Raw genomic sequence first — 124,031 nt, 5'->3', positions numbered from 1 at the left:
ATACTTGCAGAAATACATGTATAAATGTTAAGATGAGAGAGAAGAGTAAAATAATATTTGTTTTTTCCTCAAGATATATGATATTTTACAGACAAAAATACAAATAATTTTGAAATAAAATGCAAAAGAGGAAAAATAGATAAAATTTTGCAATGTTCTTAAATTCAAAATAAAACAAAAGTTGGACTTTTTCATAATAACAAGATAAATGACATATTTAAGAAAATACTATTTATAATAGTATTAAATATACCAAATATCCAAGAAGGGCCAAGTACTCTAAACATAATCTTCAAAAATGTTTTAAGAGGATTTAATATAGACCTTACAAACTTGTACTATATTTATATATTGGAAAAAAATAATTATTATAATAATGTTTATTCTTATAAAATAAATCATATTCTGTTCAATTCCAATACAATGTAAACATCTCACCATCATTATTATTATCATTATCCTCATCATGCTTTCCATTTTCATTTCTTTTGTACTTTGTGGTAACAGCTCAGTAATTTTTCTTCTATTCCTGATTAAGTTGAAGTTTGTTTTGTTTTCCCATGAACAAGTGAAGGTTTATTTTGCTTATTGATTGACTACACCATTGCTATGCCCAATATTATTATGGGTATTTCCTGTGAGAATATTTTTAAATGAGATTAACACTTAAATAAGTCATCTGAATAAAGCAGATTCTCAGTTAAATGCGTAGGTTTTACCAAAATAGCTACTCCTCTTCTGAGTAATCAGTTCTCTTCTGACTTGGTGTCTTAGGACAAGGACACTGGATTTTTCTGTTGTACAGACTCAAAATTAGACACTGGCTTCTCCTGGGTCTCAGACCTTCTGACCCTTGAGTTGGATCTGCACCCAGAGCTCTGCTGGTCCCAGGCCTTTCAACAACCACTGGAGCTTGAGCATTGGCTTTCATGGCTTCCTGCGGCTACAGATCTTGGGATCTGTCAAGTTTAATGAGGACATGAACTGATCTTTTAAGTTCCTCATATACACAGATTCTGATAGTACAAAAGATATAGGTTTACATGTAAACATTAGTGGCTCTGTTTATCTGCAAAAATTGATCAAACATATTTATTATGCAGATAGAAATAAATATGTGAGTTCCCCTTATTATGCCAATGTAATAGGTCATTAATGAATTTAAATGTAATGGCAACCTAATATTCCTAGAATAAATACATGTTGGATTATATATATATATATATATATATATATATATATATATATATATATATTTGAAATTTATCTGTGCACTCTATTATTAGTGTTTCCACAAATATATTTAGGTTATTGGCTATAAAACTAAACATTAACTCCAAATTAATACTCAACTTGGCTTTGCTTAAATCACTGGTCATGGCTTCTTTATTTATTACCCTTATAATTTTTTTTCTTGTGTTTCAGGTATGTGATCTCAGGTTTCATGGAAACTGCAAGATACACTTAAGATTGCATATTCTATACACTAAGTGTACAAAGACCAGGAAATCCTGACTGTTGAATCAAATGTTCCTTAATACATTTCTTAGTGAACTGTGAACTGTGCATATACTATTTTAGTGACTTTCGTCCTGTGATTTTTGGAAAAAGAGGGAACCCAAGTAATATTGACTCCTTTGTTTAAGCAAATGAGTGGGTACTTAAGGCAATTTAATGATAAAAGACATACAGAAGAGATGAGTTTATTGTTAGAATGCATGATCAAAGGTACAATTTCAAAACAATCATGTCATTTCCCACAAAATAGGGTACAAGTATTGTTAGAGGTAAGTATAAATTTTTATTGCACTCAGCATTATCTCAATGCATTTCATTGAACTCTAATATATTACACTGGAAGTCACACAACAAGGGATGCATAAAAGTAGTAGCTCTTCTTTTTAATACCTACTTGCAGAAGTCAGTCAATAGTTCTCATAATATAACCAAGGGTTCTCATTGTACTTAATCTAGGTGAAACAAAAAGTGATGCTTTATAAAACTGGTGGGTCAACACAGTGAGTTCTAAACATTTGAGTATGAATCTGGTAAAGGCACCTTTCATTTGTATTTGAACCACTCAAATATTAACCACAAGGTAAATTCAGGTTGTAGCACAAGAAATGAATTCTAAATATGGACTATTAGCTCCTCATTCTGACTTCTGTGGTGTTCAGTGGGGAAGTTTAGAAGCATATTACCTTCTGAAATTCTTCAGGAGAAATCTATAAAAGCAGCATATATGCAATGAAACATAAATTTATAAAGTGCCCTAAACATTTAAGAGCATATTGTATTCAATATTGGATGGACACAAGAGTATTTCATATTCAATAATGGTTGGAAGGTCATAGGTCATCACTAAAAACATGAGTATTTACATAGTCACACATAATCAAATATATGGTTAAAACAAGTGCCATCAAGAATATTTTTTAAATTAAGTATGATTAAGATTTACAAAACATATTTATCTGAATTTTATTTGGAGAGAATGCAGTTTGGAGTTGATTAGCCTCCTGACTGTCTCTTTCAAATCTTTGTTCCTGAGACTGTAGATCAGGGGATTCAGCATGGGGATCATGACTGCATAAAGTGCAGTCTCCACTTTGACCAACAGCCAGGAGTTTTTGTCATGGGGCACACAGTAGAGAAGGAAGATGACCCCATGGAAGATGGTGAGGGCCATCAGGTGAGAGGCACAGGTGGAGAAGGCTTTGCGGAGGCCACCCTTAGAAGGCATCCTGCTGACAGTGGCGATGATGAAGACATAGGAGGCAAGGATGATCAGGAGGCTACACACTTCATTGAAAGTAGAAATGACAAAACATGCCATCTGACTGAAAGAAGTGTCAGAGCAGGACAAAGAGAGGATGGCAGAGTACTCACAGCCAAAGTGATTCATGACGTTAGACCCACAGTAGGACATTACTGCCAGAGAATATGTGAGTATCAATGAGCAGAGGACACCCCACATGTAAGATCCACCCACCAGGAGGGCACAGAGCTTTTGAGACATGTCAACTGTGTAGAGAAGGGGGTTACACACAGCCACAAACCGGTCGTAGGCCATCACTGCCAACATGAACATTTCTGTAATCACACAAGAACAGCCAAAGAAAAACTGTGTCATGCATCCACTGAAGGAGATACTTCTATCTTCCACAACCAAGATCTCTAACAACTTGGGTGTAATCATACTGGAGTAGCAAACATCTAGAAATGAGAGGTGGCTGAGGAAAAAGTACATGGGTGTATGAAGCTTGGGATTGATCTTTCTCACTATGATTATGCCCAAGTTCCCCACCACAGTGACTGTGTAGATGGTGAGGGACAGCAGGAAGATAGGAGCCTGGAGCTGTGGGAATTCTGAGAACCCCACCAGGATGAATTTAATTACAGTGCTCTGGTTTCTGACTTCATGTACCATGATTCTTCTTTAAAGAAAAAACATAAGGAAAGAAATAAAATTGGAGCAGCAGAACTTGACATGGTGGAGAGGCAGAGACTTAGGTGATGTTCAGTGTGGCCCAGTGAGGGAGAGAGCTGTCAGTTTTTCTGTGGTGAGTCCTCTGCTTACCTTTGCATTCTTACTTGACCCATTACCTGGCCCTTGATAAAGAGGAAGTTACTGTTTTCTTCAGGACTGTACTTTTTAAAATCTGGAATCAAAAAGTGGTAGTGATCATCATTATTTTATGTATATAAATGTGTATAAATGTATCTTATGCATGGAAGGCTTCATGTGAAACTATTTTATGACAAGCACGGATACATGTAGAAATGTCAGAAAATCATTGAACTAATCATATATTTTACATGATCACATCACAGAATCCTTGGGAATAGAAAATATTTCTAAATGCAAATACAAAGAAAAGAATAAAAATTTTAGGGACAGATTATACCTTATCAAACTTTTATAGGTCTTTACCAACATAATTAATTATTCCATTATCAAAACATATTCTAATATCTTTTTCTTTTTTCTGTCCTTCCTTTTTTCCATTTCTTTTCATGTTTCTTTTTTATTTGTTTGGTTGGTTGTTTGGTTACAGAGTCCTTGCATGCAATACCACTGAACAGCATCTCCAGTTGTTTATGGGGACAGGGTCTCACTAATTTCCTTAGATTTTGGCCAAGCTCCTCTAGCTGTCCTAGAAGTTCAATTATCCTTCCTCAGCTTCCCAAGTATCTGGGATTGCAGGTGTGCCTTGACCTAGCAAACCCTATTTTCAATTTATCATGAAGCATCTACTGAAGAGAACTTTTAAGTGTATCATCAACCCTTCCACTGATAAATAGATTCTTGCAGTTATATACAAATTATCTTCCATCTGTGCATTGTCTAGAACATATTATATGAAATACAAAGAAACAACCCATTATCAGCAGTTAAATAGTGTAATAAAAATAGTAATTTTTCATTCCAAGTATCCAAAACCCTTGCTTCATGAGGCCATTTTAGGAGTGCTGACCAAAGAGAACTAAAAGCATATGTAACGCTGAATAATAAAAACATCCAATCTTTTAATCCACACAATGTCCAAGTGAATAGAGAGATCAAAAAAACTGTGATGTTAACACATCTGAGAACTGGGACAAAATTTTTTGCTAATGTGCTTCAAGTGACAGGATCTGTGAAACCTACCACTATTAATCCCAGCACAGAGCACTGCTGTACCTTGCAAACTTGACATGGTGCAATGGCAGAGACTTAGGTGAGCTGGTGACTTCTGCAAACAGTCACACATAGGGTTACTGGTGAACCACAAACCCCATATTTATACCCTTAGGATCTTGAAAAACTAGCCCTAGACATTTACTTTCTAACTTCTATTTGTTTTCAAATTCACATTCTTTTTTGAATTCCAGTGCCCATGGACTCCTTCCCCAGTGCTTAGATAATGCTCACTTTGCATTGCTCCCCAACCACTGCCTGGTGATTTTTGCCTTTGCTTATCCTTTCAGATGCTCAGGTTGGGGCTATTGTAAAATCATACACAGTTAATGAAAAAATGAGGAAATATCAAGCTGTCTCTCATTCTTCACTCCTACTCTTGCCAGCAGGCATTTCAACAGAACATTGCTTGCTCTCTGATAAAAACTACTGTCCAACTAACCCTTGAATACAATCATTGAAGTTTTTGACTCCACTGTCTTTCAAAGTGCATAAATGGAAGCTATGAATTTTGATGACATTTCCTTAATACCTCAACAAGCAATTCTGTCCATCCATACAGGTATCTTAAAATTGCATTCTCTGAAAATATTTATTTCTTCTAATCCATTGCATTGACTCCATTCCTCCACTTGCGTTTTAATCTTGTTTAATCACAATTTCCCTGTATATCTCTTCCAAGAAAATGTCTATGGTTATCCAAATGTGAGGTTTTCTCATGCTATACATTCTTTGCACTTAAATTACCAGAACATTTATGAAAGCATAAGAGATTTGCTATTTTATGTTTGCATTCAGGTGTGCTCTCTATTTTACTAAATTCAATAAATTTAATGAAAACAAAAACTTACTTTTGACAGTTCACTTAAATCCTCTAGTGTGACATAGAATTCAGAACAAAGTTTCAAACTCAGTCAAATTATCCTAGGAGTCATGAAAACAGAATTTAGTATATTGAATATGCACCATTCACTGAACTAAGGAGACATTCCTTTATCTCAGACCCCACAGATTTTTTTTTTCTCCAACCATTTCTGGATTTCAAAACACCTCTTGGAAGAATGCAAAGATGCCCAACATTGAAGCAACTCACCAAAGGACATATTCTTCTGATATGCATTTTTAATCGTGTACTTCCTTGCCATTATGCACACACTTCATGCACATTCTCCCTCATGATTAAAATGTTCTTATACATTTCAAATCCCTTTCAAGGCAGTGACTCTTTCAAATTAGAATTCAATAAAGGAGGGAGTTAACGTTGTTCCAACTGTCAACAGCATAATGATGCTCTGAGGAAGTTATAGCTCATGAACATATATCCCATAATGCTCTTTGTTTTACATTTAGCTGTTTAACACTAGAGACACAGACCCTGGAGAATCCTGATTATTTTGAAGAAGTATAAACAACAGAATTAGAGAAAATCACTACTCTTCTGTTACTTGGAGTAGAGTTTCTTCTAAATTGGCAATTTATTGATAGACATGTCTTAAAAATACCTGACTTCTATATGGAGGTTCACTCTGAAAATCACAAAAACATCAATGAAAGAACAAGACCATATTCATTTCAATCATGCCAATGTAATTATATGTTGTAAGCATTTTTAGTCTTGTTTGATTTGTTTGCATAACATTCTGCAAAATCATAGATAAAGTTTGTTCAAAATAAAGATGTCAAATAGTCTGAGTCATGAAATAATGAAAAGATGGATACGGTTTTATAATTTTTTTCATGTACCAACCTAGGTACATGTATTTAGACAGAACTCTACTCTACACTATACTATATATTCTGAATATGCCTTCAGCTAGGGAGTTCAGAAAACTGGCATATATTAAGTATCTGGCTTTCACTACAGACCTAGCTATATTCTTCAGAACAATCCTATCGATTATAGCACTGGCATTTTTCATTCATCTATTATACCTGCTACATTTACACTTGTGGATTGCAGGTCAGGGTTAAAAAAAATAGTGGTGTCAAACACCATAAAAATAATACCCAGATTCTTGACTAACTATGAAGTCTTGAGAAATGCACAGAGGCACTGACATTTAAAAATAGTAATTACTAAGGATTTTGTTTGTTTGTTTGTTTGTTTTTTAACAAAGGATTGAAAATTCTGATGCAGTTACACTGGAGAAGTTGGGGAAATAGGTTGGGAAAAATGAAGCAGCATTTTATGTTCATATTTACAATTATCAACTGATTTAAATTGGAGATAGCTTGCAGAATAAATATTTTTGCTTGGAAGAACTTTGGCTGGCTGACCCATATCAGTGTATTTGGTCTAGTATATTAGTTGAAGTTACAGCAGAGATTAATCACTAAAAAATACTTTTAAATCAAAGCAAATGATCACTTTAAAACAGAACACTGAGAACCAAAACCATTTCATTTCCCCACTCTATTCTACTTTCATTTCACTATGGCATGTAAAAAAATAAAAATAAAAGCAAAGAATAAAAGACGCCCAAAGCAATGTGTGCACTATAACAATTGTGCAATAAGTTCTATGTTTTAAAAAGTATTAATTCTTTATCACATCAAGTGACAAAAGGTACATATGCGTTCCAAAACAACATGCGGATTTTGGCTTGGAATCTGTGTCAATGATATTGACTGTTTTATCATCTGATTTGTAGTCTCATTAGATTTTAAAGAATTATTTTCATGATCTCTAGACATGCTTTTTTTGAACCAGAAACTAAATCACTAAACCGTTGCTGTATCAACCAAGAAGAGATATTTGCAAAATAGAAATAGATAAGAATTGTATATCTTCATTGTGATGATGTGTAAATTTGAGTTAAAATACAGAAGTATCCCAATTACATTCTGCAAAATTACAGATAATGTTTGTTCAAAAAAGATGTCAAATATTCTTTCATGAAATAATGAATGAAAAGATGGATATGGTTTTATAATTTTTTCAATTTTATTAACACAGCAAATATAGTGAGAAGCAAGAAGAAAATTTAAAAAGATACAAACAAACAAAAACAACCCTGAATGACTGGTTAATGTATCAGAACATATTATTAAAGAACATATGCTGTGATCCAAAGTGAGAAAGTTTTTTATGTGTTTAGGATACAAGAGGACTCATGCTTAGGAAAGCTCTAAGCAACATAAATATTTAGATAAATGGTCAATTATAGTATTAATGTGAAATGGACTAGTGTTATTTTCAACACATTCAAACATCAATTGATTTGAAGGGTGAACTCCTGAAATGATGTAAAGTTTGAGAACTATTTATTTTAAATTTTAATATCAACAAATGTACATATTCTTTACCCAAGAAAATTAAAAGCCATATATTTGATGAGGGGGATTCACATAAGAGTTCCAGAAGAAACTACCAATATTGTTTAAAAACTCAGAAAACTGTAAGTGCATTTGTAGTAGAATGAAATTTTACCTCTCTTTCTCTCTCTGCACAAAACTCAAATCAAAGTGGATCAAGAATCTAGGTATTAAACCAGGAATCTTGCATATACTAGAAGAAAACATAGGCCCCAAAACACTTTACATACACAATGCAATTCCCATCAAAATTTCAATTATGCTCTTCATGGGAGTGGAAAAAGCACTCACCAGAATACCCAAAGCAACTCTTAGCAAAAGTAAATGGATAAATAAACAAAATTAAGCAAGAGGTATCCCAATATCAGATGTATATCATACTAAAGAGCTACAGGAATAGAACTAGTATTGTCAGCAAGAAAGGGAAGAAGACCTATGGAATAGAATAGAAGACACAGAAATGAAAACATAAAAACACAGCTAACTCATCCTAGACAAAGGAGCCAATAACTTACATTGGAGAAAAGACAGCCTGTTCAACAAATTGAGCTCAGAAAACTGTAAATGCATACAGAGTAGAATGAAATTTTACCCCTCTTTCTCACCCTGCACAAACCTCAGCTCAAAGTGGATCGAGAATCTAGGTATTAGACCAAAAATCTTGCATATACTAGAAGAAAACATAGGCCCAACACTTCAATATATTGGAACAGGAACTGACTTCCTTAATAAGAGACCCAAATATCAAAAATTAAAATCAATAAACAATAAATGGAATGGCATCAAACTAAAAAGCTTCTTCACATCAAAGAAAACACTTGATAATGTAAAGAGAGAGTGTACTGAATGGGAGAAAATCTTTGCCACTTGCCCCCAAGATAGAGCATTAATTTCCAGGATAAGCATCAAGAACCCAAAAAACTTAACACCAAAAGAAAACCAAATAGCCCAATCAATAAATGGGCAAAGGAACTGAAAAGGCAAGTCATAGAAGAAGAAATACAAATGGTCAATATGAAAAACTCTTCTCTAGGAAGTAGAGAAATGTAAATTAAAACTACACAGAGGTTTCATCTCATTGACGCTGGAATGGCATTATCAAGAATACAAGTAGCAATAAATTTTTGGTGATAATGTGGGAATAAATCTACATTGATACATTGATGGGATGAGTGCAAATTGGTCCAATCACTCTGGAAAGCAGTATAGAGATGCCTCAAAAACCTAGGAATGGAACAACCACTTGACCCAGATATCCCAGTCCTGGGTAAGTACCCATAGGATTTAAAATCATCATACTACAGTGAAAGAGCTCCATTAATGTTTATAGCAGTCATTTTACAGTAGCTAAGTATGGAGCCAACTTAGGTGCCCTTCAGGAGATGAATAGATAAAGAAAATGTGGTATAGATACACAATGGAGGCTTACTCAGTCATAAAGAAGAATGACCTTATGACATTAGTACTGACAAATGGATAGATCTGGAAACTGTCACGCTAAGTGAAGTAAGCAAGTCCCAAAAAACCACAGGTCAGATGCTTTCTCTAAAAGATACAAGAAAGGTAACTCACAATAAAGTGCAGGGGCAGGGAATGAGGGAAATTAGAAGTGCAGTAGATTAGATAATGAGGAATGGAACGAAGCAAGGAAGAATAGGATACACATGAGATTGCATATTCCATATATTTAGGGTTCAGAGACCAGGAAACTCTGACTCTTAAATCAGACATCCTGCAATACATTTTCTAACCAACTGTTTAATATTTTTCTTTCTTAGTGACTGTCATTCTATAAATTTTGGAAGAAAAGGAAAGATACACCATACAACACTGACTCTTTGTTTAAGCAACTGAGTGGGTACAAAAGGCAATTTACTGATGAAGACTTACAGAAGAGATGAGTTTATTGTTAGAATGCATGATCAAAGGTACAATTCCAACACAATCATGTCATATCCCTAAAAACAGGGTACAAGTTTCGTTAGAGGTAAGTATAAATTTTTATTGCACTCAGCATTATCTCAATACATTTCATTGAACTCTAGTATATTGCACTGGAACTCAGACAACAAGGGATGCATAAAAGTATATTTAATACCTACTTTCTGAAGTCAGTCAATAGTTCTCATCATATAAATAAGGGTCCTCATTGTACTTACTCTATTAAGGTGAAACAAAAAGTGATGCTTTATAGAACTGCTGGGTCAACACAGTGAGATCTAAAGACTCGCATATGAATCTGGTGCAGTCACCGTTCATTTTTGTTTGTGGCACCTCTATTAAGCACAAGGAAAAGCTAGGCTGTAGCACAAGGAGTGAGTTCTAGATATGTACTTCTAACTCCTTATTCTGACTTCTGTCGTGTTCACAGGGGAAGTTTAGAAGCATACCTTCTGAAATGCTGCAGAAGAAATATACGAAAGCAGCATATTTTTTAATCAAACTGAAAATTATAAAGCACTCTGAACATTTATGATCATTTCATATTCAATATTTCATGAATGTAAACATGTTAAACACATTCAGTTGAAACAAGTTTCATATTTTTTTTAAGAATCATGCATGTTTAAGTTATACAAAAACATATTTATCTGAATTTTACATAGAGAGAATGCAGTTTGGTGTAGATTAGCCTCCTGACTGTCTCTTTCACATCTTTGTTCCTGAGACTATAGATCAGGGGATTCAGCATGGGGATCATGACAGTGAAAAGAACAGTGTCCACTTTGACCAGGAGCCAGGAGTTTTGGGCATGGGGAACACAGTAGAGGAGAAGAATTATCCCATGGAAGATGCTGATGGCAGTCAGGTGAGAGGCACAAGTGGAGAAGGCTTTGTGGAGGCCACCCTTAGAAGGCATCCTGCTGACAGTGGCGATGATGAAGACATAGGAGGCAAGGATGATCAGGAGGCTACACACTTCATTGAAAGTAGAAATGACAAAACATGCCATCTGACTGAAAGAAGTGTCAGAGCACGACAAAGAGAGGATGGCAGAGTACTCACAGGCAAAATTATTTATGGTGTTAAGCCCACAATAGGATAGTCTTACCAGAGAATATGTGAGTATCAATGAGCACAGGACACCCCACATGTAAGTTCCAGCCACCAGGAGGGCACAGAGCTTGCGAGACATGGCAACTGTGTAAAGAAGGGGTTTACACACAGCCACAAACCGGTCATAGGCCATCACTGCCAACATGAACATTTCTGTAATCACACATGCACAGCCAAAGAAAAACTGTGTCATGCATCCATTGAAGGAGATAGTTCTATCTTCCACAACCAAGATCTCTAACAGCTTGGGTGTAACCACACTGGAGTAGCAAATATCCAGAAATGAGAGGTGGCTGAGGAAAAAGTACATGGGTGTATGAAGCTTGGGATTGATCTTTCTCACTATAATTATGCCCAAGTTCCCCACCACAGTGACTGTGTAGATGGTGAGGGACGCAAGGAAGAAGGGTGCCTGCAGCTGTGGGAATTCTGAGAATCCCACCAGGATGAATCTGTCTATAGTGCTCTTGTTTCTGACTTCATGATCCATGATTCTTCTTTAAAGAAAAAAAAATGAGGAAGAAAAGAAAATGGAGCAGCAGCACTTGACATGGTGGAGAGGCAGAGACTTAGGTGATGTTCGGTGTGGCCCAGTGCGGACGAAAGCAGTTAGTTTACTGTGGTGAGTCTTCTGCTTCCTCTTGTGTTGTTACTGGATAACTTGCTGCCCATTGATTCGGAGCAATTAGCTGTGTTCATAGGACTGTAGTTTTCTTATTTGGAATGAAAAGTGGTAGTGATCATCATTATTTTTATAATGTAAATTGTCTATAAATGTATCAGATACATGGAATACTTTACATCAAAATATTTTATGACAACCAAGGAGACATGTTCAAATGTCAGACCATCATTGAAACGATCTTATTACTCATATGTTAATTTCATGAGAGTCACTGAAAATAGGAAATACTTTCAATATGCAAATAAAAAAGAATAAAAATGAGGGGGGGCAGAATATATCTTGTCATACATTCACTTTTCTTTATCAATATAAACAATCTTTTCATATTTTATTCATATTCTATTTTCCTTTACTTTCTTTTCTTTTTTACTGTGGAATGAATCCATGTGTGTTTTACCATTGAACTCCATCTACAGTTGTTTTGATTTTGGGGGACAGAGTCTCACTAAAGTGTTGCTGAGGGTCTGCCTAAGGTCTTGGGGCTAGCCTAGAACTCACAATTATTCATCCTCAGCCTCTCAAGTAGCTGGAATTACAGGTGTGCCCCACCGTCCCTTGCCCAACAAACCCTGTTTTCAAAAGATCATGAAACACCTACTGAAAAGGACTTTTAAGTGGTCCCATGAACAATTCTACTGAAAAGCATTTTCTTTCTGTTATATATCAAATGTATGGTAATTTATAAGGTTTACAATGCTGAATAATAAAAATGGGTATTTGGAAAATTTCTTAAAGGTTTCACATTGATTATTTTCTTCAACATATGCATTTTGTAGTACATATTAAACATGAAGAAACAACCCATTATCAGCAGTTTTGAGTAAGAAAAATGTAATTTTCCATTTCAAGTAATCCAAAACACTTTAGTCATGAGGTCATTTTTCAGTGCTGACCCAGGAGGACTGAAGGAACATGGAAGACTGAATAATTAAAAAATATAATCAAAAATTATATTTGTAATCCCCAAGGATTCAAAGTATTAGAAATTTCTCACAGCTACACCTGAGGAAAAGATTGACTCTGAAATCCAACAACTGTGACGTGGCATCTTAACACATACAAGAACTGGCACAACTTTTTATGCTAATGTGTCTCCTGTGCCAGTCTTCCATGAAAGCCACCACTATTAGTCCCAGCACAGAGCACCAGCTGTACTATTGCACTTTTCAGTGCACAGGAGAGCCAGGGACCTACGTGAACAGCATTCAGCTGGTCACACATGTTGATGAAAATGTGTTGTTTTGATATTCAGGAATTTAGCTTATTTTATTAAACTAAAACAGCACTGGTCAAAATTTTGGCAGGGCCATCTCCTGCTCATAAAAGGAAGCCTGATGAAACCATCATCTCAGTGAAGGTTCTACAAGTTGGCTTAAATGATGAATTCCTAGGTGGTTAGTGCGGATTCTGCTGAATGGTTAATGCATACTCAGTGCCCTTCCTGAGAGTCTCTAAACCAAGATCTGAACACCGTTTAGACCAAGCACAGTTTAGAATTGTGAATTCTGTTTCCACAAGCTCTGTTCGATGTCCATTAACAATATTTTTAATTATCATTTTAATAATAAAATTCAAGTTCATATTTAAAAGAATTCTCTTCAACCCTTGGCATGAAAAGAAATTAAGACACTAGTCATCATAGTCAATTCTATATTTAATCATGTATGTTATCATATTCTTTATTAATATTGACTTTTATATTTGTTTTTGGTTATCATTACATAAACCTCTCATTCTGGGGATAAAGGAAAATAAGGCTGATTCTCACAATATAGACTTTCAAATATTTTAAGACACTTTATGCAGTCTTCTTCCTTTGTCTGCATAAACAACTTTATTTAACATTTATTTACTTTCTGATACAGAGAATATATTTGAGAGTGTCAGATCAATATTCTTATCATAACATTAACCTTCTTTATCCAACACTAAAGTATTAACACAATTTCACTATCCCAAGAAAATCTATCAAGGCCAAGAAGGAAGAAACTCAGGAAACTTATTATTTCCATACTTGTAAAAAGGCACACTTTGTAGTTAGCTATTTGAAATGAGCCTGGTTAATTCACTACCTTGTCAAGTTTTGTCCATGGGTTACTGGTGAATAACAAACCTGACACTTATAACTTAGGATCTTGAAAAACTAGCCCTAGACATTCATATTCAGACTCCTTTATGGTTTGCAAAATTCACATTCCCTTTTGAATTCCAGTGCCCATGGACTCCTCCCATAGTGCTTAGATCAGCCTTATGTCACATTGTTTTCCCAAGCCTACCTGGTGCTTTTGGCTTTTGCTTATCCTTTTAGAAGCTCAGGTTGGGGCTGTTGTAAAGTCAGGCAGAGTTAATGAAAACTAAGGAAATGTCAAGCTGTCCTTCATTCTTCACTCCTACTGTTTGTTACCCGAGGCGTTTCAACAGCACATATTTTGCTATCTTAAAAAAAAAAAAGAAAGAAAGAAAACTATTATCCAACTAACCCTTGAATATAATCATTAAAGTTTTGACTCCACTCTTTCAAAGTGAACAAACAAGCAATTCTGTCAATTCCCATGGGTATCTTAAAATTCTATTATGAAAATATTTATTTCTTCTAACCCACCGAATTGACTCTATTCCTCCACTTGTGTTTTAATCTATATCTTATTTAATCACAATCTCCCTACATAGATTTTCCAAGAAAACTTTTATAATTATCCAAATATTATTATTTTTCTCATGCTATAGTTTCCTTGCACCTATAATTCACATTTATTTAAAAAGACAGCTTTTTTTAAAAAAGTATATATAAAAATATACATATTTTTATATGCATATCTGTCATTTACATTATTTTCCTGAATTCATTAAATTTCATGACAAAAAAGCTTATTTTTAACCCCTAGCTTATGTGACATAGGAAATAAGGGCAAACTTTCAATCTCAGCAAAATGATCCCAGGGACAATGAAAATAGAGTTTAGCACTTTGAATATGTACGACTAGCTGAACTGAATAAACATTACTCTCCTTCAACCCCACTGGGTGTTTTCCTCCACAAACAATTTCTGGATATCAACACACCAATCTCACATATGAATGAAAAAGTGCCCAACATTAAAGCCACTCACCCAAAGACCGATTCTCTTCACATACATTTTTAATTGTGGCCTTTCTTGACATTAGTAACCACTACATGCACATTCTCTCTTACAATTAAAATGTTTTATATGTTTTCACATTCCTTTAAAGGTAGTGACTCTTCCAGAATATAATTCAATAAAGAATGGAACTAGTTGCACTTTTCCAATTATCAAATATTTTGGTGAGAGATAGGGAGGCCCTGAGGAAGAGACAGATCTTTAACTTATAATCCATGACCCTGCTGTCTGATTATGCCTCTCTGCTTAACTCTGGGGACACAAACCCTGGAGAATCCTGACTATTGTGAAGAACTAAAACTAAAAGCAGAATAATTAGAGAAATTTCCTCTTCTGTTACTTGGAGTACAATTTCCACCAAATAGGTAATATGTTGATTGACATGTCTTAAAAATACCTGACTGTTATATGGAGGGGAAACTCTGAAAATCACAAAAACACCAATGTAAAAAACAAGATCATATATATTGCAATAATCCCAATACCATTATATGCTATAAGCACTTTTAGGCTTACTTGATTTGTTTACATGTGTGTAAAAGTATTTAGACAGAATTCGACGCTACATAGTATTATACATCTTTTCATATGCAACCAAAGTGTGGATTTAATATTGTTTTCTGAGTATGCCTTCAGCCAGGGGGTTTACAGAATTGCCATGTGTTAAATATCAGGTCTTTCACTATAGACCTAGCTATATTCTTCAGAACAACTCTATAGATCATAGCACTGGATATTTTAATCCATCTATTGTAACTGCTGAATTTACCTTTCTAAGGTGCATTTCAGGGTAAAAAAAAGAGATAATAATATCAAAAACTTATCCATAAAAATACCACCCACACTGATGACTATGAATTCTTAGAAATGCACATCTACATTGGCATTTGAAAACAACACCTACCAAGATTTTTTCAAGATATTGAAAAGTCTGGTACAGTTACAATTGGAAGAGTTGGAGAAATTGGTAGGAAAAAAAGAAGCAGCATTTTATGTTCATCTTTATAAGGGTCAGTTGTTTTAAATTGGGAATAGCTTGCAAAATAAATATGTTTGCTTGGAAGCACTGTGGAAGGTTGACCCACATCAACACATTTAGTCTAGTATATCAGTTGAATTCACAGCAGACATTAATCACTAAAAATACATCTAAATCTCAGTATGACATATAAAGCAAAACTAAAATAAAAAGACTCCCGAAGCCATGTATGCATGGGAGCAATTGTGCAATTAGTTTTACCTTTTAAAAACTATTAATTCTTTATATTATTAAGTTGACAAGGGTACATATACTTTCTAAAACAGCCTGCAGGTTTTGGTTAAGGGTCTGTGTATCAGATACTTTTTTTTTATCATCTTATATGTAGTCTCTTTAGACTTTTAAAGCATTATTTTCCTGACCTTTGGACATGTCATGGCTGTGTTAATAAAGAAGTGATATTTGAAATATATAAACAGATAAGAAGTACACATTTTCATTGTGGTAACATATATCCTTGAGTTAAAATACAGAAGTATCTCAATAAGATTCTGCATAATCAAAGATAAAGTTTGTCAAAAGAAAGATGCCAAATACTCTCAGTTGGGCTGGGGTTGCGGCTTAGTGGTAGAGCATGTGGCTAGCACATGTGAGGCAGTGGATTCAATCCTCAGCAACACATAAAAAATAAATTAATAAAATAAAGTTTAAAAAAATTAAGAAAAATATTCTCAGTTGTATAAAAATGAAAAGATGGATATGGCTTCATATTTTTTTTCATTTTTACTACCACAGCAAATATAATGAGATACAATGAGAAATTAAAAACAAACAAACAAACAAACCCTGAGTTTACAAGTGAAGGTATCAGAACATATTTTTAAAGATAATATGCTGTGATCCAAATTGGGAAAGTTTCATTTTTGTTTGGGATATGAGACTTGACTGTATTTGAAGGGAGTTGATAGGATGTAAAAAGGAATCATCAAGACAGACTGGAATGGAAGAGCTAAGGGGCATAGACTTAAGAAAGGTGAAACACTGTAAAATTTTAGATAACTGTTCCATGATAGCAATAACTAGTAATCAACTAGTGGTAGTTTTAACACTTCCAAACACCAGTTGGTTTTAAGAGTAAACTAATGTAATAATGTAAACATTTTTTCAAGAACTATTTATTTTAAAATTTATTATCAATGCATGTACATATTCTTTACCCAAGAAAATCAAACATGATTAACTTGATTGGCTGGGGTTCACATAACAACTACAGAAGGAAGATACATAATGTGAAAAAAACATTTTTTTAACTATAACAATATAGTATTCTCAGATTTTATTAGGAAGTCACTGAACTAGTACCAGTATAGTTCTAAATACTTGCATATATACAAGTATAAATGTTAAGATGAGGGCAACAAACAAAATGATATCTGTTATTTTTCACAATAATGTTGAAATGAAATATATGGGAGCAAAATAGTTAATTTTTGCCATAGTCTTAAATTCAAAATGAATAAACAATAATCAATTGCATGTTTCTATAATAATAGCATGTTAAATGATGTATTTAGAAAATACTACTTATAATAGTATCAAATATAACAAATATCTAAAAGGAGGCAAATTACTCTAAACACAATTTTTAAAAATGTATTAAAACGATTTAGTGTACACAGATTGGAAACAAATAAATATTATAATCATGTCAATTTTGATCAATTCAAATAAAATGTTATGACTATTATTGTTATTTCTATTGAACTGTGGGATAATATTTCAAAAGTTTTTTTTATATTCTTTGTTTTTTTAAAACAATTTGTTTTTGTTATTGCTTTATCATTGGTAGGTGAACTTTAATTTTGCATATAAATTGACTGTCATGGGTTGTGCACATATTTGGTCATACATTATTCAGTTGAATTGTGTAAGAAGGTTTTTCCTGCTGCTCTGTCCTGTGGATCTTGGGACTTGTCAAATTTCATGATGACATGAACCTATTCTTTAAATTTAATTCCTCATATAGACAGATTCTGATAGATACAGTGATATAAGTATGAATGTAAACACTACCCGTTCTGTTTATCTATACTAATTGATCAACATATTTATTATGTATATTGAAATAAATCTGTGATTTTTCCTTATTTTCACAATGCAATAGATTTATTAATGAATTTTAAATGGCATGCCAATTTCTAATTTCTAAGATAAATATATATCATATTTTATATATTGTTAAAATGTATTCCAGAACTTTATTATTAGTATTAATGTAAATATACTTATGAGTTTGGGGCTATAAAACTCAGTTAGCCCAAAATCAATCTTTAATTTTGCTTCTCTCAAATCCACAAATAAAGCCTTCTTTATTCATCACAGTTACAAGTTTTCTGTGTTCTGAGTGCATGAGTTAAAGTTTCATGGAAACTGCAAGATATACTTAATATTACTTTTTCTATAAATTTGCTGTGCAGAGACCCGGAAATACTGACTCTTGAGTAAGATGTTTCTCAATATATTTCCTAACCAGCTGTGAATTTTCCATTTTCTTTCTTAGTGACTTTCATCCTATAATATTTGGTAGGAAGAAAAGACACCTAATGAGATTTTTGTCCAATAGAAATACAATTATTGAACCCTCATTTATTTTATCAACATAATACCAAAATTGACATATACAAATTTTATAATTACTGCTATAATAAAAAGCAAACATTAAGCAGTTTAAACATATTTATCAGGCTGGGGATGTAGCTCAAGCGGTAGCGTGCTTGCCTGGCATGAGTGCAGCCCGGGTTCTATCCTCAGCACCACATACAAACAAGGATGTTGTGTCCACTGAAAACTAAAAAATAAATATTAAAAAATTTTCTCTCTCTCTCTCTCTCTCTCTCTCTCTCTCTCTCTCTCTCTTTCTCTTTTTTAAAAAACTTATTTATCACTGGATGTATCCTCAACAAATATTCTGCACATCTCTTCATGTTAAAAATCATCTTCATATCTAGTAGATCCCATAGTTTAAAAGTTGTGTGTGTGTGTGTGTGTGTGTACTATCCATAATCACCACTTAAAACAAGAATTAGCAAAATAACATATAGAATGTAAAATGCATGTATTTTCACAATTAAAAATGTCTACTCCCAGACTGAAAACACAATTTACTATTTTTTTAAAGGCACATTACATTTCTGTCAATACATATCCCATCAGGAGTATTTGAAAAATGTTTATAGCAACTCAATTCACAATAAGTAAGCTGTGGATCCAACCTATGTGACCTTCAACAGATGAATGGGTAGAGAAAGAATGTAGTATATATAAATAATAAAATATTCCTTAGCCATAATGAAGAATGAAATCATAGTATTTGCCTCTAAATGGATGGAACAAAAGACTTTCATGTTAAGTGAAATAAGCCAATCTCCAAAAACCAAAAGTCAAATGTTCTGATATGCAGATGCTAACACATAATATGGGGGTGGGAAAGGAAGAATAGAAGGGCTTTGGATCAGACAAATGCGAATGGAGAGAAGGGAGAGGAATGGGAACAGGAAAGACGGTAGAATGAATTGAACATAACTTTCCTATGTCCATGTACACACGACCAGTGTAACTCCACATCATGTACAATAAAAGAATGGGAAGTTATACTCCATATATGTATAATATGTCAAAATACATTCTACAGTCATATGTAACTAAATAACAAATTAAAAATTAAAATATATACTAATTTGAATGAATTTACAACTATTTTTGTATTTGCTTAATTTCCCACTATTAAAAAAACTCATTAGATTTCCATGCTTAAAGGTAAAAACATCAAAATAAATGTAAATATAATATTCCAACTTATAACCTAGTAAATTTATTGAATATACAAGTGTTCCATGGTGCATACTCAAACTTCTTAAATCTTTTTTTATAAGAAGCATCATTATTGAACAGCAAACATGCTTCTCACACACATTCCTACACATAGAGAAACTGGAATGGAGCATTTAATGATTTCTCCTCCTTTATTAGTCAACAACTAGAATTAAAGTAACATATTAAAATGACTATTTAGCATGCTCGAGTAGGATCTAACCCAGGAATGCGAGAATAGCAAGAAGAGTATTAGCGTGACATACAACATCAACAGAATGTAGGATGAAAACCATATGGCCATCTCAATAAATGCAGAAAGGACATTTAATAAGATTCAACAACCATTTATGATAAGTAGTACTGAACAAATTAGGTGAAGAAGGATTACAGAATTACATATAAAAGTCTCATGTAACAGCTGACATTGTTCAGAATGGGGAAAGCTGAAATCCTCCTCTCTCTGATTTGGAAAAAGCAGGTAATATTTTCACCCTTGAATTGGGGGATTAGCTATGTAACTTACTCGGAGTCAAAAGATATTAACACATGGATAACCAGGCAAGCTCCAAGTATCTTTTATGGATAGTAAATTCAATTGTGACTCAAGAAGTTCAAGAAGATGACGGACATGTAGGCTTAAGGGCTGAAGGTTAATTAGTCAAGTTAATTCACTCTTGCAGCCCAAAGAATTCAACCCATATCAGCAGAAATATTTTAGTCAAGTCATTGATACAATTGCTTAGTGAATATGACTGCAGGGTATGCTTGTTTCTATATTATCAGCTAGTAACTGCTGCCTAAATAGTATCTGTTTGTTACATCAATATCAGTGTCCTATATTGTACTTTTATGGAGGAAATTGGAGAAAAACAAAATGAATTTAAAATTACCACTAAAATATTTAACAACAAATAATTAATGAAAAAAGCACATGAATACATAAAGTGCAAGTCTAGAATGATGGCTGTATATTTGCAAATTACATTAATTCCTTTTGCAAATACATAATTATATAAATATAAGTATTATATATATAAATATGTATTGCCAAATAAAATTTAGATACACTATATTCTAGCCTTTGTAAGAATTTGTATAATTTATTTTGTTTTTATTATGGTTGCCTACAAAATATCCAATGCCAAAATGACTCATTTTTATATTAAATATTTTATTTTGAATAGTTGTTTAGGTACGAATTTTGAATGATGAGATTAGCTTCCTCATTGCAAAGTAAAATTCTTCAAATCATCTTAAAATATCACACTTTATAGGACAAAAATTGAACTTAAAGACTTCCTGAACAATCTCATGGAAAAATATGTTAAAACAAATATTTTTACTTAAGTATAATAATACTGTAATAGTCTAAATTTCATTTCTAATAATATTCAAATTTTAAAATTCACTTTAATAGAGTGAACAGATGTTGAAATGTTAGGTGAAGAAAGCTTAAAGATACATTTAAACATATTTAATTTGTTAATATTTGATTTGTTAGTAAAATAGAACACCAGTACTCAAAAAAAAAAAAGCTTCTGAAATCACATTTTATGACAAAATAATTGGGTGTTGATTAGCTTCATAACTGTCTCCTTCACATCTTTGTTCCTGAGGCTGTAGATCAAGGGGTTAAGCATCGGGATGACCACTGTGTAAAAGACAGAAGCAACCTTGACCATGAGCCATGAACTTTTGTTGTTGGGAACACAATAGAGAAAAAGGATGGTACCATGGAATATAGTAATGGCGGTCAGATGGGAGGCACATGTGGAGAAGGCTTTGTAGCGTCCCCCAGTTGAAGGCATTTTCATGACAGTGACAAAAATGAAAACATAGGAAGTAAGAACAATCACCAGGCTGCTTATTTCATTGAATGTGGCAAAAGCCAAAAGGATTTTCTGGCTAATAGAGGGGTCAGAGCAGGACACAGCAACAATTGCAGCATGTTCACAGACAAAATTATTTATAAACTTAGTCCCACAAAAAGATAAGGTCAACAAAAAGTATGTGAATGTTAAAGAGCAGACTATACTCCAAGAGTATGATGCAGCCACCAACAAAGAACACAGTTTCTGGGACATGGCAACCATGTAGAGAAGAGGGTTACAAACTGCCACAAATCGGTCATAGGCCATCACTGCCAACATAAATGTCTCTGTCACCACAAATATGCATGCAAAGAAGAACTGCATGATGCAGCCTGTGAAGGAGATGGTTCTGTCTTCCACCACCAAATTTTCTAATAGTTTGGGAGTAACCACAGTCGAGTAGCAGAAATCAATGAAGGACAAGTGACTAAGGAAAAAGTACATGGGGGTGTGGAGTTTGGGGTTGACCCTGATGACCAGGATCATGCCTGTGTTCCCCAGCACAGTGACTGTGTAGATGGTCAGGAACACCAGGAACAGGGGCACCTGGAGCTCTGGGTATTCTGAGAAGCCCAGGAGGATGAATGTCACTCCAGCAGTCTGGTTTCCTTGGATCCTACGGATAAAATGGAAAAGAAGTGAGAATCAATAATTACAATATAAAGGTTAGGAACAAATGTGGAGAGGTATAGTTAGTCTCAATTAAAAAGTGTTGCTGAAAATATTGGATTAATTCTGCTGCATTATTTTAAAAATTATTGTTTATTTACATCATATCTGCACAGCAAATAATTTAGAAATTCAAATAATTGAAAACAAAGACAAGAACAAAAATCGACTACATTCTGGTATATTCAAAAAAATAAGTTTCAATATTAAAACAGAAGTTTCCTGAGAAGAGCTTCTATATTTTTTCCTGAATCTGTTAGTAAAAACAATTCTGTAGGAAGAAGACATACAGCAGATTTCTGTAGCTTCTTCACTGCCTTTCCTCTTGAGTTCTGATGGAATTAGCTCAGAACCATTCAAAAAAAAGTGTTAACCTACCTATACAATAATGAATTTAGAATTTTATTAGTTCTTTTGTTTTCCTTTTCACTGTCTTTTGTCACCCCATATTTCAACACATTTTGGAGTTGTGGTATAGCAATACTAAACATTTCCCTTTATATTGAACTAGTCTTGAAAATTTTAAAAATATCTCCTTCCCAGAATTTTATATTACTCAGTAAAATGTGATCACAGCACAATGTAAAATGTGCTGGGATAAAATAGTGAAAGCTATAATTAATCAAATCTATTCATTTTCTAATATGGAAAATTTCAGAAGATGAGTAAATGAGAAACAATAGAAACTATGAAAATACTAGAAATTCTTATGTTTTTTTTAAGTCATGAAAAAAATACATTATTTTTTGACTCAAGTTTAAAGCCTTGTCAAAAACAAGTATCAGAATACAGACCCATTACCAACAGGACATCATGATATTCCTCAATGCCAAAGTCGTTTCAACGACAGTCAAATGAGGATCTTAAAAATATTAAATTTAAATCACTAGTTAGAAAATTCTGTAATAAATTTAAAGCATAAGCAACATGGTGTGATTCACAGTAGATGTGCAGCACTATATTTGTTACAACATGAGAAGGTAGCATGGTTTAAAAACTGTATGTACTTGGGAAAGTCAGTCCCAAGCAGCAGCAACTATCCACAGGTAGGCACATTTGGGAATACAGTGTAGAATTATATTTTTGTCCCTGAACCCACACAACAGAAGCACTGCAGGATTTCAGTTGGCCAGTTAATCTAAGACCACATCACTCTTCCTAGAGCCCTATGTAATAGCTATCACACACTCTTCACTTGCACAGGCTTCGTTCTGTAGGAAAGATGCATCACACAATGACTGATTGCTCATCAAATAATCTTTATCATCTCTTTGCAACACAATGCTAGTCTAATGGCTGAACTTCCCTGATACATTTCTACCAATCTAATTATTCTATGGAGCACTGTGAGAATAATTTTCCATAATCATTTTAACCTAACTTTAGTGACTTAAAGGATTCAAGTGTATTTATCAATGAAAGCATGGAATTTTCAGTGTGCTGTCTTTTTTATCTAAAGTGGTCCAGATCTAGATATCCAATCTCATAAACACTAGCTTAACACATTCTTCTCTAGATGCTATATTTATCAACCAGCTACATAGCACATATTCATTTGCAAAAAGTATATTTTCCTGTTCTATTCTCACTTGTATAATGAATTATTTTTCCACTTTCATTGTAAACTATATTCACTTTTCTTTCTCTGCTGTGTACAGGTAAAGAGTAACGTTTATAATTGACAGTTATCAATGGCTGCAGCCTATCATTTATATAGTTGTTATTCTTACCTCCTCAGAGATTGTGGGTATTGTAAAGGTGATTTTTTTATTACTCTCTACTTACTTCAAAATGTTGATTTTATTCATGTACACATTGTGGATATTCAGTGAGAAAACCAGAGGAACTCAAAAGTCTCACTTAGTGAAATGAATTGGATCTGGGGGTATTGGGACTGATACATCAATTTGTCTCCTGTGAAGACTATTTTATCTTGAAATTTTCCCACTAAAGGGAAATAACAGAAGAACTGAATGAACTCACCTAAATACAGAAGCTCTTGAGTGCTGCATTTACTGAAGAACTTTTTTCCTGAGATCAATGCAATCCCCAAATCCTCTGTATTTAATAGAACAGACCCCAAATAGTAGAGTCCACAGTGTATTTCATTGAATGTTTTAACTGTTGCTTTATGTCCCCACCTTTGAAGGAAACTGAGAGATATTACACCAAATACTTTATCCTAGTACCTAAAGTGTCACAAATATTTATTATCAAACCTTGGGGACATGTAATTAGAGAATATCACTGAAGTATTGCCAAGGAGGCTCCAATTTGAGCAATTAGATGTAACATTCATGGTCCCCTGTGGTATCTTGATTGTATATTACTTTTTTAAACCTCTGGGGTGTTTTTGATATAAACTTTACTCTTTAAACAACATAATGAATAGCCTTATACTTTATGTGGATATAAAATTAAGACATGTGCAATGGAAATATCTATAAAATTAGACCGGTTGTAACTATTAGTAATTCATGTTGAATTTCTTCTTCTGTGTCTCTTTTTTTTTAATATTCTCTCTTTTATCACAAAGGTCTATTTATATAAACTCTGTGTCTGAATATAGATTTCCCAACATAATGACTTTTGTTGTTAAGGCTTCATTAGTTTGTTAACAAATATATATATATATATATATATATATATATATATATATATATATATATATCCACATCATTCATTTTCTTAATAGAAAATAATTTGTGGCCAAAGGTGTTTAGGTATATTATTGTATCTGAAAATATTGATTTCTGTATTTCAAAAAATGCAGGGAAATTTTTATATAAAGGATAATACACTCATTGTGTATTTTAAAAAATAAAATTAATTAAAAAAAAGTAATATGTGGTTCTGTTATATGAAGACTAGTGTCAAGATAAGTTCCATTTATACATAATCTCTTAAGAATTTTTATAATGAAGGGACGTTGAAAATCATTGAATGCTTTTTATACACCTTATAAGTTATTTATGTGGATTTTGTCCTCATAATGTTGAAGATATGTGTTTTAAGTATTTACTTGCATATGTTGAACCATCCTTGATTCCCTGAGATAATTCCCACTTGATCAAGACAGATGATTGTAGTTAGTTATTGTATTCAGTTTTCCAGTATTATGTGGAGAAATTTTTCTTCTATATTTACAGGAGTTACCTGTCTGTAGTTTTGTCATTATTGTTGTGCTGCTATTGATTTTGGTATCACTATAATAATATTTCATAGAATTAGTCTTTAGAGTTTTCATGAGTTAAGCAGTGAAGTCACCCAATATTTTTTAATGGTGTAATTTTGACTACTCACTGAATTTTTTTACTCATTATTGTTTCAATTAGCTTTTATGTTTCTTCAGAATTCAATGATAGTAGGTTAGTTTCTTCTAGGTTTTCTAATTTGTTGCTATATAGTTGTTTATAAGACTTCCTAACAACTCTTTGTATTTCTATGCTATCAGTTATGTCACTTTCTCTCTTTTTGTTAATGCCAACATTTTTTAGGTCTTCTCTATTTTTTGTTTTAATCTAGCCAAAATCATTTTAGTTTAACTTTTCAAACATAAACCCTACACTTCAATTACAACAATATGTATACTTTGTTAATCATTATGTGTATTTTCAGAAAATGTTCTGACACACATCTTCAAAGGAAAAAAAAAAACCTCTCATCGATCCTATACCCAAAAGTTTTATAGAAGAATATCAAACAAAGTCATTTGTAATAAAAAATAGCTTGTAGCTACCACTTAATCCAAAGTTAATGATGTAAATTATATTACCTCAAGTGCATTGCGCTTTATAGTTAAAATGTTTACTCTCAAATTAAAAGGAGAATTTGAGAATTTTCTGGGGAAAAAAAATGTTTCATTTCTGTAAATAAATTGCTCATTCACAAACATTTACCAAAATGAAAGTACATTATACTTTAAAGGAATTTAAATGTGTCGTTTGCAGCTACATATTTTTTCTTACATGCTTTTATTTCCCACTAAAAGGCAGAAAACTAATTGGGTTGCCAAATCACAAATTATCTAATATAAACATCAATATAAAATTCCAATTTTTATTCTAGAGACCCTATTGAATGTACCAAATATTTTATGATGCATGGTCAACATTTCTGAATACTTTTAGTATTTATAAACATCTCATTGAGATGTTCTGAGAAGATGGCAGAGCCAGATTGCAGTGTAGGTCTCTCTAACTCATCCCTCCACAGAAAAAGAGTATTAATGTAAAAAAAATACTTTTAAATTATCTAAAGATCCCAAAATAGAAATGCTATCTTCTTTTAGCAGAATACTATGGGGGAAAAATGCATTGAAGAGATCTTGAAGTGCAGTCTCACATTGCTTCCATTCTTCTCCCCCAATCCCAGATACCGTGGTATGGAGAAAGGCACAGTATAATTTAGGGAAGTAAAGGGAGTGTGTGAGGTACTTTACTTTTGACCTCAGCACTAGGTCCAGCTTAAAACTTAGAAGTGGTCAGAAGTCCATGTTTTCTGACTCCAGGCTACTCTCTCAGGATAGAACATGTAGACCTGCTATGGTGGCCAGCTGGAATCTGTCACCCCTACCTGGAATCCCAGAAGGTACATCAAGGAGAGAGAAGTATATCCTTGGGGGAAGGAGAGAGAAGTATATCCTTGGGGGAAGGAGAGTAAAGTGAGTGGAGGTCTTTTCTTTGTAATCAAGTACTATGCCCACTGTAGTAAAAACTAATGGTTGGGGAAAACCCTGTGACACTCATCTCTGGCTGCAATCTATCAATGGCACTCTCTTAGACCTTTCCCAGCATCAGATGGACATCTAAAACTCTGGTGGGATAGATTTGTGTTTTGTTGCATACAACCCCTGGGTAACTACAGACATCTCGGGCCCCAAATGGACTTTGGTGGTAGGCAGGCTATAGTGACTGTGGGTCTACTAATGGGTACAGGATGCTACTCAAGGTGTATAGCCTTTTCCTTTCAGGTGAAAAACAAAGTAGTTTGGAATTAGGCAGAGATATGAATTGCACAACACAATATATCAAAAACACTGAATTTTCCACATTAAAATAATTTATTGTAGGCTATAGGATTCTGACTTCAAAAAAAAAAAAAGATGATGACATTTGCTTCTGTTAATGACTAAGCCTAAAGTGAAATTTTATATTTATTTGATGTGTTGTACATTCATCATAAATATCATGCCTCCACTAAGTGACTACTAATTCTGTGTGTTCACCCTTTAGTCTGGTGAATATTTTCACCAGGTTTCTTGTCATAGGCTGTGAAAACAAAACCAAAAGGTGCACCTATCCAGATCACTGAGAATTTGAGATAAGTAATTGATACCTAGAAACAAATAACCCATCACCATTACTTTTTAGAACATACAAGGAAATCACATATATTTGAAAAGTCACATTCTTTGTTATTTAAAATGTATATATGCAGTTTTAAATTATAATCTCTAATTTTTTTGAAGAATTCTTCTGTCACATTTGTAGAATCAAATATCCATTCATTCATTGGCATTTTCAAAATTAAACAATCTAGAGATTGTAACTATCCAGGTATTTTTCTTTAGAGTTTTATTTTCTCCAGCATGATAAAAGGCTTAATAGAGTTCTTAAATTATAATGTACCATATAACTATCACCTGTATTTTTTAAAAAAATTAAGATTTTAAACATAGAACTTAAGCAATATGTCAAACATAGTTCATTTTATAGTGTGTTCACATCCACAGATACATTTTTCCTCTGTATTCAAAATGATTTTATTAATATTGTGCAATATTGGTTAGAACATTTAATGAATTGTGCATGACATCAGATTGACAGACCTGTGAAAGATAAGTTATATAATCCTATAGTTTGTTGACATGTTGTAAATGTTATGTATTATTTATTGGATAAGTAGGTTAGGTTATGCAGTTTGCTAGTAAACCTTTAAAGTAAAGAAATTTCTATTTTTTATTTGAAAATGAAAGGCTTACAATTAAGGAGACATCAGGAAACTACTTTACAGGCTGCTGTTAGATTGGAATCATGTAATATAAAAATTCTTCCAAGACTTTGACTTTCCTATGGAAAATCAACCATGATCAGCATGTGACTAAGACAGTCATTTATTTTCACCAAATCAATGGCTCATCAATTTATGGAAAACATTTATAGACCTAGCACAACTATATTTTTCTGGAACACAGAAAGATACTTTTCCCATTGAAACATTATCAATAACAGATATATTGAAATATTGAGTACAATTCTTTTGTCTTCCTCCATATACACTATGCCACACAACCTTTCAATTTCATAATAGGTAGATACACTTGCTCCTGTTAATGATTCATCTATTCATTTTGGGCTCAACTATGATTTCCATTTGTTAATAGTGTGTCAGCAAACATGGCAGAAGGAGACTCATGCTAGCTTTTGTTTTAGTACCTCTTTGTGATAACATTGGAAGAAAATACTCTTACTACTCCAGTGATTCAAAGAGGATCACAAACACTCAGAAGAGTTACCCAGTCACTGTGCAGATCTGCAGAGGAGAGACAAGTTGCCCAATCAGACCAGATAAAAACAGGTTAATCAAGAAAAGGTCTGACTGATATAAGCAGGGCTACCTAATCAATCAATCAAAAGTGTGTTATTTATCACTGAAATTCTTTTATTTTGTTATATAGGTATATAACATATATAAATAAATATTCACATGAATGACAAATTCAGATTTAGAAATATCTAATTATGAAGGGTATGGTTGTTTTAATTTTTGATGTGTTATAAACAATTACCAAATAACATTTATGCTAACGCATACCATACAATGTAACAAAATAAAAATCTTAACTTTGGTGGGCAGAGATATGCCTTATGCTTTTATAGTGTACCAATGTTCCCTATATGACATTGAATAAAATATTTCTTATAAATTTTTTATCTGCGTGTCAACGAACTCTTAGGTTACGCTATATATACACTTGATTTTTCTCTATCATGGTAAGGCATAAAATTGCAAAAACTCTATAAATTCATTTCTCAAAAATGAATAAAAAAGAATAGAAGATCTATTTTAAAGTGCTAACTAAATTTTTTTTCATGACAAACAAGATTAGAAATTTTACTTAAATAGATATAGACTTATTATTGTATTTTTTAGAATTTTATGGCTTATTTTCCAAACTTCCATTTAAACAGACATTGAATTATGGATCAACTGGTGATTATGTTAAACATGTACTGGTTGCTTTTTGAAAACTGAACTTTCAAATTGATGATAATTCTATGATATCTTGGACCATTCTGCATCATGATATATTTTTTTAACAAACTTTTTTTTTGTGGTGCTGGGGATTGAACCCATTGCCTTGTGCATGTGAGGCAGGCAGTTTACCAACTGAGCTATATCCCCAGCCCCTGCATGGTATTCTTAAACAGACATTACAATATGTGACATAATTTGGTGTTCATTAATTTCCTGACTGTCTCCTTCACATCTTTGTTCCTGAGACTATAGATCAGGGGGTTCAACATGGGGATGATCACTGTATAGCAGACAGAAGCAACCGTAACCATGAGCCATGAACTTTTGGTGACTGGAACACAATAGAGAAAAAGAATGGTACCATGGAAAATTGTAATGGTGGTTAGATGAGAGGCACATGTGGAGAAAGCTTTGTGTCGACCCCCAGTTGAAGGCATCTTCATGATTGTGATAAAAATGAAAACATAGGAAGCAAGAATGATCACTAGACTGCTTGTTTCATTAAATGTAGCAGACACTAAAATGATCTTCTGGTTAATATAGGGATCTGAGTGTGATACAGCAACAATGGCAGCATGCTCACAAATAAAGTTATTTATGATATTATTTCCTTGGAATGATAATTTCAGTAAAAAGTAAGTAAGAGTCAAGGAACAGACTAGCCCCCAAGAGTAGGATGCACCAACTAACAAGTAACACAGCTTCTGGGAAATGGCAACTTTGTAGAGAAGAGGGTTACAGACTGCCACAAATCGGTCATAGGCCATCACTGCCAACATAAATGTCTCTGTCACCACAAATATGCATGCAAAGAAGAACTGCATGATGCAGCCTGTGAAGGAGATGGTTCTGTCTTCCACCACCAAATTTTCTAATAGTTTCGGAGTAACCACAGTTGAGTAGCAGAAATCAATGAAGGACAAGTGACTAAGGAAAAAGTACATGGGGGTGTGGAGTTTGGGGTTGACCCTGATGACCAGGATCATGCCTGTGTTCCCCAGCACAGTGACTGTGTAGATGGTCAGGAACACCAGGAACAGGGGCACCTGGAGCTCTGGGTATTCTGAGAAGCCCAGGAGGATGAATGTCACTCCAGCAGTCTGGTTTCCTTGGATCCTATGGATAAAATAGGCAAGTTGATTCATAAAAGAAGTAGACCACTTTGGGTGAGGCAGAATGAAATGAGCAAATACTCAGAGACTTACTGGTTATCAATAAAGATTGTCCTGGAAAATACATTTGGCAGTTAAATTTATTCGTAAGCAAGTCTTCATTCAATCCACATATAATACAGTATGAAATTTGTACAGATGGCATAATAAGCAAGTGTAGAGGGGGAGAACACAACTGCTATTAGCCCTGAAATATTTCCAAATAGCAAAATTAGCATCACCAGAGAGCATTTACATGATGGGAAGGACCAGGTTAGATTTTTGCATGAAATATAGTTTAACGAGGTACTTATTTTCAAGGAAATAGTCATCATGGTTTTCATGAATTTCTTCCCTGCCTCACCTGCCTCTGAAAATTTAAAACTCTAAAAATGAATGACTCATCAAATTGATCAAGTAATTATTTCTGTTGTTTCATAGCTATTTCTGAATTTCCTATTCCATTGTCCTTCCCATGCTCTGACATACCATTCTCTTCACACATTTTCTATAAAAGAATAATTCATAATTATTGAAAAGTATAAATGCTGTTACCTCCTCTTGGTATTTACTGTGATGTGAAGTTGAAACAAACTTAAGTACAATATGTCCTGACTATTTTTGTTATTTTTAAATATTTCTATCACATCATTCTCAGGTGGTCAATTTAGTCTACCTCAAAACCTCCAAAGATGAGACACTGCTTCCTGAGGAATTATAGTGGTTTTTATTTGCCTCAGATTTTTTTTTCTGAAATTCATTGGTTTTGATGGCCACATAGTTCTTTCAATGCTCTATTCTCCTGGTTGTTTCTATGTTATTCTCCTAATCTCTGGAGAAACAACATTTTTTTCACTTGAGTTATTCCCCATAGCCTCGTTATTGGTCTTTATGAATAATGGCAAACCCTAAAATTTCATACAGTATCTAAAACATAACAAATACTTCACTTCCTTTCTTACCATTTATCATTGTGGCATTGTCTGTTTCACTTTGAAATGAAATCCACAATAGCACAGATGGAACACTAGAACATAGCAGATCCTCCATAACGTTTATTGAATAATTAGATGCATGGATGTGTAAATGAATGAATTCTACACTCTAGGTACATATTATACATGTATTTGGGTAAAAGCTTATAATACTACTAAGAAGTTAAAATTGCCTATTGAATTAGGACTGCACTGTAAACACACAAGGGTCTGAGGCACATCTTGTACAAGTAGTTACAGTGAAACCACATGGGATCTAAGCATGCTAAATTAGTATGAAGCAAGAACAGTTATGGAATAAAAAAAGGACCATTGTATTATTTTTATATGTTCTCAATATATATATATATATATATATATATATATATATATATTCCCTCAAATTCCTTCCACTATGCTTTTCTTAATTTAATGCAATTATTCACATAACCACATTATAACTACTTTATGAAACCTAAAATATAAATACGCATGAAGGGAAGAACATTTCACATAGAACACGTTGAGTCACATGCCTTATGAGCTGACATTAAATATGCCTTAGTTTTCTGTATTATTATGATCTTATGATTCAAGACAATACACACAGCTTGTGTTTTATGAACAAGAACATACCATATATAACATATCCCTGCAGATTTCCTTTGATTCAGTATCCATAATTTAACCTGCTACAATATTGATTTTTTTCTCAATCTATTTTTAATATAATACAAATCACATTGAGTCAAAATTCCATGACTATACAATTTTTTCACTTTTTCAAATGTTTTATAAAAATCTGTATTTTTTCTTTAAATCTGTTTTCACATATTCTGAGTGGCCCAAAGTTGAAAGCAAAATCATTGCCATCAAAGACAAATGTATGCTGATATTCATATATTCAGCTGATTCCTACCCTCACATCTTTTCCACGCATGTAGCTTTAACTCACCTCCTACATTCTGCACCAGTACTTATGGACTTGAGGCTTCAGGCTAAGGTTCACAGTCTCACATTTAGCTTCGGGAACCATCACAATATTCAACAAACTGAAGGTTCAAAGTGCAACTTCTTTCCTTCCTTTCTAGTGACACACACCCTAGCTTATTTCTCATGTAATTTGCCATGCACCCTTCACTGTATGAGCATTTTCAATCATAGAATTATGAAATATAAGCCTTTTCCTCTAACATGTTTCTTCTGAGATTCATCTGAGAAATAATATATGTAATTGCAAATTATGCAATATATTTCAGAATTCATATCACTTATTAAAACAAAGGTCTTTTTCACTAAAGAAGTTGTTTGTGATAAAGAAAAATAAAATAGCTCCTGGTAACATAGTCTGGTCAATTAGAATAAATACAGTAAATGAAAAAAACAATATTTCTAGCCTATTGAACTGTGTGGTTGTCACTGCAGCTAGATTTATATCTGTATTTGCCTCTTGCAAAGATTATAGGAACATATTCTTCTGCTTCTAAAGTAACATAAAGAAAGAATTGAATCAACCCACCTTAATGCAGAAGAATTTGACTGAATCATTTATTAAATGTTCATTACAAACATTAATAGACTTCTTCAGAAAAAAGGCTCCCTCTGCTTATTTTTTTTTTCAAAATAAACTCAGTGATAATAGAATGAAAGGAAGATGAAGGCTGAATCCTAGCTCCAAAGTGTGCTACACATATATTCCACCAAGACCTTAGGGATTTTGACCCTAGAGAGTATAAGTAAAGGACTGCCTCAGAAGCCACACATGGACCAATCAGATGAAACAAAGCCCCATGTGATAATTGGTTGGAATGTAATTTCTTCCAAAGATTGAGGAATACTTTCATTATCAATTAATTTCCATAATCTTACTTTAAATCTGTTTGTCAGGCATAACACATTTTGATTTATTTATCTATTAATTTTAAGTTTACAAAAGAAAAACAGCTATTGAACAACTATCTAGAGATTACTACTCTTAAATTTTTTTTTCCTGTACACCAATGTGGATATATATATATATATATATATATGTATATATATATATATATATCCCTGTATATTCAAATACAAAACTTGTATAAAAAATGAATGGATAAAGAAATTGTGGCATATCTAAACAATGGTATATTACTCAGCCACAAACAAGAATGACGTTATGATATTCACCAGTAAAAGAATGGATCTGGAGACAATCATGCTAAATGAAATAAGCCAAACTTCCATAAAGAATGGTTGAGTTTTTCTCTAACAAGTAGCCAAACAATCTAGAAAAAGAACAAATTTGGATTTTTGACACTTTCTCATTTCAAACTTTCTAAAAGTTATCATAAACCAAACAACTAAGTACTGGTATAAAAACAGATATATGATTCATAGACTAATGGAATAGAATAGAAATCTGAGAAATAAACACACACACACACACACACACATACATACAAACACACATATATATTTAATATATATATCAGAAAAGAACCAAGATTCTTTAATGTCAACAGGGAAGTCTTTTTAATGTATCATGTTCAGAAAGCTGGATACCTCATGCAAATAAATTTGAGATTTGTAATTTATACAAAAAAATACTTAAAATGGATCAATGACTTAAAAATTTTAAAACTTAGAAAAAATTCTAAGAAGACAAACTTTATGACTTTGTATTTGTAAATGATTTCCTTGATATCATATCAAAACAATAGAAAAAAATTAAAAATAGAAGAAAATAAGGAAGAAAAGATAAATGGAAAATGACAAATGTTGGGAAGGATGTGAACAAACTAGGCCCTTTACTTTTACATGGGAATTTACAATATTGATGTCTCGATGGATGTTTGTGTGGTGGATCCTCAAATAACTAAATATGGAAACACTATAAGATGCAGTAATTCCACTGTGAATAAATACCAAAATAATTAAAAGCAGATTCTCTTGCAGATATTTGTTACTGGTTTTCTTAGAAGCATTATTTACAGTAGCCAAAGGATGGAAAAAACCCAAATGTCCGTCAACAGATGCCATATGTCAATATAAATGAACCATGAAAATATCAAGCTAACTGAAATAAGACACAGAAGGTAAATATTATATGAATAAACGTAGATGAGATACTTTTAAGAGTAAAATTCATATTGACAAAAATCAGAAAAAAAAAGAAATACAATATGGATAAAATAAATAAAATATAAAAATAGAAGAAATTGAAGAGGACTTTAGAAATGGAAAGACCACCCATATTCTCAGATAAGCAGAATTAATATAGTCAAAATGATCAAACTTTGGACATAACTTTCCTATGTTCATATATGAATATACATATATGAATACACAGTATATGAATATACAATATAACTTCACATCATGTTCAGCCACAAGAATGGGATTCTAATCAGAATAAATGATACTACATGTATGTATGATATGTCAAGATAAACTCTCCTGTCTAAAAAGAACAAAAGAGAGAGAGAGAGAAAGATTGTTATACTACCAAAAGCAATATTTAGATTTAATACAATTCCTACAAAAATACCAATGACATTCACCAAAGAACTGAAAAAAATCCATTTTAAAAATTTATTTTGAAGAATAAGAGACTAGTCAAAGCAATCCTGATCAAGAAGAGTAACACCATTGTGATGGAAACAACACCAGACCTCAAATCATACTATAGAGCTATAGCAACCAAAACAGCATGGTATTGGCACCAAAGAAGTCTTGAAGATCAAGGAATCAAGGACAGAGAGAGAGAGAGAGAGAGAGAGAGAGAGAGAGAGAAATAAATAAATACACATAGACCCAGTTATCAGATACTTGAAAAAGGTGCCAGAAACATCAGAAACATACGTTGGAGAAAAGATAGTCTTTTAAACAAGTGATGATGGGAAACTGGATATCTATATGTAGAAGACTGAAACTAGATTCCTATCTCTCACCCTGCACAAAAGTCAACTCAAAGTGGATCAAAGTCCAAGAAATTAGACCAGAAACTCTGCAACATCTAGAAGAAAATGTATATTCAACACTCTAACAAATTGTCATAGGCAACAATTTCATTAACAAGACCCATTTGGTGAAACAAATGAAACCAAGAATCAACAAGTGGGACAACATCAGATTAAAAAGCTCTGCCCAACAGGGGAAATAATGATGTGCTTCAGGAGAAAGATTACAGAACGGGAGAAGGTCTTTGCCATCTGCTCCTCAGAGCACTAAAGTCAGAATACATAAAGAATTCAAAAAACTTAACTCCAAATAAACAACCCAATTAATAAATGGGCCCAAAACTCTTCTTAAAAGAAGAAATACATGACCAAAAAGTATATGAAAAAAAATTCAACATCTCTAGCAATTAAGGAAATGTAAATCAAAACAAGGCACTAATTTAAAAAAAAAATATATGAAATAATAGAAGAAACATAAGTAGAGCAGAGGAAAGGAAAGGTGTCAAGAGAAGGAGAAAAAAACAGAGAGGTCCTGGGGACCGAATTAGAGCAAATTATATTCCATCCATGTGTAAATTGCATCAAAATGAAGCGTAATGTTATATGCAACTAATACAAATCAATTAAAATGCAGAAAAAAAGAAAGGATGGAAGAAAAAGTTAAATTGATACAGACACAAACTAGAACACATTTACTGGTGAATGGAAAGAGGGAAATGAAGGGTTATTTTTTAATGGGTATAGATTTTAAGTTTGTGATGTTGGAAACGTTCTCGAGATAGTGGTTATGATTGTTCACCAGTGTAAGAGCACTTATTGCCACTAATTGTACACTCAAAAGTATTTAATGTGGTCAATTTTTGTATTATAGAAAATTTAAAATTAAAGCAAAAATTAATACTAACAGCTCAGTGATGTAAAAAAACATATTAAAATGGGCAGTTTTTTACAGAGCTAGACTGTATGGATGGCCAATGATCACTGAAAGAAACTCAGAATTAGTGTGCATCATAGAAATTCAAATTAAAATCATAACAAGATAGCACTACTCAAATAGTAGGTGAGTAATGATATCCCATTAAGATTTTATATTAAACAATATATTTTAAATTTTAAAAAATGCCAATTTTGGATAAGGATATAAAAGAACTGTAGCACACAGGTACCTGATAGGAGGGTAAAGCATTTAAAATATCTTATAACTGTTGCAACTCATGGAAGTGAAGTCTTAAAATTTTGAACAAAATCTGTACACATTTTTTATTTCAATTTTTTAAAATATGTAATGAGTGTAGTATTCCTGGATTTAATTGGGAATTTTAAAGTGTCATTGTGAAGGTGGTCCAGTTATTAAAGGGTCCTTCTTAACCACTATTAATAGAGAATTGAAATCTGTAATAGTGGTACCTAAAAACAATTCTAGGACAATTCTCTGTATGTTCCACACTTATAATGGAAAACTTAATTTAATTAATCTGTATTTAATAATTTAAATGCAGATAGACAATTGATGGATTATAGATAGGTAAATGATGGCTACAGATATACAGAAATAAAAGAAAATCAGAAACATGGAGTTTATATATATATAAACTACATACATATTTACATAGCTATAGCAATCACATGATTTTTGCAGTGTATACTTCACATTTTGCAAAACTGCTCTTTATAAGACAGTGCTAAACTTTTAGGCTATATAATTTAAAACAATGTCTAAATGTAATAGTTTTTTTCCAAATATTGCAAATGATAAAAACAAAATTTGAACATCTGAATGTTTTTTCAGGATAACACAACTAATTATATTAGGAAATGATGAATAAAACCTATATTTCCAAAGTCTCAGTTCATTATTCATTCTTGTTTCACAGGAAATTTTATCTTTCAACATTATTTTAGTTTGAACTAATGAGAATCAACTATTGGTTTTAATTTTCACACATATTATTAAGTTGACTATATTTGTTATCTTGTAATCGGGGATATAATATGGAAATTGGTAAAATTTGTTTTCATATACTCCAATAGTAGTACAAAATACATCTACAAAAGCCTGGGTGAGAAAACTTTTTTTTTTTTAACTTTCAAGTGGTAAAAAAAGAATGTCCACTAGGTGGCAGAGCAATACCATCATTTAAATCAAGAATAAACTTTTTTTTTCAAAGTACTAATTTGAAAAGTTTGAAATACTCAGCTGAAACATTATACTAACCCATTTCCAATACTTTAAGGACATAGAAAAATTTAAGAACCAGATTCATCAAGGCCTGCTTAAGCAACAGAAACAGACAACTTTCAGAAAATGTTGAATTTCATTTTTGTTTTTGTTTTTATTTTGTTTTGTTTTGGTTTGGTGTGGTTCAGGGTATTTTGTTGTTGCTGCTGTTGTTGTTGTTGTTTGTTGCTTTTATGTTCCTGGTTCACAAGAAATAAATCTGTTCTATGAAGTTTCAGGGTATATACATCTTATTTTGTCATTTCCAACACAGTAGCTAGTAGAAAAACAGAAAACTTGGTATTGTACATAGACTTTGGCTTGAAAAGTATGAATAGGAGAAAAGAATAAACAAAATAAATTCATGGTAAGTTAAAATTCAATTTTATTCTATTTTTACATAAACTTTGACTCTGTAGAAAAGTGTTTTAAATGCTCCAGTGGTGGGCAGGGGAATTTGTTCTGTCCATTGTACCATTTCTTTCCAGCTTGGCATCCTTGTTTCCTGGTGTTCACCTGATAGAAATTGGTGCACACTACAAATCAAGGCTTCCTCTGACCTGGAAAGATGGTTGTTAAACTCTTGCCACCACACCCCTGAATGTACCCACTTGATTTTATTGTTGAAATCAAATAATTCCTCTAGACATCAATGTGTTTAAATTGTGAACAGAAACAAATAGGAAACAATGTCATTTGTCTGTCTGAAAATACTTGAAAGTTCATTCCCTTCTGTTTTACAAGTGAGAGACCAAATGTCCAAATATGGTAAAATGACATTACAGCATTTAAATATACATATTTGACAAAATTTATGTTTGTTTTTGTCACTATTAATTTTGACTTGTAACTTATTGATTCCTCGTCACAGCATCACCAATTAAAAAACAATTATTCAGAATTGCTTATCAAATAAAAATTATAAATACCCCTGAAGACTTAAACTGAAACAATAATATTTCCATTTAATATATTGAGATGTCTCCAAGGTTGCCTGAAAGAATCAATTACATTCATTCAGCCAAAGCATTTTGCATAATTGCAATATGCGGAATGTTAAATAGTGAATCAAACCTAATTCATTTCCTTAAAAATCTCACCTCTTAGAGATAAAGAAGCAATACCATGTGGGAAGTTGTAATACAATGTAATGTGTTTAATGACAGTGGTGTATAAACAGGTAGTGGGATTGCTTGAAAGTAATAACTCCTGGAGTCAGTGGAGCTAAAATTTATTGACAGTATATCTTAATCTATTTAGCTGACAGTATGCAAATTAAAAAATGATGAAAATATGTATAAATATTAGCATAAAGGTAAAAATTCTTATAAAAATACAAATCTTTTAAAAGCATGGTGCCAACGAACCAAACTAAATGATGAAAAGCTATGCACCTATTTATGTGGCATACACATGCATATACTGTAAAATAATAATTTATATGAAAAAATGTTACACAGGTAAAACAAAATATGTGGATTATATTAATATACTTAATAGCAATGTTAAATTCAACAGGGATATATATATATATATATATATATATATATATATATATATATATATATATATGAAGATTTATAAACGAAAGACTCAGTAAAGTTAAAATTACACTGCTAGGAGAGAAAATATTCTCAATTGTTGAATGCTTTGAAATCTGGTATGACTTTATATATAATCCAGCAAATGATCACTGTTGGTAAATTTTCTACAGAAACTGCAAAATATGTATGTGTTGCTTTTGTTGAGTGTCATATAAGTTAATTAGGACAAATGTGTTAACATGTCATTTGAAACTTTTATAAAATTGAATTTTGTTATTTGTTTCATTCATCAATGGAAGAAATATGTTTAAGTTTCATATAGCAATAAAAAGCTTGAGTATTTCTGGTTTTTTTGTTTGTTTGTTTGTTTATATTTTTGAAAGGTCTTTTAATAGGTGCATGGAAGTTTGAGTTGTTGTCTCCTCCTTGTAAGTAGACTTTTTCATCATTTTCAAATAATCAATTTTGCCTTTAACATTTTATTGAATAGTAATGCCATATGACTAGAGCTGAATGATATTTCTAGTAAAGTTTAATTTTTTATATATATTTTACCTTATCTCCAATAGATATAAATATGCATATAGCTGAGAAAATTTACACAAGATTTTTATCCCACAAAAATACTTAAGTTTCTTTACCAAAATATATGGCTCAAAGATTTTAAAATGACACCTGCAAACTAACTAAGCATGAGAGACATTAAATAAATAAAGCCTTAAACAACTCTCAAAATCTTTATACAAAAAAAACCCATAATATATTCAAGCAGTGAATAACCAATAGGAATGAGTGAAAACTGCGGAGAACAGACAGAGAAATGCCATACATATAAAACTGAACAATGAACCCAAGTGCAAAAAAAATAGTATTCTCTATAATTGATTTAATATGAAATTCAAAACAGGCAAATATAGCAGTGTTTATAAATTGAGATAGTAATTTCAATTCCATGAGGGAAGGCTGCCAATTAACAGAACAAAGTATGCTTCTGCATTTTGATGTCCCTCTTGACTTGTATACTGGTTACACAGCTGATCTCTGGCTGTGAAAACTCATGGAACTGTTTGTGCATATTTCTTTAGGCATATTAATTTTAGTTAGGTTAAAATTGGATAAAGATATTTGTTAAAGTCTGTAAACAAGTCAGGATGGTGCCTGGCATTTTGCCAGGGGAATGTTAGAGTCTGTAAACAAGTCTGGATGGTGCCTGGCAAAATGCCAGAGGGAGTGGAGATTCCATATTGGTTGACTGCTGTATCTATTTTATGTTAATTAAGATAAGCTGTGTGGAATGTATAAATACCACTCCTGTCCTACAATAAACGGCTCCTACTCCTGCTGTATCAATGTACAGAAGTTGTTTGTCACCCCCCGGTTATTTTGTTGCAGCCGGACTGTGGCAGATATTTGATGAAGGCAAATACAAAAACATAAGATGAGAAAATTGTGACTTACAAAAAAGAAAAATGCAGACCATAAAGATACAAATGTATTAAATCAACAAATACTTTACATTACATAGGATAGTATTCATAATGAAGTTATGACAGTTTCTAATGTTTATGCAGCCAAGGATATAGCAACAATTTTATTAAAGTAGAAAATATAGGGGATAAAGTGAGAAATAAGCATGCACTCTTAATTCAAGACAAAAGAAAATGAACATTTGCTAACTAGGAATACAATCCTAATCAATGCATAATGTGTAACACAACTTAAGCCTATCAAGGAATACAGTTTTCTCAAATGCATATGTGGACTCACAAAAATTGACTATACTTTTGCACATAAGTACAAAAATTATAAATTCAGCAAAAATGACAGATATGTAGTTTCTCTGAACACTATTAATTAAAACTATGAATTAATAGCAATGTCTTGTTAAACAAAAAGCATTCCATTTAAAAATGTAAAACATTGTTATTAAAAACAATAAAGAAATAATAGAGTTTATACAAGCAAAATTAAAATGGGAGATGTGGTATCTATCAGAAGACATTCTATGTCCATGTGCTAAAAATAAAAGATAAAGTTTTCACATAAGAGGCCTTTAAAAAGGCCTTAAAATCATGATAACAATTAAGATATAATTTCTTTGTTATGTTTCCTCCATAAAACCTTTCAAACAAATTAAAAAAAATAAATGAATTCAAGTTTTTACACCCATGAAACAGGGGGACTTGGGAAGTGAAAACTTGCCTACACGTAAATAAATATTTGTAAAAAAAAATGTAAAGAAATTAATCTTACATAGAACTACCATAATTTGAAGTGTAAAGAGTAGAGAAGTCTGTAGAGACAATTCAGAAGTAAGGAAAATGGAGAATCTTCTAGTGATACTAAATGGTAAAATTGATAAGAAAGATTTACTTACTTATAACAAAAAAAATTGAAAACAACTTCAGAGCCTTTGGAACACAGCTTTCATAGAACAAGAAAACTAACAATTGCTGGAATGGCAGTGAAAAACTTGGGGAAATTCTTTTAGGGGGAAGAAGAAAGGGAGAAAGAAGACAGTGCCCTCCAGAGTTGAAATGTCAAGAGAAGGATGAGGAGATTAGGTTGCTCTAAAAACAAGGTGTAAGTAATATAGATACTAAATACATTAAGCCCTACAACAAGTATGGATTGATGTGTTCATTTATTTGGGTACAAATATTAAACATACATGCAGATACAGATGTAAACTGTAGACACAGATATATGTAGATACACATGTAGGTATATGCAAACCTATATAGGGGATCTATATGCATCTAACCATCTGTATTGTTGCTTATAATGGGTTAGTCAGGCTTCATTCTCTTGTACCTTCTGCAGGACTAGATACTTTTCTAAAACTCAAATTATTATTCTCATCTCCTATTATTCAACAAACCCCCACTTCCCACTCCTATTTTAAATAATAGAGGTGTAAGGGTTCTGTGTTTGGGATCAGGGTCTCTGATGGCTTCATGACTATGGCATGCTTGGTAGGAAGGAATTTTCTGTGCAAAGACACAGAATGCCTGGCTGTTAGGAAAACTTCGGTGCAAAGATGGGATTTCTGGCTGTTGTAACAATGCTCGGCATGGGGAGGCTCTGTGCTAGAGTCTTATCAGCCTTGACCTTGATCTAAGGCACACAGCTCCTGGGAAAGAAACTCTCTTGTTGGACAACCACAATGTTTCACCCAGCTTTGTTGTGCCTAAACCTCTCCACCTAAAAGTGATTTTAAACAACAGACTTTCTTGAGATCTATGCAAAACTCCTAACATTGCACATTGCAACTATAGTGTGTAACTGAGGAATAATATGCATAAAGTTGCTAACCTTGCAACCTGCCTAATGACACGATGAGCAATAATATACTACTGATGCCAATGACCTAATGTAACCTATTGATATAAATAAAATTGGCAGCTTGGCTATTCTGCCATTCTGCCTCTACATTTTGTCTCTGTGCCTCTTTTTATTTTTCTTACATAGAGAAACAAAATTGTTTTCATTACAATTAACATCTTAAATATTTTATAGATTCTTATGTCTATCTTCATATACTAAAAATATTTAAAATAATTTGATTCCCTCAATATTTCAAATTTATTTGTTGTAGATACCCATAGTAATATATATATATATATATATATATATATATATATATATATATATATATGTTTTTATTTTTGTATGATTTTTTTTAGGTTTTGCATTTACTTTTTCTTTTTTAAAATTGATTTTATTTTTTTAAATACATGACAGTGGAATGCATCACAATTCTTATTACACATGTAGAACACAATTTTTCATACCTCTGTGTATATATAATGTATGTTCACACCAATTCATGTCTTCATATGTGTAGTTTGGATAATGATGTCTACCACATTCCACCCTCATTGCTAACCCCCTGTCCCTTCCATTTTCCTCCCACCCCTTTGCCCTATCTATAGTTCATCTATTCCTTCCATGCTTCCTCTCCCTACACCACTATGAGTCAGTCACCTTATATCAAAGAAAACATTCGCCATTTTAGTTTTCTGAATTGGCTAACTTCACTTAGCATTATCTCTCCAACTGCATCCATTTACTTGTAAATGCCATGATTTTATTATTTTTATTGCTGAATAATATTCCATTGTGTATATATGCCACATTTTTTAATCCATTCATCTACTGAAGGGCATCTACGTTGGTTCTACAGTTTAGCTATTGCAAATTGTGCTGCTATAAACATTGATGTGGCTGTGTTCCTATGGTATGCTGTTTTTATGTCCTTTGGGTATAAATCAAGGAGAGGGATAGCTGGGTCAAAAGGTTGTTCCATTCCAAGTGTTTCAAGGACTCTCCTTACTGTTTTCCGTAATGGCTCCACCAATTTGCAGTCCCTAGAAGACTCAAAAACCTCTACTAGAAAACTTCTAGAACTAGTAAATTAATTCAGCAAAGTAGCAGGTTATAAAACAAACACCCATAAATCAAAGGCATTTATGCATATCAGCAACAAATCCTGTGAGAAGAAAATGAGGAAAACTATCCCATTTACAATAGCCTCCAAAAAATAAATACATACATAAATAAAATACTTGGGAATCAACTTAACAAATAGGTGAAAAATCTATATAATGAAAACTACAGAACCATAAAGAAAGAAATCAAAGAAGACCTTAAAAGATGGAAAGAGTAACTGAATTTCTTATGTGTGTTAAAATTAATAAACCATCTCTTTTTCGTAGAAAAATAACTTTAAAAAGTCTGCAAACAGGTTGTTGGTTATATTTCATAGGTGTGTTATATTGATCTTAATAAGAAAAGTTCTTACAGTTCAAACAAAAGAAAGAGAACAACTTTTAAGTTTTGTGTTCAGTTATCTCACAGATTTAACTAATAATATAGTAATATATTATCTTAGCAAAAATACAACATTTTCTTAATTTTCCCTTAACTGTAGTATTTGAAGTTCTTTAGTAAAATTTAAAATAATCCACTTTATTGAATTTTGTACTCACATAGTTGCCTCTCAAATTTTATATTTAATAAGAAGACATTATGTAGAAAGACGTCTATTTTTCAACAGAAGTTAACATTTATATAGATTACAGGAAAATGTCCACATCATACATGAGAAGATGAAAACCTGAATCTTGTCTCAGAATGTTGTAAATTCTGACCAGTTATTTTTTATATTACCAACACCAACTTTTTCTTTGTGGGTCAGATATTTTATTTCAATAATGAAAAATATACTAATATAGGGTGGAAACAAATTGAAAATTCAGGGAAAAAGCAAAGTCATTTCACTTTTAGTTAAGATGTTTTAAAACAACCATCTATGTACAATGTTAGGAACAAGTCTGTGAAAACAGGAACATAGCATCTTATCTAGCCCAAGATCCATATAAAATACAATCCATACAAAAGTCTGGGTATTTTCTCAGTATCAACTAAGAACAAAAATAAATTTTCATGAGGCATATGCATCAAAGCCTATGTTTTTTTATTTCATTAAGAATCACAAACATTTCAAGTCTCAGAGAAAAATCAAAATAGATTGTACATATAAGAATATAATTCCAATTTTCTTAAAATTTTATATATTATGTATGTATTTAATATATAGCCATATACAAATGTAAAATGCATATATAATATATAACCATAAACAAATGTAAAATGCCTGGAATTCAAGGATGGTTTGACATTAAAAATTAAGCAGTGTAAAACACCAAGTTAATATGACTGAGGACAAATATTACATGATTATTAAAGTTGGCACAGAAAAGAAATTTGGAAAAATCCAACACTATTTCCATAAAAAAAAGCACTTGAAACCTTGGCACAGAAGGGAACTTCTTTATCATGACAAAGAGGATTTAGAAAAAAAAAACAATAGTAACATTAAATCTAGTACTGAGAGATTGAAAAAATTATACCCAGGATTGTGAAAAAAGCAAGTACATCCCCTCTCATCATCACTATTCAGTACTTTGCTGAAAGAACTACTTAGAACAATTAGACTAATAATTAAAGACATTTATTATTAGAAGAAAGAACTAAAACTATCTATATTCACTGACATTATTTCTTCAAAACATATTCTGTAAGAAGGACACAAGACTAATAAATTCAGCAAAGCTACAAGATACAAGATCAAAGCATAAAAGCCATTTTTTTTTCTATACTACAACATGAACAATTTAATATGGATGTTAAGAAATCAATTACATTTCTAGTAGCACATAAAAAATACAAATCTTAAGAAGAGATTTTACTAAGTAGGTTAAAGATTTTACATTGAAAAAGCACAAAACTTTACTGAAATTAAAGAACATAAATAAATGTAAACAGACACAATTTTTAAGAACTATAAAATTGTTAAGTTCTCAATATTACCTAAAAAAAACCCACAGATCATTATAATCCCTCTCAAAATTCTAATATCCCTTTCTTTCTTTCTTTCTTTCTTTCTTTCTTTCTTTCTTTCTTTCTTTCTTTCTTTCTTTCTCTCATGGCACTGAGTATTGAACACAAGGCCTCATGCATGCCAGGCATGCACCCTATATCTGAGCAACATTTCCAGGCCCACAACATTATTTTTTTAAACAAAGAAACTGATTATCCATATTATTTGGAATTTCAAGGGCCTATATAGTGAAAATAATTCTGGAAAAGAAATAAAATTGAAGAACTTGCAATCACAAAATTTAAACCTTACAACAAAACTCCAGAATGATGCATAAATGTGATTGACATTATATTAGATGAATAGACCAATAAAATATATTTTTGAGCCCAGATAAAAACAGTCACCTGCCCCTCACATGTCCAATTCATTTTTTGAAAAGTGTAGGAATTCTTTTCAATGAAAAATAATACACTCTTCAAAAATTAATACTGAACAATTAGATTTGCAAAAAGGATTGATATTAGATCCCTATATGACACCATGTAAAATAATGAACTAAAAATGCATTGATAATCTAAAATATCTAAAGTTATAAAATTATAGAAGAAAATACAGAGCTAAATATTTATGGTTTTTAATTTGACAATGAATTCCATAACACTTAGTGCTGAGAGCCATAGCCAAGTCCGAATGACTCATGGCATTTTTGCCAGAATGGAGTGGTTGAGAGGTGACACCAGCAAGCCATTGAGATGATAATGGTTATGTTAAGCTGTGTATGTTAGACCCCTGCTGTCTGCCTCAGCCTGCTACTTTGGAGTTCTCACTACTTTGGAGTTCTCGCGGGGATTCCAAAAGAGTTCCCATTGGTTGGGGAAGTGCCGGAGGTGGAATTTCCGGTTGGTGGTTCCTGGAGGAGCCGCGTGCGTGGTTTGCGGGAGTGTTCCCAGGAAGCATGTGTGGAGTGTGCTGGTGGAGTTCACAAATAAAGTTTGCTTCTGCTTCAGTGGCTCCTGATTTGTGCCCAGCCAGACTGCGGCATTTGTCAACCCATGCGGGGAACTGAAGCTCAGAGGTAAGTGAAATTGCTCGCCCATAAGGGAAGGGGAGAAAATGGGTGACCATTTCAAAAAAGAATGTGTTCTTGTTTTGATTTGTTTTGTCTTTGTTTCAAGCTGCCTATCCCTAGAACTTTCTCAGGCAAACTAGGAAAAATGGTTGGCTCAAGGTTTGAAGTTATTCTCCCCTGAGGAAGAGATAGAAATAGATCACAAATGCACATGTCAAAAAAATAGGAAAATTGATACAACAATTTTTTGTTCCGTTTTTGTCTCATTCTGTTTCGGTTTTGTTTTGTGTTATCTTGTTGGGTTGTGTTATCTTTATGGTAGATTAGAAATTAGTAAAAAACAAACTGAAAGAGTGTTAAGTAAATTGTTAGAGGTCCAGACTGTGGTAGAAAACATGGTAGATCAAGCAAAAGAGAAAGTCTCTTGAGCTAGTCAGATAGAGGAAGAAAATTTAAAGGAAGAAAGCTTAGAGGAGAAACAGCTATCAGGGGGGAAGCTACAACAGGAGGCTGCTACTAACTCTGTTCTATCACCAGAGGGCGTAATTCAACCAACAGCTCCACCTATGGAGACAGCTGAGTGGCCCTCAACCCCCGTAGTTGATAGATGGGATCCTGAGACAGGACCTCAAGGATTAGCATGCCCTGTACTTGAGCAGGCAGGAGGGCAGCAAATTCACTGTGCTTTACATTTCAAAACAGTGGAGCAGTTAAAGGAGGCTGTAACAACCTATGGTCCCCAAGCACCCTTCACTGTAAGCATGGTCAATTCCATTACCAACTTGGAAATGACGCCAGCAGACTGGGCTAGTATGTGTAAATCTGTGCTAAATGGAGGACAATATTAGTTATGGAAGGTTGCCAATGAGGAATTTTGCATGAAGACAGCTAGGCGAAATGCAGCAGCCAGTTACCCTCAAAGAAATCTAGATATGTTGTTAGGAAAAGGACCTTATGAGGGTCAACTGCAACAAATTGAATATGATCCTGCTATATATTCATAAATTGCTGCAGATGCAGTTAGGGCATGGAAAACTTTACAAGGACATGGAGATTTACAAGGCCAATTATCTAAGATAATACAGGAAGCTAAAGAACCTTACGCTGAATTTGTAGACAGGCTTATTCAAACAGCTACCAGAGTTTTTGGGGATACAGAACAAGCAATGCCATTAATAAAACAACTGGCTTATGAGCAAGCAAATCGTTGGTGCGGAGAGGTCATTAGACCATGGAAACAAGGAGATTTAAACACATATATTAAATTATGTAGAGACATTAATGAACAAGAGCAAGTCATGGCAGCGGCAGTAAAACAGGCTTTAGATGTGAGGCCAAAAACATGCTACAATTGTGAACAAACATTACATTTTAAAAGGAATTGCCCCATATGAGGAGGGTTTAACAAAACTAAGTATCAAAGGGGTAGAATATGGGTATTTGCCCACGATGCCATAGAGGGAGACATTGGGCTAATGAATGCTCTTCTCAAATCACCATAGAGGGTACTCCATTATCAAAAAACGGACAAGGACCAGGTGTTTACCCACAATATCGTGGAGAAAGGCATCGGGCTCCATTAATTAAAAAAAAAAAACAGACAGGGGGGCCCAATGCTCTGGGGCCCAAGACCACAAATATATGGGGCACTGGAAGAACCCAGCAACACCATGGAGGAACCCAACGACCCCATCAGGGTAGTGCCCAGGACACATTATCCATCAGATCTCTCATCAGACGAACCAGAGGGAGAGCAGGGTTGGAGATCTGTGCCTCTGCCAGAGCAGTACTAACTCCAGAGATGGGAGTTCAAATCATTCCCACAGGAGTAAAAGGACCTCTTCCCCAAGGAACAGTAGGCATATTGTTAGGACGCAATTCTTCTACTCTAAAGGACTTATGATAAGTCCTGGGGTAATTGATCCCAATTATGAAGGTGAAATAAAAATTATAGTTAGTTCTCCAAAGGGTATATCAGTAATTTCACCAGGAGATAGAATAGCACAGTTATTAATAATACCCAGCCTACATGATAAATTTTCCAGTAGTACTATAGAAAGAGGTTCCAGGTGATTAGGCTCCACAGGTGTAGATTGGGCTATGCTGTCTTTAAATTTAGATTCTCGCCCAATGCTAAAACTTAATATTCAAGGACATGAATTTAAGGGGCTACTGGATACACATGCAGACCTTAGCATCATATCTCGTCAAGAATGGCTGAAACATTGGCCATTACAACAAGCCACTCAAATGCTTCCAGGCCTAGGAGTGGTGATAATCCCCATAGAAGTGCAATGGTATTAGATTGGAAGGATCCTGAAGGATGTGAAGGAACTATACAGCCATATGTATTGGATCATCTTCCTATAAATTTATGGGGATGAGATATCCTAGATCAGTTAAGTTTGACATTAACAAATAACATCAATCCAAATGTGCCCACTATTAGGGCTAGACAAAGTTTTAGCAAAGAAAAAAGATTAGGAGAACAAGAACAAGGTATAGCAGCACCAATTCAAATAGATCAAGTAATAAATAGACATGGATTGGGTTTTCAGAAGGGGTCACTCAGACAATAAAAATTACTTGGAAATCAGAAAGACCAGTATGGGTTCCTCAGTGGCCCCTGACTAAAGAAAAGGTACAATAAGCCCATGATCTGTCAAACAACAATTAGCAGAGGGACATATACAACCTTCCATATCTCCCTATAATACTCCCATTTTTGTCATTAAAAACAAATCTGGTAAATGGAGTTTATTGCAAGATTTAAGAGCCATCAATAATGAAATGGTTATTATGGAACCTTCTCAATCATGGATTCCCCAATTGTCTGCTTTGCCAAAAACCTGGCATGTTTTAGCTATAGATATTAATTTTTTTTTTCAATTCCAATTAATCCTGAGGATAGTCCACGTTTTGCATTTACATTCCCTGCACTGGATCATGAAGGTCCTGATCAGAGATATGAAAGGAAAGTACTCCCTCAAAGGATGGCTAACAGCCCAACTATGTGTCAAATTTATATTAACAAAGCAATCCAGCCACTTAGAAATCAAAATCCTGAACTACAAATATTTCACTATATGGATGATGTATTATTAGCACATAAAGATAAAAACACATTGTTAGAATGTTATGCCACAGTTACAAATTTATTGAAAATTATAATCTATAGATAGCAATAGATAAAGTACAATTAAATTTTCCAATTAATTATTTAGGCATTCTATTATCCTCAACCACGGTCCATCCACCAAAAATTCAAATATGAGTAGATCAACTCAAATCACTTAATGACTTTCAAAAGTTTTTAGCAGACATAAATTGGATGAGGCTTTATCTAGGCATACCAACAGGAGAGTTGGGACCTTTATTTGATATCCTAAAAGGTCCATCAGATCCAAATTCACCCCACATGTTAACGCCTGAAGCAAGAAAGGCATTAAAAATTATTGAAAATTATACGGAAAATAAGCATTTGGATAGAATTGATATAAGTTTGCCTTTATTATTTATTATAATACCAACAAAAAATATTCCTACAGGATTATTTTGGCAAGACAGTCCATTATTGTGGATACATTTATCTTATTCTCCTAACACTATTCTTCCTAGGTATCCTGAGGCTATAGGACAATTAATACTCAAAGGAATAAGAGCAGCAAAGGGAGTGTTTGGAATTTCTCCCAATAAAATTATTACTCCATATACTATGGATCAAATTGATGAGTTAGCTAATGAGTTAAATACTTGGGCAATAATCATGTGTAAATCTAATGTTTCATTTGATAACCACTTACCATCTAATCCTTTATTGTCTTTTTGGTTTTCCAATCCTGTAGTTTTTCAAAAAATGACAAGAAAAACACCTATCATGAATGCTCCAAATATATTCACTGATGAGTCAAATAATGGTACAGTAGCAGTAGTTACCCCTGATCAAACTTTTACATTTTTAGTACCCAAACAGTCAGCTCAAAAGGTAGAGCTTAATGCAGTATTACAAGCTTTTGTGATGTTTGAAGATTCTGTATTTAATTTATTTTCTGATAGTCAGTATAGAGGTAATTCTATAGTATCCCTTGAAGATGCTGGTAGGATTTCCCCTTCTTCTACTTTTTTCTCTTTGCTTTCCACTATACAAAGTCTAATCTGGGACAGAAAAGATCCATTCTTTATAAGACATATCAGGGCACATACAGGATTGCCTGGAGCATTAATTTGGGCAATGATTTAGCAGATAAAACTATACATGACATACATATTTTCTCTACACTAGAAGAACCTACAAATTTTCATAAAAGGTTTCATGTCAATGCTAATACTTTACAAAAGCATTTTAAAATAACTAAGGAACAAGCTAGACAAATAATAAAATGATGTCAAAATTGTGTGACCTTTTTACCACAAGTTAATCTTGGAGTCAATCCTAGAGGACTGATACCTAACTATATTTGGCAGATGGACATCACACACTTGCCAGAATTTGGAAAATTAAAATATTTGCATGTTACAGTTGATACTTCTTCCAGATTTTTGATAGGCTCCCTTCATGCTGGAGAAAAAACTAAAGATATTATAGCTCATTGCTTACAAAGTTTTGCCACTGTGGGTGTTCCAAAACAGTTAAAAACAGATAATGGTCTGGGTTATACTTCTACCTCTTTTAAACAATTTTGCTCATCATTTGGCATTACTTACATAACAGGAATTCCATACAATCCACAGGGACAAGGCATAGTTGAAAGAGCTCATCAAACTATTAAAATGTAACTATTAAAACAAAAAGAGGGAATTGGAAAGGGGTATATATCCCGCAAAGATAAAATTAAAATAACCCTTTTTACTCTAAACTTTTTAAATTTGGATTCATTAGGGCTTAGTGCTTCGGAAAGGCATGTTTCCAAAAAATGTACATAAGCCTAAGGTACTTTGGAAGGATATTCTAACAGGACAATGGAAAGGTCCAGACCCAGTGATTGTCTGGAGTCAGGGTTCTGTTTGTGTGTTTCCACAGGTAGAACAGCAGCCAATCTGGATTCCAGAGAGACTGACCAAAGCGATTTCTACAGACCAAAAAGAAGATGATTTGACTCAAATCCATAACAGCTGATATCCAGAGCTCCAGCTTGGCTATTCTTACATCTGCAACAGTGGTTCTCCCACACATGGAGGCTAATGAATAATGAACACCATTAAAGCCTATTTTAAATGTAAAAAACCTTGGGGCTTGCTTGTGGGAATACCTTCAGACCTATTATGCAAGTTACAGGAAAAAGGATGGGATATCCAAAAATTATCAAACCCAGGTGGTAACCAGGATGTCTTTTTTCAATATCTATTTTATTATTGCCTTTTCCCACATCATAAAGTTCTATTTTATTTTTTGAGCTCATACAGACCTGGGTTAATATTTTTCTGATCAGTTTTAATTTTTGAATGTGGAGTTTTTAAACTTTGCAATGGAGATTTCACCTGTGTAAAGCTACAAGGCCTTTATTATTGTCTTATGTGTTGTAGGTTATGTGTGCACAGTTGTGTTTTGTGTTGTATGCCTATATGTGTGTATGTCCATATATCATATATGAGGAGCGCTAATGAAAATATGGATCCGAATTTTTTTTTTATTCACGTGATTTAAATGGTTTAATTTAAATTGGTAAACAGCTGTTGAGGATTGTTTCAAAATGTGAACAAAAAAGGAGGTTAAAAGATCTGTTTGTTTAGTTTCACCTTTCCTTTTCATTATAGTTAATAATTCTGTTCAGGATAATGTAAATTGTTTAGAAAATTGTTTTCTTAGTACCTGTTGGAATGTTACATAATTTTTTTTTAGCCATCATTGCCACAATTACTATCTCCATCCCAGTGCCGGTGAAGACAAACATAAAACCAAACTACAGCTTCTTCGATAGCTATCACAATAAACTGTATAAACTGATGCATCAATGAATAATAACTAAACAAGTAATGCTCAATCAAGGAGTCGATTTACTTTGGGAGGAAATGGACATATTAATATATTCCTCTGCTTTGAACTGCTTGCAGAACTTGCCTGGACTATGTATCACTTGTATACATTGTGAACTATCTGTTGGTGCAGCGAATTGTGGTAGTGCTGGCGTACCTTTGTTGATGGTGTCACCGGTGGTACAATTTTTCCATAGGAGCCATCAATTGCCTTGGTGTCATGGCATTCCTGTATCCTCCTCCCTTCTGCTAGTGATGGTCTAAAATTTGGGGGCCAACAGAGGTGTGGCAAAGAAACTCACCCCCCAATGGCACCAAAAACAAATTTGGGGGCCAACAGAAGTGAGGCAAAGAACCTCACCCCCCCCCCCACTGGTGCATAGGCCTATCCACAAGTATGGCTGTGTGCTGGACCGGTAGTCAGTGATGGGTAAGATCCAATCGCAGTGGTACCAACCTAAGACAGGAGGCTGACATCTTGAGGTCAGCTCATCTGAGGATGGGTAAGGACCATATGTACTATTGGACAGCCTAACAGGCACAGTCCCTAAGCCACATGCTTGGTGTTTAATTAAACAGAAGGGGGAAGATGCTGAGAGCCATAGCGGAGTCTGAATGACTCATGGCATTTTTTCCAGAATGGAGTGGTTGAGAGGTGATGCCTGCAGGCCATTGAGATGATAATTGTTATGTTAAGCTGTGTATATTAGACCCCTGCTGTCCGCCTTGGCCTGCTATTTTGCATGGTGTTCCGGGGAGTTCCTGGGGAGCATGTGTGGAGTGTGCTGGTGGAGTTCAGAAATAAAGTTTGTTCCTGCTTCAGTGGCTCCTGATTTGTGCCCAGCCAGACTGCAGCACTTAGTGTAAAAGTCTCAAAAATATATACATAATTTGTACTTGATAGAAAATAAAAATCCCTCCTTTGCATTAAAGAACACTATTAAAGAATGAAAATGTGTACTACAGAAGGTGGTAAGCTATTTGCAAATGATATATCTGGTAATTAACTAATGTCAAGGACATGTAAAAATTTATGGAACTCAACACAAAGGACCAACAATCTCATTTAAATATAATTAAAAGACCTGAAGACTTTTCTTCAAAAATGATATAGAAATTGTCAATAGCACATGAAAAGATTCTTAGTGTCATCAGTTATTAAGGAAATGAAAACCAAAACCACAATAAAATAACATTATATGATTACTTAAATGATCATTAAAAACTTTAAATATAGACACACATCAAAAATAATTTTGGTGAGGATATAAATATTTGAACATTCCTGGTGATACAGCACCACACAAAACAATTTAGCAGATTTTTAAAAAATTAGACATACAGTTTTTATATGTTCATAGTTATAAACTTCAAATAGTTAAAATCAGAAATTCAAATAGATACTGGCATACCAATATTCATTGTGGTATTAATCAAAAGGTGAAATCAACCACAGTGTCTATCAACAGAGAATGGATAATATGGTATAGATATACAATGGAATATTATTAAACCAAAACAAGGAATGAAGTTTTGATAACAACTTCAACATAGAAAACATCAAATGTGCTAAAAACATATTGGAGAAAAGATAGCTTCTTCAACAAACGATGCTTGTAAAACTGGGAGGCCATATGTAGTAGAATAAAATTTAACCCCTATCTTTCACCCTGAACAAAACTCAAATCAAAGTGGATCCAGAATATAGGAATTAGACCAGACCCCCTGAATCTGCTAGAAGGAAATGTAGGCCCAAAACTCCAACCTATTGGCTCAGGAACTGACTCCTTAACAAAACTCCTAAGTAAAAACCAAAAATCAATAAAAGGGATGGTATCAAATTAAATGCTTCTTCACAGCCACAGGCACAATCAAGAGCGTGCAGAGTGATTCTGCAGATTGGGACAAAATCTTTGCCATCTGCTCCTCAGATAGGGTGTTAAAAACTGGGGTATGCAAAGAACTCAAAAGACTTGACAGGAAAAAAAAATAATAACCCAATCAGTAAATGGGCAAAAGAACTAAATGTGCACTTCTCACAGAAGAAATAGAAAAGGTTAATTAATGTATGAAATAATTTTCAAAATTTCTAGCAATCAGATAAATGCAAATCAAAACTACACTGAGATTTAATCTCACTCCAACCGGAATGGCAATTATCAAGACTACAAGCAATAGATAATGTTGGTGAAGATATGAGGAAAAAAGTACACTCATACATTGCTGGAGGGACTGCAAATTTGTGCAAACACTCTTGAAAGCAGTATGGAGTTTCTTTAGAAAATTTGGCCTGGAACTACTATTTTATCCAGTTATCCCACTTCTTTGTCTAAATCCAAAGAACTTAAAATCAGCATACTACAATGTTTATAGCAGCATAATTCACAATAGCCAAGCTATGAAACTAATGTAGATGTCCTTCAGCAGATGAATAGATAAAGAAAATGTGACATATGTACACAATGAAGTATTACTCAACCATAAAGAAGAATGAAATTATGACATTGACCTGTAAGTGAATGGAACCGGAAACTTTCATTTTAAGTGAAATAAGCCAGTTCCCAAAACCAAAGGCTAAGTGTTCTCTCTGATATGTGGGGGAGTGGGGGAAAGGGAATGGAATGGGAATTGGAAAGACAGTACAATGAATTAGACATAACTTTCCTATATACATATAGAATATACTGCAGTGAATCTCAATATGGTGTACATCCATCAGAAATTAATTTAAAAAATAACATGGGTAAATGGCAGAGTAATCAGTAGAGAGAAGGGAGGAGGGTATGGGGAGAGGAATGGAAGGAGAGATACTGGGATTGAATTACAACAAGATATATTTCATGCTTTAATAATGATGTCTAAATGAATTATACTGTCATGTGTAAATAAAAAGAACCAATAAATTTTTTAAAAAGCTTTACCAATTATAGTTACTGCTATACAAAGAAGTAAATATTTTATGATTTCTCTTATATGAAAAATAAAAAATAAGCAAATTCATAGAGATAGGGAGCAGATCAGAGGTTACTAGCAGTAGAAAAAATGGGGAAAACTATTAAATAGTTACAGTGCTTCCATTTAGAGTGAGAAAAACGTTTTTCAACTACACAATGGCTATGATTGCTTAATTGTGTAAATGCAATTTATGCCAGTAAATATGTACACTATAAAACTGAAAGTGAAGAGGGAACAACTTCAAAGTATGTAACATATGGGATTAGGAGAAAATGCTTTTAGACTCCATCCTGAGAAACACAGCATGAGAAAAAATAGAAATAATACCAAACAAACTTGGCCCGCCACAGAAAGAATAAAATCCTGGCATTTGTGACAGTTTGGATAGAACTAGAGACCATGCATTAAGTGAAATAAGCCAAGCAGAGAATGGCAAGTACCACATGATCTCAAACGTATGTAGAGTCTAAAAAAAAAAGTTGTTTTAGTTTATGTTGAGAGAAGAATGGTATTTACTTGAGCGTGGAGGGAAGGATCGGGAGAGGTGGATCAGTTTGGAGCAAGAAGTTCTGGCCTGCAGTTGCACAGGAGATGATTATAAACACTGATAATGCACAATCTATTTCATATTTTATATAGAAGAAATATTTGAATGTTTTCACTGTAAAACATACACGCTGGAGGAGACAGACATGTTTAATCTGATATAAACATTACACAATGTATACATGTGTTGAAATATCACACTAAACCATAAATATATAATTTTTTATGTGACAGATAAGAAATAGACTTCATTGAAATTTAAAAAAAAAACAGCAAAAAAAAAAAAAAAGACTTTGTCTATGTTTCATTACAAGGATGAGGTTTATAGCTGAGTCCTTACATGAAATGTTAGCAGAAAAATGAACAGGCAATAACATCCAGAAAAGGAGAACAGTAGATTGCAATAACTTTTTAAAAGTTGTATTAAATAATAAGAGATGCAAGCCAAGTATTAGGCATCCTTCACAAAAGATAAATTGAGACAGTGCTATTATTTTCTCTCCATTTTTTAACAACTCAGTGCAGCCCATTCTATTTTTCTTCTCTGCAAAGGGGTGAGCATTAGGTCCTTGCTCTTCAGGTAATGAGCTTTCTCCTTAGCTACTTCAATAGCAAATGGAAGCTGATCTGATCTAAGTTTCTTGATATTCATCAAGGGGGATGTGATCTTGATTGATAGCAGTATTTTGAGACCTTAAACAAAGTAGTGTTTTTTTTTTTGTTTGTTTTGTTTTGTTTTTTTTTAAGAAATGGTCCCTTTCACCTTGGTCTAATTATCCCAGTGAGGATTTTCAGATTCACAGAGAGTGCAATAAATTTTTACAGGTTAAATATCTCCCAGGTGAAGCTGTTGGAACTCAAACAGGAGTCATACACTGTTGTTTTCATTTTCCCCAGAGACTATGACAAATGAACTATTTGAAGAGGTTGAAGAGGGGTAAAAAATAGCTGCATATGGGAATGATGAAGACACCACTTCTTCCCTTGTTGAATGTTAAGATAAAACTGGAGCAGGACTCAAAACTGCTTTAGAAACAAACTGAACCACTTTTCCTTAGAAAACAGGTGAGTTCTGCCTTCAGGATTCCTAAGAATTACTTGAATAGTGAGGTTTATTAATATTTGTTCCTTGAATTTATTACTTGTTTCTGAAACTGTTATAATTGTGGAACATTACACATATCTGAGATTTGAAAAAAAAATACTTGGTGACATAGGGTACATTTTACTTAAGTAATCCACACTTGATCATTTTCTGTAGACAAGTAAGAATTAAAGTTTTAGAATTAAATATTAAAGTAAAAATTTAATGATACTTCTGATGAATATTTTTTGAAAAACTTTAGGTACGATTTATGTGCAAGGAATTTTTGATATTTGGCCTCTTTGCTGTATCATTAGGATTAGAAGACTTCATCATCATTAATAGAGAAGGAAACAACCTGAGCCTGTAGCTGTAAATTTATTCTGATGTGTTTGGAATGAAGGTAACAACTGTCATGCCAGCTCCTGGACCCCTCCTTACACATGGTCAGGCCCGAGGATATTCTTAAAGATCTACTTTAAAAAAAAATCAGTCCTAATGCATTTTTTTCTTAGCAAATTACTGTTACACATAATGGTGGGGCTCATTTTGATATAGTCACTCATGCATGGAATATAGTTTTTTACATTTCAGTCCCCAGTACCTCCTCCCTGCCCCCCTTCTCCCTTCCAAATCCTCTCCTCCTCTTTCCTTCATCTCTTTATCATTTTTATAAATGGTTACTTCACAGGACTACATAAAGATGGGATTCTCACCTGCACAGAGCATAGTTTGGTCCACCTCATTCCAGTGCTCCTCCTCTTCACTGTCCCTCTCCCGCCCCATCAACCCTGCTTTCCATTCCTTGGATCCCCCTTCCACTTCCATGTTGTCTCTCACCTTTTCTCCCCCTTACTTGGCTCTCACTTCTGCATCTGAGAGAAAACTGTCAACCCTGAAATCTCTGAGTCTGAGTTACATCATTAGCATGATGCTCCCCAGTTTCACCTACTTAGTGGCAATGCCATAATTTTATTCTTATTTATAACTGAGTAAAACTCCTTGGTGTAGCTATGTAAACTATTCTTTATTAAAGATCTACTTTAACACTTAACATTTATTTATTGTTTATTTGAAGTACACAAAAGGGATAGAGCATATATAAAATCACTGAGTTAGGAAGTAATACAGTCAGACGAGATTAAGATTGTATGATTACCCAAAATAGTCCACTATTTTAAAGGATATCTCATTATAATATGACATTATGTGTTTTAAAAATATCAAAATGTAAAATTATTCTCATAGAATATAAAAGTCTCTTAGCTTTCTAGAGAATAACTGAAAATAGAGAATATAATACTTCAAGTAATCCCTGAGCACAGATTAAAGTTTTGGACTCATTCAACATGTGGAGTTTGTGTATGATTGATAAGTAAATTAAATGATAGCTACTTTTAATATCCTCTGCTTTCTAAATGAGATTGAATATATTTATGTGATTATCACTTGTAAATAATTTTGTGTTTTGTCTGAAATATCAGAAACATAATCTGTATCGTGAAAACGTTCTTAGTTATTTTGTGGGGTAACTTTTAACTTTTCTATTTATTTTAAATAGAAAATATTTAAATGGAAAATAAATAGAAAAGTTAAAAGTTACCCCACAAAATAACAAGAGTATAATGGCATTCCTCTTGTGTTTTAAAGCACACTTTTGTCTGTTACTTAATAAAAAATCTCAGAGAAGTACAGCAATTAGGTCAGGAAGAACATTAGCCTACACGTCAGGGCAAAGATCTGAGAAAAAGTGAATTGGTAAAATTCATTCATCAAATCACATGTGAAAAAAAGACCACACTGAAATGAAAAATGTAACTTAGTCATTTTTACTAAATCAGAAGGTTGTAACTTTGGGGAGAAGTTAGAGCATGACTAAATTATTTTAAATTATTGGCATTCATTGTAAAAGCATAAAGGCAATAGTTAATTGATTGAAATGTCTTATTTGAACACTATAAGCACTCCCTCTTGACTATGCTGGATAATACATGCCAAAAGGTAGTTTTGTCACAATTAACATTGACTTTCATACACTGGAGGAATTATTTTTCTCTCTTTTTGTACACAAATTTGAATGATAACTTTACTGAAAGAGAAACGAATTATAGTACTGAAAGTAAAATTTAATATATATTAGTGATCATAATTTCAGTGTTTTATGTAGCTGAAATAGAGTATTGCTGGTGTGATGGAGTGAATGATCAAAGATTGTTTCTCAATTGCTCTTCCTCAGCCCATTGGTCACATCTGAAATTCTACCAAGAGTAGCTACGGATTTGTCCTAAGGTATTTTGTAACCATAGAGAAATTAGTAAACTTGGTACTGCAATACTTAGTAACAGTGACAAGGAGGAGGTAAAAATAACGGAAAGAACATGAGAAAAGCCAGCCCAAGAGACCAAAACTAGTCATGTAGGGAGTGAACTGAGCATCCATGATCAGGATGGCTGATTATAAAAAGCTGAAAAATTTATAGACATCCAGAAAAGAAGTAAATTTGTTTAAGGGTGGGGTGTGAGACGTCAGGTAAGACTCTAGAATCCAAACTAAACCTGCTACTATTGTTCTCAAATACCTTGCTGAATGCCAAATATACAATTGTTTTGAAAATGAAGATAATTTTCCTTTCTAATTGTGGCTTTAGTTGGATGTAAAGCATAGTTCTTTACTGATACATTAAGTGTATATGTAAGTTAAACACATTTGTAAATTAAGCAAAAGAGAAGCCATGCACACATTCCTCATAATATCAAATATCCCAAATCGTTGACTTTTTATGTGTAATACTTTCTCATAGGTTATACAGCAGGGAGTTTCTCACTTAAAACATTATGTATATATTAGACTTCATATATTTGTTTTTCTATAGTATTTTAACTCAATGTTTTATTTTGTAGATGGTTTCTCAATAGCAAACACAAAAGTGAATCTCTGATGTGATTATTTTCCCACTAAAAGTGTCAATTCAACAGTCCTATTGGACTATAATATCATTAGGTTTCATAATACATGCTCTTATAAGTATCATTATCCATTATTCTAAAATGCTAGTATTTATCCCAGCTACCTAATATATTTAGTAACAATATTTTCAATAAACTGACAAAGAAACAATACAGGAAAGTCTTCATAAATAAAAATAAAATTTCCATTTTCTTCAAACTTTAAATCATTTCCAGCATACTCTACTACAAATCAGAGGATGATATGATATATCAACATATTTCAATGCATTCAACAAGTCATCATTCATCTATTTACAGGTGACTACAACCTGCATCTTGATCATGGAATATAGAAATAATGTCACAGAATTTATTCTTTTAGGATTTTCTCAGAAAAAAGAATTAGAGATTCTCTGCTTTTTACTGTTTTTACTTTGTTACATTGCAATTTTGACTGGAAACCTGCTAATCATGATCTCCATCACCTGGAGTCCACTTATCAACCAGCCCATGTATTTCTTCCTGAGCTACCTGTCACTCTCAGATCTTTGCTACACCTCCACTGTTACCCCCAAGCTAATCGTGGACTCACTATCCACCAAGAAGTCCATTTCCTACACTGGCTGCATGACACAACTCTTTACCATGCACTTCTTTGGGGGCATCGAGATCTTCATTCTCACAGGGATGGCCTACGACCGCTATGTGGCCATCTGCAAGCCCCTGCACTACACTGTCATCATGAGCAGACAGAAGTGTGATATCATTATTGCTGCCTCCTGTGCTGGGGGATTCCTCCACTCCTTTGGTCAGTTTCTCCTGGCCATCTTCTTACCCTACTGTGGTCCCAATGAAATAGATCACTACTTCTGTGATGTGTATCCTTTGCTGAAACTGGCTTGCACTGACACAAGCAAAATTGGTTTCTTGGTCATCGCCAATTCTGGACTGATGGGCACTGTGATTTTTGTGGTCCTGCTGATATCTTATGCTGTGATCTTATGTACTGTCAGGTCTTACTCTGCAGAGAATCGCCGCAAAGCCCTCTCTACTTGCAGTTCACATATCACTGTGGTCATCCTGTTTTTTGCCCCTTTACTGTTTATTTATATTCGACCAGCAACTACTTTACCAGAAGACAAAGTATTTGCCCTCTTTTATACTATCATTGCCCCCATGCTCAATCCTCTGATATACACACTAAGAAACATGGAGATGAAGAATGCCATAAAAAAATTATGGGGCCATATCATGGGAAGCAAAGAAAATTGACTTAAAGGCTTCCCTGCATTTCACCACACAGCTTCTTGAAAATGTTATCGCTACCTTGAAACCTTCAAAATGCATAAGGCTTGCCTAACCATCTTCTTCCTAACAAGCATATATGTAGGATAATATTGGAGAAGTTATTTATTGTTTTCTGGATGTACGCAGGACTTGTCTCTGCTGTAACTTTTTTCGAGGTTTTCAGTACATATTGCCTCTATTCTATTTGATCTGTTGTCTCTGTGATTAATTTTCATATTTGGCAATAGACAAGACAGTGTGCAACCCAAATTAATACTAAGAGTCCTTACAACCAGTATTGTGGATGACTGTATTCAATGAAGCCAGTTCTAGCCTCCAAAAGTAATTTAAAAGGAACCAGAATTTGTACTTATACTCTCTTATACTCTAAGAATATTCTCAAAGATGTTGGATGCAATATTTCCCCACTCATGCTTTACTCTGATAATAACCAGCAGCATTCTTGAGATTCTTATGTTCCCAAGACCAAAGCTTTTTTCAAAGCCCCCAAGAAAACTTCTTGTTTTGCACTAAGTCACTTCCTCTCCTAACTCTTTCACATATAAGTCAATTGCACCTTTCTGTTAATTGTAGCAGGATGCAGTGTTTTGGTTGAGGGCACAGATTCTGGTTACAGATTTGATTTCTAACCATCCAGATGGTGGACAACATGATCTTATAAAAAATAGAGGTATAATCATGGCACACCTTGCTTGATACACATATGTTATTTTATTGCCTCATGCTGTGCTTTGATCAGAAAAGATACCATTAAATGATGACTTTCCTGAGCAGAAACTAGAGCCCCTGCATTATAAAAAAATAAAATAAAAATAAAAATAAAAATAAAGCAAGGAGCACTCACATGTTTTTACTAGATTTCTGCTGAGAGCCATTGCCAAGTAGGAATGACGCAATGTAAGCGTCCGGCGAAGCGTCGGAGAAGGAGAGACCACAGGAGACTAGCTCCATGCAATGGCAAGGGGGATTTATTAGGGATCCGTTCCAGAGCGCTGGGGCTCCGTGCTCACTCAAGAAGGGAGAGCAGCCCAGAGCCCAGAGCAGAGGTCAAGCAGAGCTTAAGTACACTTTTTGGAGAGGGCGGGGGGCTTTGCATACATCAGAACAAATCATCATGAGGCACGGAAAAATTGAACAACAACTCTGATACATGATTAGTCCATTCATTGGCGGGAACAGGCTGGGCAGGGGTGATTGGTCACTTCTAAACTGGGTACACATTCAAACTGATTGGTTCGGGCCCTGTGACAAACTGCACAGGGCCCTAGGCTGAATGGCCAGTAGGGCGTTGTCTTAACTATCTCAGGAATCTGGGTGTAACAGAGGAACTTAATAATACCTAATCTTTTACATTTTAATTCAAGCTTTCCAGCTTAGAAATTTTACCCTTTCAGCATCAAAATTTTCTTGCCAGTGTACCCCATGTTGCTTAGAGGAAGGACTCCTTGAAATGGACTTGCCTTTGACATTTGCTGTGACTTTGCATGTATGTTTGAGAAAGGTGACCCTGCTCAAGGACCAGGGTGGATCTGGGTTTAGGGAGGATCCTACTGGATTAAGGCGGATCAGGTTTTAGGGAGTATCCCATCCTTGGGTTTAGGGCAGTTCCAGATTTAAGGTGTACCCTGCTGGGGAATAGGGCATATCCTGCTGCCTCAGGCACGCCCGATCCTTGAGTTCCCATTGAGTTCTCCTGGGATTCAGAAAGTATTTGGGATTCAAAACCTGGTGGAGTACATGAATTTGGCGGCAGAACTTGGATTTTCCCAGAACTTGTTTGTAGAGGGCCGGTGTGAGTTTGGGAATAAAGAATTGCTGTTTGAACCTACAAAGCTGGAAGTGGCTCCTGATTCTGTGTCCAGCCAGACTGTGGCAGATTTCTGTTAGAGATGGAATGAGCATTTTTCTCTTGGAGTGGCAAGCAGAAAATATCATCTGAACTGGATAGGTGCTGTGTTCTGTTTTGATTTTTTGCACAGTAAAAGTAAAATATTTTGCTCAGGACAATTGAATGTCACACTGGAAGAAATTCATGCAATATAAGACATGCCTCAGAGAAAAATTGGTTAGGATTGTGGAGGAACTCAAAGTTCTTACAAAACTCGTGATATTTAATGATGGCAAATAATTTATTTTCAGGCAAATACAGAATGAACACTAAATAAAATGGGAATGTTGGGAGTTGCTAAAATGCATGGAGCATATAAAAGCAAAATAGCATAATATCCTGAGACTCCTAAGTGGTCCCTAAGCAGCACATAAGCAAAGGGCAGCATCACAGCCCAGATGGGGAAGACTTCATTCTAGTGGAGAAGAAGCATTTTGCCTCTTTAAAAAGTTGTACCTATATTATTAAAAATAAAATTTCAAAAGTAAAACAAATATTTCTATCTTTTTATTATTATTAGAATAAACATATTAAAGAAGGATTGTTAAAACATATGGAGCAAAAGTGGGAAGACAATAACAGCAATTTCTATCTTTAAGCAGTGTATTGGTACCCTGGAGCTCATCCCTTTCACCTCACAAGGGCATCTCCTCATCAGTTTCCCTGTCTTTGCTGGATCATTGATATATGCCTAAAAGCTGCAGGAATAATGAGCTGAGTCTTTGCAGTTTGGGAAATGTCTTGAGTAGTTCTTCCACTGAGGTTAGTCATACCCCACTGCCCTTGTGGAAAGGAAGTTATAATTCTGCAGACAGACATTAATTTAGAGAAAATAATAGCAGTGGCAATAAAATATGTCCATAGAAATGCAGATTATTTCTTGGGGTGGGGGGGTGGGGAGGAGAGGATGTCTATTGATTGTTCCCCTCTTTGTGTTTACCAATTATGTCCATTTTTTAGCCATTCTCAATTTCATTTTAGTAATTTCTTATCAGACTAAAAATCTGTCGTACTTTGTGTTCTCTTTGAACTAACCATAGTATCTTGATTTCTACCTTAAATTTTGATTTAAATAAAATCTTCCATATATTTTATTTGTATCAGAATCATAACTTTGTCCTCTTTTTAGATTTACTCTCTGAATAAACTCTCTGAAACAAAACATCTTTTGTTCTTATGTCCCCTCCACTCCTTCCTCACTTCTGATTTCTCCTCTTCTGTACTCACTGCATCTGATTTTTGTCATCCTGATTGTATTTTAAGGGGAAATCTTTCCCTCCACCATTACCTGTCCTAGGTGACTGAAGCTGCTCTTATGAAGGTAGTCAGCATCTTCCATCTTGATGAATTCAGGCTTTCACAAAAATTATCCCTCCTTTTTCCCTAAAGACATTTACATTTTCACTTGGCTTTGGGGTCACATCATACTCTCCTAATTTTCATGCTAATTATCCAAAAACCTTCTCTCAATTTCTTTTCTGGGTTGTTGATCACTTCATCATATTATCTATAATGGAATGTTGCAGAGCACTGTTTTCTTTAAATTTTGGTTATTGATCACATGCACTCCCATGGTTTAAAGTGTTCCCAATGTAAGACAACTCCAGAATTTCTCCAACTCAACGACATGCGATGTGGCAGGTTCTTTGTAATTGTCAGGGATTAAACTTTTCAAGTTCAAATATACATTTATGATAATCCAACTGTGTGACTTTAGACAAAATCCATATAATGTTCCATGTATATGTGTGTGTATGTGTATGTGTGTGTGTTATTATACATATAATCATATACAATTGATATAAGTATAATCATATATGTTGTTATAATAATTGCTGTCCTCATTAGGATTTCAGAGAACTCTTGTGTGTTGTCCAGAAAAGTTAATCAGTTTGGCCAATAGAAATTATATCTAGGCCTCTGACTTTGACATTAATATTTTCAAAACTTTTGCCACATTACCTGTCCACTTTTGACACAACGTTTGAATTAAGAGTTAAAGAAGGGTAGAGGCATTGATCCACCTGGGAGACTAAAAGAACTGGTTTAAAACATTACTCCTGCCAGGTGCTGTTGTGCACACCTGTAATTCCAGCTACCTGATAGGTTGAGGCAGAAGGACAGCAAGGATGACGTCAGCCTCAGCAACTTAACAGGACCCTCAGCAACTTAGCAAGATACTCAGCAACTTGATGAAACCTTGACTCAAAATTAAAAATGAAAAATACTGGGGATGCACCTCAGTGGTAAAGTGCCTCTGGGTTCAATCCAAAAAATACAAATAATTATAAATAATAAAATAAACATAATAGTAAATCAGGATAATAAATATAACTAAGACATGAATAAAAATAAAAACTTATTTCTGACAATTAGGGAAATCTGAAGAAATTTATACATTTTTCTAAACTTCAGGTTTTCATTTATAATTTTTAAAATATGTTTCTAATGAGTTATGCATGACAATAGTATGTATTTTATTTTGATGCATCATACTTAGTTATCCCAGTCCTCAGTTTATACCCAAAGGAAGATTTAGAAGGTCTATAAAGATTATTAATCTCTTTTTGCATGAGTTAACTTTAAAACAACCATTATTGGCAGAAAGACATGGTGAATAGTGGTATGAATTTTCAATTGAATTATAAGACACAGTATTTTTCATTTATTTTTTGTTCTTTCTAGATGTATATGACAATAGAATATATTTTGACATGATATACATACACAGAATAAAGTATAATTTGTTCCCCAATATTGTGGTTGTAGGTGATGTGCAGTTATATTGGTGGCATATTCTTATACAAGGATAGGAAAATTATGTCAGATTAATTTCACTCTTTCCTCTTCCCCCTCTCTTCCTTGTGTTCACCTTTGTCTAATCCAGTAAACTACTATTCTTTCCCCCCTTTGTTGAAGGTTAAAATCCACGTATTAGAGACAATATTCTGCCTTTGGATTTTTGGAACTGGCTTATTCATTTAGCATGATTGACTCCAGATTCATCCATTTACCAGCAAATGCCATAATTTCATTCTTCTTTAAGGCCGAGTAATATTCTGTTGTGTATATACACCACATTATCTTTATTTGTTCATCTGTTGTAGGGCATATCTTGGCTATTGTGAATTGAGCTGCTATAAACAATGAATTGGATACATCACTGTTGTATGCTGATTTAAAGTCTTTTGGTCATAAACTGAGGAGTGTGATAACTGAGACAAAAAAAAAACAGGAAATAATAATGAATTCATTTTGGCTATAGTGGCAGACAAAGCAAAGAAAGTTCATGGTAAGTAGAAAAGTATGATAGGATCAGAACATGTGAAAGGTGTAATTGAAAATTCTGTAACATATAACAATTGTTGAAACACAATGAATTTTAAATAGCTAATATGAAAATAAACAAATCATAAGGCATATAATTTGGTAACAGTTGCTAAAAATGTGAAAATTCCCTGCACTAAAATCAATGAATATTTAAATTTAAGGGTATAATGCAGGGCCTATATCTCTAAGGTACAACTGTTCACCCATCTTCTTCCCCACTTTGAGCATGAAAATTCCAATGGAAATTTTAATTTGTGAAGCTGTGCAGCACAACACAAGACATAAAAAAGGACAAATAAAGCAAAAGGGACATATAATTACAAGGATAATGGAGCTTTGCACAACAGTAGAGGGTTCTCCCTGAGCCCATATTCTAGACACAAGTGCTGTATTTCTGAATGTCCATGGTAATTTCATCAACATCATTCACTTCAAAGAAAATAGGTCATATCACTTTGGGGTTCATGTCAGTTTCTACCTTTCTGCTCTTCAGTCTGAGAAAACATGTTGCATCTCTGTACTTCTGATTTTGTATTTAGCTTTCACAATACCCCCTGTTCTACTTGTATTTACCTTTGATTTAGAGGGTTTTACTACCAATGGTGAACACTAATTTTGTAAAACAAACTTAATATCTCCAGGCTTTATGTAGTGGCTTTAAAAAAATCTAACAAATAATGTTTTGGTTAGTTTAACAAAGGTAAAAGAAATACATAGTTTAGAATAACTATATATAGTTTAGAATATAAAAAGAGCCTCTTACTTGAAAATATAAAACTTTCCAAAGAAAATCCAGTCATAAATGACGTGGGCACTTTTGATACCATGAGCTAATTCCTTGGTCTGTGAGGGTTCAAGAAGACACTTGCTACCTACTGGGAATGCCTTATAGAAGAAAGAAAAGATATCAATGAACTGTCTGAAATTTATTTATGTCTAGTGACAATTTTTAACTGCTCTTATGATCTAAATGTTTTCTCATCAGATAAGAGTGAATATTGATGTGACTTGTAGGTCATGCTCACAAGTACCAGAATGGAACTCTCAGAGAAAGAGTCAGAATAAAGATGTCAGGGACATTAACAGTCAGAGGTCAAATCACAGAAAACTCTAAGGAAAGCAGGCTCATGAATTTAGAATGTATAGAAGTAGCCAGGCCCTAGAACCACAGTGGCTGGAAAGGAAGAGAATCTGCAGGGAGAGAATATTTTCTATAACTACCTGACTTAGTTTCCACAACATCTCTGTATGAAAAACAAACAAACAAAAAAGATACCATGAAATCCATATTGCTTTTCTTTTTAATATTTATTTTTTAGTTCTTGGCAGACACAACATCTTTGTTTGTATGTGGTGCTGAGGCTCGAACCGGGCCGCACGCATGCCAGGCGAGCGCGCTACCGCTTGAGCCACATCTCCAGCCCCTCCATATTGCTTTTCATCTAAAACATATTAAGAACCCACAAACTTATATGAAAATACATATGACTCTCACAATCATCAGAAGTAATCATATTTAATATTTGTACAGAATCACTCATATCCTAAACATGTATAAATATGAGATTGGACTTCAACTCATCCCCTGTTTTCTGATGTAGTTTTAACATGCCACAGATTTCTCATGGCGTTTTTCACCTCTGCATTCCTCAGTGTGTAGATGAGTGGGTTGAGGAAGGGTATGCCAATGGTATAAAACTTTGTCACCATCTTGTCCATGGGGAACGTGGTTGGGGGTCATGTATATATGAATATACAGGGAACAAAGAACAAGACAACCTCAATTATGTGAGATGTGCAAGTTGACAGTGCTTTTTTCCTCCCTTCTGCACTGTGGTTTCTCCACGAACGAAGGATGACAATGTATGAGATCATTAAAATTGTTAAACTGACTAAGCAAATTGCCCCATTGTTAGTCACCAACAGCAGATTCGACAAATAAGTGTCCCGTGCAGGCAAGTTTAAACAAGGGCTGCAGATCACAGCAGTAATGGTCAATCAAGTTGGGTCCACAGAAGGGCAATCTCAAGGCCAGGATAATCTGAGCAATAGAATGCATAAAGGACCCTATCCAGGCAAGGACAATCAAGATGAGACAGACCTGCCTCCTCATGATCCTTGGGTTAGATGGCCACATAGCGATCAGCAGCCATGAGGATGATGACTAGGATCTCCATGCAGCCAAATAAGTGTAGTGCGAAGATTTGTGTCATGCACTCATTGTAGGATATGACTTTCTTTGCAGAGAGAGCATCCACAATGAGTCTAGGGGCTGTGGATGTTGAATAGCAGGAATCAGCAAAGGACAGATAAAATAAGAATTAATACATGGGGCTTTCAAGTGTCCTGCTGGATTTAATGGTCACAATAACAAGTGTATTCCCCACTACAGTTCCCATGTAGAAAATTAAAATGATTAAAAACACCATTTTCTGCCTGAGAGGATCCTGTGTCAATCCTAGCAATATGAACTCAGTTATGTTACTATTTTGCCACATGGTTTCAGTTGATGTGAGGACTTCACAAATTGGAAATAATCTGCAAAGGAAAAAAAAACATAAAAAAGTACTAAATTTTGAAGTTAAATATATATTCTCAGTCATGAAACTACAATGGGTGTTTTCCATTAGAACCTCCAATAGGCGCCAATCATTTTTCATTTCAGGTATTTTGCTTTTCTGGATAATATAGAATCTCTAGAAACAATTTCATGCATTTACCAGATTGGATATGACAATGATTAAATGAGACATAGAAAATATAATGAAAAAGCAAATGTTTCATCAAGCAAATTAAACATTATGGGATTTGGCATGGGTAGTAACTTTCCAAACTGAATGTGTTTCATTAGGCTTCAGCAAGGAACTATCAATACTAGGATGATGCATTGCAAATCTAAAGAATGCTTAAGCTTGATTTACCTCAATAGACGTTCACATTATTTGAACCTGGTAGTCCCATTTAAATAATAGTTATAGAATAAGCATGTTGAATATGTTGAACATTCAAATAATGATTGTTTAAACATTTGAAATTGCATCTTTTAAAATTTAAGCATTCACACACACACACACACACACACACACACACACACACACACACACTGAGAGAGGTAGAAACAGAGATAATGAATCTACCTCAGTATGCTTTCACCTTTCCTGCACCTATTAATGCAGTTTAATATATTTATTTAATAAATATTCTGAACATTTAAAAATGACTTTCTAAACATTTGAGATTGCCTTCCTGAAAGAAAAACAAAGGAAAACAATAGAAACACTAAATAAAATTTTATGAATAAATAAGACAGTTGCTCTGGTCTATCAAAAGACTTAGTTTAATCTTGTGTTTAACTAAATCAATCACATTTTATTATACTGCTTAAAACATTCTAGTCTTTCTTATGTCCAAATCCAGCATCTATCATTAAATTATGTACTTTTTATAATATTATGTTTTCCAAACTCAAATTCTTATTCTTTATTTTTCTGAATCCTTGAAAATGTTTCCTTAAAACCCCAGGAGACACATCAAAATAAAGTAAAAAAAGATAAGAACATATATGAATCAGAATATTTTTTCAAATTTCAACTTTATGATAAACATAAGGATTTTTGCAAATGTTAACAATGAATTCTCCAATTCAGAGCTACAACTTTCAATAGAACTACCATTAATATTATCAGGTGTTCCATTTGCTGACTTCAAGGAAGAAAAGAGAAATAAAATGGCAATTCATTTATTTTGACTATACCAAATATGGTACAAATGTGTCCATGAAACTTGTCATGTGTGTTCTACAAAATCAAAAGTTAACTCTGAAGTGCATAAAATATATTTAAATATCTCTTGCCAGAAGAAAGCATACTTGCTCCAAATTTAAATGGATTTCACAGGTCAACTTAAAAAAAAAGGAACAAACACAGATTTGGCAAATTACCAATTTTAATAGACACCCTGTTCCTTATTAGAAAGAATCACAACGAGCTTGGTTTTTATTCACAATTACATTCAAATTAAAATTTCAAATAGATATCTTTTCAGCTCTCAAATGAAAACAGTGATTTTTATTGAATGTCTTTAAATAAATAGTTAATGACAAAGATGTAGAAAACTGCTAATTCTCAATATTCTTGGTAGAGATTTATATGGGCACAATCTCTCAGGGGGTAATTCTCAACCCTCATAAATAACAGTATTAACAACAAATACTAAAAGATATTTCTTATAGAACTATATAGCCACTCATGGTAACAAAGAACTTCCTAATAGCCCTTTCCCTGGAGGTGAAAGATAGGTAGTAATTTAGTGCCCATATCAGCCTCAGTGAGATTGAGTGGATAAGGAATGCAATTTTTATGCAAACATTGAAAAATTACACACACACACAAACACACACACACACACAAACAGGCCTTAAAATACATTCCAAATTAAAATTTAAGAAATCAGAGCAGTGCTGGAGAAGGAGATTGACTTTTTCCACATAAGCAAGCTTTTCTTATGAGAGAATCACTAAAAAAGTTATCCCTATAGTTGGACCACAAAGACAGCATAGGATGAAACTCCAAAGTTTAAGTATCAAAACACATCCACAGTTTCATATATGCATTTAAATGAAGGATTGTAATACAACCACAAAATAAACTTCTGATATGATGATGAAGAAGAAGAAGAAGAAGAAGAAGAAGAAGAAGAAGAAGAAGAAGAGGAGGAGGAGGAGGAGGAGGAGGAGGAGGAGGAGGAGGAGGAGGAGGAGGAGGAGGAGGAGGAGAAGAAGAAATCAGATATGTGTGCTTTGGGTTGTAACACTGTTGTTTACTGCAGGTGATTATATGTTACATAACATATATCTTACTAGAAGGATACCAAAAACAGCAACATGTTCATCATCTCTGAATAGGAAAGGAGATTGTATTCTTGGCATTAGAACTTAGAGGAAGACCTGCTGTTATGAAGTACTCATTATAGTAACATATGAAAATGTGTCATATTTTTTTTATTAGGGCTTTTTTAAAAATAGGGCATACATAGTAGTTGGGTTCATTACAAAATACTCATACATACATGAAAATCAATTTCATTTCATAATCCCCCTTGTTCCCTTCCTCTTTTCTCTCCCTGACTCTCTCCCCTATCCCATTCTCTTTCCTCTACTCTGACACTTTTTGCTCATTTACTAACTTACATTTGATGGGTTCTTTGTGTTATCCCATCCTTTCCTCCCCTTTCCCTTTATTTTACTCTGGCTTCTGCATATGAGAGAAAACATTTGACCTTTGACATTGTGAGTTTGGCTTATTTCACTTAGCATATTCTCCACTTTCATCCGAAAATGTGTTATACTCTTGATCCATTAAAAATAAGGCTTCAAAAACCCTTACCTTAGGAGAAGGTCTCTTCACACTGGTATGTAACTTAGCCTTAACAATTATCTTCTGCTGTAGGAAGGAGGCAGTGTGGTATTCCCCAGGCAGCATTATGATCCAGAGACTTGATTTGTCATGATGAGTCGGTTTCAGGGGTATCATAGAAATCCAGTGCTCTTTTTTTTTTTTTTTTTTAGGGAGGGGAAGGGAGTGTACATGGGGGTAGAAAGATGGTAGAATGAGACAGACATCATTATCTTTGTTATATGTATGATGACATGTATGGTGTGATTACTTTGTGTACAACCAAAGAAATGAAAAATTGTGCTTCATTTGTGTACAATGTGTCAAAATGCATTCTGCTCTCATGTATAACTAACTAGAACAAACAAATAAATTTAAAAAAATTAAAAAATAAAATAAAATTAATGAGTGAATCACTTTACACACCACCACATTGCCATTATCTATAGATTTGTTTGCTTTCCTGAGATTTTCCACATGCACTCAAACAAAAGTAAATATCAAACAGATAAACTAACACGTGAAAGTGTCATAGATAGAAAAGAGAGATGTACATTAGAATGAAGCAACATAAAGTAGACTTTATCTGTCCATCATATCTATATTTCTTATAGATAAAATGCAATAGTGTTCCATACTCTGCTATGTTCAATGGCCAGGAAGAGAAGGATTGTTTTCATTCTAAGGTATCCATGGCAACATCATCACCACTGGGAACCATGAAGTATTTTCCTGGAACACACTAATAGACACTGTTTTCCTTTGCTTCTCATCTCCCTGTCTACCAATATTCCTTACCCACAGAGCAGTGCCCATGTCCATCAGCAACTGCTGTGCATGCTTCCTGTTTCCATATTCTTTTCTTGTATCATAGGGCTCTCAGAGAAGTCCCTAAAATTTCTATGTTCTATAAATGCCTCATGTGCCCTAGATACTAGCTGTGGCATTGATAAAACTAATTTCTTGCAACTACTAAATATAACTAAATTACTTCCAAGTGCAATTCTTCCTTTCTTTGCTAAATCTTATAAAAGTTAATTATGTTCAGTTGCCCTTTTTTCTTCCCAAGGCAATTTGGAAGTCATTTATTCAAAGGAGAATAAAAAAAAATACTTCTCTAATTCTGTCTGAACCAAGATCACTTTGAACATGGGATTTGAAGCTTTGGTTTTCATCTACATTTTAGAAGACAAGCTAAGTTAGGCCCAGATTCACCCATTTCCTTAAATTTATGATCACACAGGATTCTGGCTATGAAGGCTTCTCCTTTGCCATCCTGGGAGGAGTATTTATACACAAATGATGCTAAACACAGGAAACTGGGGAAGGGCTGTCCTCTAAATTGTCCTATCCCTCCCAATTAAGAAACACGAACAAAATATGATAATTAATTAACCTACAATTTGACTTAGATTTCTTGTAAAAGAGGTGCAAATGTTCTAAAGAGTTTTAGAACATGAAACAATAATTGTCTAGGGCCCTGGTATTATTTTTAGTACCATTCTCCAATAGAAATCTCAGGGTTTCTTGATGAAATGGCTGATTGTATATCTGGAGCACAAATAATATGGGCACTTGAATTTTATGCAGTGGCAGAAAGTAGGGAATTCTAGAATGCACATATATTAATGAGCATATGTGTCAAGGAAATTGGAGTCAGCTGATAGAACCCACCACTGTCAAAGCTAGAAATAAGTAACACAATATTGAAATATAGCCTAAAGTATAAAATAAATATACATGAGTGTCCAAGTAAATATTGAATAAATAACAAAATCAGGAAGTATAAAACACCTCCCATGAAAAATTCAAAATGACTTTTTTATAAATTTTACTGATTAAGGTTCTTCATATAAATGGAATCATACAGCATTAGACTTCTTGTGAATGGCTAATTTTTATTAATGTCCTCAAACTTATCCATGTTTTAGCAAGTACTGGAATATTCTTTTAATACTGGATTTTTCCATAGTATGTATATATCACATTTTTAATCCATTCATTTGTTGTAGATCACTTGAACTGCATATGTGCTTTGGCTATTGCAAATAAGTCTGCTATGTACATGAGTGTACATGAAAATTTTGCCTCAAAAGGGCATGAGTTCAATTAGTTTGAGTTTATACATGAAAATGGAATGGTGGATCACCTAGTAGTACTATTTTTTTAGGAGAAATATCTTTCTCAGGAGTCAATCATCTCATATCCCTATGAACAGGGACAAATGTTCCTATTTTTACACATCTTTCCAATTCTTTTCATTTAATATATATTTAGTTGTAGTTGGACACAATATCTTTATTTATTTATCTCTATGTGTTACTAAGGATCGAACCCAGTACCCCACATCTGTTAGGCAAGTGCTCTACCACTGAGCCACAACTCCAGCCCTCTAATTCTTCTTTTCAACAGTAGCCACCTGAAATGCTATTTCTCTTATGCTTTTGATTTACCTTTCCCTGTGCATAGTGGTGTTGAACATACATTTTTCCCACCCATTCCATGGCTTCTCTTCATTTTATTGATTATACCCTTTGTTATAAAGAAAGCTAATATTTAGATGCAGACCAATTAATCTATTTTTCTTCTGTTACATGTGCATTTGGTGTTAATCTGAGAAATAATATTCTAATCGAATGTCCTGAAGCTTCTTCACTATGTTCTCTTTTGATATTTTTAGGATTTTAACTTGGAAATATTTGATCTATTTTGAGGTGATTTTTGTATGGTATAACATAAGGGTCCAGCTTCAGTGTTTGACATGAGAAAATCTAATGTTTCTAGCATCATATATTGAAGATTCTCCCTTTCCCATTAAATGGTCTTATCCCTTTTATGGAAAATGATTTGGTGATATCTGAGAGGTATTATTTTTGAGCTTGTTATTTTTTTTCCATTGTAAATATGTCTCTTTTGTGCTGTGACACACTGTCGAATATTATAGTCTTTATTCTTCTTATTAACACAAATTATAAAAATTAGTGGGATCCACTATGGTATTTGTACACATGCAACATCATGCATTGACAAAAATTACACACCCTCCATCCACCCTCATCCCCATGTGTCTCCTCCACTGACATCCATCTCATTCTTAAGGAAACATTTTTCATTTTAAGAATTTTTTTTTCTGAACAAAATATACATATTCAGTTTCCACATGTAAGAGAGAACATGTAGTAGTTGTATTTCTATGTCTAGATTATCACTTTTTTTTGCTTTTGTTTTTGGCACTGGGATTCAACTCAGGGGCATTTAACCACTAAAATACACCCAGAGACCTTCTTATTTATTTATTTATTTTTAAAAATTTGAGATAGGGTCTTTCAAGTTACTTAGGGCCAATCATTGTACATTCTGTAAAGAGGAGGGTCATTGAGAAGGAAAATGTGTAAAATGCTTCCAAGCTAACTTACCTGTGTTCAGCAAGACTGTGGTGCATCTGGCAGATGTTAGAATTGATAGAGAAAGATGGAAGGAACCAACCGTTTTCTTACAAGTTTTTAAAGTAACTCCTGAGAAGTTTCAGCTGACCTTGATATTAAAAATGAGAGGGTTTTAGTTTTGGGACAACATGGGGTAACTGAGTTGGTCTTAAAGAGTCCACAGGAAATTATAATCAAACAAAATGCATTAATGTTAGATTTTTAAAAACGTAAAAAAAAAAAAAAAGATTCCTATATCTGTATTTAAAAGGGAAAAGGCAATGATCTTTTTAAATATAACTTCAGATGTTCACTTTTGACAGCCAAAAGTTAAATGGGATTTTATTAATAAATATCTAATACAAACTGTTAAAAAAAGTCTTAAATCCCACTGCTGTGTATAAATAAAATATACCAACAAAAAGTAAAGTAAAAACTATGGGTCGTGGTGGCTCATGCCTGTAATCCCAGCAGTTCCTGAAGGCTGAGGAGGAGGATCCCTAGTTCAAAGCCAGCCTCAGCAAAGTAAGGCACTAAGCAACTCAGTGACACCCTGTCTCTAAATGAAAAATACAAAATAGGGTTAGGAATGTGACTCAGTGGTTGAGTGGCTATGAGTTGCATCACCAGTAACCCCCCTTTCTCGATAAAAATTAAAAATAAATAAATAAAGTAAAAAACTGGAAAAAATTCCCGCTACACACTCACACATACACAAAACAATGTAAAAAATACAAAAAGTGGGAAAAATAATCTGCTAAAATCATAAGTTTATCCCAAAATAATTTGATTCTGACCTAAGAGATCTGTCTTTTAAAAACACAGATATTGAGAAACTATTGAAGCTTACATGCCTACCCTCACTGCACTGTTACCTGTTACTGTTGTGGCTTTATATTTCTTAATTTCCTAGTAAAATATGTATTTTCCAGATTACAACAATTCCATGGTTAAGTCCCATAGTTCTTCTCAAGCTCCAAGTGGCCCCAAAGGCTTAGCCACATTTAAAATATCACAGGGCAGATGGATATTAGACAACTGATCCCATTATCCAGGTTGCTGATAGCCTGGACACCATAGTCAAGGCTTTCACTCAGTGAAATGGTTGACTTCCCAACTGCCATGGTGCTACAAAACAGGGGAGCCTGGACCACTCAGGAGAGGCCTTTATAATTGACTTAGGCAGCGTGGGAGTAATCCTAAAACAGGTGTGGAGAGATCATCCACTGGTAGTGGAAGGGCACTTCTACAGAAAATGAAGAGGCTTTTTTTTTTTTTTTTCACTTGCAAAAATTTTTATTTCTCTCTCTTCAATATTCTCAATTTCCTCATCTATTTGGTTATGGAATCAGAACCCATAATTCTTCTCTTTCTAATATCCTTATATATCAGTTCTGTTGTATATAAGTGTTTTTTTTTTTTAATATTTGGGGAACAATTTATCTCTCTGAATGTCAGTTTATGTTCAATAGATACAGAACTTGAGATGAAGATGTTTACCAGGTGACATACAGAATTCAGGGAAACGAATAAGGTACAGACAAAAAGAAAAATACTTTCAGGTATCTTGAAGAAGGGTGTGAGACAGAGTCATATACATTTGAGGCAGTGCTCAGGGTTGCTACCTCAAGCATATACAACTTCTCAATTTTAGGGATCTGGATCTTCAGAGTGGCTCAGGTCTGGAAGTTGATTGAGGGAACATGACTTTCTCATTTGAGGATTCAGTTTTTATTCCACTCAAACTAGAAATTTTCTGCTTAACTATATCAAGAAAGAAGTCATTAGGATTTCTATAGTATGTCACTACTAGGAAGCCTAAAATCAATCAGCCAAAGCCATAGGTCTTTTCAGGTCAGCTAGTTTCTTCTTTGACTCTGTGGTTCTCTTGTTTCTATCTAGGGGTGTTGAATTCATTGACCCTGCTCAGCTAAGCATTGCAGAGCAAGACACAGAGCAGAAGGTTTATTGGAAAAGTGATATTGACACACTTCTCCAAAAAGAAGTCAGGAATCTGATGAAATAGTTTTTGGTTCCTTCTTTTGATGTTCTCTGGAATATTCTCATTTTCTTATCTCCTCTCCTGTCTATATTCTCCTCACTATTATTCATTGATATCCCCTCTGTCCACACATCTGTTTTAGTTTTTCTACTGGATCCCTGGCTTAGGAGCAGGAATACAGACTTGTATGTCTGATTGGATCCCTGCTGTGTCCAGGAGCACTTCCATCAAGAAGAGCCTCTCCAGGCTTTTTTGTTCTCATCCTGCCCCCTGGCCCCCTTACTGGCCATCTTGCCATCTTTCCCTGGCTGCCTGACCCCTTCTATATCTCCCTCACACTGTGGTAAACACACCACCAAAACCTTGGAGGTTGAGAGATGCCTCTTGACCCCTGCTATCCCTGGATCCAATTATTCACTAATTCTGTGTGTTCACTCTTTAGTCTGGTGAATATTTTCACCCGTTTTCTTGTCATAGGCCGTGGAAACAAAACCAAGAACGTGCACCTATCCAGATCACTGAGAATTTGAGATAAGTAATTGATACCCAGAAACAAATAACCCAACACCATTACTTTTTAGAACACACAAGGAAATCACATATATTTGAAAAGTCACATTCTGCATTATTTAAAATATATATATGCAGGTTTAAATGATAACCTTGAAATTTTTGAAGAATTCTTCTGTCACATTTGTAGAATCAAATATCCATGTAGAATCAAATATCAGCATTTTCAAAATTAAACAATTTATTATAAAGGAGTTTGTAACTATCCAAGTATTTTTATTCAGAGTTTTATTTTCTCCAGCATGTCAGAAGGCTTAATAGAGTTCTTAAATTATAATTTACCATATAATTATCACCTGTATTTTTAAAAATTTATGATTTTAAATATAAGTACTTAAGCGGTATGTCCAACAGTTCATTTTCTATTGTGTTCACACTCCACAGATATATTTTTTCTCTGTATTCAAAATGATTTTATTTAATATTGTGCAATATTGTATAGAACATTTAATGAATTGTGTATGACATCAGATTGACAGACATGAAAGATAAGTTATATAATACTATAGTTTGTTTACATGTTGTAAATGCTATGTATTGCTTATTGCATATGTAGATTAGGTTATGTAGTTTGCTAGTAAAGCTTTAGTAAAGAAAATTCATTTTTTTTTAAATTTGAAAATGAAAAGCTTACAATTAAGGAGACATCAAGAATCTAGTTTACAGGCTGCTGTTAGATTGGAATCATGTAATATAAAAATTCTTCCAAGACTTTGACTTTCCTATGGAAAATCAACCATGATCAACATGTGACTAAGACAGTCATTTATTTTCACCAAATCAATGATTCATGGATTTATGGAAATCATTTATAGACCTAGCACAACTATATTTTTCTGAAACACAGAAAGATATTTTTCCCATTGAAAAGTTATCAATAACTTAGATATATTGAAATATTGAGCACAATTCTTTTGTCTTTCTCCATACATACTATGCCACATAACCTTTCAATTTCATAATAGGTAGATACAACTGATCCTATTAATGACTCAACCATTCACTTTGGGCTCAACTATGATTTCCATTCGTTAATAAGTGTGTCAGCAAACAGGGCAGAAGGAGACTCATGCTAGCTTTTGTTTTAGTAACTCTTTGTGATTGACATTGGAAGAAAACACTCTTACTACTCCAGTGATTCAAAGAGGATCACAAACACTCAGAAGAGTTACCCAGTCACTGTGCAGATCTGCAGAGGAGAGACAAGTTGCCCAATCAGACCAGATTAAAACAGGTTAATCAAGAAAATGTCTGACTGATATAAGCAGGGCTACCTAATAAATCAATCAATCAAAAGTGTGTTATTTATCACTGAAATTCTTTTATTTTGCTATATAGTTATAAAACATATATAAATAAATATTCGCATGAATGACAAATTCAGATTTAGAAATATCTAATTATGAAGGGTATGGTTGTTTTAATTTTTGATGTTATATACAATTACCAAATAACATTTATGCTAACGCATACCATACAATGTAACAAAATAAAAAATCTGTACTTTGGGGAGCAGAGATATGCCTTATGCTTTTATAGTGTACCAATGTTCCCTATATGACATTGAATAAAATATTTCTTATAAATTTTTTATCTGTGTGTCAATGAACTCTTAGGTTACGCTATATATACATTTGATTTTTCTCTATCATGGTAAGGCATAAAATTGCAAGAACTCTATAAATTCATTTCTCAAAAATGACTAAAAAAGAATAGAAGATCTATTTTAGAGTAAAGTGCTAACTAAATTTTTTTCATGACAAACAAGATTAGAAATTTTACTTAAATAGATAAAGACTTATTGTATTTTTTAGAATTTTATGGCTTATTTTCCAAACTTCCATTTAAACAGACACTGAATTATGGACCAACTGGTGATTATGTTAAACATGTACTGGTTGCTTTTTGAAAACTGAACTCTCAAATTGATGATAATTCTATGATATCTTGGACCATTCTGCATCATGATATACTTTTCTAACAAACTTTTTTTTTGTGGTGCTGGGGATTGAACTCATTGCCTTGTGCATGTGAGGCAGGCAGTTTACCATCTGAGCTATATCCCCAGCCCCTGCATGGTATTCTTAAACAGACATTACAATATGTGACATATTTTGGTGTTCATTAACTTCCTGACTGTCTCCTTCACATCTTTGTTCCTGAGACTATAGATCAGGGGGTTCAACATGGGGATGATCACTGTATAGCAGACAGAGGCAACCGTAACCATGAGCCATGAACTTTTGGTGACTGGAACACAATAGAGAAAAAGAATGGTACCATGGAAAATTGTAATGGAGGTTAGATGAGAGGCACATGTGGAGAAAGCTTTGTGTCGACCCCCAGTTGAAGGCATCTTCATGATTGTGATAAAAATGAAAACATAGGAAGCAAGAATGATCACTAGACTGCTTATTTCATTAAATGTAGCAGACACTAAAATGATCTTCTGGTTAATACAGGGATCTGAGTGTGATACAGCAACAATGGCAGCATGCTCACAAATAAAGTTATTTATGATATTATTTCCTTGGAGTGATAATTTCTATAAATTAAGTAAGAGTCAAGGAACAGACTATCCCCCAAGAGTAGGATGCACCAACTAACAAGTAACACAGCTTCTGGGACATGGCAACCCTGTAGAGAAGAGGGTTACAGACTGCCACAAATCGGTCATAGGCCATCACTGCCAACATGAATGTCTCTGTCACCACAAATATGCATGCAAAGAAGAACTGCATGATGCAGCCTGTGAAGGAGATGGTTCTGTCTTCCACCACCAAATTTTCTAATAGTTTCGGAGTAACCACAGTTGAGTAGCAGAAATCGATTAAGGACAAGTGACTAAGGAAAAAGTACATGGGGGTGTGGAGTTTGGGGATGACCCTGATGACCAGGATCATGCCTGTGTTCCCCAGCACAGTGACTGTGTAGATGGTCAGGAACACCAGGAACAGGGGCACCTGGAGCTCTGGGTATTCTGAGAAGCCCAGGAGGATGAATATCACTAGAGCAGTCTGGTTTCCTTGGATCCTATGGATAAAATAGTCATGTTGATTCAGAAATGAAGTAGACCACTTTGGGTGAGGCAGAATGAAATGAGCAAATACTCAGAGACTTACTGGTTATCAATAAAGATTGTCCTGGAAAATACATTTGGCAGTTACATTTATGCAAAAGAAAGCCTTCATTCACTCCACAATTATAATAGAGTATGAAATTTGTACAGACGGCATAATAAGCAAGCGTAAAGGGGGGAGAACACAACTGCTATTAGCCCTGAAATATTTCCAAATAGCAAAATTAGCATCACCAGAGAGCACTTACATGATGGGAAGGACCAGGTTAGATTTTTGCATGAAATATAGTCTAATGAGGTACTTATTTTCAAGGAAATAGTCATCATGGGTTTCATGAATTTCTTCCCTGCCTCACCTGCCTCTCTGAGAATTTAAAACTCTAAAAATGAATGACTCATAAAATTGATCAAGTTATTTTTTCTATTGTTTCATAGCTATTTCTGAATTTCCTATTCCATTGACCTTCCCATGCTAAACATACCATTCTCTTCACACATTTTCTATAAAAGAATAATTCATAATTATTGAAAAGTATAAATGCTGTTACCTCCTCTTGGTATTTACTGCAATTTGAGGTTGAAACAAACTTAGTACAATATGTCCTGATTATTTTTGTTATGTTGAAATATTTCTATCACATCATTCTCAGGTGGTCAATTTAGTCTACCTCAAAACCTCCAAAGATGAGACATTGCTTCCTGAGGAATTATAGTGGTTTTTATTTGCTTCAGATTTTTTTTCTGAAATTCATTGGTTTTGATGGCCACATAGTTCTTTCAATGCTCTATCTCCTGTTTGTTTCTAGGTTATTCTCCTAATCTCTGGAGAAACAACATGTTTTTTCACTTGAGTCATTCTCCATAGCCACATTATTGGTCTTTATGAATAACTGTACACCCTATAATTTCATAGAGTATCTATAACATAACAGATACTTCACTTCCTTTCTTACCATTTATCATTGTGTCATTGTCTGTTTCACTTTGAAATGAAATCCACAATAGCACAGATCGAACACTAGAACGTAGCAGATCCTCCATAATGTTTATTGAATAATTAGATGCATGGATGTGTAAATGAATGAATTCTACACTCTAGGTACATATTATACATGTATTTGGGTAAAAGCTTATAATACTACTAAGAAGTTAAAATTGCCTATTGAATTAGGACTGCACTGTAAACACACAAGGGTCTGAAGCACATCTTGTACAAGTAATTACAATAAAACCCCATGGGATCTAAGCATGCTAAATTAGTATGAAGCAAGAACAGTTATGGAATAAAAAAAAAAGGATCATTGTACTATTTTTATATGTTCTGCAATCCCTCAAATTCCTTCCACTATGTTTTTCTTAATTTAATGCAATTATTCACAGAACCACATTATAACTATTTTTTGAAACATAAAATTGAAAGAGGCATGAAGGGAAGAACATTTCACATAGAACACTTTGAGTCACATGCTTTATGAGTTGACATTAAATATGCCTGTATTATTGTTATTATTATCTGTATTATTTAAGACAATACACACAGTTTATGTTTTATGAATAAGAACATACCATATGTAACATATCCCTGCAGATTTCCCTTGATTCAGTGTCCATAATTTAACCTGCTACAATATTGATTTTTTTCTCAATCTATTTTTAATATAATACAAATCACATTGAGTCAAAATTCCATGACTATACACTTTTTCACTTTTTCAAATGTTTAATAAAAATCTGTATTTTTTCTTTAAATCTGTTTTCACATATTCTGAGTGGCCCAAAGTTGAAAGCAAAATCATTGGCATCAAATAAAAATATATGCTGATATTCATATATTTAGCTGATTCCTACCCTCACATCTTTTCCCCACATGTAGCTTTAACTCACCTCCTACATTCTGCTCCAGTACTTATGGACTTGAGGCTTCAGGCTAAGGTTCAGAGTCCCTCATTTAGCTTCAGGAACCATCGCAATATTCAACATACTGAAGGCCCAAGGTGCAAATTCTTTTCTTCCTTTCTAGTGACATGCACCCTATTTCTTATGTATTTGCCACGTATCCTTCACTGTATAAGCATTTTAAACCATAGAATTATAAAATGTAAGCTAGGGAGGAGCCCAGCCTCTGGCCTGCACGGTAGGCAGACCATGCGACCTGGAGAAGGGGCCCAGGTGCCCTCCAGTGCGGTAGACAGACCACCCCAATTGGAGGAGGGGCCCAGCAACTGCATGCGTGGTAGGCAGACCAGGCGACCTGGAGAAGGGTCTCAGTGGCCCGCGTAAACAGACCTCCCCTGTTGGAGGAGCCCAGCCTTCCGCCTGTTCAGTAGACAGACCACCCCAACTGGAGGAGGGGACCTGCTGCCTGCCCCTGTGGTCACCTGACCAAGCTCTTGACAAACATAAGGTTTCCCCAACACCCCCACCTCATCAAACACCTTATGAGAAAAACTGATGGAACTCATCTTGGAAAACCCCACCAACACTTAAAACCCACCAACTGGTTGGCGTGGCTACCAGCGCGTTTCTGTAGCGGATCAGGCACCTGGTTTACATCTCAGAGAATAAGAGTAGAGAGGCCACAGGTGGAAGCTCAAGTCCTCTCACACTGACTACCACCACCATCCTGAACCCAGAGACTCAAGCTAGAAATAGACAATACCACCAACTGAAAGAAATGAAAACAGAGTTCCGAGAGACATTTTTTTTCTTTCTTTCTTTCTCTTCTCTCTCTCTCTTTTCATCCATTCATCCAGTCTCCTCTACCCCTCCCCTCTGGTCCTCGAAACCTCAACATATGTGAAACCAAGAATTGTGCATGAAAAAGGTCTTTAACCACTAAATCACCAGGATAATATAATATAGAGGAATTGCATATGCCCCACCTCCCTCCCACCTTTGATTTCTTTTCTTTTTTCTATTATTTTCTTTTTCCCGCTCTCTTTTTTTTTCTTTCTTGTTATTTGTTTTTCTCTTTCTTACTCCCTCTATCCCACTTGCAACCCCCTAAATTTTACTATTTATAAGTAGGGTGATCTTATAAATACAAATAGGAATTTGAATCTATACATTCTTCCATAAATTACTCATCTATTGTTTAGAGCTTTCCAAAGTTATATTAACCCCATACCCTCACTCCTTTCCCCCTAAACATAACATCCTACACCTGATATTCAGTTTACTTCAAGCTACCAGAAACGGTATGCCTTTCATGAAACTAATGATTATATTTGTAAATGATAATTGAAACCAACATTTGTAGACATAAAGTCTAGCTATAAATGTAGTGATAAGGAAAACGTGTGCTTAGATGATGTACTATTGATATTGGGAACTGTTAATATTGTCTTTCTCCACAAAAGGGAGACCTTGCAGCTATACAAGAGCAATATAAATATATAGGAGGGAAATCAATAACACAAGAGTTTCACAAAGCAGAAAGAAACGTGAGCAGTATGAAAAGACAAGGAAAGAAAGGACCACAAGCAATGCAGGTCAACTCAACTTTAGAAGAGGTAATATCTGCAGCAGATGGAATGTCAGATAAAGAATTCAGGATATACATGCTTCAGATGATGTGGAGTCTCAAGGAAGACATTAGAAAGCAAAATCAGACAATAAAAGATCACTTTGACAATGAATTACATAAACAAATCCAAGAACAAAAGTTCAACTATACAGGGAGATAGAGGTTATAAAAAAACCAGAAACTCTAGAAATGCAGGAAGCAATAAACCAAATTAAAAACTCAAATGAGAGTATTACCAGCAGAGTAGAACACTTAGAAGATAGAATATCAGACAATGATGACAAAGTATTTCAACTTGAAAAGAACATAGACAGCTCAGTGAGACTGTTAAGAAACCATGAGCAGAACATCCAAGAAATATGGGATAACATAAAGAGATCAAACTTAAGAGTTATTGGGATACAGGAAGGTATAGAGGTCCAAACCGAAGGAATGAGCAATCTGTTCAATGAAATAATACAAGAAAACTTCCCAGACTTGAAGAATTAAACAGAATTCCAAATCTTAGAAGCCTACAGGATGCCGAATGTGAAAAATTATAAGAGATCCACACAAAGACACATTATAATGAAGATGCCCAACATACAGAATGAGGAGAGAATTTTAAAAGCTACAAGAGAAAGAAAGCAGATTACATTTAGTAGTAAACCAATCAGGATAATAGCTGATCTTTCAATACAGACTCTGAAAGCTAGAAGATCCTGGAACAACATATTTCAAAAGCTGAAATAAAATGGGTTCCTACCAAGAATCGTGTCCAGTGAAATTAAGCTTCAGGATGGAAAATGAAATTAAAACCTTCCACAATAAAGAAAAGTTAAAAGAATTTGCAGCTGGAAAACCAGCTCTTCAAAACATCCTTGGTAAAACATTACAGGAAGAGGAAATGAAAAATAACAATGAAAACCAACAGTGGGAGGTAGTACAGTAAAGGAAAAAAATAATCCAAGAGGAAAAACAAATCATGTTAAGTAACATAAATAAACAAATATGGCTGGAAGTACAAACGATATCTCAATAGTAACCCTAAATGTTAATGGCTTAAACTCACCAATCAAGAGACACAGGCTAGTAGAATGTATCAAAAAAAAAAAAAAAAAAAAAAAAAACAGAAGATCCAACAATATGCTGCCTACAGGAGATGCATTTGATAGGAAAAGACATACATAGACTGAAGGTGAAAGATTGGGAAAAATCATATCACTCATATGGACCTCTGAAACAAGCAGGAGTGTCAATACTCATATCAAATAAAATAGACTTCAAGCCAAAGTTAATCAAAAGGGATAAAGAAGGACACTACATACTGCTCAAGGGAATCATACACCAACAAGACATAACAATCATTAATATATATGCCCCAAACAAGGTGCAGCTATGTTCATCAAACAAACTCTTCTCAAGTTGAAGCGTCAAATAGACCACCATAAGATAATTATGGGAGACTTCAACACACCTCTCTCACCAGTGGACAGATCTTCCAAACAAAAGTTGAATAAGGAAACTATAGAACTCAATAATACAATTAATAACCTAGACTTAATTGACATATATAGAATATACCACCCAACATCAAGCAGTTACACTTTTTTCTCAGCAGGACATGAATCCTTCTCAAAAATAGATCATATATTATGTCACAGGGCAACTCTTAGAAATTATAAAGGAGTAGAGATAATACCATGAATCCTATCTGATCATAATGGAATGAAACTGGAAATCAACGATAAAAGAAGGAAGGAAAAATCGTGCATCACTTGGAGAATGAACAATAGGTTACTGAATGATCAATGGGTTACAGAAGACATCAAGGAGGAAATTAAAAAATTTTTAGAGATAAATGAGAACATAGACACAACATATCGGAATCTATGGGACACAATGAAAGCAGTTCTAAGAGGAAAATTAATTGCTTGGAGTTCATTCCTTAAAAAAAGAAAAAACCAACAAATAAATGATCTCACACTTCAACTCAAAACCCTAGAAAAAGAAAAGCAAAACAACAGCAAAAGTAGTAGAAGGCAAGAAATAATTAAAATCAGAGCTGAAATCAATGAAATTGAAACACAAGCAACAATTGAAAAAAATGACAAAACTAAAAGTTGGTTTTTTTGAAAAAATAAATAAGATTGACAGACTCTTAGCCATGCTAACGAAGAGAAGAAGAGACTACTCAAATTACTAACATATGGGATGAAAAAGGCAATATCACAACAGACATTTCAGAAATACAGAGGATAATTAGAAATTATTTTGAATACTTATACTCCAATAAAATAGAAGATAGTGAAGGCATCAATAAATTTCTTAAGTCATGTGATCTGCCCAGATTGAGTCAGGAGGATATACACAACCTAAACAGACCAATATCTATTGAGAAAATAGAAGAAGCCATCAAAAACTACCAACTAAGAAAAGCCCAGGACCGGATGGGTATACAGCAGAGTTTTACAAAACCTTTAAAGAAGAACTAATACCAATAGTTTTCAAGCTATTTTAGGAAATAGAAAAAGAGGGAGAACTTCCAAATTCATTCTACGAGGCCAACATAACCCTGATTCCTAAAGCAGACAAAGACACTTCAAAGAAAGAAAACTACAGACCAATATCTCTAATGAACCTAGATGCAAAAATCCTCAATAAAATTCTGGCAAATTGGATCCAGAAACATATCAGAAAGATCTTGCATCATGATCAAGTAGGATTCATCCCTGGGATGCAAGGCTGGTTTAATATACGGAAATCAATAAATGTTATTCACCACATCAATAGACTTAAAGATAAGAACCATATAATCATCTCAATAGATGCAGAAAAAGCATTCGACAAAGTACAGCATCACTTTATGTTCAAAACTCTAGAAAAACTAGGGATAACAGGAACATACCTCAATATTGTAAAAGCTATCTATGCTATGCCTCAGGCTAGCATCATTCAGAATGGAGAAAAATTGAAGGCATTCCCTCTAAAATCTGGAATAAGACAGGGATGCCCTCTCTCACCACTTCTGTTCAACATAGTTCTAAAAACACTGGCCAGAGCAATTAGACAGATGAAAGAAATTAAAGGCATAAAAATAGGAAAAGAAGAACTTAAATTATCACTATTTGTGGATGATATGATACTATATCTAACAGACCCAAAAGGATCTACAAAGAAACTACTAGAGCTAATAAATGAATTCAGCAATGTGGCAGGATATAAAATCAACACACATGAATCAAAGGCATTCCTGTATATCAGCAACAAATCTTCTGAAATGGAAATGAGGACAACCATCCCATTCACAATATCCTCAAAAAAATAAAATAAAGTACTTGGGAATCAACATAACAAAAGAGGTGAAAGACTTATACAATGAAAACTACAGAACCCTAAAGAGAGAAATAGAAGAAGATCTTAGAAGATGGAAAAATATACCCTGTTCATGGATAGGCAGAACTAACATCATCAAAATGACAATATTACCAAGAGTTCTCTATAGGTTTAATGCAATGCCAATCAAAATCCCAATGGCATTTATTGTAGAAATAGATAAAGCAATCATGAAATTCATATGGAAAAATAAAAGACCAAGAATAGCAAAAACAATTCTAAGCAGGAAATGTGAATCAGGCAGTATAGCAATACCAGACTTCAAACTATACTACAGAGCAATAGTAACAAAAACAGCATGATACTGGTACCAAATCAGGCTGGTGGACCAATGATACAGAATAGAGAACACAGAGACCAATCCACAATATTACAACTATCTTATATTTGATAAAGGTGCTAAAAGCATGCAATGGAGGAAGGATAGCATCTTCAAAAAATGGTGCTGGGAAAACTGGAAATCCATATGCAACAAAATGAAACCGAATCCCTTTCTCTCACCATGAACAAAAGTTAACCCAAAATGGATCAAAGAGCTTGATATCAAATCAGAGACTCTGTGTCTGATAGATGAAAAAGTTGGCTCCAATCTACATATTGTGGGGTCGGGCTCCAAATTCCTTAATAGGACACCAATAGCACATGAGTTAAAAACAAGAATCAACAAATGGGACTTACTCAAACTAAAAAGTTTTTTTCTCAGCAAGAGAAACAATAAGAGAGGTAAATAGGGAGCCTACATCCTGGGAACAAATCTGTACTCCTCACTCTTCATATAGAGCCCTAATATCCAGAGTATACAAAGAACTAAAAAAATTAAACAATAAGAAAACAAATAACCCAATCAACAAATGGGCCAAGGACCTGAACAGACACTTCTCAGAGGAGGACATACAATCAATCAACAAGTACATAAAAAAATGCTCACCATCTCTAGCAGTCAGAGAAATGCAAATCAAAACCACCCTAAGATACCATTTCACTCCAGTAAGATTGGCAGCCATTATGAAGTCAAACAACAACAAGTGCTGGTGAGGATGTGGGGAATAGGGTACACTTGTACACAGCTAGTGGGACTGCAAATTGGTGGGGCCAATTTGGAAAGCACTATGGAGATTCCTTGGAAAGCTGGGAATGGAACCACCATTTGACCCAGCTATTCCCCTTCTCGGACTATTCCCTAAAGACCTTAAAAGAGCATACTACAGGGATACTTCTATATTGATGTTCATAGCAGCACAATTCACAATAGCTAGACTGTGGAACAAACCTAGATGCCCTTCAATAGATGAATGGAAAAAAAAATGTGGCATTTATACACAATGGAGTATTACTCTGCACTAAAAAATTACAAAATCATGGCATTTGCAGGGAAATGGGTGGCATTAGAGCAGATTATGCTAAGTGAAGCTAGCCAATCCCTAAAAAATAAATGCCAAATATCTTCTTTGATATAAGGAGAACAACTAAGAACAGAGCAGGGAGGAAGAGCATGAGAAGAACATTAACATTAAGCAGGGAAGAGAGGTGGGAGGGAAAGGGAGAGAGAAGGGAAATTGCATGGAAATGGAAGGAGACCCTTATTGTTATACAAAATTACACATAAGAGGAAGTGAGGGGAAAGGGAAAAAAAACAAGGGGAGAAATGAATTACAGTAGATGGGGTAGAGAGAGAAGATGGAAGGGGAGGGGAGGGGAGGGGGATAGTAGAGGATAGGAAATGCAGCAGAACACATCAGACACTAATATGGCATTATGTAAAAATGTGGATGTGTAAACGATGTGATTCTGCAATCTGTATACAGGGTAAAAATGGGAGTTCATAACCCACTTGAATCAAATGTATGAAATATGATATGTCAAGAGAATTGTAATGTTTTAAACAACCAATAATAAAAATTAAAAAATAAATAAAAATAAATCAAAAATAAAAATAATAAAATATAAGCTTTTTCCTCTAACATGTTTCTTCTGAGATTTATCTGAGAAATAATACATGTTATTGCAAATTATTCAATATATCTCAGAATTTGTATCACTTATTAAAACAAAGGTCTTTTTCACTAAAGAAGTTGTTTGTGATAAAGAAAAATAAAATAGCTCCTGGTAACATAGTCTGGTCAATTAGAATAAATACAGTAAATGAAAAAAACAAATATTTCTAGCCTATTGAACTGTGTGGTTGTCAAGGCAGCTAGATTTATATCTGTATTTGCCTCTTGCAAAAATTATAGTAACATATTCTTCTGCTTCTAAAGTAACATAAAGAAAGAATTGAATCAACCCACCTTAATGCAGAAGAATTTGACTGAATCATTTATTAAATGTTCTTTACAAAAATTAATAGACTTCTTCAGAAAAAAGGCTTCCTCTGCTTATTTTTTTTTTCAAAATAAACTCAGTGATAATAGAATGAAAGGAAGATGAAGGCTGAATCCTAGCTCCAAAGTGTGCTACACATATATTCCACCAAGACCTTAGGGATTTTGACCCTAGAGAGTATAAGTAAAGGACTGCCTCAGAAGCCACACATGGAGCAATTAGATGAAACAAAGCACCATGTGATAATTGGTTGGAATGTAATTTCTTCCAAAGATTGAGGAATACTTTCATTATCAATTAATTTCCATAATCTTTCTTGAAATCTGTTTGTCAGGCATAAACATTTTGATTTATTTATCTATTAATTTTTAAGTTTACAAAAGAAAAACAGCTATTGAACAACTATCTAGAGATTACTACTCTTAAACTTTTTTTTTTCCTGAACACCAATGTGGTTATGTGTATATATGTGTGTATATATATATATATATATATATATATATATATATATATATATATCCCTGTATATCCAGATATAAAACTTGTATAAAAAGATGAATGGATAAAGAAATTGTGGCATATTTAAACAATGGTATTTTACTCAGCCACAAACAAGAATAATGTTATGACATTCACCAATAAAAGGATGGATCTGGAGACAATTGTGCTAAATGAAATAAACCAAACCTCCATAAAGAATGGTTGAGTTTTTCTCTAACATGTAACCAAACAATCTAGAAAAAAAACAAATTTAGATTTTTGACACTTTCTCATTTCAAACTTACTAAAAGTTATCATAATCCAAACAACTAGGTACTGGTATAAAAACAGATACATGATTCATAGACTAATGGAATAGAACAGAAATCTGAGAAATAAGCACACATAGACACACACACACACACACACACAAACATACATATATATTTTACATATATCATAAAAAGAACAAGATTCTTTAATGTCAACAAGGCAGTCTTTTTAATGTATTATGTTTAGAAAGCTGGATACTTCATGCAAATAAATTTGTGATTTGTAATGTACAAAAAACATTATACATTATACTTAAAATGGATCAATGACTTAAAAAGTTTTAAAACTTAGAAAAAAAATCTTAGAAGACAAACCTTATGACAGTATTTGTAAATGATTTCCTGGATATCATCAAAACAATAGAAAAAAAATTAAAAATAGAAGAAAATAAGGAAGAAAAGAAAAATGGAAAATGACAAATGTTCGTAAGGATGTGAACAAACTAGGCCCTTTAATTACACATGGGAATGTACAATATTGATGTCTCGATGGATGATTGTGTGGTGGATCCTCAAATAACAAAATATGGAAATACTATAAGATGCAGTAATTCCACTTTTATTAAATACCAAACTAATTAAAAGCAGATTCTCTTGCAGATATTTGTTACTGATTTTCTTAGAAGCATTATTTACAGTAGCCAAAGTTGGAAAAACCCCAAATGTCCATCAACAGATGCCATATGTCAATATATATGAACCATGAAAATATCAAGCTAACTGAAATAAGACACAGAAGTAAATGTTATATGAATAAATATAGATGAGATACTTTTAAGAGTAAAATTCATATTGACAAACATCAGAAAAAAAGAAATTAAAGAAATACAATATGGATAAAAGAAATAAAATATAAAAATAGAAGAAATTGAAGAGGACTTTAGAAATGGAAATACCACCCATATTCTCAGATAAGCAGAATTAATATAGTAAAATGGTCATACTTTGGACATAACTTTCCTATGTTCATATATGAATATACAATCAATGTAACTTCACACCATGTTCAGCCACAAGAATGGGATTCTAATCAGAATAAATCATACTACATGTATGTATGATATGTCAAGATAAACTCTCCTGTCTAAAAAGAAAAAAAAAAAAAAAGAGAGAGAGAGCGAAAGATTGTGATACTACCAAAAGCAATATTTAGATTTAATACAATTCCTACCCAAATACCAATGACATTCACCAAAGAACTGAAAAAATCCATTTTAAATTTATTTGGGGGCTGGGGATGTGGCTCAAGCGGTAGCGCGCTCGCCTGGCATGCGTGCGGCCCGGGTTCGATACTCAGCACCACATACCAACAAAGATGTTGTGTCCGCCGAGAACTAAAAAAAAAAAAAATAAATATTAAAAACTCTCTCTCTCTCTCTCACTCTCTCTCCTCTCTCACTCTCTCTTTAAAATAAATAAATAAATAAATAAATTTATTTGGAAGAAAAAGAGACAGAATAGTCAAAGCAATCCTGATCAAGAAGAGTAACACCATTGGAATGGAAACAACACCAGACCTCAAATTATACTATAGAGCTATAGTAACAAAAACAGCATGATATTGGCACCAAAGCAGTCCTGAAGACCAATGGAATGAGAGAGAAAGAGAGAGAGAGAGAGAAAGAGAGAGAGAGAGAGAGAGAGAGAGAGAGAGAAAATAAAGAAAAGTAATAATTTAAATACAGATAGACAATTGATGGAGATATATATATATATATATATATATATATATATATATATATATGTAAATGATAGCTGCAGATATACAGAAATAAAGGAAAGCCAGAAACATGGAGTTTTATATATATATAAACTACATACATATTTACATAGCTATACCAATTGTATGCTTTTTGCATTTTTTTCTTCACATTTTGCAAAACTGCTCTTTATAAGACAGTGCTAAACTTTTAGGCTATATAATTAAAAACAATGTCTAAATGTAATAGTTTTTTCCAAATATTGCAAGTGATAAAAACAAAATTTGAGCATCTGATTTTTTTTTTCAGGAAAACATAAATAATTGTATCAGGAAATGACAAATAATACCCAGATTTCCAAAGTCTCAGTTCATTATTCTTTCTTGTTTTACAGGAAATTCAACTTTCAACTTTATTTTAGTTTGAACTAATGAGAATCAACTATTGGTTTTAATTTCCACACATATTATCAAATTGACTCATATTTGTTATCTTATACTCAGGGATATAATATGGAAATTGGTAAAAAAAAAAAAAATTCATATACTCCGGTAGTAGTACAAAATACATCTACAAAAGACTGGGTGAGAAAACTTTTTTTTTTTTTTTTTTAACTTTCAAGTGGTAAAAATAGAATGTCCCACTAGGTGGCACAGCAATACCATCATTTAAATCCAGAATCATTTTTTTTTTTTTTTTCAAAGTACTAATTGAACAGCTTGAAATACTTAGCTGAAACATTATACTAACCCATTTCCAATACTTTAAGGACATAGAAAAAATTAATAACCAGATTCAGCAAGGCCTTAAGCAACAGAAACAGAAAACTTTCAGAAAAAGTTGAATTTCATTTTTGTTTTTATTTTGTTTTGTTTTGTTTTGGTTTGGTTTGGGGTATTTTGTTGTTGTTATTTGTTTGTTGTTTTTATGTTCCTGGTTCACAAGAAATAAATCTGTTCTATGAAGTTTCAGGGTATATACATCTTAACTTTGTCATTTCCAACACAGTAGCTAGTAGAAAAACAGACAACTCAGTATTGTACATAGACTTTGGCTTGAAAAGTATGAATAGGTGAAAAGAATAAACAAAATAAATTCATGGTAAGTTAAAATTTCAATTTTATTCTATTTATATGTAAATTTGACTCTGGAGAAAAGCGGTTTAAATGCTCCAGTGGTGGGCTGAGAATTTGCACCATTTCTTTCCAGCTTGGCATCCTAGTTTCCTGGTGTTCACCTGATAGAAATTGGTGCACACTACAAATGAATGCTTCCTCTGACCTGGAAAGCTGGTTGTTAAACTCTTGCCACCACACCCCTGAATGTACCTACTTAATTTTTATTATTAAAATCAAATAATTCCTCTAGATGTTAATGTGTTTAAATCGTGAACAGAAACAAATAGGAAACAGTGTCATTTGTCTGTCTGAAAATACTTGGAAAACTATTCAGTTCATCCCCTTCTGTTTTACAGGTAAGAGACCAAATGTCCAAATATGGTAAAATGACATGACAGTATTTAAATATACATATTTGACAATATTTATTTTTGTTTTTGTCACTATTAATTTTGACTTGAAGTAACTTATTGCTTGCTGGTTACTTACGGCATCACCAATTAAAAAATATATTCAGAATTGCTTATCAAATAAAAATTATAAATACCTCTGAAGACTTTAACTGAATCTATAATATTTCCATTTAATATATTGGGATGTCTCCAAAGTTGGCTGAAGGAATCAATTACATTCATTCAGCCAGAAGATTTTGCATAATTGCAATGTGCAGAATGTTAAATAGTGAATCAAACCTAATTCATTCCCTTACAAATCTGACCTCTTGGTGATAAAGAAGCAATACCATGTGGGCAGTTGTAATACAATGTAATGTGTTTAATGACAGTGGTGTATAAACAGGTAGTGGGATTGCTTGAAAGAAATAACTCCTGGAATCAGTGGAACTAAAATTTATTGACAGTATATCTTAATCTATTTAGCTGACAGTATGCAAATAAAAAGATGATGAAAATATGTATAAATATTAGCATAAAGGTAAAAATCCTTATAAAAATACAAATCTTTTAAAAGCATGGTGCCAACGAACCAAACTAAATGTTGAAAAGCTATGCACCTATTTATGTGGCATACACATGCATATACTGTAAAATAATAATTTATATGAAAAAATGTTACACAGGTAAAACAAAATATGTGAATTATATTAATATATTTAATGGCAATGTTAAATTCAACAGGGATATGGATATATATATATATATATATATATATATATATGAAGATTTATAAACAAAAGACTCAGTAAAGTTAAAATTACACAGCTAGCAGAGAAAATATTCTCAATTGTTGAATGCTTTGAAATCTGGTATGACTTTATATATAATCCAGCAAATGATCAATGTTGGTAAATTTTCTACAGAAACTGCAAAATATGTATGTGTTGCTTTTGTTGGGTGCCATATAAGTTAATTAGGACAAATGTGTTAACATGCCATTTGAAACTTCTATAAAATTGAATTTTGTTATTTGTTTTATTCATCAATGGAAGAAATATGTTTAAGTCTCATATAGCAATAAAAAGCTTGAGTATTTCTGGTTTTTTTGTTTGTTTGTTTATATTTTTGAAAGGTCTTTTAATAGGTGCATGGAAGTTTGAGTTGCTGTCTCCTCCTTGTAAGTAGACTTTTTCATCATTTTCAAATAATCATTTTTTCCTTTAACAATTTATTGAATAGTAATGCCATATGATTAGAGCTGAATGATATTTCTAGTAAAGTTTAATTTTTTATATATATTTTACCTTATCTCCAATAGATATAAATATTCTTATAGCTGAGAAAATTTACTCAAGATTTTTATCCCACAAAAATACTTAAGTTTCTTTACCAAAATATATGGCCCAAAGATTTTATAATGATACCTGCAAACTAACTAAGCATGAGAGACATTAAATAAATAAAGCCTTAAACAACTCTCAAAATCTTTATACAAAAAAAAAAAAACATAATTTATTCAAGCAGTGAATAACCATTAGGAATGAGTGAAAACTGCAGAGAACAGACAGAGAAATGCCACACATATAAAACTGAACAATGAACCCAAGTGCAAAAAAAATAGTATTCTCTATAATTGATTTAATATGAAATTCAAAACAGGCAAATATAGCAGTGTTATAAATTGAGATAGTAATTTCAATTCCATGAGGGAAGACTGGCAATTAATAGAACAAAGTATGCTTCTGCGTTTTGATGTCCCTCTTGACTTGTATACTGGTTACACAGCTGATCTCTGGCTGTGAAAACTCATGGAACTGTTTGTGCATATTTCTTTAGGCATATTAATTTTAGTTAGGTTAAAATTGGATAAAGATATTTGTTAGAGTCTGTAAACAAGTCAGGATGGTGCCTGGCATTTTGCCAGAGGGAGTGGTTTGTGAAGTAACACCAGCGAGCCATTAAGTGTGGAGATTCCTTATTGGTTGACTGCTGTATCTATTTTATGTTAATTAAGATAAGCTGTGTGGAATGTATAAATACCGCTCCTGCCCTACAATAAACTGCTCCTATTCCTGCTGTATCAATGTACAGAAGTTGTTCGTCACCCCCCGGTTATTTTGTTGCAGCCGGACTGTGGCAGATATTTGATGAAGGCAAATACCAACACATAAGATGAGAAAATTGTGACTTACAAAAAAGGAAAATGCAGACCATAAAGATACAAGTGTATTAAATCAACAAATACTTTACATTACATAGGATAGTATTCATAATGAAGTTATGACAGTTTCTAATGTTTATGCAGCCAAGGATATAGCAACAATTTTCTTAAAGTAGAAAATATAGGGGATAAACTGAGAAATAAGCATGCACTCTTAATTCAAGACAAAAGAAAATGAACGTTTGCTAACTAGGAATACAATCCTAATCAATGCATAATGTGTAACACAACTTAAGCCTATCAAGGAATACAGTTTTCTCAAATGCATATGTGGACTCACAAAAATTGACTATACTTTTGCACATAAGTACAAAAATTACAAATTCAGCAAAAATGACAGATATGTAGTTTCTCTGAACTCTATTAATTAAAACTATGAATTAATAGCAATGTCTTGTTAAACAAAAAGCATTCCATTTAAAAATGTAAAACATTGTTATTAAAAACAATAAAGAAATATTAGAGTTTACACAAGCAAAATTAAAATGGGAGATGTGGTATCTATCAGAAGACATTCTATGTCCATGTGCTAAAAATAAAAGATAAAGTTTTCACATAAGAGGCCTTTAAAAAGGCCTTAAAATCATGATAACAATTAAGATATAATTTCTTTGTTATCTTTCCTCCATAAAACCTTTCAAACAAATTAAAAACAATAAATGAATCCAAGTTTTTACACCCATGAAACAGAGGGACTTGGGAAGTGAAAACTTGCCTACACGTAAATAAATATTTGTAAAAACAAAATGTAAAGAAATTAATCTTACATAGAACTACCATAATTTGAAGTGTAAAGAGTAGAGAAGTCTGTAGAGACAATTCAGAAGTAAGGAAAATGGAGAATCTTCTAGTGATACTAAATGGTAAAATTGATAAGAAAGATTTACTTACTTATAACAAAAAAAAATTGAAAACAACTTCAGAGCCTTTGGAACACAGCTTTCATAGAACAAGAAAACTAGCAATTGCTGGAATGGCAGTGAAAAACTTGGGGAATTTCTTTTAGGGGGAAGAAGAAAGGGAGAAAGAAGACAGGGCCCTCCAGAGTTGAAATGTCAAGAGAAGGATGAGGAGATTAGGTTGCTCTAAAAACAAGGTGGAAATAACATAGATACTAAGTACATTAAGCCCTACAACAAGTATGGATTGATGTGTTCATTTATTTGGGTATAAATATTAAACATACATGTATATATAGATATAAACTGTAGACACAGATATATATAGATACACAGGTAGGTATATGCAGACCTATATAGGGGATCTATATGCATCTAACCATCTGTATTGATGTTTATAATCAGGTAGGCAGGCTTCATTTTCCTTGTACCTTTTACAAGACTAGACACTTTTCTAGAACTCAAATTATTATTCTCAGCTCCTATTACTCAACAAACCTCCACTTTCCATTCCTATTTTAAAGAATAGAAGTGTAAGGGTTCTGTGTTTGGGATTGGGGTTTCTGATGGCTTCATGATTGTGGCATGCTTTGTGGCTTAGAAGTTTCTGGGCAAAGACAGAGAATGCCTGGCTGCCTGGTTGTTGTAGCAATACTCTGCATGAGGAGGCTCCATGCTAGAGTCTTTTCAGCCTTGACCTTGATCTCAGGCACACAGCTCCTGGGAATAATAAACCTGTCTGATTAGACAACCACAATGTTTCACCCAGCTTTGTTGTGCCTGAACCTCTCCACCTAACATTGACTTTAAACCATTGACTTTCAGGAGAGCTATGCAAAGCTCCTAACATTGCACATTGCAACTATAGTATGTAACTGAGGAATAAGCTGCATAATGTTGCTAACTCTGTAAACTGCCTAATGATACAATGAACAATAATGCCCAACTGATGACAATGACCTAATGCAACCTATTGATATAAATAAAACTGGCATTTTGATCATTCTGCTATTTTGCCATTCTTCCTCTATATCTTGTCTCTGTGTCTCTTTTTATTTTTCTTACATAGAGGAACAAAATTGTTTTTATTACAATTAACATCTTAAATATTTTATCTAATCTTATGTCTATCTTCATATAATAAAAATATTTAAAATAATTTGATTCCCTCAATATTTCAAATTTATTTGTTGTAGATACACATAGTAATATTTTTTTTTTCATTTTTGTATGGTGTATTTTTTAGATTTTTTCATCTTCTTTCTTTAATTGCTTTTTTTAAAAAAAAAATAGTGGAATGCATCACAATTCTTATTACACACATAGAACACAATTTTTCATATCTCTGTGTGTATATAAAGTATGTTCACACCAATTCATGTCTTCATACATGTACTTTGAATAATAATGTCTATCATATTCCACCATCATTGCTAACCCCCTGCCCTCTCCACTTCCCTCCCATCCCTCCGCCCTAACTAGAGTTTGTCTATTCCTCCCATGCTCCCTTCTCCCCACACCACTATGAGTCAGTCACCTTATATCCAAGAAACATTCGCCATTTGTTTTTTGGGTTTGGGGATTGGCTAACTTCACTTAGCATTATCTTCTCCAACTGCATTCATTTACCTATAAATGCCATGATTTTATTCTCTTTTATTGCTGTGTAATATTCTATCGGGTATATATGCCACATTGGGTATAGATGCCACATTTTTTAATCCATTCATCTACTGAAGGGCATTTATGTTGGTTGTACAGTTTAGCTATTGTGATATGTGCTGCTATCAACATTGATGTGGCTGTGTCCCTATAGTATGCTGTTTTTAAGTCCTTGGGGTATAAATCAAGGAGAGGGATAGCTGGGTCAAATGGTGGTTCCATTCCAAGTTTTCCAAGGAATCTCCTTACTGCTTTCTGTATTGGCTCCACCAATTTGCAGTCCCTAGAAGACCCAAAAAACTCCACTAGAAAACTTCTAGAACTAGTAAATGAATTCAGCAAAGTAGTAGTTTATAAAACCAACACCCATAAATCAAAGGCATTTCAGCATATCAGTAACAAATCCTCTGAGAGGGTAATGAGGAAAATTATCACACTTACAATATCGTAAATAAATAAATAAGTAAGTAAGTAAATAAATAAATAAATTAAATATTTGGGAATCAACTTAACAAAAGAGCTGAAATATCTATACAATGAAAACTATAGAACCATAAAGAAAGAAATCAAAGAAGACCTTAAAAGATGGAAAGAGTAACTGAATTTCTTATGTGTGTTCATAAATAATAAATCATCTCTATTTGGTAGAAAAATAACTTGAAAAAGTTTGTGAACAGGTTGTTGGTTTTATTTCACAGGTATGTAATATTGATCATAATAAGTAAAGTTCTTACCAAGCCAACAAAAGAAAGAGAACAACTTTTAAGTTTTGTGTTCAGTAATCTCACAGCTTTAGCTAATAGTATAGTAAGATAGTATCTTAGCAAAAATACAATATTTTCTTAATTTTCCCATAATTGTAGTATTTGAAGTTCTTTATTAAAATTTAAAAGAATCCACTTTATTGAATTTTGTACTCACATAGTTGCCTATCAAATTTTATATTTAATAAGAAGACATTATGTAGAAAGAAATCTATTTTTCAACATAAGTTAACATTTAAATAGATTACAGGAAGATGCCCACACCATACATGAGAAGATAAAAACATGAATCTTATCTCAGAATATTGTAAATTCTGACCAGTTATTTTTTATATTACCAACACCAACTTTTTCTTTGTGAGTCAGGTATTTATTTCAATAATGAAAAATATACTAATATAGGGTGGAAACAAATTGAAAATTCAGGGAAAAAGCAAAGTCATTTCACTTTTAGTTAAGATGTTTTAAAACAACCATCTATGTACAATGTTAGGAACAAGTCTGTTAAAACAGGAACATAGCATCTCATCCAGCCCAGGATCCATATAAAATACAATCCATACAAAAGTCTGGGTATTTTCTCAGTATCAACTAATAAGAAAAATGAATTTTCATGAGATGCATGCATAAAAGGCTGTGTTTTTTATTTCATTAAGAATCACAAACCTTTCAAGTCTCAGAGAAAAATCAAAATAGACTGTATATATAAGAATATAATTCCAATTTTCTTAAAATTTTATATATTATGTATGTATTTAATATATAGCCATATACAAATGTAAAATACATATATAATATAAAACCATATACACATGTAAAATTCCTTGAATTCAAGGGTGGTTTGACATTAAAAATTAAGCAGTGTAATACACCAAGTTAATATGACTGAGGAAAAATATTACACAGATTATTAACATTGGCACAGAAAAGAAATTTTGAAAAACCAACACTATTCCCATAAAAAAACACTTGAAATCTTGGCAGAGAAGGGAACTTCTTTATCATGATGAAGAGGATTTAGGAAAAACCCAATACTAACATTAAATCTAGTACTGAGAGACTGAAAAATTTATACCCAGGATCATGAAAAAAGCAAGTATGTCCCCACTCATCATTACTATTCAGTACTTTGCTGAAAGCACTAGTTAGAACAATTAGACTAATAATAAAAAAGACATTTAATATTAGAAGAAATAACTAAAACTATATCTATTCACTGACATGTTTTCTTCAAAAAATATTCAGTAAGAAGGACACCAGACTAATAAACAAATTCAGCAAAGCTGCAAGACACAAGATCAAAGCATAAAAGCCAATTTTTTTTCTCTACTACAGAATGAACAATTTAATATGGATGTAAAGAAAGAAATTACATTTCTAGTAGCACATAAAAATACAAATCTTAAGAAGAGATTTCATTATGTAGGTTAAATATTTTACATTGAAAAGTTTGTGAAGAAGAGATTTCACTAAGTAGGTTAAATATTTTACATTGAAAAGCACAAAACTTTACTGAAATTAAAGAACATAAATAAATGTAAATAGACACAATTGTGAAGAATTAGAAGACATAAAAATGTTAAGTTTTCAATATTACCTAAAGCAACCCACGGATTCGTTATAATCCCACTCAAAGTTCTAACATGCATTTTTTCCATTTCTTTGTTTATTTAGTGGCACTGAGTATTGAACACAAGGCCTCATGCATGCCAGGCATGCACCCTATATCTGAGCCACATTTTCAGTCCCCCAACATTAATTTTTTAAACAGAGAAACTGGTTATTCGTATTATTTGAAATTGCAAGGGCCTATATAGAGAAAATAATTCTGGAAAAGAAATAAAATTGAAGAACTTGCAATCACAAAATTTAAACCTTACAACAAAACTCCATAATGATGCATAAATGTGATTGACATTAGATTAGATGTATAGACCAATTAAATATATTTTAGAGACCAGATATAAACATCCACCTTCCCCCAACATATCCAATTCATTTTTGAAAAGTGTGGGAATTCTTTTCAATGAAAAATAATACACTCTTCAAAAATTAATGCTTAACAATTACATTTGCAAATAGGATTGATGTTAGATCCCTATATGACACCATGCAAAATAATAAACTAAAAATGGATTGATAAACTAAAATATCTAAAGTTATAAAAATAATAGAAGAATATATAGGGCTAAATCTTTATGGTTTTTAATTGGACAATGAATTCCCTAACACTTAGTGTAAGAGCCTCAAAAATATATACATAAATTGGACTTGATAGAAAATAAAAATCCCTTTTTGCATTAAGGAACACTATTAAAGAATGAAAATGTGTCCTACAGAGGGTGGTAAGCTATTTGCAAATGATATATCTGGTAATTAACTAATGTCAAGGACATGTAAAAATTTATGGAACTCAACACAAAGGACCAACAATCTCATTTAAATATAATTAAAAGACCTGAAGACTTTTCTTCAAAAATGATATAGAAATGGTCAGTAGCACATGAAAAAATTTTAGTGTCATCAGTTATTAGGGAAATGAAAACCAAAACCACAATAAAATAACATTATATGATTACTTGAATGATTATTAAAAACTTTAAACATATACACACATCAAAAATAGTTTTGGTGAGGATATAAATATTTAAACTTTTCTGGTCATGCAGCACCAGAGAAAACAGTTTAGTAAATTTTTAAAAAATTAAACATACAGCTTTTATATGTTCATAATTATATACTTCAAATAGTTAAAATCAGAAATTCAAATAGATAATGGTATACCAATATTCATTGTGGTATTAGTCAAAAAGTGAAATCAACCATAGTGTCTATCAACAGAGAATGGATAATATGGTGGAGATATACAATGGAATATTATTAAATCAATACAAGGAATGAAGTTTTGATAACAACTTCAACATAGAAAACATCAAGGGTGCTAAAAACATATTGGAGAAAAGATAGCTTCTTCAACAAATGGTGCTTGTAAAAGTGGAAGTCCATAGGTAGTACAATAAAATTTAACCCCTATCTTTCACCCTGAACAAAAGTCAAATCAAAGTGGATCAAGAACCTAGGAATTAGACCAGACCCCCTGAATCTGCTAGAAGGAAATGTAGGCACAAAACTCCAACATATTGGCTCAGGAACTGACTCCTTAACAAAACTCCCAAAGCACAAGAAGTAAAAAAAAAAAAAAAAAAAAAAAAAAAAAAAAAAAAAAATATATATATATATATATATATATATATATATATATATATATATAAAAGGAATGTCATCAAATTAAAAGCTTCTTCACAGCCATGGGCACAATCAAGAGCATGAAGAGTGATCCTTCAGATTGGGACAAAAATCTTTGCCATCTGTTCCTCAAATAGGGCATTAAAAACTGGGAAAGAATTCAAAAGATTTTTTTTTTTAAAGAAAGAGTGAGAGAGGAGAGAGAGTGAGAGAGGAGAGAGAGAGAGAGAATTTTTAATATTTATTTTTTAGTTCTCGGCGGACACAACATCTTTGTTGGTATGTGGTGCTGAGGATCGAACCCGGGCCGCACGCATGCCAGGCGAGCGCGCTACCTACCGCTTGAGCCACATCCCCAGCCCGAATTCAAAAGATTTGACAGAAAAAAAATAATAACCCAATCAATAAATGGGCAAAACAACTAAACATTCACTTCTCACAGAAGAAATAGAAAAGGTCAATTAATATATGAAATAATGTTCAACATCTCTAGCAATCAGATAAATGCAAATCAAAACTACACTGAGATTGAATCTCACTCGAATCAGAATGACAATTATCAAGATTACAAGTAATAGAAAATGTTGGTGAAGATGTGAGGAAAAATGTACACTCATACATTGCTGGTTGGACTGCAAATTTGTGCAAACACTCTTGAAAGCAGTATGGAGTTTCTTTAGAAAATTTGGCCTGGAACTACTATTTTACTCAGTTATCCCAATTCTTTGTATATACACAAAGAACTTAAAATCAGCATACTACAATGTATATAGCAGCATAATTCACAATAGCCAAGCCATGAAGCCAATGTAGATGTCCTTTAGCAGATGAATAAAGAAAATGTGGCATATGTACACAATGGAGTATTACTCAATATAAAGAAGAATGAAATTATGGCATTGGCCTGTAAATGAATGGAATCTGAAACTTTCATTTTAACTGAAATAAGCCAATCTCAAAAAACAAAAGGTTGAATGTTCTCTCTGATATGTAGGGGAGCAGGGGAAAGGGAATGGAATGAGAATGGGAAAGACAGTACAATGAATTAGACATAACTTTCCTATATACATATAGAATATACTGCAGTGAATCTCAATATCATGAAAATCCATAAGAAATTAATTAAAAAAATAACATGGGTAAATGACAGAGTAATCAATAGAGAGAAGGGAGGAGGGTGGGGAGAGATAAATGGAAGGAGAGATACTGGGATTGAATTAGAACAAGATATATTTCCTGCTATAATAATGATGTCTAAATGGATTATACTATCATGTGTAAATAAAAAGAACCAATAAATTAAAAAAATAAAACACTTTACAAATTATAGTTTTTGGTATACAAAGAAGTAAATATTTTATGATTTCTCTTATATGAAAAATAAAAAATAAGCAAATTCATAGAAATAGGGAGCAGATCAGAGGTTACTAGCAGTAGAAAAAATGGGGAAAACTATTAAATAGTTACAGTGCTTCCCTTTGGGGTGAGAAAAAAAGTTTTTCAACTACATAATGGCGACGATTGATTGCTTAATTGTGTATATGCAATTTATGCCAGTAATATGTACACTATATAACTGAAGTGAAGAGAGAGCAAATTCAAAGTATGTAACATATGGGATTAGGAGAAAATGCTTTTAGATTCCATTCTGAGGAGTACATCATGAGAAAAAAAAAGAAATAATATCAAAACAAACTAGGCTCAGCCACAGAAAGAATAAAATCCTGGCATTTGTGACAGTTTGGATAGAACTAGAGACCATGCATTAAGTGAAATAAGCCAAGCAGAGAATGGCAAGTGCCACATGATCTCACACATATGTAGAGTTTAAAAAAGTTGTTTTAGTTTATGTTGAGAGAAGAATGGTGCTTACTTGAGTGTGGAGGGAAGGATTGGGAGAGGTGGATCAGTTTTGAGCAAGAAGTTCTGGCCTGCAGTTGCACAGGAGATGATTATAAACACTAATAATGCACAACATATTTCATATTTTATATAGAAGAAATATTTGAATGTTTTCACTGTAAAACATACACGCTGGAGGATACAGACATGTTTAATCTGATATAAACATTACATAATGTCTACATGTGTTGAAATATCACACTAAACCATAAATATATAATTTTTATGTGATAGATAAGAAATAGACTTCATTGAAATTAAAAAAAAAAGAAAAAAAAGACTTTGTCTATGTTTCATTAGAAGGATGAGGTTTATAGCTGAGTCCTTACATGAAATGTTAGCAGAAAAATGAATAGCCAAGAACATCAAGAAAAGGAGAATAGTAGATTGCATTAACTTTTTAAAAGTTGTATTAAATAATAAGAGATGCCTGCCAAGTATTAGGCATCCTTCACAAAAGATAAATTGAGACAGTGCTATTATTTTCTCTACATTTTTTAACAACTCAGTGCAGCTCATTCTATTTTTCTTCTCTTTTGCAAAGGGGTGAGCATTAGGTCCTTTCTTTCCAGAAAATCAGTTTTCTCCTTAGATACTTCAATAGCAAATGGAAGCTGATCTTATCTGTTTCTTGATATTCGTTAAGGGGGGGGTGATCTTGATTTATAGCAGTATTTTTAGACCTTAAACAAAGTATTTTTTTTTTTTTTTTTTTTTTTTTTTTTTTTTTTTTAGGAATGGTCACTTTCACCTTGGTCAAATTATCCCAGTGAGGATTTTCAGATTCACAGAGAGTGCAATAAATTTTTACAGGTTAAATATCTCCCAGGTAAAGCTGTTTGGAACTCAAACAGGAGTCATACACTGTTGTTTTCATTTTCCCCAGAGACTATGACAAATGAACTATTTGAAGAGGTTGAAGAGGGGTAAAAAATAGCTGCATATGGGAATGATGAAGACACCACTTCTTCCCTTGTTGAATGTTAAGATAAAACTGGAGCAGGACTCAAAACTGTTTTAGAAACAAACTGAACCACTTTTCCTTAGAAAACAGGTGAGTTCTGCCTTCAGGATTCCTAAGAATTACTTGAATAGTGAGGTATATTAATATTTGTTCCTTGAAATTATTACATGTTTCTGAAACTGTTATAATTGTGGGTCATTACACGTATCTGAGATTTTAAAAAATACCTGGTGAAACAGACATAGGGTTCATTTTATTTAAGTAATCCACACTTGATCATTTTCTGTAGACAAGTAAGAATTAAAGTTTTAGAATTTATTATTAAAGTAAAAATTTAATGATACTTTTGATGAATATTTTTTGAAAACTTTTAGGTACCATTTATGTGCAAGTAATTCTTGATATTTGGCCTCTTGATTGTATCATTAGGATTAGAAGACTTCATCATCATTAATAGAGAAGGAAACAACCTGAGGCTGTAGCTGTAAATTTATTCTGATGTGTTTGGAATGAAGGTAACAACCGTCATGCCAGCTGCTGGACCCCTCCTTACACATGGTCAGGCCTGAGGATATTCTTAAAGATCTACTTAAAAAAAAAAAAAAAAAAACAGTCCTAATGCATTTTTTTTTTTACTTAGCATATTACAGTTACACTTAATGGTGGGGTTCATTTTGATATAGTCACTCATGCAAGGAATATAGTTTTTTACATTTCAGTCCCCAGTACCTCCTCCCTGCCCCCCCCCCTTCTCCCTTCCCATTTCTCTCCCCCTCTTTCCTTCATCTCTTTATTGTTTTTATAAATGGTTACTTCACAGGGCTACATAAAGATGGGATTCTCACCTGCACAGAGCATAATTTGGTCCTCCTCATTCCAGTGCTCCTCCTCTTCACTCTCCCACCCCCTCCCCATCAACCCTGCTCTCCATTCCTCGGATCTCCTCTTCCATTCCATGGTGTGCCCCACCTTTTCTCCCCCTTATTTGGCTCCCACTTCTGCATCTGAGAGAAAAGGTCAACCCTGAACTTTCCGAGTCTGAGCTGCATCACTTAGCATGATGCTCCCCAGTTTCACCTACTTAGTGGCAATGCCATAATTTTGTTTTTCTTTATAACTGAGTAAAACTCCTTTGTGTAGCTATAGAGCATATTGTTTATTAAAAATCTACTTTAACACTTAACATTTATTTATTGTTTATTGGAAGTACACAAAAGGGATAGAGCATATATAAAATCACTGAGTTAGGAAGTTATACAGTCAGATGAGATTAAGATTGGTATGGTTACCCAAATAGTCCACTATTTTAAAAGATATCTCATTATAACAGGACATTATATGTTTTAAAAATATGAAAATGTAAAATTACTCTCATAGAATAAAATATTCTCTTAGTTTTCTATAGAATAACTAAAAATAGAGAATATAATACTTCAAGTAATCCCTGAACACAGATTAAAGTTTTGGATTCATGCAACACATGGATTTGTGTAATATTTATAAGTAAATTAAGTGATAGCTACTTTTAATATCCTCTGCTTTCTAAACTAGATTGAATATGTGATTATCACTTGTAAATAATTTTGTGTTTTGTTTGAAATATCAAAAACATAATCTGTATTATAAAATGTCCTGAGTTATTTTGTGGGGTAACTTTAACTTTAATATTTATTTTCCATTTTTGGCCTAAGAAGACACGGTGAGCATAGTGGCATTTCTCTTGGGATTTAAAGCACACTTTTGTCTACTACTTGATAAAAAGTCTCAGTGAAGTACAGTGATTAGGTCAAGAAGAATCTTAGCCTGTGGGTCAGGCAAAGGTCTGAGAAAAAGTGAATTGGTAAAATTCATTCAGCAAATTACATGTGAAAAAAGGACCACACAGAAATGAAAAATGTAACTTAGTTTTTCTAAATCAGAAGGTTGTTAACATTTTTAGTTAGAGTATGACTAAACTATTTTAAATTATTGGCATTCATTGTAAAAGCGTAAAGGCAATAGTTAATAGATTGAAATGTCTTATTTGAACACTATAAGAGCTCCCTCTTGACTGTGCCCGATAATACATGCCAAAAGGTAGTTTTGTCACAATTAACATTAACTTTCATACTCTGGAGGAATTATTTTTCTCTCGTTTTGTACACAAATTTGAATGATAACTTTACTGAAGGAGAAAAGTTATAGTACTAAAAGTGAAATTTAATATATATTAGTGCTTATAATTTCAGTGTTTTAAGTAGCTGAAGTATAGTATTGATGGTGTGATTGAGTGAATGATTAAAGATTGTTTCTCAATAGCTCTTCCTCAGCCAATTGATCACATCTGAAATTCTACCAAGAGTAGCTACGGATTTGTCCTAAGGTATTTTATAACAAGAGAAAAATTAGTAAACTTGGTTCTGCATTACTTAGTAACAGTGACAAGAAGGAGGTAAAAATAATGGAAAGATCATGAGAAAAGCCAGCCCAAGAGACAAAAACTAGTCATGTAGGGAGTGAACTGAGCATCCATGATCAGGATGGCTGACTAGAAAAAGCTGAAAAATTTATAGACATAAAGAAAAGAAGTAAATTTGTATAAGAGTGGGGTATGAGACATCAGGTAAGACTCTAGAATCCAAACTGAACCTGCTACTATTGTTCTCAAATACCTAGCTGAATGCAAAATATACAATTATTTTGAAAATGCTTTGGAAATGAAGATAATTTTCCTTTCTAATTGTGGCTTTAGTTGGATGTAAAGCATAGTTCTTTACTGAGACATTAAGTATACATGTAAGTTAAACACATTTGTAAATTAAGCAAAAGAGAAGCCATGCACATATTCCTCGTAGTCCCAAATATCCCAAAATTGTTGATTTTTTATGTAGGATACTTTCTCATAGGATATACAGCAGGGAGTTTCTCACTTAAAATATTATGTACATATTAGACTTCAAATATTTGTTTTTCTGTAGTATTTTAACTCAATGTTTTATTTTGTAGATGGTTTCTCAATAGCAAAAACAAAAGTTAATCTCTGATGTGATTTTTTTCCCACTAAAAGTGTCAATTCAACAGTCCTATTGGACTATAATATCATTAGGTTTCATAATACATGCTCTTATAAGTATCATTCTCCATTATTCTACAATGCTAGTCTTTATCCCATCTACCTAAGACATTTAGTAACAATATTTTCAATAAACTGACAATACAGAAAAGTCTTCATAATGTAGGAAAGTCTTCATAAATAAAAATAAAATTTCTTTAACCTTTAAATCATTTCCAGCATACTCTACTACAAATCAGAGGATGATATGATATATCAACATATTTCAATGCATTCAACAAGTCATCATTCATCTAATTATAGGTGACTACAATCTGCATCTGGATCATGGAATATAGAAATAACGTCACAGAATTTATTCTTTTAGGACTTTCTCAGAAAAAAGAATTAGAGATTCTCTGCTTTTTACTGTTTTTACTTTGTTACATTGCAATTTTGACTGGAAACCTGCTAATCATGATCTCCATCACCTGGAGTCCACTTATCAACCAGCCCATGTATTTCTTCCTGAGCTACCTGTCACTCTCAGATCTTTGCTACACCTCCACTGTTACCCCCAAGCTAATCGTGGACTCACTATCCACCAAGAAGTCCATTTCCTACACTGGCTGCATGACACAACTCTTTACCATGCACTTCTTTGGGGGCATCGAGGTCTTCATTCTCACAGGGATGGCCTACGACCGCTATGTGGCCATCTGCAAGCCCCTGCACTACACTGTCATCATGAGCAGACAGAAGTGTGATATCATTATTGCTGCCTCCTGTGCTGGGGGATTCCTCCACTCCTTTGGTCAGTTTCTCCTGGCCGTCTTCTTACCCTACTGTGGTCCCAATGAAATAGATCACTACTTCTGTGATGTGTATCCTTTGCTGAAACTGGCTTGCACTGACACAAGCAAAATTGGTTTCTTGGTCATCGCCAATTCTGGACTGATGGGCACTGTGATTTTTGTGGTCCTGCTGATATCTTATGCTGTGATCTTATGTACTGTCAGGTCTTACTCTGCAGAGAATCGCCGCAAAGCCCTCTCTACTTGCAGTTCACATATCACTGTGGTCGTCCTGTTTTTTGCCCCTTTACTGTTTATTTATATTCGACCAGCAACTACTTTACCAGAAGACAAAGTATTTGCCCTCTTTTATACTATCATTGCCCCCATGCTCAATCCTCTGATATACACACTAAGAAACACGGAGATGAAGAATGCCATAAAAAAATTATGGGGCCATATCATGGGAAGCAAAGAAAATAGACTGAAAGGCTTCCCTGCATTTCACCACACAGCTTCTTGAAAATGTTATTGCTACCTTGAAACCTTCAAAGTGCATAAGGCTTGCCTAATCATCTTCTACCTAGCAAGCATATATGTAGGATAATATTGGAGAAGTTATTTATTGTTTTCTGGATGTACGCAGGACTTGTCTCTGCTGTAACTTTTTTCGAGGTTTTCAGTACATATTGCCTTTACTCTATTTGATCTGTTGGCTCTGTGATTAATTTTTGTATTTGGCAATAGACCAGACAGTGTGCAACCCAAATTAATACTAAGGGTCCTTACAACCAGTATTGTGGATGATTGTATTCAATGAAGTCAGTTCTAGCCTCCAGAAGTAAATAAAAAACAACCAGAATTTGTAATTATACTCTCTTATACTCTAAGAATATTCTCAAAGATGTGGGACACAATATTTCCCCAAACACTCATGTTTTACTCTGATAATAACCAGCAGCATTCTTGAGATTCTTATGTTCCCAAGACCAAAGCTTTTTTCAAAGGCCCCAAGGAAACCTCTTGTTTTGTTCTAAGTCACTTCCTCTCCTCTTTCATATATAACTCAATTGCACCTATCTGCTAATTCTAGCATGATGCACTGTAGTGGTTGAGGGCACATTTCTGGTTACAGATCTGATTTCTAACCATCCAGATGGTGGACAACATGATATTTTAAAACAGAGAGGTATAATCATGGCACACCTTGCTTGATACACATATGTTATTTTATTGCCTCATGCTGTGCTTTGATCAGAAAAGATACCATTAAATGATGACTTTCCTGAGCATAAACTAGAGCACCTGCATTATTAAAATAAAGAAAGAAAGAAAGAAAGAAAGAAAGAAAGAAAGAAAGAAAGAAAGAAAGAAAGAAAGAAAGAAAGGAGCACTCACATGTTTTTACTAGGTTTCTGTTAGAGGTGAAATGAGCATTTTTCTCTTGGAGTGGCAAGCAGAAAATATCATCTGAACTGGATAAGTGCTGTGTTCTGTTTTGATTTTTTGCACGGTGAAAGTAAAATATTTTGCTCAGGACAATTGAATGTCACACTGGAAGAAATTCATGTAATATAAGACACGCCTCAGAGAAAAATTGGTTAGGCTTGTGGAGGAACTCAAAGTTCTTACAAAACTCGTGATATTTAATGAATGGCAAATAATTTATTTTCAGGCAAATACAGAATGAACACTAAATAAAATGGGAATGTTGGGAGTTGCTAAGATGCATGGAGCATATAAAAGCATAACACCATAATATCCTGAGACTCCTAAGTGGTCCCTAAGCAGCACATAAGCAAAGGGCAGCATCACAGCCCAGATGGGGAAGACTTCATTCTAGTGGACAAGAAGCATTTTGCCTCTTTAAGAAGTTGTACCTATATTTAAAAAATAAAATTTCAAAAGTAAAACAAATATTTCTATCTTATTCTTATTATTAGAATAAACATATTAAAGAGGGATTTTTAAAACATATGGAGCAAAAGTGTGAAGACAATAACAGCAATTTCTATCTTTAAGCAGTGTATTGGTACCCTGGAGCTCATCCCTTTCACCTCACAGGGGCATCTCCTCATCAGTTTCCCTGTCTTTGCTGGATCATTGATATATGCCTAAAAGCTGCAGGAATAATGAGCTGAGTCTTTGCAGTTTGGGAAATGTCTTAAGTAGTTCTTCCACTGAGGCTAGTCATACCTCACTGCCCTTGTGGAAAGTAAGTTATAATTCTGCAGACACAGACATTAATTAAGAGAAAATAATAGCAATGGTAATCAAGTATGTCCATAGAAATGCAGATTATTTCCTGGGGTGGTGGGGGTTTGGGAGAGAGGATGTCTATTGATTGTTCCCCTCTGTGTGTTTACCAATTATGTCCATTTTTTAGCCATTCTCAATTTCATTTTAGTAATTTCTTTTTTTTTTTTTTAAGAGAGAGTGAGAGAGGAGGGAGGGAGAGAGAGAGAGAGAGAGAGAGAGAGAGAATTTTTAATATTTATTTTTTAGTTCTCGGCGGACACAACATCTTTGTTGGTATGTGGTGCTAAGGATCGAACCCGGGCCGCACGCATGCCAGGCGAGTGCGCTACCGCTTGAGCCACATCCCCAGCCCTTTAGTAATTTCTTATCAGCCTAAAAATCTGTTGTACTTTGTGTTCTCTTTGAACTAACCATAGTATCTTGATTTCTACCTTAAATTTTGACTTAAATAAAATCTTCCATATATTTTATTTGTATAAGAACCATAACTTTGTCCTCTTTTTAAATGTACTCTCTGAATAAACTCTCTGAAACAAAACATCTTTTGTTCTTATGCCCCCTCCCCTCCTTCCTCACTTCTGATTTCTCCTCTTCTGTACTCACTGCATCTGATTTTTGTCATCCTGATTGTATTTTAAGGGGAAATCTTTCCCTCCACCATTACCTGTCCTAGGTGACTGAAGCTGCTCTTATGAAGGTAGTCAGCATCTTCCATCTTGATGAATTCAGGCTTTCACAAAAATTATCCCTCCTTTTTCCCTAAAGACATTTACATTTTCACTTGACCTTGGGGTCACATCATACTCTCTTAGTTTTCATGCTAATTATCCAAAAACCTTCTCTCAATTTCTTTTCTGGGTTTTTGATCACCTCATCATATTATCTATAATGGAATGTTGCAGAACACTGTTTTCTTTAAATTTTGGTTATTGATCACATGCACTCCCATGGTTTAAGGTGTTCCCAATGTAAGAGAACTCCAGAATTTCTCCAACTCAAGTACATGTGATGTGGCAGGTTCTTTGTGATTGTCAGGGATTAAACTTTTCAAGTCCAAAGATACATTTATGATAATCCAACTGTGTGACTTTAGACAAAATCCATATAATGTTCCAAGTATATGTGTTTATGTGTATGTGTGTTGTTATACATATAATCATATACAATTGATATAAGTATAATCATATATGTTGCTATAATAATTGCTCTCCTCATTAGGATTTCGGAGAACTCATGTGTGTTGTCCAGAAAAGTTAATCAGTTTGGCCAATTGAAATTGTATCTAAGCCTCTGACTTTGACATTAATATTTTCAAAACTTTTGCCACATTACCTGTCCACTTTTGACACAACGTTTGAATTAAGAGTTAAAGAAGGGTAGAGGCATTGATCCACCTGGGAGACTAAAAGAACTGGTTTAAAACATTACTCCTGCCAGGTGCTGTTGTGCACACCTGTAATTCCAGCTACCTGATAGGTTGAGGCAGAAGGACAGCAAGGTTGACGTCAGCCTCAGCAACTTAGCAGGACCCTCAGCAACTTAGCAAGATACTCAGCAACTTGATGAAACCTTGACTCAAAATTAAAAATTAAAAATACTGGGGATGCACCTCAGTGGTAAAGTGCCTCTGGGTTCAATCCAAAAAATACAAATAATTATAAATAATAAAATAAACATAATAGTAAATCAGGATAATAAATATAACTAAGACATGAATAAAAATAAAAACTTATTTCTGACAATTAGCAGGACAAACTGAAGAAATTTATACATTTTTCTGAACTTCAGATTTTCATTCATAATTTTCTAAAATGTTTTTCTAATGAGTTATGCATGACAATAGTATGTATTTTATTTTGATACATCATACTTAGTTATCCCAGTCCTCAGTTTATACCCAAAGGAAGATTTAGAAGGTCTATAAAGATTATTAATCTCTTTTTGCATGAGTTAACTTTAAAACAACCATTATTGGCAGAAAGACATGGTGAATAGTGGTATGAATTTTCAATTGAATTATAAGACACATTATTTTTCATTTATTTTTTGTTCTTTCTAGATGTATATGACAAGAGAATATATTTTGACATGATATACATACACAGAATAAAGTATAATTTGTTCCCCAATATTGTGGTTGTAGGTGATGTGCAGTTATATTGGTGGCATATTCTTATACAAGGATAGGAAAATTATGTCAGATTAATTTCACTCTTTCCTCTTCCCCCTCTCTTCCTTGTGTTCCCCTTTGTCTAATCCAGTAAACTACTATTCTTTCCCCCCTTTGTTGTAGGTTAAAATCCACTTATTAGAGACAATATTCTGCCTTTGGATTTTGGGGACTGGCTTATTCATTTAGCATGATTGACTCCAGATTCATCCATTTACCAGCAAATGCCATAATTTCATTCTTCTTTAAGGCCGAGTAATATTCTGTTGTGTATATACACCACATTATCTTTATTCGTTCATCTGTTGTAGGGCATACCTTGGCTATTGTGAATTGAGCTGCTATAAACATTGACTTGGATGCATCACTGTTGTATGCTGATTTAAAGTCTTTTGGTCATAAACTGGGGAGTATGATAACTGAGTTGAAAAAAAGCAGGAAATAATAATGAATTCATTTTGGTATAGTGGCAGACAAAGCAAAGAAAGTTCATGGTAAGTAGAAAAGTATGATAGGATCAGAACATGTGAAAGGTGTAATTTAAAATTCTGTAACATATAACAATTGCTGAAACACTACGAATATTAAATAGCTAATATGAAAATAAACAAATAAATCATAAAGCATATAATTTGGTAACAGTTGCTAAAAATGTGAAAATTCCCTGCACTAAAATCAATGAATATTTAAATTTGAGGGTATAATGCAGGGCCTATATCTCTAAGGTACAACTGTTCACCCATCTTCTTCCCCACTCTGAGCATGAAAATTCCAATGGAAATTTTAATTTGTGAAGCTGTGCAACACAACACAAAGACATAAAAAAGGACAAATAAAGAAAAAGGGACATATAATTACAAATGGAGAGATAAAGGGGCTTTGCACAACAGTAGAGGGTTCTCCCTGAGCCCATATTCTAGACACAAGTGCTGTATTTCTGAATGTCCATGGTAATTTCATCAACATCATTCACTTCAAAGAAAATAGGTCATATCACTTTGGGGTTCATGTCAGTTTCTACCTTTCTGCTCTTCAGTCTGAGAAAACATGTTGCATCTCTGTACTTCTGGTTTTGTATTTAGCTTTCACAATACCCCCTGTTCTACTTGCATTTACCTTTGATTTAGAGGGTTTTTACTACAAATGGTGAACACTAATTTTGTAAAACAAAACTTAATATCTCCAGGCTTTATGTAGTGGCTTTAAAAAAATCTAACAAATAATGTTTTGGTTAGTTTAACAAAGGTAAAAGAAATACATAGTTTAGAATAACCATATATAGTTTAGAATATGAAAAGAGCCTCTTACTTGAAAATATGGAACTTTCCAAAGAAAATCCAGTCATAAATGACATGGGCACTTTTGATACCATGAGCTAATTCCTTTGTCTGTGAGTATTCAAGAGGACACTTGCTACCTATTGGAAATGCCTTATAGAAGAAAGAAAAGATCCCAGTGAACTGTCTGCACTTTATTTATGTTTAATCACAATTTTTAACTGCTCTTATGATCTAAATGTTTTCTCATCAGATAAGAGTGAATATTGATGTGACTTGTAGGTCATGCTCACAAGTACCAGAATGGAACTCCCAGAGAGTCACACTAAAGTTGTCAGGGACATTAATAGTCAGAGGTCAAAACACAGAAAATGCTAAGGAAAGCAGGCACATGAATTTAGAATGTATAGAAGTAGCCAGGCCCTAGAACCACAGTGGCTGGAAAGGAAGAGAATCTGCAGGGAGAGAATAAATTCTATAACTACATGACTTAATTTCCACAACATCTCTGTAAGAAAAAAAAAAAAAAAAAGAAAGAAACCATGGAATCCATGTTGCTTTTCATCTAAAAAATATTAAGAACCCACAAACTTATATGAAAATACATATGATTCTCACAATCATCAGAAATAATCATATTTAATATTTGTACAGAATCACTCATATCCTAAACATGTATAAATATAAGATTGGACTCTCAACTCATCCCCTGCTTTCTGATGTAGTTTTAACGTGCCATAGATTTCTCATGGCGTTTTTCACCTCTGCATTCCTCAGTGTGTAGATGAGTGGGTTGAGGAAGGGTGTGCCAATGGTATAAAATACTGTCACCATCTTGTCCATGGGGAACGTGGTTGGGGGTCGTGTATATATGAATATACAGGGGACAAAGAACAAGACAACAACAATGATGTGAGACGTGCAAGTGGACAGTGCTTTTTTCCTCCCTTCTGCACTGTGGTTTCTCAGCGAACGTAGGATGACAACGTATGAGATCATTAAAATCGTTAAACTGACTAAGCAAATTGCCCCATTGTTAGTCACCAACAGCAGATTCGACAAATAAGTGTCCGTGCAGGCAAGTTTAAACAAGGGCTGCAGATCACAGCAGTAATGGTCAATCAAGTTGGGTCCACAGAAGGGCAATCTCAAGGCCAGGATAGTCTGAGAAATGGAATGCATAAAGGACCCTATCCAGGCAAGGACAATCAAGATGAGACACACCTGCCTCCTCATGATCCTTGGGTAATGCAAAGGCTTACAGATGGCCACATAGCGATCAGCGGCCATAAGGATGAGGACAAGGATCTCCATGCAGCCAAATAAATGCAGTGCAAAGATTTGTGTCATGCACTCATTGTAGGATATGACTTTCTTTGCAGAGAGAGCATCCACAATGAGTCTAGGGGCTGTGGATGTTGAATAGCAGGAATCAGCAAAGGACAGATAAAATAAGAAATAATACATGGGGCTTTCAAGTGTCCTGCTGGATTTAATGGTCACAATAACAAGTGTATTCCCCACTACAGTTCCAATGTAGAAAATTAAGATGATTAAAAACACCATTTTCTGCCTGAGAGGATCCTGTGTCAATCCTAGCAATATGAACTCAGTTATGTTACTATTTTGCCACATGGTTTCAGTTGATGTGAGGACATCACAGATTGGAAATAATCTGCAAAGGAAAAAAACCATAAAAAAGTACTAAATTTTGAAGTTAAATATATATTCTCAGTCATGAAACTACAATGGGTGTTTTCCATTAGAACCTCCAATAGGCGCCAATCATTTTTCATTTCAGGTAGTTTGTTTTTCTGGAAAATATAGAATCTCTAGAAACAATTTCATGCATTTACCAGATTGGATATGACAATGATTAAATAAGACATAGAAAATATAATGTAAAACAAATGCTTCATCAAGCAAATTAAACATTATGGGATTTTGCACGGATAGTAACTTTCCAAACAGAATGTGTTTCATTAGTCTTCAGCAAGGAGCTATCAATACTAGGATGATGCATTGCAAATCTAAAGAATGCTTAAGCTTGATTTACCTCAATAGACGTTCACATTATTTGAACCTGGTAGTCCCATTAAAATAATAGTTATAGAATAAGCATGTTGAATATGTTGAACATTCCAGTAATGATTGTTTAAACATTTAAATTGCATCTTTTAAAATTTAAGCATTCACACACACACACACACACACACACACAATGCGCACGCGTGCGCGCCAGAGAGACAGAGAGAGAGAGAGAGAGAGAGAGAGAGAGAGGTAGAAACAGAGATAATGAATCTACCTCAGTATGCTTTCACCTTACTTGAACCTATTAATGCAGTTTAATATATTTATTTAATATTATTCTGAACATTCAAAAATGACTTTCTACACATTTGAGATTACCTTCCTGAAGTTAAGAGAAGGAAAACAATAGAAACAATAAATAAAATTTTATGAATAAATAAGACAGTTGCTCTGGTCTATCAAAAGACTTAGTTTAATCTTTTGTTTAACTAAATCAATCACATTTTACTATACTGCTTAAAACATTCTAGTCTTTCTTATGTCCAAATCCAGCATCTAATATTAAATTATGTACTTTTTATAATATTATGTTTTCCAAACTCAAATTCTTATTCTTTATTTTTCTGAATCCTTGAAAATGTTTTCTTAAAACCCCAGGAGACACATTAAAATAAAAGAAAAAGATAAGAACATATATCAAACAGAATATTTTTTTCAAATTTCAACTTTATAACTAAACAATAAGGATTTTTGCAAATGTTAACAATGAATTCTCCAATTCAGAGCTGCAACTTTTAATAGAATTACAATTAATATTATCAGGTGTTCCATTTGCTGACTTCAAGGAAGAAAAGATAAATAAAATGGCAATTCATTTATTTTGACTATACCAAATATGGTACAAATGTCTCTATGAACCTTGTCATCTGTGTTCTCCAAATGATAGCACAGTCAAAAGCAAAAGTTAACTCTGAAATGCATAAAATATATTTAAATATCTCTTGCCAGAAGAAAGCATACTTGCTCCAAATTTAAATGGATTTCACAGGTCAACTTAAAAAAGGAAAAGAACAAACACAGAATTGGCAAATTACCAATTTTAATAGACACCCTGTTCCTTAATAGAAAGAATCACAAGGGAGCTTGATTTTTATTCACAAGTACATTCAAATTAAAATTCCAAATAGATATTTTTTCAGCTCTCAAAATAAAACAGTGATTTTTTTAATGAATGTCTTTAAATAAATAGTTAATGACAAAGATGTAGAAAACTGCTAATTCTCAATATTCTTGGTAGAGATTTATATGGGCACAATCTCTCAGGGGGTAATTTTCAACATTCATAAATAATAGTATTTAGAACAATACTGAAATATATATCTTATAGAACTATATAGCCACTCATGGTCACAAAGAGCTTCCTAGTAGCCCTTTCCCTGGAGGTGAAAGATAGGTAGTAATTTAGTGCCCATATCACCCTCAGTGAGATTGAGTGGATAAGGAATGGTATTATTATGAAAACATTGAAAAATTATACACACACACTCTCTCTCTCTCTCTCTCTCTCTCTCTCTCTCTCTCTCTCACACACACACACACACACACACACACACACACACACACCTTAAAATACATTCCAAATTAAAATTTAAGAAATCAGAGCAGTGCTGGAGAAGGAGATTGACTTTTTCCACATAAGCAAGCTTTTCTTATGAGAGAATCACTAAAAAAGTTATTCCTATAGTTGGACCACAAAGACAGCATAGGATGAAACTCCAAAGTTTACATATTAAAACACATCCACAGTTTCACATATGCATTTAAATGAAGGATTGTAATAAAACCACAAAATATGACGAAGAAGAAGAAGAAGAAGAAGAAGAAGGAGGAGGAGGAGGAGGAGGAGGAGGAGGAGGAGGAGGAGGAGGAGGAGGAGGAGGAGAAAAGAAGAGGAGGAGGAGGAGGAGGAGGAGGAAGAAGAAGAAATCAGACATGTGTGCTTTGGATTGTAACAGTGTTGTTCATAGGAGGTGATTATATGTTACATAAACATATATCTTACTAGAAGGATACCAAAAACAGCAAAGTGTTCATCATCTCTGAATAGGAAAGGAGATTGTATTCTTGGCATTAGAGCTTAGAGGAAGACCTGCTGTTATGAAGTACTCATTATAGTAACATTTGAAAATGTGTCATATTTTTTAATTAGGGCTTTGCAGTTATACATATTAATTGGGTTCATCACAAAATACTCATGCATACATGAAAATCAATTTCATTTCATAATCCCCCTTGTTCCCTCCCTCTTTTCTATCCCTGACTCTCTCCCCTATCCCATTCTCTTTCCTCTACTCTGACTTCTTTTTGCTCATTTACTAACTTACATTTGATGGGTTCTTTGTGTTATCCCATCCTTTCCTCCCCTTTCCCTTTATTTTACTCTGGCTTCTGAATATGAGAGAAAACATTTGACCTTTGACCTTGTGAGTTTGGCTCATTTCACTTAGCATATTCTCCACTGTCATCCGAAAATGTGTTATATTCTTGATCCATTAAAACTAAGGCTTCGAAAACCCTTACCTTAGGAGAAGGTCTCTTCACACTGGTATGTAACTTAGCCTTAACAATTATCTTCTGCTGTAGGAAGGAGGCAGTGTGGTATTCCCCAGGCAGCATTATGATCCAGAGACTTGATTTGTCATGATGAGTCGGTTTCAGGGGTATCATAGAAATCCAGTGCTCTTTGATCACATTACACACCACCACATTGCCATTATCTATAGATTTGTTTGCTTTTGAGATTTTCCACATGCACTCAAACAAAAGTAAATATCAAACAGATAAACTAACACGTGAAAATGTCATAGATAAGAGAGATGTACATTAGAATGAAGCAACGTAAAGAAGGCGACTTTATCTGCCCATCATATCTATATTTCTTTTAGATAAAATGCAATAGTGTTCCATACTCTGCTATGTTCAATGGCCAGGAAGAGAAGGATTGTTTTCATTCTACGGTATCCATGGCAACATCATCACCACTGGGAACCATGAAGTATTTTCCTGGAACACACTAGTAGATACTGTTTTCCTTTGCTTCTCATCTCCCTGTCTACCAATATTCCTTGCCCACTGAGTAGTGCCCATGTCCATCAGCAACTGCTGTGCATGCTTCCTGTTTCCATATTCTTTTCTTGTATTATAGGGCTCTCAGAGAAGTCCCCTAAAATTTCTATGTTCTATAAATTCCTCATGTGCCCTAGATACTAGCTGTTGCATTGATAAAACTAATTTCTTGCAACTACTAAATATAACTAAATTACTTCCAAGTGCAATTCTTCCTTTCTTTGATAAATCTTATAAAAGTTAATTATGTTCAGTTGCCCTTTTTTCTTCCCAAGGCAATTTGGAAGTCATTTATTCAAAGGAAAATAAAAAAAAATACTTCTCTAATTCTGTCTGAACCAAGATCACTTTGAACATGAGATTTGAAGCTTTGGTTTTCATCTACATTTTAGAAGACAAGCTAAGTTAGTCCCAGATTCACCCAATTCCTTAAATTTATGATCACACAGGATTCTGGCTATAAAGGCTTCTCTTTAGCCATCCTGGGAGGAGTATTTATACACAAATGATGCTGAACACAGGAAACTGGGGAAGGGCTGTCCTCTAAATTGTCCCTTCCCTCCCAATTAAGAAACACAAACAAAATATGATAATTAATTAACCTACAATTTGACTTAGATTTCTTGTAAAAAGAGGTGTAAATGTGCTAAAGAGTTTTAGAACATGAAACAATAATTGTCTAGGGCCCTGGTATTATTTTTAGTACCATTCTCCAATATAAATCTCAGGGTTTCTTGATGAAGTGGCTGATTGTACATCTGGGGCACAAATTATATGGGCAATTGAACATTATGTATTGGCAGAAAGTAGGGAATTCGAGAATGCACATATATTAATGAGTATATGTGGCAAGGAAACTGGAGTCAGCCAATAGAACCCACCACAAAGCTATAAATAAGTAACACAATATTGAAGTATAGCCTAAAGTATAAAATAAATATCCACGAGTGTCCAAGTAAATATTGAATAACTAACAAAATAGGAATTATAAAACACCTCCCATGAAAAATTCCAAATGACCTTTTATAAATTTTATTGCTTTAGGTACTTCATATAAATAGAATCATACAGCATTAGACTTTTTGTGAATGGCTAATTTTTATTAATATCCTCAAACTTTATCCATGTTGTAGCAAGTACTGGAATATTCTTTTAATACTGGATTTTTCCATGGTATGTATATATCACATTTTTAATCCATTCATTTGTTGTAGATCACTTGAATTGCTTATGTGCTTTGGCTATTGAAAATAAGTCTGCATGAGTATACGTGTAAATTTAGTCTCAAAAGTCTATGAGTTCAATTATTTTGAGTTTATACATGAAATGGAATGGTGGATCACCTATTAGTACTATTTTTTTAGGAGAAATATCTTTCCTAGAAATCAATCATTTTATATCCCTATGAACAGAGACAAATGTTCCTATTTTTACACATCTTTACCAATTCTTTTCATTTAATATGTTTTTAGTTGTAGATGGACACAATATCTTTATTTATTTATCTCTATGTGGTACTGAGGATCCAACCCAGTGCCCCACGTATGTTAGGCAAGTGCTCTACCACTGAGCCACAATTCCAGCCCTCCAATTCTTCTTTACAGTAATAGTCACCTGAAATGCTATTTCTCTTATGCTTTTGATTTACATTTCCCTGTGCACAGTGATGTTGAGCATCATTTCTTCTGCTTAATAACCATTTGTTTATCTTCTTTGAAAAATGTCTATTCAGTACTCTTTTAAAAAATTGAGTTTTTATTTGACATTTAGTTGTAGGAGTTTACATATTTTTTTGTGTGTGTATATATGTATTTCTGGATATTATCTATAATCACATAAGACTGCATACATTTCTCCCACCCATTCCATGGGTTCTCTTTTCATTTTATTAATTATACCCTTTGATATAAAGAAATCTAATATTTAGATGAAGACCAATTAATCTAGTTTTATTCTGTTATGTATGCATTTGTGTTAATCTGAGAAATAATATTCTAATAGAATGTCCTGAAGCTTCTTCACTATGTTCTCTTCTGATATTTTTAGGGTTTTAACTTGGAAATATTTGATCTATTTGAGGTGGTTTTTGTTTGGTATAACATAAGGATCCAGCTTTAGTGTTTTACATGAGAAAATCTAATGTTTCCAGCATCATATATTGACGATTCTCCCTTTCCCATCAAATGGTCTTAACCCTTTTATGGGAAATGATTTGGTGATATCTGAGAGGTATTATTTTTGAGCTCTTTATTTTATTTCATTGTTAAGTCTCTTTTGTGTTGTGACACACTCTTGAATATTATAGTTTCTATTCTTCTTATTAACACAAATTATAAAAATTAGTGGGATTCACTATGGTATTTGTAAACATGCAACATCACGCATTAACAATAATTACACTCCCTACATCCACCCTCATCCCCATGTGTCACCTCCACTGACACCCCTCTCATTCACAAGGAAACATTTTTCACTTTCAGAATGTTTTTTTTTTCTGAATAAACTATACATATTCAGATTCCACATGTAAGAGAGAACATGTAGTAGTTGTAGTCTATGTCTGGATTACCATTTTTTTTGTTTGTTTTGCTTTTGTTTTGGCACTGGGGATTCAACCCAGGGGCATTTAACTACTAAGATACACCCGGAGACCTTATTTATTTATTTATTTTTTAAATTTTGAGATAGGGTCTTTCAAGTTACTAAGGGCCAATCATTGTACATTCTATAAAGAGGAGGATCATTGAGAAGGAATATGTGTAAAATGTTTCCAAGCTAATTTACCCATGTTCAGTAAGACTGCGGTCCATCCTGGCAGATGTTAGAATTGATAGAGAAAAATAGAAGAAACCAATAGTTTTTTACAAGTTTCTAGAGTAACTCCTGAGAAGTTTCAGCTGACCTTGATATAAAAAATGAGAGGGTTTAGTTTTGGGACAACGTGGGGTAACTGACTTGGTCTTAAAGAGTCGACAGGAAATTATAATCAAAGAAAATGCATTAATGTTAGATTTAAAAAATGTAAAAAACTAGATTTCTATATCGGCATTTAAAAGGGAAAGGCAATGATCTTTTTAAATATAACTTCAGATGTTCACTTTTGACAGCCAAAAGTTAAATGGGAT

The 124,031-nt window shown here is 33.6% G+C and overlaps 8 protein-coding genes and 1 pseudogene across 9 annotated transcripts; 2 read left to right on the top strand and 7 right to left on the bottom strand.

Moving 5' to 3' along the window:
* Positions 1 to 2,470: 2,470 nt before the first annotated feature.
* On the bottom strand, positions 2,471 to 3,430 carry LOC308641835 (olfactory receptor 1165-like; the record flags this gene model as incomplete). Its single annotated transcript, XM_081280421.1, has 1 exon — positions 2,471 to 3,430. One exon carries the CDS (start codon positions 3,428 to 3,430, stop codon positions 2,471 to 2,473), a length of 960 nt encoding a protein of 319 aa, XP_081136547.1.
* A 7,153-nt stretch (positions 3,431 to 10,583) lies between these two features.
* On the bottom strand, positions 10,584 to 11,543 carry LOC308641834 (olfactory receptor 1165-like; the record flags this gene model as incomplete). Its single annotated transcript, XM_081280420.1, has 1 exon — positions 10,584 to 11,543. The coding sequence occupies one exon, from the start codon at positions 11,541 to 11,543 to the stop codon at positions 10,584 to 10,586; it is 960 nt and encodes a 319-aa protein (XP_081136546.1).
* A 9,730-nt stretch (positions 11,544 to 21,273) lies between these two features.
* LOC308638717 (olfactory receptor 5D13-like) lies at positions 21,274 to 24,281 on the bottom strand (the record flags this gene model as incomplete). The annotated part of the gene is made up of 2 exons (XM_081276423.1): positions 21,274 to 22,216; positions 24,253 to 24,281. 2 exons carry the CDS (start codon positions 24,279 to 24,281, stop codon positions 21,274 to 21,276), a joined length of 972 nt encoding a protein of 323 aa, XP_081132549.1.
* Positions 24,282 to 29,705: 5,424 nt separating this feature from the next.
* Positions 29,706 to 58,197, bottom strand: LOC308641833 (olfactory receptor 5D13-like; the record flags this gene model as incomplete). The annotated part of the gene is made up of 3 exons (XM_081280419.1): positions 29,706 to 30,645; positions 56,256 to 56,313; positions 58,086 to 58,197. The coding sequence occupies 3 exons, from the start codon at positions 58,195 to 58,197 to the stop codon at positions 29,706 to 29,708; spliced, it is 1,110 nt and encodes a 369-aa protein (XP_081136545.1).
* A 2,462-nt stretch (positions 58,198 to 60,659) lies between these two features.
* LOC308639179 (olfactory receptor 4P4-like) lies at positions 60,660 to 61,589 on the top strand (the record flags this gene model as incomplete). The annotated part of the gene is made up of 1 exon (XM_081277286.1): positions 60,660 to 61,589. The coding sequence occupies one exon, from the start codon at positions 60,660 to 60,662 to the stop codon at positions 61,587 to 61,589; it is 930 nt and encodes a 309-aa protein (XP_081133412.1).
* A 6,832-nt stretch (positions 61,590 to 68,421) lies between these two features.
* Positions 68,422 to 69,341, bottom strand: LOC308639346 (olfactory receptor 4C11-like; annotated as a pseudogene). The gene has a single exon. The product of its transcript is annotated as an olfactory receptor 4C11-like (transcript).
* Positions 69,342 to 80,328: 10,987 nt separating this feature from the next.
* Positions 80,329 to 94,659, bottom strand: LOC308641832 (olfactory receptor 5D13-like; the record flags this gene model as incomplete). The annotated part of the gene is given in 4 exon segments (XM_081280418.1): positions 80,329 to 80,778; positions 80,781 to 80,789; positions 80,792 to 81,266; positions 94,655 to 94,659. Coding segments are annotated over 4 exon segments (939 nt in total).
* A 14,938-nt stretch (positions 94,660 to 109,597) lies between these two features.
* Positions 109,598 to 110,566, top strand: LOC308641831 (olfactory receptor 4P4-like; the record flags this gene model as incomplete). The annotated part of the gene is made up of 1 exon (XM_081280417.1): positions 109,598 to 110,566. The coding sequence occupies one exon, from the start codon at positions 109,598 to 109,600 to the stop codon at positions 110,564 to 110,566; it is 969 nt and encodes a 322-aa protein (XP_081136543.1).
* A 5,885-nt stretch (positions 110,567 to 116,451) lies between these two features.
* On the bottom strand, positions 116,452 to 117,384 carry LOC308639059 (olfactory receptor 4C11-like; the record flags this gene model as incomplete). Its single annotated transcript, XM_081277028.1, has 1 exon — positions 116,452 to 117,384. One exon carries the CDS (start codon positions 117,382 to 117,384, stop codon positions 116,452 to 116,454), a length of 933 nt encoding a protein of 310 aa, XP_081133154.1.
* Between the last annotated feature and the right edge of the window lie 6,647 nt (positions 117,385 to 124,031).

The sequence above is a fragment of the Spermophilus citellus genome (assembly GCF_964194105.1).
Source record: "Spermophilus citellus genome assembly, chromosome: 2".
NCBI lineage: Eukaryota > Metazoa > Chordata > Mammalia > Rodentia > Sciuridae > Spermophilus > Spermophilus citellus.
The sequence above is the reverse complement of the archived record's forward strand: the minus strand, read 5'-3'. Positions and strand labels throughout refer to the sequence as shown.